General features: G+C 45.8%; 4 protein-coding genes across 8 annotated transcripts; 2 read left to right on the plus strand and 2 right to left on the minus strand.

Annotated features, from left to right (window-relative positions):
• The first annotated feature begins 14,952 nt into the window (after positions 1–14,952).
• On the plus strand, positions 14,953–52,695 carry st6gal2a (ST6 beta-galactosamide alpha-2,6-sialyltranferase 2a). Of its 4 annotated transcripts, none has more exons than XM_068572055.1 (10): positions 22,317–22,545; positions 23,146–23,220; positions 23,690–23,756; positions 25,007–25,211; positions 32,876–32,926; positions 33,007–34,111; positions 40,364–40,461; positions 40,889–40,990; positions 42,721–42,895; positions 49,309–52,695. In XM_068572055.1, the coding sequence occupies exons 6-10, from the start codon at positions 33,103–33,105 to the stop codon at positions 49,554–49,556; spliced, it is 1,632 nt and encodes a 543-aa protein (XP_068428156.1). In that variant the 5' UTR covers positions 22,317–22,545; positions 23,146–23,220; positions 23,690–23,756; positions 25,007–25,211; positions 32,876–32,926; positions 33,007–33,102; the 3' UTR covers positions 49,557–52,695. The 4 variants fall into 4 exon arrangements, with proteins under 4 accessions (XP_068428157.1, XP_068428156.1, XP_068428155.1 ...); XM_068572054.1 differs by having other exon boundaries at positions 25,077–25,211; XM_068572056.1 differs by lacking the exons at positions 22,317–22,545; positions 23,146–23,220; positions 23,690–23,756; positions 25,007–25,211 and adding an exon at positions 14,953–15,038.
• Positions 46,919–64,343, minus strand: tmtops2b (teleost multiple tissue opsin 2b). The gene is made up of 4 exons (XM_068572058.1): positions 63,578–64,343; positions 56,409–56,734; positions 52,619–52,852; positions 46,919–48,083 (listed from the first exon to the last, which is right to left on the minus strand). Exons 1-4 carry the CDS (start codon positions 63,942–63,944, stop codon positions 47,793–47,795), a joined length of 1,218 nt encoding a protein of 405 aa, XP_068428159.1. The 5' UTR covers positions 63,945–64,343; the 3' UTR covers positions 46,919–47,792.
• A 4,779-nt stretch (positions 64,344–69,122) lies between these two features.
• On the plus strand, positions 69,123–89,130 carry uxs1 (UDP-glucuronate decarboxylase 1). 2 transcript variants are annotated; one of them, XR_011077317.1, is made up of 16 exons: positions 69,123–69,872; positions 71,626–71,653; positions 72,544–72,592; positions 74,908–74,951; positions 76,078–76,138; positions 76,845–77,025; positions 79,731–79,835; positions 80,647–80,706; positions 81,278–81,399; positions 84,390–84,509; positions 84,891–84,934; positions 86,897–86,957; positions 87,044–87,101; positions 87,557–87,660; positions 88,423–88,624; positions 88,827–89,130. XR_011077317.1 is itself a non-coding variant. In XM_068572903.1 (15 exons), exons 1-15 carry the CDS (start codon positions 69,782–69,784, stop codon positions 88,552–88,554), a joined length of 1,260 nt encoding a protein of 419 aa, XP_068429004.1. In that variant the 5' UTR covers positions 69,123–69,781; the 3' UTR covers positions 88,555–89,130. The 2 variants fall into 2 exon arrangements, 1 of the variants encoding a protein (XP_068429004.1); XM_068572903.1 differs by having other exon boundaries at positions 88,423–89,130.
• Positions 89,131–95,568: 6,438 nt separating this feature from the next.
• On the minus strand, positions 95,569–119,422 carry nck2a (NCK adaptor protein 2a). The gene is made up of 4 exons (XM_068572499.1): positions 119,235–119,422; positions 102,902–103,143; positions 98,715–99,478; positions 95,569–97,406 (listed from the first exon to the last, which is right to left on the minus strand). Exons 2-4 carry the CDS (start codon positions 103,125–103,127, stop codon positions 97,212–97,214), a joined length of 1,185 nt encoding a protein of 394 aa, XP_068428600.1. The 5' UTR covers positions 103,128–103,143; positions 119,235–119,422; the 3' UTR covers positions 95,569–97,211.
• Positions 119,423–123,683: the final 4,261 nt, after the last annotated feature.

Consider the following 123,683-nt stretch of genomic DNA (forward strand, 5'->3'; position numbering starts at 1 on the left):
CCTGAATCTGAAGTGTGATCCTCTCTCCACAGGTTTATGAGGTCATGCTGCGGTCGGGTTGACTGTTTGGTATCTCAGTGTTCCCACAACAGGACGGGTTGACCTGTGGGAGCTCAAACTCTCACCTCCTGCTCTCACAAGGAGTACAACAAAAATATTGATTCATTGGAAAGCAGGGAGTTGTTATCAGAGAAGTTTCACACTAAAAGTAAAATAATTGTAAAGTAGTCAGCGGAGAGCCGCTCTGCAGTAAAAGCAGGAGGAGCAAAAGGCCGTGAGTCAGACTGCAGAGTGTTGGTGGGGTCGCCGCTGCAGACCAGCTGGACCTCCAGGTCATGTTGTTCAGCACCACATTGCTTATTCAGCCGTCTCCCTGCGGCCTGGAGGAGGATCAGCAGCGGCAGAATGCTCGTTTCATCCAGCTGCTCTTTCATGTGACCGAGCTCATCTCAGCAGCGACGATCTGCGAGTCCCTGCAGAGCCGCTCAGTGTTTTCATCAAGGTTAAAGAACACAGGACGCAGCCCAGCATCCAGGGCTGAAGGGGTTCAGTCGCATCTATAAGCCCAAGAAACCCTGAGGAGAAGGTATGAAGCGTCTGCCGGTCCACTGAGGGAGAGCAGATTGATTAATCCATCACAACCAACCATCTGTGAAAGAAGTAACATGACGTATAGTTTATGGTTTTGTGTCTGTAAAACTGAGCAAAACGATGTGAATGCAGATGCAGCTGCATTTAAACCTTTAAAACAAAGTCAATAATGAACTATCTGGTTTCAGTAGCAAGACGTGCATTCAAAGAGTCCTTAATCCTGTTGGTAATCCTCCATGTTTATAGAGATAATCTACCAGAGAGTATCTCTCTGGATGAAGGGAAAGACAGTGAGCCGGCGCTCACGCTGTAAAAACACTTCCTTCATGTTTGTTCTCCCACTGGTTGTGAAGTAAAGCAACTCCGGGTCAGACGAGGACCGTCTCAGTGATCCCACATCGTTCTACACAGTTTAGCTTTTTGCTTAAATGTCACGACGTCACTTGAACGCAACTTGAGTGCATCTCCATCCAGCTGCTTGTTTGTGTAAATGACTGCATGAGTGAGCGTCTCGCTGTCACTTAGGACTCTTTAAGCTTGTTGAAAAAACCTTCTTCCTCGTGTTTGAACACTTTATATGTCGCTCTCTCTTTATATGTCGCTCTCTCCATCAAGGTGAAATATTCTCCTGGATCATTTTGCACATATTTCCACCGAAATCAAGCACCCATACTTGATATTGCCTGGGATCTGCACTGGAATCTAAAAGTCTGTTTGGTGTGTTTGAAGAGTGTTTGGCAGCGCGGCATACATTCGTAATGACCGACCAACTGGCAGGCCGCCTGCAGCCCTCGTTAATATGAAGAGCGGCGTTCACGTCAAACCCTCCCCCGCCGTGTGTTTGGACGAGCGGCGACACATCTGAGAAGCTTCACCTTCACAGGGAAGTCCTGATGCACGGAAACATCAAACCCTTCATTTCTAAGCAATATATTAATGTTTGAACAGGTTTATGAGTTGGAGTCAGATACACATTGTGTTGATGGAGTCACTTCTGTTTGTCATGGATCTAATCTGAGATTATGAAACGTTAATGGTTGAGCGCCTCAGCAATACGACACTTCTTTTGCTTCAGTCCAGCCTCGTCTGCAGCTTCACACGCTGACACGTCTGTGGTCCGTCTGTCTCGGTTCTAGTTGTTCAAAGAGAAAACTTTGTGTTTCCTGTAATACCAAAGAGCCGCTGTTCATGTGTTCATGTGTTCATGTGTTCATCTTAACCACCGAGTACGATGCACTCCTCCCGCCTCCCTAACTCCTCGATTCAGTCATCACGTCGATCTCCTGCAGAACCTCATGAGGAGAAAGCTCCTTAGTTTCATTTATAAAAGGTATAAAAACCTGAGTGTGCCGGTTTGCACGTCGTCTTCCTGCGTTTGTGTTTGTGTGTTATTGTGTTATTCAACTTCTCACATCACATGGCAGCACTAGAGACATAGAAAGGATATAAAGAGTTGATGCACACCAGGTTTATTACACTTATAAAGACATAGAAAGGAGACAAAGAGTTAATGCACACCAGGTTTATTACACTTATAAAGACATAGAAAGGATATAAAGAGTTGATGCACACCAGGTTTATTACACTTATAAAGACATAGAAAGGAGACAAAGAGTTGATGCACACCAGGTTTAATAACTGAATCCATCTCTGAACCAAAGTGCTTGTGTTGCGTAATTCAATGAGAAGATCAAATATATTTTTCAGTAAATGCCTCGATATCAATATTGCAAAGATATTGTCAAGTTGACTGTTGGTGCTTTCACATAATATTTATCAATCTGATATTAACAGTTTTTGATGAATATTAATCAGTAATGTAGATATCTTAACAAATGAACATCATAAAAACAGTTTAGAAAATCACTTTAATGTAATGTAGTCTTTTCAAAGTCTCTGTTATTTTATAATATACAAACTGGAAGACTCAGTCTTATATCACACCCTCCATATCTTATCAAAATATTGCTCTTTTCATCCAATTAGCAACTCTAACTTCTAGTTTAATTGTTTAATTATGTTGTTTCTTCTCTGTAAAGACCTTCAATCTACCGGAAGAGGAGCTCGACTCAGAGGAAAACATATTGAATTAAAAGGTGAATCTGTAAATAATCTGAGCCGACACAACATGTTCCTCCAGAGTAATCCACGACCACACGTCTCCAACAGCTGATCAGGCTAAACCCTGCAGTTTAAACACTGTCTCTATTCTTTCCTGGAGGCTCTCGTATCTGCTGCTGCCTCCACAGAGGTGCAGCCGAGCGTGAGATGCTGCATAAACGTTGTCTCATGGAGCGCTGACCTTTAGGGGCATCAGGCGACGCTGCAGTGAGGCCTGAACGCTCGGCGGCGACCCTCGAGTCCTCCCCCGACCCATGAGCACAGTCACAGTGCAGAAAGAGATGCTCTCTCTGGACAGCCTGAAGCAGGAGGTCAGAGAGACGCTGCAGAGAAAAGCTGCAGCTTCACTGGAGTTTAGCTGAGATTTTTAGAAACAGATTTCCAAATGTCAGTTCGCCACCCTGCACAGCGTGAGACACTGCAGAGCCGGAAATCAAACCTGAGCGAGAAAATGAGAAATCCAGGAGGTTGAAGCGCCTTCAGGGTTAAAAACAACATGTAGTGTTGCACACAGGGGACACAATGTTGTGTAGAGTTGTAATGTGAGACATGAATAGTGAATGTTTGTTTACAGCTGAATAGCGAGAGTAAACAAATGAAATAGGAGGAATATAATAATAGTATTGAGGAGAGAAATAAACATTAGTGGTAAAATACCAAAAGGTCTTACTGTGAAACATTTAAGCCCAACATGTAAATGATCTCTGTCTGGCAGCACGGACATAGATCATTAAGATCTATGTCTTGTATATTAAGAGCACAAGAGAGAAACAGCCTTCGGTCAGACACAATAACACATTGTGTGAAGCTTAATTCAGAGTTTTGTGGTCTCCACAGACGGGATCAAACCAACACAGGACATTCAACCCGGAAGCTTTGTGTCCGTGTGAAACCAAAGTTAAACATGGACTTTATGCTCGTTATGTAACGTTATTAAGCGCGATGCCAGTTTGATTTCTGGACGACGTCATGTTGCAAAACCAAAGTTCACATTCAGCTAGTTTTAGGAGAAGCGTCTCCACCGTTAGCTTCCAGGCGGCGATGAGGACACTTTGGGACATGCGGCGTCACACCAGCCTCACGGTTGAAGGTCCTGTGTTCATCCATCCCGTCACTAGAAGAGGTCTTTGTCAACGTCTTCATCTCCTCTTGCTCCTCACAGCTGAACTCACGCCATCTAAATGTGTCTCGTTCCTGTCTTCCAATCTGCGGTTCTGCTGAGCTAAATCAGTCCTTCTGTCTCTGTTAGTAGCAGGAAGTCGCTCTCATTACCATCTCAGACCCTGGAGCCTCCATGTTCCCTCATTATATGCGATGGGGAGTCTGGCCGGTTCGGGGAAGGGAGGAGATGTTCAAAGCCTCTGCTGAGCGCCGTGGAAATTGCAGAGCGCTGCTCAAAATCACATCATGAAGCAACAATAGTGGCCTTGGTGGTCAATGTGGTGACACACACTGTGTGTATGGATGTGTGTGTGTGCGCGTGTGTCTCTATTTCATGTTGCATACATGTAGTGGATGCAGAACTGTCTCCCTGCAAATATAATCCCAGCTGTGCTGTGCAGCAGCAGTCAGCCGCGCTGAATGAGTTCTGCATACGAACATCACTGAATAACAACGCGGCGCTCGTCTGGCGCTTCACCTCTTGTGCTGTTCGTACTCCAGTGTCACAGAATGAGCTCTCGCTGTGAAATTATACAGACGCGCAAAGCAATTTCATTCAGTCCTCCACTTAATCGCACCAGCGTTTCACCATATTTGTTTTGTCATGCAAATCCTCATCGGCCGGAGACTTCTTGATGGATTAGACGGTTCTTTGTGAGGCTCACAGCACATAGCCGCGCTGTTGTGAGGAAGCTACCTGTAGCACAGGAAGCTACGGAGGAGAGATGCATTGTGGAGGATAATGCTTCTCTTTGTGTGCTAAATAGAAAGACCTCTAGTCTGTGAAATGATGTATTCTCCATCTTAAATCTTTAGTTTGGATTTTGCAAATATGTGTGTATTGGTGAGGATCGTGTTGCATAAAAACTAGGTGTGTGTGTGTGTGTGTGTGTGTGTGTGTGTGTGTGTGTGTGTGTGTGTGTGTGTGTGTGTGTGTGAGTCCTGCTCTCAGTGTGAATCACTAAAGCGTATGGCGTCTGTGACCTGCAGGTGTTGAGTCACAAGTGCGAGAGAGGAAACCAGGAGAGAAACCACGCGGTTTCTGTGCAGCAGATGTTGCTTCAGTCTTTTTGATGAGGCAGTTGTTGTTGTTGTTGTTGTTGTTGTGTACAGAAGCAAATTGTTCTGGTTATCACCTGAGTGGAAAGTGAGCGAGGGTTTCATGTCCTGTGCAGCCACAGAGGGACAGAAGTGAAGCGTCTCCTCCTTCACAGAGACGCTGAAAGCTGCTGGAAGAAAAGGATGCGACTGAGTTATTTTAAGGGGATTCAGGAAGATGGAGAGGTTCAGAGTCAGTTCACATCCAGCATGAAAAACAACTTTAAATGGTTTATTTTAGAGGACATTATTTTTGTCAGGAAATTACAAATAGTTTAGAACAACTGCAGACTTTGAAATGTAGTTTTTCTACGTTGAGATTAAGATGAGAAACATTTCTCCTGCGTTGCACTAAGACTACTGAGAGCTAATGCTAGAGCTAATACTAATGCTAGAGCTAATACTAATGCTAGAGCTAATACTACTACTAGAGCTAATACTAATGCTAGAGCTAATACTAATGCTAGAGCTAATACTAACACTAGAGCTAATACTACTACTAGAGCTAATACTAACACTAGAGCTAATACTAATGCTAGAGCTAATACTAACACTAGAGCTAATACTAACACTAGAGCTAATACTAATGCTAGAGCTAATACTAATGCTAGAGCTAATACTACTACTAGAGCTAATACTAATGCTAGAGCTAATACTAACACTAGAGCTAATACTAACACTAGAGCTAATACTAACACTAGAGCTAATACTAATACTATAGCTAATACTAACACTAGAGCTAATACTAATACTAGAGCTAATACTAATGCTAGAGCTCATACTAATACTATAGCTAATACTAACACTAGAGCTAATACTAATACTAGAGCTAATACTAATGCTAGAGCTAATACTAACACTAGAGCTAATACTAATACTAGAGCTAATACTAATGCTAGAGCTAATACTAACACTAGAGCTAATACTAATACTATAGCTAATACTAACACTAGAGCTAATACTAATACTAGAGCTAATACTAATGCTAGAGCTAATACTAACACTAGAGCTAATACTAATACTAGAGCTAATACTAATGCTAGAGCTAATACTAATGCTAGAGCTCATACTAATGCTAGAGCTAATACTAATGCTAGAGCTAATACTAACACTAGAGCTAATACTAACACTAGAGCTAATACTAATGCTAGAGCTCATACTAATGCTAGAGCTAATACTAACACTAGAGCTAATACTAATACTAGAGCTAATACTAATGCTAGAGCTAATACTAATGCTAGAGCTAATACTAACACTAGAGCTAATACTAATACTAGAGCTAATACTAACACTAGAGCTAATACTAACACTAGAGCTAATACTAATACTAGAGCTAATACTAACACTAGAGCTAATACTAATACTAGAGCTAATACTAACACTAGAGCTAATACTAACATCAGAGCTAATACTTCTGATTCTTTAGGTCCTAATCTTTCCATAAAGGTGTCTTATTGACGCTCCAGGAGGCTTTCTGGTGAATCTGGCTCATATCATGCTGGATGTTCATAGTTATGATCAAAATATCTTTTAAAAGTGATTTGTTTTTTGCAGATATACAAATTATTTTTCTGAACAAATACATACAATAAACACAAGTATTGGAATTAATTTGGGGTTCCTACGACGACTCAAACAGGGAAAGAGGTCTGGAGACAGTTTTGGTTCCACAGGGTTAAAGTAAAAGTAAAATGACTCATAATGCAGAAATATAAAACCTGTGTTACATTATGTCCCTTTGAATTAAGAGGATCAGATGAATAAATGGAAGTACCTCAAACTTGCACTGAAGTACAGTAAATATAGTAAATGTACACATGTGTACTTCTTCCTCGGTGTTGACGTCACATAAAACATGAATATTCATGTGCATCCTGCAAGAGGCTCAGAAACACAACAGACTGTGTTTGAATAAGCGAGCTGGGTGTTTGTTGATCTTCTGTTGTCGTCTCACAGGATGAAGCCACGTCCCCTCGTCTCCTGCGTCTCTGTACTGTACTGCAGAACCGACTGTAAAATATAAAAATATCCGATGTGGGCGTTTGTACCTGAAAGCAGTCGACTCGGTTCGGGCCGTTTCATCTCGACAGCGAACGCATCGCAGCGCGCGATGCAGACGTGCTGCATCCCCCCGTCTGGATGACAGCAGAGGGAGGAAGCTGCCACCGCGGGGCCGGCCGCCGTGCACAGACCTGTCCGTCAAATACCGGGTTTCCAAGGAAACAACCTAGTTCCAGAGCCGGCGACGCGATGGAGGACCAGACGGAGCCGGGGCTCGTGCCACCACCTCGTCCTCTTGTCTTCCCACCAACACGAGACAGTGTCTACCTCCTGGACCAGAAGCTCAGGATGAAATACCAAACACACAGCACCTTTACAAGTGGTCTGTTTTTATTGGCTTTAATCCTTTAGGCCAAAGCCACATGACACCGCTTCCCCTGTTCCTCTGGAAACGCTCCGCAGGTTTAGAGAAGTTAATGCAAGAGTTTCCAAGAGCTCAAGAAAGCTTATCTTATCAACAACACGCAATCATTAAAGGTATTACATCCAGCTTACATCAGTCAGATAACAGGCAGAGAAGAGATGAGATGGAGAAAGAAAGTCAAAGAGGCAAAGATGGAGGCGTCTCACTAAGCTGCAATTAAAAATGTAACACTGAAAGGAAACAGACGACTTAGTGAGCTGGTGAAAGGATGACATGCAGTTTCTGAGGGATCGACATCAAACTGTCTTCTCTCCAGCGTCGCGATGATGGTGACCTCACGCTGTCACACGTGGAGAGAACGTAATTGCTGTTTGGAAAAACTGTGACGAGAAAATAAATAGAAAACAAGCTTGAAGCCCGAGAGAGAGAGAGAGAGAGAGAGAGAGAGAGAGAGAGAGAGAGAGAGAGACTACTGAAAGTGACACAAGGTGAGCTGACGCAGGCTGCCGTCGCCATATGGCGAGGCGGTGGGAACGGGGCTGCCTCTCCCATGACGTGACAGGTACAGTGTGAAGAAATCTCAGGGAAAGCTTCTGGGAGTCGTCGCTGCTGAGCGCAGCAGAGCTGATGGAGACGGTGACGGCTGCTGGCAGGGTTCAAGCTCTCTGAGGATCCACTTTAATAAGAATCTACATGAAACTTTACAGCGTGAGATGTTTTCATCACAGCGGCACCTGGACTCTCTTTTCAGATAGTCAGCTGAAAGTGAGGATTGTGCGCAGGAACATCTTGTGAACGCGTTGTTAAACTCAAGGAGGAGCTCAGGGAGTCGGTGGATGAGGTCCGTTCAGCAGCTGCTGCAGCTTTCCATCACATGAGTTTCTAAAGTTGGTCCGTCAGCAGTGAGATGGATTCAGATCGTGTTGAGTCTGGTGTTTGTTATCTTCACCTGTCGACTGTTTCACTGCAGACGAGCTGCCGTTTAAAGCTCTCATTAAACGCGTTGTTTAACGGGTTCTTCCTGCTCACTGCGTCTTAAAGCAGCGAGGTGAAGACCACTTCCTGTCTGTCCATTAAATACAGGAAGTTGTTTTATGATCATGAAGTCCTCTGACATATTCAACACAACTCGGTAAAAGACTAAATAAAAATCTTCTTAACTCAATAACCTTCACAAAGCCTCCAGAGCAGCTTTACTATTCTGGTTTTCCCAGAACATGTGATGGTTTTCTGCTTCCTCCATCCTGGAGACTCTGAAACCTTTTGTCTCTTCTGGTGTCAAAATGTCGGCTCAACAAGAGAGCAGAAGTTTGTGTTTTTCACATGTAGCTTCATGGCTTTGTGTGTATTTCCTCCCAGCTCAGATCCTCACCTGCTAATCATTTCCCATCTCAATAAGCAAAATAATAAGCAAAACCCCCAATGGATGCAACTTCAAAGCAGAATTATATTTCAGGCTTTACAACCAATATCCATCCTGATGCAGCAGCGGTCCCACCGGCCACACTGACAGACTGTGTTATTACATGAGGACGTTGTGTTTCAGGAGATGTGGACCACAGGGTCTCCACATCGTCGCTGCTGTGAGGGAGCCCAGAGAGCTCTGTGCTACATGTGCAGCACAAACAGAGGTCTTCTGGAACGACGACGCTATGTTCCTGTGTTTCCTCCTCTGGGGTCGTTCACCCGCTGATGTTGAGCACAAGAGGAAGAGAGCAGGAGGACCCGTCACATCCGTCACCACGGCCTCGCTAATGCACATGTAATATTTAGGTGGAACAAAGACACGTGGGAACAAAGAGAGTGAAAGGGAGATCAGAAGCAGACAGCCATCTTTCCTCTGGACTGAATTATTCTGAGAAAGCTTTTCGTGTTCATTTCTGTTTGATAAGTTGCAGAGTCTCCGTTTGTTTGATCCAAGAATCAAGCAGCGGTGCATCGCTGCAGTGAGTCGGGTTCCAACATCATGAGTGTGGACAAATATAATCATATCTTCAACTAATAATAACACAACTTTAAGCAAGTTTTCACTCTCATGCATGTTCAAAAAGCTTCATAACTTTGAAAGAAATGTCTTCTAATGAGACACAAAATGTGACGCTGATGTCCTGGACACCTGAGCAAAGCTCAGCTGGCTCCTCTCTGCAGCACAGCGATGACCTCATCACGCTGCAGACGGACACAAGAGACGAGTCTTTGAGTCTTTGAGTCTTTGCTCAGCCGGTTAAGTTTCCCTGTGGCTGTGCGTTCCCTACATCGTGTTTCCTCACCTCTCTGTCGTGTGAGCGTTGCATATAAAATAATCTCTTCCTCCTCAAACTCCGCCAGCGTTTTGTTGACGCCCGTTAAGTCAGCGAGGCCTCGCCGACGTGTTGACTCACATAATTCCCATTTATCCAGCGAGGTACAGCAATCAGGGGAAACAGATGGCATGAAATGACCACGGCGTTTAAGGCGTGAAGCGGCATCGGCTTATCGCCCTGGAAACCGTCACGCTGCGGCAGGTTTCTAATGGCCGCCGTTGAAGAGCCGAGTGTTGAGGATCAGAGAGCCGGCCAGATGTTCCAAAGAGAGTTATATATATATATATATATATATATATATATATATATATATATATATATATATATATATATATATATATATATATATATACACACCTGCCTGCTGGATGGTTGTGTGTGTGTGCATGGTTGTGTGTGTGGATGGTTGTGTGTGTGTGGATGGTTGTGTGTGTGTGGATGGTTGTGTGTGTGTGCATGGTTGTGTGTGTGGATGGTTGTGTGTGTGTGGATGGTTGTGTGTGTGTGGATGGTTGTGTGTGTGTGTGTGGATGGTTGTGTGTGTGTGGATGGTTGTGTGTGTGTGTGTGGATGGTTGTGTGTGTGTGTGGATGGTTGTGTGTGTGTGCATGGTTGTGTGTGTGGATGGTTGTGTGTGTGTGGATGGTTGTGTGTGTGTGGATGGTTGTGTGTGTGTGTGGATGGTTGTGTGTGTGTGGATGGTTGTGTGTGTGTGTGTGGATGGTTGTGTGTGTGTGTGGATGGTTGTGTGTGTGGATGGTTGTGTGTGTGTGGATGGTTGTGTGTGTGTGGATGGTTGTGTGTGTGTGGATGGTTGTGTGTGTGTGTGGATGGTTGTGTGTGTGTGTGGATGGTTGTGTGTGTGTGTGGATGGTTGTGTGTGTGTGGATGGTTGTGTGCGTGTGGATGGTTGTGTGTGTGTGGATGGTTGTGTGTGTGGATGGTTGTGTGTGTGCATCTGTTAGTGTGGAGGTTCATGAGTTAGAATTCATACTAACAGTTAGATTACTGACACTAAACGCTAGCGTTTTGACTATTTGCTTTATCATGTTTGTTTATTAGGATGTCAAGGACGACTCAGACGTGTTAAACACAAAATAAAAAAGGAAACTACACCGACTGTGAAAAAGTACCTCATAGTACCTCATTCTATCCATTTTAGACCCTTTTACAGGTTTTAAAATGAGTTAGCTGGAGATTGAGCGTTGAACCATCTCATGGAGCGAGCTAGCGAGCTAGTTAGCATCTCTAGCTAGCTAGCAAGAGACGACGCTGGTCATTACAGATGGCACAGGTGACGTTAATGAGGCGCTGCAGCTTTCTGTCTGAAATCAACGTTTCCTTTCACGGTTATGTTTCACTCCCAAAGGGTTAACGGCATGAACACCGGTCGTCTTCAGTGGAGGAACCCGGCAGCTCGCCTGACAAACGCAAAATACACGTTCAGACGCACACGTGGGCGTCTCTCCTGTCACAACACACACACACACACACACACACACGTCCACCTCGCTCCTTCATTGTGAGATTCCTCGTCTCTTCGTGCGCTACAAAGGCAGCTGCGTGATGAAGTTTGGCTGATTGACGCACACCTGCAGAAGCAAGATAAGCTCCTGAGTCAGCGGCTCCACAAAGAGCCGCTGACCTGCAGCGGCTGCAGGAGGCCGTGCAGCACGCGGGTCTCAACACGTTGCTCCGGGCCAGAAACACAATTCCCACAGCCCTCATGCTCTGCACAGCTCAGCGAGGTGTGTGTGAGTCATCTGCCTCCAAACGCCACCACGCAGCTTCACTTTGAGGAGATCAGCGTGTGTGCGACGGAGCCTCTGGTTGCGTTGCGTTGTGGTAACAGTTTGAGGATCAGCTGATCCAAACGTGCATCTGGATGTGTGTGAGTGGTTGTTTGTGGGGAACATTTTGGGTCCAGTTTTCTACCATTGGGCCTCATTTCCACTTCATGATGTTGGTCCATTTGTCTCTGAGGGCTGTTGATAGAAACACTTACTGGACACCTGGAGGTGAAGTCATTCATCAGGACATTTAGTTGTTGCACAGAAGCAGCAGAGACAGAGACAACTTGTTCCTTTAGTAATTACAGAGTCTGCTCCAGCATCTCTCAAAGGACCGCCTCTTAAAAACTCATCATGACCACCAGCAGATCCCTCGTGACGTCTTCGGCCTAATCGGGAGCGTTTCCCCCGTCATCCCATGGAGATGAGGTCGCATGATAAAGAAGGAACATCACGTTCTTTCAGACAGATTCCCCTCATGTCTCATGGCTCTCAGGAGACGTTTGAACAAGCAGTAGTTCAACGAGGAGTCTGAACATAACAGTGAAAGCTTTCAGCTCATCTTCAGCTCGGCGGCGGCGTCAAAGTGGGACAATAACAGAATTTATCTTTTTACTGTTTGGCTTTTCTTTAGTTTTGTTTTGCCTTTGTGTCGCTCTCTCCTCTCAGGGCCGAACACCTTCCAGACGACATCGAGGCTCCTCTGCTGCAAGAAGAAGAAGGACACTGAGGAAGAGGAGGAGGAGGAGGAACTATTTTTCAGGGTCAGACCTCTGAACCATCTGTGGTAAAGAGTTCTGATCATTCAACTGAATTATTCCAAGTTTCTGTTTCATAAATGCTGAAAGACATTTGAGTGTTTCTCATTTGTTTTCTCTACAGAAGATGATCGGGTTAGTTTTCAGTTCCCTTTCCACTGCGGTCAGTATTCCCTCGATGTCGCAGCGTGAAACTGTCCTCAGCTTCAACCTGAACATATTTCTGTTTGTCATATTGAGGGCTGTCGTTTTAACACCTGGAGGTCGAGTGAATACAGGAACATTGTGCTTTTCGTGCAGGATGTCCTGTCGCACAGTTCCAGTGACTCTCTGACCAATCAGAGCTCTGCAACGTTTAATCTCCATTTCTAACACCAGCTCGTCTCGACCGAGGCGGTGCGATGAAGATTCTCTGTCGATCTGTTGAGGAATGAAGTCTCTGAATCAAAGCTGTCTTTCTCCCTTCATTTCTTGCAAGAAAGGAAAAGTATGCAGCCGCTCTGAGACAAGATGTGACACCAGGTTCAGTGAAGCAGTCACCAGCGTACTTCATACCTGATGAGGGTTTTGCCTCCATGAGGTGAAACAAAGTCCTCGAGATCAAAGCACATTTTCCTTTGTCCTGAGAAGTCGACTTCCTTTCTGTTTACGACCCCATCAGATGAAGAGAGGACCAACAGCTGTGATCTCCTTCCCTCGCCAACATCTGGTTCAACCAACGTTTGAATCACTTTAGACTCTGTGTTCACGCATCACAATGGATTTCACCATGACAGTGGTCCTTTATAAGAAGTACCTGGTGCTGTCCACATCTTCTGCGTGCGGCGCTCTTCTCTCTCTGAGCTCATCATTGTCCGTCCTCGGTCCTCTCAGACGCCATCAGAGCGTCCTGAAGGGCCTCGGCGGTTAGAGAGGACGTGTTTACCTTCCAGTCGGTCTCGCAGTTCAAACAGCTGCTTACATCCCTTTGTGGTGTGATTTACTATTCATTGGCACATTTGTCCGTGCAGCAGTAATTGCAGCGTGCAGCAGCAGCGCCTGCATCTGATGGAGCACAAATGAATAAATAAATCTGGATGGCGGAGCCGTTTAAACGGTTGACATTTACTGATGAGGTAATTAAGAGAGCAGCGAGCGGCGCAGAAATGCACAACCGGATTACACCGGTTGATCCTCACAGCAGAATAACTACTTCCTTTTCTCTGTCTCTCACACACACACACACACACACACACACACACACACACACACACACACACACACACACACACACACACACATAAACACCTGCACAAAACCACCAATGGAAAACAAAAAGAAAAGCCCCAAAAGGTCACACTACAATGACAAGACGCAGCAGAGTTAGTCTCTAATGTTATTAATATTATATTCCATCGTCACATAATTTACTCACGTATCAAATTGTAGATTTCCATGTTGTGTGCAATAAGCTCCACATTTGAAGGAATACCTGTTTGCTTTCTTGTGAAGACTTAGATGAGAAGATGGATATACCTGCTACGTCGGTTAATGAACATTTGGAGCTGCAGCTGGTTAGCTTAGCATTTAGCTTTGCATGAAGACAGCAGACCTGCTCTGTTGAAAGGTGCCACCATACATTCACCTCTCATATCTAATGTGTTTATTCAACACAACACACTTGTCTTGGTTCCTTCGCATCAGCGCGTCCTTCAGGTTTCCTCTTCGTCGCGTGATGGAGACTCCGGTCCGCCGGCTCACAGCAGCAAAGCTTTTAACGAGACCAAAGGGATCATCCACGTCTGCCTTCGCTGGCTCCCTGTCAGCGTTGAAAGGGAAAGCGTGATATTTGTTTATCAAGGACCACGAAGCCTAAAAGCAGCGCGGCGTGACATCACCCGCTACAGACACCTGAGGGCCCGTGAGGCTGCACGATGACGAGGTTCAGATTCATCAGCTCCCTCGGCCTGATGACCTCACCCCGCTGACGACTTACAGTGAAACTACATTAAACATGCTTTTACTCGTTATTCTTAATGACATCTGACTTGTTCTAACCTGATTCACCTGCTGGCGTGTTGTGATTTAGACGGTCATTGTGTTGTGAGAGTGATTCACTCTTTCATTCATCAGTTCGGCAGCGTTTCTCAGGGGTTCGCCCGTGTTGCTCACGGCTCTCCTCCACATGTAGGTCATCTTGTTTGTTTCATTCCTTCACAAAACAACAACAATATGTCAATGCAGCATTTATTTCCCCTTTAATGGGAGAACACAGCGAGGCATGATGTCACGGCTCCACGAGACCAGACGAGCTGATTCATATTCACTGGACAGATATGAGAGGAGGCTCAATATTCTCATCTAACTTCTCTATTTCCTAAAACGTCATTTCTCCTCTTTCAACTGCACAGACCTGCTGGGAAGTTATCAAATTCATATTAAATATGGCGTCCTCCCTCCTCCCGTCCCCTGCATGCTGCCAGGAAGGTGTCAGATGAAATATCAATAGCCCGTTCCTTCCTCCCTTTCCTCCTTTCCTCCTCTCCTTCCCTTCAGGCCAACGAGCCGCACAATCAGAGCTCTGTGGCTCCGCCCCCTGCGCGGCTGTGGATGAGAGAGAAAAGGCCATCAGCGGAGTGACAGACAGCTCAGCCTCTCCGCGCGGCGCAGCGTGCTGGTGGATCTCTTGTCCGCGCACGGAGAGCAGACACACAACCGACTCTCGTGCTTTCTGTGCAACAAGGCGAGCTGGCGCGAGATGGACGTCCGGGCGGCGGCAGCAGCATCCCGCGAGGACCGGCTCTGGGTTTAGGTGAGGCTTTGTTCGCTGCTCCGCGGCGTTTCCACACAGATCTGCATTTGCTGCTTCAGCGCGTTTTGTGCAGGACGCGCGGCGGCGCAGGGGGCGATGTGCACGCGCGCGGTTTGCGAAAAACGACTTTATATTTCGGGGTTTCTGAGCTCAAACCTGCAGATGCAACATGCAGGAGAAGAATCCTTTGTCCGCGTTACTTCGACAAGGAGCACGGTCGGTGCTCATCGGAGGCAGCTCCGTCAGCGGCAGCTCGTTTCACGGCAGCTCGGTCCGCGGCAGCTCGGTCCGCGGCCGCGCTTCTTTTGGGGTTCACACGAACAATTGGTTTAATAAACATGAGGAGCAACGTTGACACACGCAGAGCTCCGCGTGTGTCGGGTTGCTGGCTCATCGCGACGTGCCACTGCGTCCTGAGAGGAAACCCTGTTCCTCCACACTGAGGAGCCGCGCACAGCTCCACGCGCAGGCCCGCGCTGCGTGGAGGAGATGCAGATGTTTATTGCTCCCCTGATACTTAGTTTGTGTTTAACAGCTCCATGCACAACCGGAAGCTCAAGACCAGAGCTCCAGGGGACAATGTGGAAGTCCCGTTAAGATAAAATGGCCTCATACGTGTCGACATTAACCCTCTGGTCTCTGATGGAGAGCAGGCTGTTTTGATCGTGGAGGTCTGTGCTCCTGTTGAGGAGCAGTGTTGACATGTTGTTTTCACATGGCTGCACTTTCACATCCACACCTTCCACTGTGCTTTTTTTTTTTTTTTGAGAAGTTCATTAGTGACCAATCAGAAAACAGCTCAGTGCTTTGAGTCAAACAGCAGCTATCATGTAAATCACTTCATGGAAGTAAAGTCATTTGCAAGCAGAGGAGAACAGAAGTGAGGAGGGCACTTCTGTGTTGTTGTGTGGGGGATGGAAGTGTGTTGCCTTTTGAAGTTCATGCTGTGTGATTTAACAGGACAGTTGAGGGTTTCTCACTGTGAGCTGCAGAGACTCAATGTAAACGACATGTAATCACGTCTACACACACCTTCTCTCTGGAAACAAAGACCCCGATCCGTCTTCTGTCCTCAGTTTCCTCTCTGAGCTGCAGCTCAGACGCCTCTCACAGGTTCTGGTGACGTTGCATCAGAAAAGTCTCATTTGCTTGGTGTTGCAGCTGAATGAACGTGCACTCTGCTTTAAGAGGGTTAGAGCGATTGTGACAAAGACACAATTTAGTGGACAGTTTTTAACCAGCGAGTACAACTGAAAAGACACATTATATAAAACTAAAGTTCAATTATTTATCTTTTCTTTCATAGTGAGTGAACTATAGATGTTACGACCCACTCTGGCACGATGTATTATGAATGTGCTAATGGAGACACACACACACACACACACACACACACACACACACAGTGTGTTAACGCGTTGCTCGTCTCACAGAACATCTGCATTATTGCTTTTCCAACAAACTCTGTAATTACTGCCGGTCTGCTGCTCGCTGGCTGGCACCTCTTTGTCTCTCCAGCTGGATGTTTATTGTCTCAGACGGCGAGGCCGCTCTGCGTGTGCAGACAGAGCACAGGTGTGTGTGTAGCGTGGCTTTCTTTGTCTGCACCAGCGTTGTGCCACTTTTCTCCTACAATGACAAACCTGCGCTGCTGTTTTCCTCATTTTTCTAACCATGTTTCCACTAAATCTATCCGTCCTGAATGTGATCGCAGACTTCAGATCTTCAGTTTTGTCTCTTTTTTTTTTAAAGCAACAAGATTTTCCAAAGATTTTAGAAACAAGAGAAATTGTCAAGTTCCCAGATTTTGTTTATTTCTTTTGACTCTCATTCACAAAATATATGAATTACCAGGAAACACACGAGCTCATTCAGACGCCAATATGTTCCTCAAAAAGCTAGCGTCTGCAGCCACAAGCTAACCGCTGAGCCACAGAACTGCGGTGAGGTCTCGCCGCTGCTCTAAAAATACCAATTGATGAAATGCATAATTGCTGTCGGTGATGACCCAGTAACGAGGTAACCGTTAGTCAAAGATTGACGGCTCCGATTAGCATCGCGCCGCAGGAAGCAGGCGGAGTGAGTTATGTGGAGGAGACACTCCATCACATGGAGAGGGACATCATCCCAGTGAGGTGTGCACGTTGAATCCTCTGCTTCTGATGAGGTCAATCGATACCGAGCAGAGCAACGCGTTATGTAATGTGCTTTCTGGTGTGTGTGTGTGTGTGTGTGTGTGAGGTGGATGTGTGACCTCGCAGCGCTGAGGGGGAAATGGAAAACAGATTGCAGGACCGAAAGGAAGGCGTCATGCTTCAGGGAGACGTTTCTGTCCTGTAAGACTGTGAAGGATGCAGATGTTGTGCCTCAGACGGACAGATGTGTCGATCATCGCTGTAACCACGAGATGGTCCGCCAGAAGGAGGTTAGAAACTGGCAAGTGAAAATGAAATCTCATTATTATTGTTATTTATTGATAGAAAAAATGAGGGCGAATAACAACAACAGTTTTTTGGCCACCTGGGGGCAGTAGAGCTTATTACCATATTTACATTGATGTGGTTATTTAAACTTGTTTTCACATCCTGCATTTACTGAGCAACATTATCATTCATTTATTTCTGGCCAGCAGATGAATGCTAGTCCAACATTCACTCTTTTTTTAGCTTCTGTCTCCCTGAGAGAAACATCTGACTCTGAAGCTGCTTTCATCATCAAATACGATGATTTCTTCATCTCGCTCTCTCTCGGTGCTCCGTGTCGCTCAGCTGCTCGTGAACCTTTGGAGCTGCGTTTTAGTTCCTCTGAAAGTCCTTTTGACTGCAGAGCTCGAGCTTCCTTCCTGCATCTGTTCCCGGCCGTGTGCGTGTGGAGATACCGCACAGAGCCGTGGCAGCGCTGCATGTGCAAGGCACCCTGGGAAGGTGGAGGTGTAATTTCAGATGCGCGCTAACCGGCCAGAGCAGCAGTTATCTGAGCTCGGCCTTGAGAAGCAGCAGCAGCGCCGGAGTCCCAGAGACCAGCTGTGCCGCTCACTCCTCGACTCCTGCAGGAGGAACCCGTTGCACACGGCGTGCGGGCCATTAGTCCACTTCACGAGGTTGTAAACTTCCTTCAGGAGTTATTTAGGTCCTGGTTTCTGTGCGTTGGATGTGTGGCGCTCCTCCTCCTCGTGTGGAGCAGCTTATTGTGCCGTAGCTTTTATAGCTGCTCTATAAGTATCTGATGGGGTGTAATCTCAGTCTGTGTTTAGAAGTGTCCAGAGTTCAGGCAGATTAGAGAGAGGTTAAGCTGTCTGGAAATGGCTGTAGATTAGTGGTCTTGTTCTCTGGGCAGTCAAACATGATTTTCTCCATAAATACAAGTGTGTGGAGCGCTGATATGCATAAATCCTGTCAGCGTCTTTTTTTAAAAGCACAAGCTTATGCGTGAACCTGTAAATCTGCTCTCACTGCGTCTGGAGCAGAGACGCTGCTGCTTTCAGCTCCTGGAGTCACAGCAGCTGTAAAGGCTTCATTTCACAAACATGCACCAGCAGCAGTTTGAACGCTTGTGGATTTATTTCCAGTTCAGAGGCAAATGGATCGAGGGTCATTGCAAGTATAAGAGGGTGACTCGTCGTGCAGTCTGATGGTGAAAGATGACGACCGAGCAGGCAGTGAATTGGGCTTTTAAGTGGACTTCCTCTCCGTCCTCGCATCAGACGCCCGCTGTGGGCGCCGTGCTCCCGGCTGTATTTATGGGCCGTGATGTGAGGTGTGGAGCTGCACAGGGCTGCGTGCACGGTGAAGCCCGTCATCAGCCGCCCGGAGAGATTTATCAGAATGGGATGTGCCGAGAAGGTCACGATGATTCAAGTCTTCCCGGCCCCGAGATTTCGTCGGATGTCCTTTTCTTCTTAAGTGGAGGTTACTTTGTGAGTTGTGAAGTGCTTTCACAATAAAAACAGCCTCGCTGTGGAACTTCTCAGCCTCCTGTTTACATTGAACAGCTGATGACTTTCTCCCTCTGGATGAGTCAGAGGCTCGTTGTCTCCGGGCTTTAAAGGAAACGCGTCCTCTGCCCTCAAAGACGCATGAACACTTCACTTGGAGCTCTGATGCAAAGAGAGGGAGAGCAGGGACGTTGTAATGGTGTGTGTGTGTGTGTGTGTGTGTGTGTGTGTGTGTGTGTGTGTGTGTGTGTGTGTGTGTGTGTGTGTGTGTGTGTGTGTGTGTGTGTGTGTGTGTGTGTGCTACTGTTTCCAGGTGATGGCTCAGTATTATGGATGATGTGTGCACAATGAGTCGAGCATGTAGACCCTGTTGTGTATAGCTCTTTGTTTTGTGGATCAGGTATGAATTTTCTACAGCAGATGGACTATGACAGGTGTGTGTGTGTGTGTGTGTGAGAGAGAAAGACTTCCGCCTCCCCGCACTTCTCGGCCAATATTGTGTGTCGTCGTTTCTTCGAGGAAGATGAATGAGTCTTCCTCTGCAGGAACAGACATGTTCTCTGCAGCTGTAATCGGTTCTGAAGGAGCGTCGCTGCAGACGGGACGGCCGCTCCGCCTCAGCCGCTCCGTCTTTAATGGAGTTGGTACGTTCTGCTGGACCTGCTGGACCTGCTGGACCTGCTGGACCTGCTGGACCTGCTGGACCTGGATCACAACCAGGAAGCAGCTGATGGTTCTGCTGCCGTCGACTTCTTGTTTTCCTTTTCATCATTTCACGAGATTAAAACCACGGTTTCGTGTGTGTGTGTGTGTGTGTGTGTGTGTGTGTGTGTGTGTGTGTGTGTGTGTGTGTGTGTGTGTGTGTGTGTGTGTGTGTGTGTGTGTGTTTTGTGGATTCTCGCCTCGTTCTGCTCTCTGTGGTTTCCAGTGAAACCTTTTCTTGAACTTCTCGTTTGCTTCTCGCTCGACACCAAAACCACAAACCAACACAGTGAGCGATGAGCAGGAAGCGTTCAGCAGCTACGCCCGATGTCGCAATAACTTGATGATCAGAATGGGTCCAAATCAATATCTTTATCTCTTATTTGTGTCCGTGGTTTTAGCTCAACGTCACGTTGCAGTGATGCAGTTTGACAATAACAGGATCACAGTTTGATCTAAAAAACTGACTGAAGTCATTTCATAGGATCATCAAACTGAACGTTCATCTTTAACAGTAAAGGAGCAAGGTGTGTGTGTGTGTGTGTGTGTGTGTGTGTGTGTGTGTGTGTGTGTGTGTGTGTGTGTGTGTGTGAGAGAGTGTGTGTGTTCCTGGAGAGCGCTGCCCGCGTGCTGCTGCACAGACAGTCCACCTGCATCAGTCCGGTCCCTGCACGTTCACTTGTCTGGCGACGTTCTTCTGTTCACACAGCGGCCGGCTCTGCGCCTCCTGCCTCACGAGGGAAAAGCTCTGAGACTTCATTTCCGCTCCGTTGGATTTGTGGATAAAGTTTGTGCGATACTTTTAGATTCCCAAGCCGGTCTGTACTTACCCGTCGTGCATCTGCATGCGTGCGTGCAGCCATGCGGCCGCGTCCTCTGGTGTGTGATTGGCAGGCGGGCGGATGGCTGGAACGAGCCGCGCCGCCTGCAGTGTGTTCTCGGCTCCACATGCCGGCTGATCTACGAAGGGCACGAGTCACATTTCCACATGACGACTGGCGCCACGGTTCTGCAGCTACTCGCATGTATGTTTGCTCACGTGGGCAGAGACGCAGCACGGCATGCAGTATTAATGCTGCTGTCTCCGTGGGCATGGCAGAACGCTGAAGAGGCTTCAGAGCAAACGCACACAGACGGTTCCTGCTCTCCATCTGCATGCGCAGCAGCAGAGTTAAATGTAGGTCACAGGATGAAGCAGATGTGGGGGAAGCAGAGAAGGTGAGCAGTGGAAGTGAAGCGAGGAGGAAGCCTTTCGTTATGTCATCGTGCCGGAGCGGCGGCTCAGATGGAGAAAGAGAGTTTAACCCTGGAATTTAAAGTGATAATTCTCCTTTCAAGAGAGAGAAAGAGGACTGTATATGTCAAGAAAGACACTGTATATAAATCATCATTTGTTCCTGCCACGCTACAGACTTATTATTATTAATGAGAAACACAAGCGAGTGAAACCCAGACAGGTGACTGGAACATTTCTCCATCGTCCTGTTTGCAGCCGCTCGGTGTGCAGGATGTTCTTAACCGCTGCACTTTGGGGTTTCGACGTGTGATGAAGAGCTCGGACGCCGGCGGAGTAATTACACGGGGCGAAGAAGTCTGATGTCCTGCTCGGTAATAACCCCATCGCCTCCCGAGGCTAAAGGGACTGGACCCAGAGGTTCATTAAGGGGAGAGAGAGAGAGAGAGTCTCTGTTCATTTAGTCGCTGCATATGTCCTTTCTTTTCTCTTCTCTCTTCTGTTCTTCACGGCGTTTCATGTCCCTGTTTCAGTGTCTGCAGCGATTTTATTTTAGTTTTCGTCTGATCTGCAGTCGTAGACGTTTTTTATCTCTACATGACTTGAGAAAACGTGTGTGTGTGTGTGTGTGTGTGTGTGTGTGTGTGTGTGTGTGTGTGTGTAAATGTGATTTAACCAGACATTTGGTATGAATACACACCAGCATTAGCAGGACATCTGACATTAGCAGGACAGGGCTAGTGTCCTGCTTAATCACACAGTGTAAACGTGTGTCCATAGGGAAACTGTGCATGTCTGGTTCTTGTTCCTTGGTGTAATCACAGATCTATTGATAGTGCTCAGTAAAAGTGCTCAAGCTAAAATGTATATGGATGTATAAAGCTTAAATAGCCCAAATATCCCAAAGTCCTTTTTATTCACAATTACTTGATTCTGTGTATAAGCTGTGTATCAGAACAGTGCCCCCTGCTTCTGTTTTGCGGTACTGCACCCGCTCATGAATATTCACACAGTGTATGATTTCGGACCTTCTGATTGGCTAGCGGTCAGACGTTCTGCTTATGCAGCTTTTTGTCAGAAAAAAATGTGTAACTTTGATTTCAACACAGAATCCTCTGTCAATCAAGATATTTTGTGGATTTCAACCATACATTTAAATATATTATAAAAATATACACAGTACGTGATGTGATAGATTATTGGAAGTGTGGCGAGGACAATTAAAAGTCTGATGCACTTGGGGCTGTCTTCTGCATGTGGCTGTTACCATTTGAGTTTTATTTAATCTTTTTGATGCAACTATTTATTTTGAAATTCTGTTACAATAAAGAAAAATATAACTAACCATCCTGTATGTTCAACAATACTAATAAAGTATTATCTTATTTTATCTTATTTAATCCTTCTCAGCAAAAAGTTGAAATCCCCCCGTTTTTTCAAACTTTGGTACGGCCCTCAATTCCTTCGCTCTTAGCCCCCGCCCCCAACATTAGTTCTAACTTTGGTACGGCCCTCAATTCCTTCGCTCTTAGCCCCCGCCCCCAACATTAGTTCTAACTTTGGTACAGCCCTCAATTCTTACGTGCTCCGAACCTGGCTGGCATTGAACTTAATTCCCTGGAGTAAGAAAGGTCAAGGTAAGATGACATTTCAACTCTAAACACTCAAGTTAGCTACACTTAAACTGTAGAAACTAGTTCAGCCATGTATTAGAGGCTTGTTGAAAGTATATTGAGCCAGATGTGACAAGCTTAAGTTTGTTTAACGTTAGCATGTGACACTAATGCTAGCTTATTTTAGACAGTCTCAGCATTTTTTGGTTGGTAAATGCAAGATTTGAATTTAAATAAATGTTATACAAGATTTCTTAGCAAAGGTTGCCTTGGTAAGCGTTGGTAGATTAGAACCACACGAGGCCTCTTTTCCTGCTAACTTGAGCTTCCATTAAAGTGAACAAAGTGTAGCATTAGCATAGGTAACAACATTATTAACGTTACAGAGAGAAACGGTTGTTACTGGCTGATAAAATTGCTGATTTTTTTGCACCAATTGATCAGCTGCCATTGTAATGGACCTTATTTCAGCTGATCGGCCATAAATGACTTGAATAACTTGAATTACAAGTAAGCTGTAAAGACTAGGTTGTTTTACTGTTTGCATTAACATCAGGATTGTGAAAATTATGCTGTGCAGTTGCAATACTATTGCCATAAACCTTTGTCACTTTTCCTTACAAGAGTTCAACTGAGACGGAGCTTCCTCACGTTGATGTGGCCAAGACATCTGACTCCCTCAATGACAACATTCAAAAGGTAAATTAATCACAGCTAAATTTTATGTATGGACCTTCGTTTTCACTAAAAGGACTGTGTTTTGTATTCAGAAGTGTGTGTATATATATAGATAGATATAGATAGATAGATATATATAGACAGACATATATAGACAGACAGACAGACAGACAGGTCCTGTGTAAACATGTACTTGACAGGTATGTGCACTAGAAGGTCTGTGTTTTGTATTCAGAAGTATAGGATGGTTAAAATGATGCTCTGATAAGAATGTTATGCCATATCGCCCAGCCTTAACTCTGGGTGAAAATTATTGGGGTTTTACTCTTCTGAATGCTTGCATTAATTTCTCAAACTTAAGTTATTAACTCACAATATCATTCACGAATTCTCATTCCTTCAATACATATATGTCTTATTAATCAGAACACTGATGGTGTGCAAAATGTAATGTTTAGTAATTCATCTTTGTTCTTCTTCCCCCTGTAAGATTTCAACTGAGACAGATCTTTATGTGACTGTGTCATTGGAGTCCCTTTATTGACAAAATCCAACAGGTAAACTAATTATCACTGTTTTTTTAATCAGTAGTTTGTGTTGTGTATTCAGAAGTATATACATGAGAAGAACTGTGTTGTGTATTCAGAAGTATAAATACACAGGTCCTGTGTAAACCTGTACTTGACAGGTATATACACTAGAAGTACTGTGTTGTGTATTCAGAAGTATAAATACACAGGTCCTGTGTAAACCTGTACTTGACAGGTATATACACTAGAAGTACTGTGTTGTGTATTCAGAAGTATAAATACACAGGTCATGTGTAAACCTTTACTTGACAAGTATATACACTAGAAGTACTGTGTTGTGTATTCAGAAGTATAGAAGTACTGTGTTGTGTATTCATGAGTATAAATACACAGGTCCTGTGTAAACCTGTACTTTGACAGGTATATACACTAGAAGGACTGTGTTGTGTATTCATGAGTATAGAAGTACTGTGTTGTGTATTCATGAGTATAGAAGTACTGTGTTGTGTATTCATGAGTATAAATACACAGGTCCTGTGTAAACCTGTACTTGACAGGTATATGCACTAGAAGTACTGTGTTGTGTATTCATGAGTATAGAAGTACTGTGTTGTGTATTCATGAGTATAGAAGTACTGTGTTGTGTATTCATGAGTATAAATACACAGGTCCTGTGTAAACCTGTACTTGACAGGTATATGCACTAGAAGTACTGTGTTGTGTATTCATGAGTATAGAAGTACTGTGTTGTGTATTCATGAGTATAGAAGTACTGTGTTGTGTATTCATGAGTATAGAAGTACTGTGTTGTGTATTCATGAGTATAAATACACAGGTCCTGTGTAAACCTGTACTTGACAGGTATATGCACTAGAAGTACTGTGTTGTGTATTCATGAGTATAGAAGTACTGTGTTGTGTATTCATGAGTATAGAAGTACTGTGTTGTGTATTCATGAGTATAGAAGTACTGTGTTGTGTATTCATGAGTATAAATACACAGGTCCTGTGTAAACCTGTACTTGACAGGTATATGCACTAGAAGGACTGTTGTGTATTCAGAAGTATAGAAGTACTGTGTTGTGTATTCATGAGTATAAATACACAGGTCCTGTGTAAACCTGTACTTGACAGGTATATGCACTAGAAGTACTGTGTTGTGTATTCATGAGTATAAATACACAGGTCCTGTGTATACTTAGGGTCTGTCTCACTAAGCTGGATTCCGGCTTAGCGAGGTAACTTCTGGAGTAACTCTGGGTTTTCCGTCTCACGAAGCTGGTTCACTTCACTCGCGGGGTTCGTTGCCCCGGTAACTGACGCTGAACTTTGACCTGCTCCGGAGCAGGTGAAGTTCCCGGGATAGAAGACGCCGGCTGGCCAATCACTGTCCTGGAAACATGACCTGCCCACAGAACCCCGTTGAGGAAGGCGCAGGCATAGTAAGAGCAGCGCTCCGCAGAGAGCGCGTCTTTCCTGACAGGTAAACCCACATATCATACATGAAGCCTAGAAGATATTATAATAACTCACTGACGGCTTTGAACTATGTTCTTGTATTTAACTTGCTCCCATGTTCTTTTAGCTCTTTTAGGGGTTGCAACTGAAATGAGGTTAAATTGTTAAAAAGAAAAAGGTAATCAAAAATAAGAACATACATTTGAGACAGTGATTTAATATTACAATCCCAGTCATTTCCGCATTAACAGAATCGCTGTTTTTTTTGCCACGATTCCTTGCGACTTCTGGTCGCGGCAGCAGTGTTGCTTTATGCTTGTATTCTTTCTCTATATTTTTCATACATTCTTAAGATCGTAATTTGCTACTCGGTTGTAAAACACGTTGCTCTCGGCGGCTTCGCCATGGTGCATGATTGGTCAAACGAAGTTAACTCCGCCCCTTTTATGTGCACGAGGACAGATCTAGACGAGACACTTCTGGGTTGACTTAACGAGTTGATAACCGGCTTCGTAAGACTAAAAAGCGAGACCGCGGACATCTGGTTAAATACAGCTGGATAACTGAGGGAAACCCCGAGTATGTTAACCCAGCTTTGTGAGACAGGCCCCTGTACTTGACAGGTATATTCACTAGAAGTACTGTGTTGTGTATTCAGAAGTATAGATACGCAGGTCCTGTGTAAACCTGTACTTGAAAGATATATACACTAGAATTACTGTGTTGTGTATTCAGAAGTATAAAAGGACTGTGTTGTGTATTCAGAAGTGTGTATATATACACAGGTCCTGTGTAAACCTGTACTTGACAGGTATATGCACTAGAAGTACTGTGTTGTGTATTCATGAGTATAAATACACAGGTCCTGTATAAACCTGTACTTGACAGGTATATGCACTAGAAGGACTGTGTTGTGTCTTCGATCATTTCTCGAGAGGTTTGATTTAAATAAAATCCAGAGCAGTAAATAGGGTGACCTCTACTGAGTTTTGGATCAGTAGAGGACTCTTTTTACAGTACAAATAATTGCACCTTATATGTATATATGTTTAACAATATATTCAACTCTTTGTTTGTCACATTATTTTATGTATTTGTCCTTTTTTGTAGCCATTAGATGAGATATATTATCCTGTCACAGACATGACACTTGTGATGTCCGACTGTCACACAGACAACAACAATGACGCAAGTTGTTAATCATGTGAAAATTTTATGTTGCATTCATGTATCCTTGAGAGGGACACAACTAACTGCCCAACACCAAAATGTTGCTGTTGGCCTTTCAAATTTTGAGCAAAAACTTTGTAAATATTTCAGCTGTGTAAAAATCATCTTGTAGATGCACACAGCACATACACAAGAGTCTACAACTGAGTCACTTAGAGAGTTGAACCTGAAATAGTAGGATATTCTCACTATTTCATTTTTTATTTTTTTTTGGTCTGTTCAAAGTCTTTTAAAAACAATGTGAGAACAAAATATATTTTTACATGTCAAACAAAGTTTGACAGCAGCAAAGCAGCTCAGAAAGCAATAACTAATGTTGTGTCTTATTGACAATTTAACAGCTTTAATAAAAAATGCACCATTACCTCACATATAGAATAAATATTCTAATGTGACCTGCACAGTTTTTTTTGCACATTTTAAATATGGCGAAGAGAGTGTTAGCATTTGATCACCACAAGCTAATGTTCAATATTAGTACCATTAGTCTGGGATATCGATTAATATCTAAAGAATAGAGAGAAAGATTAGAAACGAAAAGATGGATCGCTGCATCCCTAGGCTGTTTTCTTTGAGGTGCAGATTTAGTAATTGCCATAACAGATCGAAAGAAAATGAAGTGTAGAGTTTAGTTTCAAATTGTAATCTTTCTTTTCCTCTTTTGTAGTGTTTCTTGAAAATGCTGGTGAAATAGATCCAAGGAGGACACACAAACGGCACTGGTCTCCAAAAGAGGTTCATAAATCATGAGTTAATAAACCATTGTGTAAGGTGAAATTCATCCTTTTGGGTCCGTTTATCATGCTGAATATAAATATACATATCAAGACATGCTGATTTTTTTTATTTTTTATTATTGGGACATTTGTTATCAAGAAATGTTATGTTGTAAAAGAATGATGATTAAACTTAGCTCCTTATTCGAGAATTGTGCACTGTTTTGTGTTTATGTATCATCTTTTTCAATGTAATTCTGGATATATTTAAGTAGTCTTTTAACAAAAATAGCCTTTTTTTATATCAGTGACACATCAGTTTTTGCAAATGGTCTGCCTATAATGTACATTATTGCAATGAGCAGAACTGCATGTGGACTGTAAGAATGGACTTTAAAGTTTAATCACTCATTAGTCTGCTTGTATGTACATAAACAAGTGATCAAAGGGGCAAATAGGAGTAGAACTGGAAACCCCTGAGTGCAGGGTGTTAAATAGTGGTTGTACATTTGAATGAAACAACAAATTGGTTGCAAACTTAAAACGGGCAATACCTATATGAAAAGCACAATACTATGGCTACTAATACTCTATATACTGTCAGTCAATCCACTGTCCTCCTTTGTCAGCTGTGTTCTTTTAATACACAACCCCTTGTGTTTGTGTGTAGCCATGTCCCATTTAATCATCTTTGACCATTTAATGCACCTTTGTGACGTGTGTGTGTGTGTGTATAGTGACTGTCTTCTCTAATCCTATAAGTCCTGACAATTCACCTTTGTGTCATGGGCGGGGCTTATGCTGCTAATTATCTACTGTGCCCTTAACGATGCATTGTGTCAGGTTGTTGTATTTTGAGTTGTGTTGTGTGTTTTCAAGGTTTGAAGTGAGATTGTTGTTGTATTGCTCAAAATAGATTTTTTGATATTAAACACATCTTTGTGAAACAAGTGGAAAGGGGTGTGTGTCCCTCTAACGATGCAATAAACTTGTTTGGGAAAACTGTCCTTCTAATACACAAAAACCCGTGTGTGTGTCTGTGTGTGTGTGTGTGTGTGTGTGTGTGTGTGTGTGTGTGTGGATTCCTGTACTAGGAGAGCTTCTGCGTTAATGACCGTTTTGTAACTGGAATTCCATTTGTGAAGACATTCTTACTGGGATTAAATTGCAATTAATTTGATCTCACGCAGCGTGGAGCTCTGAGGCTGGTGGAGCTCTGAGGCTGGTGGAGCTCTGAGGCTGGTGGAGCTCTGAGGCTGGTGGAGCTCTCAGGCTCGTGGAGCTCTGAGGCTCGTGGAGCTCTGAGACTCGTGGAGCTCTGAGGCTGGTGGAGCTCTGAGGCTGGTGGAGCTCTGAGGCTGGTGGAGCTCTGAGGCTGGTGGAGCTCTGAGGCTGGTGGAGCTCTGAGGCTCGTGGAGCTCTGAGGCTGGTGGAGCTCTGAGGCTGGTGGAGCTCTGAGGCTGGTGGAGCTCTGAGGCTCGTGGAGCTCTGAGGCTGGTGGAGCTCTGAGGCTGGTGGAGCTCTGAGGCTCGTGGAGCTCTGAGGCTCGTGGAGCTCTGAGGCTCGTGTGGATCAGATCGTCTTCGCCGGTGAGATCTCGGCCTCACGGAGCAGATGAAACGCTGATGAGCTGCTTCACAGATTGACACCTTGCCCTCGTGCCGTGAGAATAATTCACGGTTTCCTCTGCAAACAATGCAGCCTGTTTGAAAATGTATTCAAACTCAGCAAAGTCAAACTTTGAATTTACTCATTTAAAGTGGGTCGTGTTCCTCAAGCGGGCCGCAAACTCAAGCTGTGGATTTACAGACCTACACATCGTCTTCATCGTCATCTCTTATCTCTCAGAGTTCAGGCTGATGAAGCACTTTGTGCAGTTCAGGATAAACAAACCAAATCAGTTCAACGTGGTGTGAAAAGTTCTGACGGCCTCATCCTGTATCGCAGTGAAACAGAAGCACACTCACGGTACACAATATCGTGTGTTAGCCACCTAGCTCAAAAAGCTATCTAAAAAAATGCTTTGAAACTCAATACTTGTTAATTATTTGCAAGCGTGAGGTAAACTGTTTACAAAGTAACCCATCAGGAAGGTGTGTGTGTGTGTGTGTGTGTGTGTGTGTGTGGAAGGCGTGTGTGTGGAAGGCGTGTGTGTGTGTGGAAGGCGTGTGTGTGTGAGGAAGGCGTGTGTGTGTGTGTGTGTGTGAGGAAAGCGTGCGTGTGTGTGTGTGTGTGTGTGTGAGGAAGGTGTGTGTGCATTGATGTGATTGATGGCTCCCTGCTGAGCTGCGGCGTCGTCTCCGGCTGCACAGACATGTGTTTTAAAGTGAGAGCGAAGCAGCCGACTGCTCTATGAACACGGCGTGGCGTGCAAATTGGTCGTGGTCGCCGACAAACACGACACTCAAATTCATAAAAACCCCGTTCCTGCAGCACCTCCATCTTACGCTGCACGCTGTGTCTCCATCATGTGATGCATTCATGCAAAAACTGCACTACTTTGCATTTATCTCATGAGTCTTTCCTGGAAATTAAGGATAAGTGAATTCAGAAAGTCTGTCTGTCAAAGCTTTGTGTCGCTCGTCCTGTTGTCGTTCTTTCACCTCACCGTGTTGTGAGTCTGTAGCTGCTTCAACTGCTGCGAGGTGAATCTAATATTAAAGTAAAACGCTTTTATTTGTTTTCATGGTGAACTCCACTCTTGTGGGTTTAATATTTGATGAGGAACAAGTCCTTTGGTCAGTGTTTCATTTGAGAGCATGTTCAGACGTCCTCTTCCGTGCAGCAGCAGAGGGCAACGTGTTCCCCTGCAGAGAATCCCTCAAGTCATCCGCTGCCTTCACTGTTTCCTCTCAGGCGCGTTAAACCCCTCAGATTATTTATTTATTACATTAATCAGACCCGCTCGTCGTGAGAACTCGTTCCTGTGAACCGACCGACAGCGTTTCCTTTGTGTCTTCTGTACATCTCATGTGGCCTTTTGTCAAGGTCACGACCTCGACGTCCTTCTGTCAAAAATGTGCTAAAGCAGAAGAGACCTGGTGTTGGTAAGCAAAGAGAACCAGGTCAAGACTTTCTGAAAAACTGCTTTTGCATATAGCACTATAGCTCTTACATGTAGCGGCCTGCAGCACACGGAGAGTTTGACGAAGTCGTCCAGCTCGTGTGAAGTCAGCTGATCCGTCTGTAGCGACGGCGTCTTATTGACAACGTGCTGCGCGTGCGGCCTCCGCTGGTGGAGATGTTCCTCAGTATCTTCATGCAGAGCGTCGTGTTTGATCTTCTCTGTCGGGTTGCCAGGCAACATCACCCCGTAAACCCTCAACATGTTGGCTTCACACTCGCTGAGACGCAACGTGTTGATTGGAGAACTTTCTACAGCAGGCGAGCGGAGCCCTCTGGTTCATCTCATGCTAAGCTAAGCTAACCAGCCGCTCGTGTGGATGAACGCCGGCAGGAAGGTTTTCCTGTGTGTGTGTGTGTGTGTGTGTGTGTGTGTGTGTGTGTGTGTGTGTGTGTGTGTGTGTGTGTGTGTGTTTCCAGTGTGTGTTTTCCAAAAATGTTCAGACTCTTTTCCAAGCGAAACGTTCGGAGCCGTGAAGCTTTTTTTTTGTCTCATATGATCAAAAACTGACGACAGGAAAACTCCAGTAAATTGAGAATCGTTAGAAAATGCTAATTGTCATTTTTAACTGTTTTCTGACACTAGTGTGATTCTCCAAACCAATAAATCAATTCATTGACTAACAGCGATGGACGCAATACGCCTCTGCAACTCAAAATGTTCAGGCAGTAATAAGAGCGACTAAACGAAGCTGAACATTGTGTCGCTGCAGCTTTTAAAATGTGAGGATTTTCTTCTTTCCTCAGTGATGTGATATCCTGATGATGTATATCCTATGAAGAGGTGATCTGACCCTGCAGAGCACGTTTCCTCTGTTCAACATCTCCTCATGCCGCCACACAATTATCCTCCTGAGGGGAAACGAGACGCGAACACTCGACAGATCTCTTCAGGCACAAAAGCTCTCTCTCTCTTTCTGTCTCTCTCTCTCTCGTAGTTCTACATTGGATCTTGTTTTCTCTCCACCAGATCGATGCTTAATGCTCCATCGGGCTCCTTTGTTCTTCTCCGTCTCGCTAAACATCATTTAGTCGTCCTTTGCTGCCAGTGGCTCGTTTCCATGTTTCCCGTTTTGTACCGTTTCTTTGTGACGGCCTCACGAGCCTGGCTCCGTCCTCCACCCCCGCCTCTCCATCTGTGCCTCCCATTTATGTTGTTTCTGAAGCACCCGTCCTGATTGCTGCCAGGTGAGGCAAACTAGCACACACACACACACACACACACACACACACACACACACACACACACACACACACACACACACACACACACACACACGCACACGCAGTGGGCCTCTGAGCGTTGGTGCATGTAATTCCATGTGTTTGTACAGCGTTGTCACTGGGCAGCTGTGAGACGTTCCTGCTTCTTATCTCCTGGGTTATCTGTGTGCGTTGGACTTGCCGTTGTTAGTTCCAGGTGTTAAATGGAATATTTTCCGCTGCGTAACCTTTGACCCCGGCCAGGTAGACATGTTGAAACCGCCACAGAGGAGATTACTGTCTGCCTGCCGCCTGTCAGCCGCTTTCAGGCCTCAGGCGGCAACGTGCTGCAAGTTTTCCCAAAGTATTCAGATGTGTGTGTGTGTGTTTGTTTGTGCAGATGTGCGTTTGTCGAGTAATTGCATTAGCGTCTTTGCCGTTATTTTCTTTCTCCCACACTGTCTTTGGCCCCTCTGGCCCAGTGGATCCCTGCTGTGGCCCTCCGGCTCCAGCAGGGTCAGGCCTGAGCTTTGGCCTCCTGTGTGTGTGTGTGTGTGTGTGTGTGTGTGTGTGTGTGTGTGTGTGTGTGTGATGTCTGGGAACATATGCAGGGGGGACATTACATGACTTTTCTTGTGCAGCGCTCTGCAGGACGCAGCAGCTCCAGAGACAGGAAGCTGTAGAGGAATGTCAAAAATCAAAGTGCATTTTAGTGGATGATGATGATGATGATGATGATGATGATAGCTAATGGAACCCCCCCAAAAACCTAATTATAATACAGCTGATGTATAATATTTTAATTAGACCATTCACATGTTTTAAAAGGATGATTTTCTTCTGTTGGAACTGAGAGCATCTTTTGTAGTTTCATGGTAAAATAAGCAGTTAGTTGCAGAGAAACTTGCTCACAGTGAAGCTGTTCATCCTCAGGACAACAACACACCGAAGGCCTCCGTACACACACCGTGAGGTCATTGTGTTAACAGTGATGTTATACTTTGTGGTAGTGAAGGAAAACAAAGGTGTGGTAGTTTTAATTATTTACACAATAGAGCTGATGTTAGTTTTATGGTCATAGTTTGGTAACATTTCAGCAAACAGCATCCAGTTACATTAAGATTCACACTAAACCAGTTCTTTGGGGGAAACCTTTGAGTAAATCTGTCCATTTATCATTTTGGATGACAAAGAGGATTCATATTTTGGGTGATCATACACTCTGTTTCCTGATTATTTCTTGTTATAATATTTAATTGAAGCTGTAACTCACACAATGTCTCCTTGGTGTTGGCAGTGGAACGTTCTGGACTCACAAGGTGTGTTTGTTGTTCTTCATGCTCACACAGCCTCGTGTGTGTGTGTGTGTGTGTGTGTGTGTGTGTGCCTCACTAACGCTGCCCTCTGCTCTCCTCAGGGTCACATCCTGCAGGCGTGCGGTCATGAAGAAGTAGAAGCATCAGTCCAGGTGAGAGTCTCGAGCGTCTGCTCTCCTGGTCCACATGATCGGCTCTGAGCTCTTTCATTCTGAGCGTTCTTGTGTTTCAGGTCCTCCAGCTGACCTGCGTCCGGCCGCGGGGCGCCGTTGTTGTTGTTGTCGTTGTTGTTGTTGGTGGGTCAGCTGAACCGGCGTGCATGTGAGTGATGAAGTCCAGCATGAGGCAGTGGCGCAGGCTGGTGCTGGTGGGGATGCTGGCCTGGGTCCTCCTCTTCCTCGGCCTCCTCTCTTACTTCCTGGACGCCCGTGTGACCGAGCCGCTGACGTCCGTGGGCTCGCTGCTCTCCCAGCACCCGGACACCCGCCGCCTCGCCTCCATCCAGGCCTCCCACCAGCAGCAGCAGGCCAACCCGGGTTCCCGACCCGAGCCGGCCTCCACCTTCACCACGGCCGACCCCGGAGACGAGCCGGACCCCTCCGCCAGCCCCACGGCCCCGGAGCTCAGCCTGGACGCGAGCCGCAGCCCCAACAGCGCCCCCTACGTCCTCTACGGGAGCCGAGAGGCCGGCCACCAGGACTACCTGGACCCGCAGAGCCTCGCCGCCTGGTCCTCCTTCGGCACAGAGAATGTGGGCTCTCACTCGGACCCCTCGGTGCAGAGCCGTGAGAGAACGTCCCACATGGAGTACCAGAACCACGTCAGCGCCACGCGCTACCACGGCGGTGAGGAAGAGGACGACGACAGGGACAATGAGGAAGAGGAGGAGGAGGAGGAAGTGGGGAACAGAATGAGGACGGCGGCGGTCAGGAGGCCCGGCGGCGACTCGGCCGACCTGGAGGAATATTACTTCTCCAAGTCGGCCTCCGTGGTGCAGCGGCTGTGGCGCGGCCGCGTGTCCGCCGGCATGCTGAGCCCGCGGCTGCAGCGCGCCATGAAGGACTACGTCACCGCCAACAAGCACCGCGTCGCCTACGCGGGGCATCGCCGGGCCGCCCAGAGCGCCAAGGAGCTGCTGTGCCAGATGAAAGCCCAGGCCCGGCTCAGGACGGTGGACGGGTCGGAGCAGCCCTTCTCCTCGCTGGGCTGGGCGCGCCTGGTGCCGCCCCGGCCCCTGGAGCGGCCGGCCGGGCGGCGCGACCAGAGCGGCTTCAGGAGCTGCGCCGTGGTCACCTCGGCTGGGGCCATCCTGCGCTCGGGCCTGGGACAAGAGATCGGTGAGTGGAGAGGAAAGGTTAGGAGTGTAGGCCACAAGGAGACAAGAAGTTCTGTTAAATGAGGGAACATGAGGGTTTTTATTTTTGACACACAAAAAAACACTTTGTGAAAGCAATTATGTAAAAAGAAAAATGATTTTGCACCAGTAAATGTCACAACTATTAAATCAGGTGATATCATGCTGTTGGCTAAATAAAAGCTGAGTTATGACACGCTGGATGATGCGAGAGGAGCTGCAGGGTCACGATGCAGCAGAAAGACGCCTTTTCCTTTACGTTTGTGAGAGGAACAGATATTCTAGTTAACACTCTTCCAGCCGCTCGCTTTCATGAGCATTTTCATCCTCAAGTGTTCCACATGAGGGGAAATGCCAGAAACCAAAAACAATGAAGAGTTTGTAACGCTCACTGAGACGGAAAAGCTAGTGAATCAATAAAAATCCAAAGGTGAAAGGAATGAATCATTACATACACGATGCACATGAAAGAAGCTCTGAGGTTCAGAGATGGAAACATCAGGACACTGAGACCACGTCTGGTTTGAGTTTGCACTAACTTTGCATGTTAACTTTACTAATATCACTCGAGGACGGTATAGTCACTGCAACAAACATTAATATATATATAGTATTTTTATGATTTTAGGTGCAGGTTGACCTTAAAAATTCTGCATTTTAGTCATCGTGTATGTATGTATGTTTATACACATATACACACATACACACACACACACACATACACACACACACACACACACACACACACACACACACACGATGAGTAAAATGCAGGATTTTTAAGCTCAACCTGCACCTGCAATCCTGCAAAAAATCTTTTTACATGGCATTTGCTGATTAACTTGTCAAGCTGATCATGTACAGGCTTGAGTGTGTGCCTAGTAGGGTATATGTGGTAGTGTGTGTGTGTGTGTGTGTGTGTGCGTGTGTGTGTGTGCTGTTGGTTGAGAGGCTCTGCCAGCTCTTTGGTAAGTGGGGAGAGTGTGAACTCGGTGACAGATGGCTCACTCGGAGACAGCAGAGCCCCCTCTGCTCACCAGTCCGCTCCTTCTCATAACGTACAGCTTCTCTGCATTTCCCTGTGACGACATCTGCTCTGAGCTTTAATATCATGAGCTTTGGGCTTTCTGCCTTTTTATATTTCTATATTTACATGGTGCGTCTGTGCACTGAGAGCCTTCTATAGACTCTCGCTGGCCCAGATAGCGTCGCCCCAGAAAGAGAAGCAGATCACTGGAAACAGGACGCAGCAGGCGAGTGATGCAGACCTCCTCTTGACCTCGTGGTCACAGCAGGACTCACCTGAGGAGCTGCGTCAGCGTCTTTGAGCGCCGTTGCCTTCACTCGCTGAATGAAACATGTTCTGTTATCAGAAGTGATGCTACACGGACTCCAACAGGCATCCAAGCACCCTCAAGTGTTGGTGTTATTGATGAATATGGAGGTGTGTTTTCATACATTTCAGGTTTGTTTTCCTGCTGGAGGAAGAAGAACATTTGACTGAGTTGTTCCTTATTTTTAGCAGCAGAGAGAAGGAGGCGGGCTCCGGCTTTGGGCAGGAGGCCGTGGTCGTCCGCTCTGCAGGTGCTTTGTAATCTCTGCTGATGCATCATCATCCCTCCGTGTCGGTCGTTGGTTTGTGTCCAACAATGTGACCCACATGCACACGCTCAGAAGCGAAGGCAGTGAATGTCTTCTCTGCAGCACACCTGCATCATTGCTTTCTCTCTTTTCAACGTGCGTGTCTTGTAATATCGATCTGAGGAGTCAGAGTGAGAATGTGGGAAAGTCACCACAGAGCTGTGTGATTCATGTCTGTTTGTCCTCGCGGGGCGAACACATTCATCCTCATGTCAGGTGTTGGTTCAGCGTGTCATCATCGGGGCGCTCGGCTCTTAAGAGAAGAGATGCTGCTTGTCGGGCGACTAAATGACTCCACGAGTGAGATAAATGATCTGGAGCTGATTAATTATTGAACAGTGTTGGAAAAGATCGACTTTGTTGCATCAGTTGTCAGGAAATCAAACGGCATCGATCCCGCTCTGCCTGCTCTTCTCTCCGTGCTCTCCAAGAGGCGGCACGCCGTCCAAACCTGCGTCCCGCGTCCCGCGTCCTGCGTCCTGCGTCCTGCGTCCTGCATCCTGCATCCTGCATCCTGCGTCCTGCAGCCGTGAGCTGTGACAAAGAGCCAAAAGATGAACGTGGCGATCATCGTTTTCTGCCATTTGCAGTCAGACGACATTTAGGCGCTGGTTTAGTTTATTTTAGAGGTGTGTGTGTGTGTGTGTGTGTGTGTGTGTGTGTGTGTGTGTGTGTGATGCGTGGCTGCCATCATGTGGTGAACAGCATGAACTTCATCCCCAGAACACACGAGTTGGAGAAAATAAGAAACGCGTTACAGCATTATTTAATTAAATTATTGTTTTTTGAGAGAAAGTTTTGACTAAACTCACTGGTGATTTTTTGAAATCATAGTTTTTGGTATTAATGAGTAAAAGAATAAAGACAGATGGGTAACCTTCGTCCACATGAAGGGTTAACAGCTTTGTCATGTTATTGCGACAAGGACATTTAATAACCCTCTTAAAAGTCAGCGGTGAGTTTGTCTCCGACTGTAATTCAACATAATCAGCAGAGAGGACTCGTGATTGATCGCAGAATAATGAATCCTAATGGTTTTGGTTCAAATATCCAGGAGATGCGCTGCAACACATCCAGCAGCTGCTGCAGAGGTCGTCCGCCTCTCAGGAGAAGAAGTCTGCTGAAGAAAAGATAATTGTTTATTATTAACAGATGATAAATGGTGGTGATGATGATGATGATGATGATGAAGAGTCTTTGGCGCTGGAACTCTGCAGGGAGGTTTGTAACGCAGGGCCGTCTGACCCCACCAGCACCGAGATGAGTCCCTGTGGAGTCCAGACCCGGAGGTGATGATGATGATGATGATGATGATGATGATGATGATGGATCTGTGAAGACTGATCCATCAGCTGGCAGGCGGACGCGTGCGTAACAGACATGACTGAACGTAAAGAAGAGGCTGTTTTAAAAGAGGCAGCGGCGCGAGAGGCTAACTGTGTATTTGTGTTTAGTTGAGCTCATCGGACGCAGGAGACGAAGATTAAACCACTCGTGTGATTGACAGCTGTGAATAACGAGCGAGTGCGTGTGAGACGTGATTGGCTCACGGATGAGAAACAAATGCTTCAGCGTGAAGAGACTGAACTTCAGCTGCAGCTTCTGTTGCTAACGTGAACGTTTGCATCCACACTTTTAGACATAAAACGACTGAAGTGCAGCTATAGACGCAGATTGATGAAGTTATATGAAGCTATATGAAGTTATATGAAGCTATATGAAGTTATATGAAGTTATATGAAGTAAAGTTGTCATCGAGCCCCAGAGAGACACCACGGCGTCCATGAGAGCACCGTGAGTCTTTCCTCATGTGGCAAGAGGAACAAAACACGACACAGCGGCTGTGTGTTCAAGTTTAATGTTACAGACACATGCAAACTTTAAATGACTCAAAGATGACGCAGATGAATGATGATGTCATCATCTAGTTTCATCACTGCATTTCACCAACAACAGCACATCCTCGTCAGCGATGAAGACAGACGCGTTGTTCCCTCGTGTCTGCAGTCAGCAGCAATCAGCCTGCTCGTTGTTATGAAGACATAAAGATCTGCAGCCGTTGAACGCTGGAAAAATAATTCAAAAAGTTGTTTTTTTGGAAATAAATCACAATGAAACCTCTTTTCTTTAAAAAAAAAACCCCATTGTAGAACTAAATAAATGAGCATGAAGTGTTTTTCTGGCGGTGAGACGTTGGAAAGACGATCGATGGGAAAAGGAGCCGGGTGAATATTGATCCTGATCCGTCGTCAAACACGTGGACACGTTGACGTTGTGGAGGTTGTTCCTGCGAGTCACTTCCTCTGCAACACGCTGGTCATCCTTCACTTTTGATATCTGATGATTTTCTCATCCGTGAAGTAAAAATATTATTTTATTGACTCACCTCATGAGACATGAACACATGAATCCTGTTCACTGGTCATGCTGCTGGTTCCTCACCAGCAGGACTCACCGGGGCCAGCAGCTCAGTACTGCATCTGTAGTACTGCATCCTGTACTTCATCCTGTACTGCATCCTGTACTGCATCCTGTACTTCATCCTGTAATTCATCCTGTACTTCATCCTGTAATTCATCCTGTACTGCATCCTGTACTTCATCCTGGAGTACTTCATCCTGGAGTACTTCATCCTGGAGTACTTCATCCACTACTTCATCTGTAGTACTTCATCCTGGAGTACTTCACCCTGGAGTACTTCACCCTGGAGTACTTCACCCTGGAGTACTTCATCCTGGAGTACTTCATCCTGGAGTATTTCATCCTGTAGAGTACTTCATCCTGTAGAGTACTTCATCCTGTAGAGTACTTCATCCTGTAGAGTACTTCATCCTGTACTACTTCATCCTGTACTACTTCATCCTGTAGAGTACTTCATCCTGGAGTACTTCATCCTGGAGTACTTCATCCTGGAGTACTTCATCCTGGAGTACTTCATCCTGTACTTCATCCTGGAGTACTTCCTCCTGTACTTCCTCCTGTCGAGTACTTCCTCCTGTAGAGTACTTCATCCTGTACTTCCTCCTGTAGAGTACTTCATCCTGTACTTCGTCCTGTCGAGTACTTCGTCCTGTCGAGTACTTCGTCCTGTCGAGTACTTCGTCCTGTCGAGTACTTCATCCTGGAGTACTTCCTCCTGGAGTACTTCCTCCTGTAGTACTTCCTCCTGTAGTACTTCATCCTGTAGTACTTCCTCCTGTAGTACTTCCTCCTGTCGAGTACTTCATCGGTAGGATAACACAGAATATCGTCCTTCATAAGAACCACGTGTTTATAATCTGCATGTAGTAATAACCACACTATGGATACCAGCTGCGTACGTGAGGCACATTTAATATTTAGCACATAAAACAACATCTACCATCAAGTTAATATTTAACTTACCTGCATTTAAATGAATAATATTGATAAAATGCAAACAGTGTAAAAACGTGTTGATACTCAGTGAATCAGAACAAAATAAACTTAAACAATACAAACTAGAAATGTTAATTACAAGTGATGAAAACATTTAAATACATATTTGCAAGAATAAATAACTTATAATACATGTGCAAATGTATTGGAATATGAAAATAACCACAATAAATGGAAATGATCAGATATGCATTTATACAAAACAATAATTTGATCCGTTTTTTTTCTTTCACTAAATATTCAAGTCTAATTTTTCTGCATGAATATTGATGATGCTTCCTTATGAAAGTGCAATTAGCTTCAGGCGATTGAACCCAGAAGCATCTGTGATGGTCACGTGGTCACGTGGTCACGTGGTCACGTGGTCACGTGGTGGAGGAAGAGGGCAGACTGGACGTGGCGCTCGTGAGCGCGTTGTGTGTTTGTGTCGTTGTGTTGAGTGTTTGTGTCGTTGTGTGTTTGTGTCGTTGTGTTATGGATGGTTTCTTCCTGTCGGATCAACGAGCCGCTGCGTGCTGCTGACGGATGGACGGACGCACGCGGCGGGTTTCTAATTATGACCCCGCCATCCATCAGGCGGGATGGCGTGTTGGCGCGTGAACAGTGACGTCACACGCGCACAAACAGACCGACACGCGGACGTCGGTGTGAACCGGTTCCAGGAGCGACCACTAGAGGGCGCTTTGGTCGTTCTGCTCGCTGCCGGTCAGATCAACGGTTGCATTGCTGCAACCAGCGAGTTGCCACTGTGACTTCTGCCACACACACTGATGAGCAACGTGGATGCGACTAGAGGGACACGTGGAAGTGAGAACGATGGGAAGTCTTTCATGAGCAAACTGCCTCAAAGTTCTTTTTCTTAAAAGTTCCCTCAAATTTAAAGACGGCAGCAACTTGACAAGCTGACGTGAAACATGTGTAGTTCATTTTCTTATGAAAGTTGTAAGCTGACGTGTCGGCATGTTGTTCCTCTGGTTGGTCCCGTCTGCATCGATCAGAACTCAAAACAATAAAACCGTCAAACACGTTTCATAAGGAGCCGGTCCAGAGGAGTTTCTGTGGGGGGAAAATCAGCTTTATTTTTAATGTATTCCTCTATAAATATACAGATGCTCGACATCCCGCCGGGTCGGCTCGCCTCCTGCGTCGCGTGACGTGTGCGTGCCTTTTCCTCCAGATACCCATGATGCAGTGCTGCGGTTCAACGCGGCGCCCACGGAGGGCTACGAGCGAGACGTGGGGAACAAAACCACCATCCGCATCATCAACTCGCAGGTGAGCGTCCGTCACCACGACGACGATGAATTATTGATGTCCGTGTCACTCGATGACACGCATGTAGAACACATGTAGAAGATATGAATGATTTATGACTCCACCGACGTCCTGACGCTCGCTCGACGTTGATTTATTGATTTCGTCTCTGCATTTCAGGCTTCAACGCATTTGATTTATTTCAGTTCAGCCACCGCTTGAGAATAGATATGATCATCAGTCAATAATGCTTATTTGCACCTTCATAGTTGGAATATATTATTTTTTATTGGAGGAGGTTCAGGTTTTTAAAGACACAATATTCATATATTTGTCCTTAAAGTATAAAAGCTTACGAAGCAGCAGAGGGAACACGTTGGTCCTGCAGCTGCTCCGCGTTTCAGACGTCAACACGACTCAGAAACATCATGAACTTCTGCTTTTACAGATTTTGGCGAATCCTAAACATCGATTCAACACCAGCTCCATCTACAAGAACGTGACTCTGGTGGCCTGGGACCCTGCACCCTACACCGTGGACCTACACAAGGTACACACAGACACACACACACACACACACACACACACACACACACACACACACCTTACAACCAGTTCTGTGATCTCTGTGGTCGTTTATTGTTTAATAATCAGGAAAGTTTCAACAGAAGTTGTGTTGACGTGTTAAGATGTGTTGTGTTGATGTGTTGTGTTGACGTGTTAATGTCACAATGTGAACAACCGTCATAACTTTGATGATGAAAGCAGCGTCGTCCTCCTGTGTTGTGACATGAGCTGCACTCGGCTCGCTGGTTGTTGTTTCATTCGATGACATCATCCTTCACCACTTCAGCGGTGAAGACTCCATCTTGGTGCTTCAGGCCTGCAGCAGCTTTCTTCCTCATTGTATCGCAGGACTTTCCCACATAGATGAGTAACGTTGCTTTTTGAGACGGCCAAAGGATTTATGAAGTGCTGAAGAGAAGTCTTGATCTCCCTTCTGGGATGTTTGATCATCTTGCGTCTAAAAGGGAGCTGGACGCCCCCCCCCCTCCTCGCCCAACGCGATCCAGCCCAGATGTGCGCTCCCTGACCTGTGTTTGCATAGCATAACCATTTCAAAAGCATTGCTGTATAATTCTATATTTGGCGATGCAAAGCCTCCTCTCCTTCTAGTGATGAACGGCTTATTCAGACTCTGTGTTTTCCCATTCCTCATGTAATCCCTGACCACCTCCCTCTACTGCTGGAGACACAGGAAAGGAAGTATCATGGAGCTAAAGTTCATCTTTGAAGACGCCAACATTCCCCCACAGAGATAAATTCAACATGTTCCACTTGAATCTATACGTCGTGCGTCCTCCTGCGTCGATCTGCCAAGATATTTCATCCCTGAAGGGAGACGCTGAAATGCAAACACTCCAGTCTCAGCAGAGGAGCAACTTAAATCAGATTCTTTTCCAGTTCATCTTGTGGCCAGACTGGAGGAGCGCGTCCTCTGCTCTGCTTCATCTCTGTCACCAAACACTGATCAATAGAAACACTCCAATAAAGCAATAAAGCCCTTATCCTCCCGCATTGTTATTCAGGGTTAGATCTGCAGCCGCGATCAGATCCAAGACTTCTGGTTCAGGTGAATCACCTGAAGGAAAGCAGTGATTAGCATTCTGCTTGAGGCCTTTGCTCTGAATAATTTCCATTGATTGTATTATCTTGGAATAATATTAACTTCCTTGTCTGTTCTTATCCGTCATATTTTCTGGCCGTTAAGTTTTTTCCACCAGCTAAAAATAGACCCGCTTGTCCCTGTAAATGAACAGTGATGAGTTTTCGGGCTTTAACCTTTAGTTCCCTGCAGGAGTCGGGTCGCTGTGTGCAGTCTGTCTCATCCACTCACATTTCTCAGGAGCACAACACGACGCTGGAAGCAGCTTTTGTTTTGAAGCCTCTGTGGAGCTGCTTTAGGATGGATTACCACGAAAGAGTCAAACAAAAAGCAAAACTCTGCACCTGTTCATCAGCGGCTCTGCAGCTCAGCAGCAGACTGAAGCTGCACAGAGCCGGTGACGGCAAAAGGAGGAGAACTTGGAAAGAGGGCGATGCGCTTTAGACTCCATGATGTGGGTCACTGACGCCAACGCGCTCTTTTCATCCGGATAAAGGAACAATCTGCTGAGGTCAACGTGCACTGTGCAGCGCGTAATGGCCGTGTTTTACTGCAAAACCTTTCGGCTTCATGCCGACCGCTCTGATGAGATCGTCCCTGTGTTCCTCCTCCAGTGGTACGCCGGGCCGGACTACAACCTGTTCGGTCCGTACATAGAGCACCGCAAGCTCCACCCGGACCAGCCCTTCTACATCCTGCACCCGAGCTACGTGTGGCGGCTCTGGGACGTGATCCAGGGCAACACGCAGGAGAACATCCAGCCCAACCCGCCCTCGTCTGGCTTCATAGGCGAGTACACACACACACACACACACACACACGCACACATGCACACATGCACACATGCATTATGAAGATAGGCATTCAGTGTACGTCTGTTTCCTTCTGTGTCTTTCCAGTTCATTGCCTACACACACACACACTTGCACACACACGCCTCAAGACATGATGACTTTTCTATCTTCAGTGTATCGGCGTGCAGCGTGGCGATGCGTCTCAGGAGCTCTCCCACGCGTTGATATCTACTTCATATCGGTCTCTTCCTCTCAAACATTCAGACACTTGAAATGTTTCCTCTCCCTCACGTCCACGTGTGAAATAAGACGTTAAATTATTCTGGCGGCGGCGGCGCAGAGGAAGGTCTACGGTTCTACGGCGCCGCTGACCGACACGCCGAGGAAAACGCTCGCTTTCATTTTGAATGTACAAGAAGGATTCCTCAATGTTCTGTTGTCACTGCATTCATCACGACGACAACAACAACAACGCGGCACAGATTGTGCGTCACACTCTGCAGCTTTGTCTCAGTGCGGCGAGCTACATGTATTCATCACTGCACATCTCTCATAGCTTTTATTTAATGGCTTCAGCAGCGAGAGATAAAACTATGTTCATTTATTCTTTGACATTAAGCAAAGAAAAATGAATTATAGTTGTGAGTAAAACTGTGGGCTCGACAGCTTATCGATGGCAGAATTTTCCATGAACGTTCATCACGTTGAGGGAGGAATCCTCCTCGGCTTCATCACTCCACCTTCTGCCTTCACTTGATATCTTGTGACTGTAAATGTATGAACTCGCTGCTTTACAACAGCTGCTGAAGCAGTTAGTACTGCTGGAGGCTAAACGCAGATATCTGAGAGGAAAAACACACAAAAAATGATTTTATTGCTGGCAACCTGCTATCAGGGTCAGAATCTACTGGCCATCCATCATGTGAGCGCGTCAAACGCAGCCCGACCTCAGACGAGCAGGAATGGAAGTGAAACCTGTAACAATGATGGACGAGCAGCTGATTCCAGCTCTTTGAGCCTCGTGGAGCTGCTCGTGTCCTCGTGAGGAAACACAAACGCCACCGTGTTCCTCGCAGAACGGTTCTATTCCCGTCATGTTGCCTCTAAACAGACACAGACCTACAGCGGACACAGAGACATGCTGCAGATGATCTTTCCCCAGATGTGGACAGTAGCTGACCTTTAATAGAACCTTTAATAAAACCATTGATAACACCTTTAATAGAACCTTTAATAAAACCATTGATAACACCTTTAATAAAACCTTTAATAAAACCATTGATAAAACCTTTAATAGAACCTTTAATAAAACCATTGATAACACCTTTAATAAAACCTTTAATAAAACCATTGATAAAACCTTTAATAGAACCTTTAATAAAACCATTGATAACACCTTTAATAAAACCTTTAATAAAACCTTTAATAAAACACAATCCCTGTCGCTGTTTCAAACCGCCTCATTACTTCATGACTTCTCATTTATCTGGCAGAAGGTTTCTTACTTACAGTAACGAGTTGTGCTCGGATCCTTTTAAAGAGTCTTCGTTTCCGTTCACGCCGTCAGAACATTTACTTTCTGGAGGTTTTCAGCGTCGTGTTGCACAGGATGAACCGTGTGAGCGACTTTAACAGGTAAGTCATTTAAATAATGTTTAATATCGTCGCCACACATGAACACAATGAACACGAGCATCGCAGCGGGTAACTAACTAGCAGAGTTAGCATAGCTGATGCTAACGGATGACCGGTTATCTGAGCAGCACTCTGGATGGAGACATAACGGTCAACATTGAATAATTAGACTATGAATTGTAAATTCAGTTTGCTGAGGGAAATGTTATCAAACGTGTGTTCAGAGGGACGAAAGCGGGATTTAAATATTAATATTAAAAGTGATATTTTATGAGCTGAAGCTAACGCTGAACAAAGCACCTGGTAAGAGACATTTTAATAACGTTAATCCTACAATAATAAAGAATATATACTTGTGTGATACATTGCTGCTGGGATGGATTTAAAATGCATATTTGGGATTATGAATGCTGAACAATTAGTAACATTGGGTTGAATTATGTAAGGCTTTGTGACTGTTTCTGTTATTTTGCAGCTGATTTTAATTTCTGATATGAGAGAAACGTTGAAACTAAAAACAAAAGGTAAGCCCGCCATGTTGTTCTATTAAATAACTGCATTATTTAAATAACCATATTAAACATTTATTCTATCAGCACATAGTGTTGGTCTATATTAGTAACCTCCTGCAGTAACACTGGGTGCTGTGAGGAGCATCAGTGAGCGTAAACATAAGACAATAAGCAGAAATACAATATGAGTCTCATCATATAAAGAATCATATCAAATGTTTATATCCATTAAATAATAAATGTACTGAATCTGTATTGTATATTTTCATAGGATCTCTCTGTCTGTCTGTCTCTCTCTCTCTGTCTCTCTCTCTCTGTCTCTCTCTCTGTCTCTCTCTCTCTCTGTCTCTCTCTCTCTCTCTCTCTCTCTCTCTGTCTCTCTCTCTCTCTCTCTCTCTCTGTCTCTCTCTCTCTCTCTCTCTCTCTCTCTCTCTCTCTCTCTCTCAGGGTTCGTGGACAGATGGAGGCTCAACTCTCTGGTTTTTACTCTTTTACTTAAAACAACAACCAGCCGTCTTTCTGTCACGGTTTCTCTTGTTTTTCTTCTCTTTGTGAAGTTAAAATGGATTTGAAGCGATCGGTTTTGTGAGCGTTGACTTGTTCACTACATGAGTGTGTGTGTGTGTGTGTGTGTGTGTGTGTGTGTGTGTGTGTGCACATCTCCTCTATAGAGAATAATGTGTTTATGTAAACAGTCCCTGATGTAAATAAACTAAACTCTATAAATCTGCATCCCTTTGTGAGAAAAATGCAAATGCAGCGTTTGATGATGAATAACTCTGAGATGTGTTGCTATTGTCATGTTGAATTATGAGCAGATTAAAAGTGGCCGGTATAGTTTTAATTTGACTATTATGCATCATGCACATATTAATAAGTCCAGAGCTCCATCAGAATTTTAAACGGACTGAACAGATTAATTTAATTTCACACGCTTGCAATGACTCCAAAAATAATAACTTGATATTTTATGCTTTTGTTTGAAGTCATTGTGCGTCTCCTCCTGTCTGAAGGTCATAAAGATTACATTAGTCATTAAGATCACTTCAGATATCACCGTGAACTAAATGACTCTTCTATACATTTCTATCGGCCGCCAAGTTCTCTCTGAACTTTCTGAGTTCTTTGTGACGATCTGCATTTAAAACTTCTGCTGACGGGTTTCTGCCTCGTTAGAGGCTGTGTGGTAACGGCGTGCACGCCCTTTAGAGGCTCTGTAACGGCGTGCACGACCTATAGAGGCTGTGTGGTAACGGCGTGCACGCCCTTTAGAGGCTCTGTAACGGCGTGCACGCCCTTTAGAGGCTCTGTAACGGCGTGCACGCCCTTTAGAGGTTGTGGTAACGGCGTGCACGACCTTTAGAGGCTCTGTAACGGCGTGCACGACCTTTAGAGGCTCTGTAACGGCGTGCACGACCTTTAGAGGCTGTGTGGTAACGGCGTGCACGACCTCTAGAGGCTGTGTGGTAACGGCGTGCACGCCCTTTACTGGTCTTACTGGTCATCTCTCACCTCTTCCTCTCGCGTGGGGAATTAAAGGTGAAATATGAGCCAGTCAGCAGTTCAAACAACCTTCCATGAGCTCTTCTTCACTTCAACATGTTGCATTAGTGATCGGCCAAAGCTCCACCATGGAAACATCCCATCATGCCTCACTGCACCAGAGGACGGCGCTCTTTAATAGAATGAAGCTTCAGCTGTTTGTTTCTGCTCTTTCTGAACAATTTAATGTACAGAAAACATGCAACACAATCATTCAGTAACACAACGCACGTGTTGTCAAAAGAGGGAACAGCAACACAGACGTACAAATTAATTCATGAAGTAAATCAAAATGAATTTAATCCTAAACATCTTTAAGCTGTGTGAGAATGCGGCTGCAGGAACAAGATGAACACATCGATCCACTAAAGACGTGAAGGAGCACGACGCCGGCTTTGCATTTACAGAATGACCTGAAGTGAACTCAGGAGGGAATCTGCTCCATGATCACACTGACATGATAAACATCCTCTACACATTTTAATAGCTACTATTACATTTCTAACTGATCAAACAAGGAATATTGAAAAGGCATATATACATAAAATAAGGACAAAGTACTCTATATTCAAAAAGAAGATGTCCTTGTGTGTGCAACGCTCTTCCACACACTTATATTTTACACAATAGTGTCAACATGATGTTCCTCTGTGCACAAAGCTGGACCCATAAAGACGTTTGGTGCCGAGCGAAACCCTTGAAACTCTCAGCAGCCGGAGAGCCAGAGCGACTCATCACAACACAACCACGCACAACGTGACGCAGAATCCTGCTGAGAGCCGTGAAAGCGAAGCTGCATTGTTCCACAAGTCCATCGGGCCGCAGCGCTCACGGGTCCACAACGTTAACATCAACTCACACATGAAGCACATTGACTTTAACGCATTATGCTCTAGTTCATCTTCCACATATCCTCACTGCGACCAGCCGAGTGAAGGCGTGTCAGCCGCCGCCAGCCTCTCGGATCTGAAGGGTCTGGTTCACCTGCTGGGACCTTCAGGCCTTCAAGCTCTGTGGCTGATCACCAAGACAAAGACTTGACGGAGGCCGCGTGGTGTTTGGGTGGATGGACGGGTCAATGTACGTAGTCATCTAACCCAAACCTTCATCTTTTCATAAACGAGCGCGTGGTTCTGCTGGTGGACCCGTTGACCTCCAGGAGACTACGACAGCCTTCAGGCGGCTGCTGACGTGCTCCAGGTCCTAGGTGTGGCTGTCGGGCTGAGCCGCCGCTGCCTCCTCGTGACCGTTTCCTGTCCGGTCGTGCTGGGAGAGTCCAGGCTCCGGTAAGGACCTCGGCAGCGCGGCGCTGGTGGGCCGCGGCGCGGCGGCGCTGGTCGACAGCGTGAGCGGGGACCGCGGCGTGCAGGCCACCGTGTTGCTGTAGACTCTGCGGTTGAGGTGGATCACCGTGGTCTTGGAGGGCATGGAGGTGTCGCCGCCGGCCGCTGACCAGTGATCGCAGTGGAACAGAATCAAGAAACACCTGTAGAACTGAGAGATGGAAAGACGGAGTCAACACCAGACGCAAACACAGACCCGGCGTGTGAGACGGGCTGACATTGGTTTCGTGCTCGAGGAGACGCAGCGGTTGATTTAGAAGTCATGTGCTCGTGCACTTCCATGAGTTAAAGCTCTGCTTATGTTGACCTTCATCCAACACAGAAGTGGGGAAAGTCTTCAAGCCGCTGTCCAGAATACGAGTGCTGGATATTGTGCGGGACTGAGTCCTTTCTGTTTGCTTTCTTGCTCTTCTGCCTCAGATTAAATGCATTCGTACCACTCTGGCCGACACTTCCAGCTGTATATTACAGCTGAATCGTATTAAGAAAACAATACCAACTGGCTTACAAACCGCTTCAGCAGCACTCAGGACACGTCTTGCTCGGTTTCTTGGTGATTTTCATCATGCGAGAGAGCAACAATGGATAAGGAGGAGAGTTGCGAGCAGAATATCAATCCTCAGAGAGAATTGATAAACAGAAACTGTCAGGGATGTTCAAAGAAAGGTGGAATGAAAAACAACAAAGGATAACAAAATCCGCGCGTTGGCCCTGGCTGCTGTGTGTTGGCAGCGTGTCAGCGTGTGCGTGCAGAGTTTATTATGCATTCAGTTGTGTTTTCATCTGCAGGAGGTTTGCTGAGCGCGGCTCTTTATCAGCACAACACAAACACACATTCACACTCCTATTGTTTCCGTATGTAAAGTGTTGCTCGTCCAGAGGTTCTCTGACCAGATGAGGTCTTTCACCACGAGGTGACACTACAGGAATATTTGGGATTTCTGGGAAAAATACCTTTTTTTTTTTAAATTATTTTTTTGATCAGTTAGGAAGTTAAATAATCGATTATTTTCTGCTCTCAGCGTGTAGTAAACACAACGCTGTCGCCAGCCGTCATCTGTAGTGTGATTCTCAAACAGTTAAACCCAGTATCAGCTGCGCGGTCACACTGGTTGTACTGGGCAGCCTGCAGTGGGAATGTGTCTACCTGCTGTAATGTTAACAGAGATCCTGAAAGAGAGAGCGCTGCTGAACTTCCAATAATAAAGATGCTATTTGTAGATGGCCGCTTCTCATTTCATGTAAATGCATTGATTGCATTTGGTGATGATTTAACCTTTTGTTATCACCCTACTCTGGTTGGAGTGTAAACAGTTTGCAGAGGTCTTTGACTGTAATCACCTGAACTCATCTGTCTCTCTGTGATGTCATTGCAGGCATCCTCCTGATGATGGCGCTGTGCGAGCAGGTGCACGTGTACGAGTACATTCCCTCCATGAGGCAGACGGACCTGTGCCACTACCACGAGCGCTACTACGACGCCGCCTGCACGCTGGGCGCCTACCACCCGCTCCTGTACGAGAAGAGCCTGATCCAGCGGATCAACACCGGCCCCGAGCGAGACCTGAGGCGGAAGGGCCGGGTCACGCTGCCGGGCCTCGGCACCGTCAGCTGCGACGTCTGACGCGTGAAGCCTGACCCCCCTGAGTCCGACAGCAAACACACACTTCGGCCTCTTCTGGCCGACGAAGGGAGAGGTGCAATAAAGCCGCTGGAGGCGAGGAGGCCGGAGCGTACATGTTTCAAATTAGACCCGTGAAGTCCGTAAGCCGCCGCCCTCCAGGGAGGGATCAACATGCAGGCTTCTGAAATGACTTCACCAGAGACCGGCGGCCTCCAGCGCGCTGCCCAATGAGACGTTTCTCTCTGCTGCAGCTGAGCCGGGTCAGCTGCGGAGCTGACTAGCGTAGCAACAGATAAGTGTTTTTAGATAGACGAGTGCATTTTCAATAACTGGGTGTGTTTCAGTGGCGTAAACGGTGTTTTTCAATATTCTGGGTGGACATGCCGCCGTGATTTTATTCTCATTTTCTACTGGTCCAAAAGGGTTGTGAGTAAGCGATGAAGTCCTCCACGCTGAATGTCATGAACGTAACACAGAGAGCGTGAAATCCTGGAGAACCGGCCGTGTGAAGCGGAGACGAAGTCGTGCAACGCGCCACCGGCCTGCAGGCGTTCCTGACGGACGCGCCTCTGATGTCTCCTCTTGAGACCACAGGACGTCGCGGGGTGATTCCTCACCACGGATGTTGTTGAAGCTTCGTACTAAATTACTTTTACCAGTCTGTCGCTGCTCGTTCACACGTTTAGGAGGAAGACGCCTGTCTCTCAGTTAAAGAGCCCGCGGGAAAAAACACCACTGGGTTGTCATTCTGTGGGATTTATCCGACCTAAAGTATTCTTTTTTATTGTGTATTACTGAATCAAATGAAAGCAAACGGGGCCAAAGCCATCTTCAGAGCGATGCCTCGTGTTGAGGAGCAGCAACGTGGAGCTTAATCCCCCTGAGAGGTTCAGAAAAGGGGATTCTCAGCTCGGCCTCAGTAATCCAGCCCAGTTCACTCTTTATTGAATGTAATTTCACCCGCTTGTGACGGCCGATACCTCCCTGGAGCTCGCCGCCGCAGCACACTGCATCTCCAGGGTTATTTTGTTGTCATGAAACAACCCGAAGCCCATTTCCTGCAACTATTTATGTCTCATATTTCCTCTATTATTGGTTTCTGCCCTCAGCGGCTCGGAGGAGAGCAGATTGGTTTGGTCTCCAGGTCGGATGGTTTTTATGTTTACAGTCATTGCACATGGGGAGGAGTTTGTTCAGCGTGGAGAAGGTGGAGAGGCGGCGAGAGCGAACATCTCGCCTTTTTAAAAGAGATTTCTTTTGCTCAGTGTGCTCTTCTATAAAGTGTCCTCGTGCCATTGGTTGTGGTTCGATAAGATGTGAAAAGTTGCCTTGATTAGATTTATGTTGAAGTGGGTGGCTCTGTAGTAGTACTAGTAGTACTCGTGGTAGTAGTAGTAGTATGTGGAGGACTTTACATTACGTGTGGTTGGGCTGGGTATCACGCAGACTGTGTCTGTGCTGATGTCTTTGTTTTCTTTTACAAAACCCCCGAGGCGACATCTGATCAGTCTGACAGGCGATAAAGATAAAAACCTGTTTACATGGCGGCATCGATGTCCTGGATGTCCTGATATAGAAACGTTGATGGAAAACCTGTTGAGAAACTTCACTCAGTTGACGGTTTATTAGGCTAAAACTATATCACTCTAACGCACAACAACTCAACAAACTGCAGCCTCTAAAATGACTTGAATGACTTGAATCCTCCTCTTCCTTCAGGATGTCGTCTTGTTGCAGAGGCGACGCGTTGCTTTAAGCTAAATGAGCCGAAAATGTAAACTGAGTGGACGTAGAGTTGAATCACCAGATGGATGTGATGAATTCAGTGAATTACGTACACGACAAGTGTTTCATCACATTGATGCAAAATTCTGTAAATCTCATATTTCTACAAAGCAGTTCTTCTGGTTCATGTTCAGCCGCCGCAGGAGAACTCGTCATGAAATAACTGAGAGAAACGCCGTCGCTGTGAACACGGGGCCGTGTTGCCGAGACACATTTAGCTCACGATGCTAACAAAAGGTTTCAGCTTGATACCCAGCCCCAAGAGAAGAGTCTTAAACAAGGAAGTCAGCAACTGTTACGACTGTACAAGAGGTTCAAAACACATTTTAGGGAGTTTTTAAGGAGGTTTATCGATCATTTTGGATCATGCAGGTTGTTCAGCTCTGCTGTAGGTTTTCTGTTTCTCTGTTGACATAAATGATCAAATGTTTTATTGCTTGTGATTGTAATACACTGAAGGTGCAGAAACCCTGCGCACATTGTACATGTATATTTCTAAATAATGATTACTTTCCAATGCACAGAGCATGCAAATCAGGATCAGGGCTAAGAGTCTTAACTGTGCTGTACCGTGCTGCAAGTAGACACCATTGTCTTTAATGTCGTGAGGCCATTATGCTATAAGATACATCTTTTCTTAAGTGGTGTTTTTAAAGGTGTTGCATGATTATGGACGGGGGAAGGACGTCCGGCTGCGGTGCAGCTGGGAGAAGTTCCCCGGGAGCGCTTGATTCAGAGCGACGCGTTGTGCCAAATTCAGTTTCAGCAAAGTGTTAACGGGCCGACGGGACTTCTAAGGTGCTACCGCTTCACTCTGGGATGAGAGGAGGTTTAAGTGATTTGTATTCCTCTTCCAAGCAGCGGCTTCACCGAGTTAAACGCAGGACTTTCTGCTGAAGCGTGACGAGATGAGGAGACAGCTGCAGGCGCCGTGTGGTTCGTCTCTCCTCGAGGCCTACGTTTCATGTTTTTACTCGACATCGTGGGAGTTTCTGCCCCACGCTGCCTCGAAGTGATTGTTCGACATTAAAGTTTTTGTAGATTTCCCTCCTGCAGCTTCCTGCAGCACACTGAACCGAGGAGGAGACTGAACGTCACACAGTGAAGGTCCTGCTTCACTCGCAGCAGCCTCAGAGTGCTCGTCCTCTGATTTCACAGTGAATTCTCTTCTTACACTTGAATTGACATTTAAATAGACCATTTGTATGATTTCAGCTGTCGTAATTTGTCTTTTTTTACTGTAAATAAAGCCGTTGTACATGTCGAGTGCGGCTCACCTGTTTGTTCATGAAGATGTAGATGAGGGGGTTGATGACGGTGCTGCTCTTGGCCAGCAGCGACGGCACCACGCTGGCCACCGGGCTGATGGTGTCGGGGGGGCCGAAGGTGGCCATCATGGCCACGACGCCGTACGGCATCCAGCACAGCACGTAGCAGCCCGCCGTGGTCAGCACCATGAACAGGATGTGGTACTCTCTCCTGCGGGCCGCGGTCCTCCTGATCCGACCCACCTGCGAGGACACAGAGAGAGCTGAGATCTTTCGGTGATGAAGATCTGCTCCTGAAGAGCCGCCTCACAGGAAACACCCGCCGTCACAGCGTCGTGTGGTAGTTTGTGCTTTCAAACACGTTCTGACATCACACGTTCCCCGAGAGCACGACGATGGTGAGTCCAGTCAACGGTCCCGACGTGTTCATGAGGACGCTCTGGTCCCAAACTCCAGGAAAGCGTCGGTGTGTTACTGTCTGCTTGTGTTCTGAAGGCGTCTGGTTCTTCATCACGTTCAGTATCTGCTTGAGAGGTTTTGTGTGACATTTGAGGTGTTGGTGTGTGAGTCTGCTTCATGTGAGCGTCACACAGATGAGGGACTTTGATTTTGTTCATTCGGCTTTGAGTTACTTTACTGGTGCTAACTCCATGACACATTTGCAGTTAATCCAATTAACAAAATGAATTTACACGCAGTGAACCTGCAATAGAGATCAATAAAGTTGTTTTTTTAAAGATCTTCACGCTCATTCATCAGTGAACACATTCAACAAATCTACTTCTACGACTCGTCTCTTGATGTTTTTAAGGGAACGCGTCGCGCTGCACGCTCATCCAACCCAGACATCTCTCTGGATCTCCTCACACACTTCTTCATGGCTCTTCTTCATCCTTTCACCTGTTCATCTGTTCTGTGGACGCATTAAAACATGAATCGACTTCTTCTCCATGACTCAAACATCCCGCTGAAGGCCGACGCCGCTCCGTCTGAGCGACCGCTGGTCGCGTGGCCGTGCAGGAGGAACATCACTGCTGAGTCGCTGTGCAGCAGACGTCTAATTCACTTCACCTGAGCGGGAAGTGGAACATTTAATTTCACCTTTTGTGACATGAACCTCTTTTGCACTGAGCACATTCTGTTATCACGGGCACAATAGTTAATAGTATAAATATGCTCATGTGTCTGTTAATCATTCCTCTCTGAATTATAATTGTTGTAACCGACCAAGATGCTTTTCCTGAGTTTGCTTTGTGACTGTTCCCTGACAGTCTGCTGGCTGAGGAGAGCAGAATAATTAGATGTTAATGCATTTAAATTAGTCTCCAAACCCCTGTTGCTTTTATTATTATACGTTCACAGAGCATTGAACCACAAAGGGAGGAGAAACATCTCATGTAGTGTCACGTAGCCATCGCTCAGACACGGAGGCAATAAATAACGGTGACTGCTGCTGAGTCCTTTCTGCCCAGAGACTGAACCTGGTCCTCTGAAGACGAACGCCAGGTGACGCTGGACCTTTCACTCAGAAGAAGAAGAAGTGAGCTCTGACGCTGGTGAGAACATGAGGCACGTGATTAACATTATGTCAGGACTCACATCATGTTCATCCCTTTACAAAGATTTAAATCTCTTTAGCAGAACAGAAAGCTTATAAAAGCTTATAAAAGCCCTGTTGAGCAGAAAGAGCTGGAGCTCACTGAGGAAGAAATCCTGTAATATTCACACACCATGTACAGTAACGCCTACTGTAAGGAATGCATCGTAGTATTATAAACTGTATTAATGTCTAATGAATGCATCGTAGTATTATAAACTGTATTAACGTCTATAATGAATGCATCGTAGTATTATAAACTCTATTAACGTCTATGAGGAATGCATCGTAGTATTATAAACTCTATTAACGTCTATATTGAATGCATCGTAGTATTATACTCTGTATTAACGTCTATATTGAATGCATCGTAGTATTATAAACTGTATTAACGTCTATAATGAATGCATCGTAGTATTATAAACTCTATTAACGTCTATAATGAATGCATCGTAGTATTATACACTGTGTTTGTGGATGTGCTGAGTCACTGTAAAGTTTCTCATATTCTAGAGGTTTTTTATCTGATAGAAAGAAACTTTCCGTCTTGTTTGTTGTGCGATCAGCTGCTCTGATGAATGTCAGCGCCCTGAAGACCTGGACCGGCCGCTGCAGGTTTTACTTTGCAGCACTGACTGCACACAATGTCACACACGGTGTGGGTCAGCGTGAGGGGATGACTCGTCATGATGCAGCGCGATACAGGGAAGAGTGAGCGCTGCATGAAACAGAACCGATGTGAGCTAGCTGATAGCTGAAGCCTCGTCGATAACAGAAGGTTGTCACAAACATGCAACAAGTGCAATAAAAACTAATGTGATTCATTTTAGAGATAGCACCAGCGTGCAGAGGAAGACGGAGCGTTGCATCTCTGGTGGAGAGGCTCCTGTGTTTCTGTCTCTGTGCTGAACAATCATCTTCTCATAATCTGTTTCTGTTAAGCCTTTTTAAAGCAGAGGTCCAAAGTGCCTTACAAACATATCGGATTAAAAGAACAGAAGAAAGAACAAGAAGGTGTGTGTGTGTGTGTGTCTTTAGGCTTTCACTGTGAGAGCAGCTGATCTTTCTGAGGTAAAGCTTTGGTAATGCCCTGCGCGACCCTTCTGCTCGCAGGAACACACAAAGTAAATCTGTGCAGAGGCTTTAACCTGCTTAAAGCGAGGAAAGACTCGCCCCAAATCTCACAGCCGGTTGGCATGCAAGGTACACTTAAAAAGGGCACGGCAGTGTGGATGTGCAGCCTCTGACAGTCAGTGGAGCGTGCATCTTTATCTCTAAACTAAATGAAAACCAAGATGGAGATGACATCGCTGGTCTTATCGTACACCTATCTAAAAATACTTGCAAGTCCAATCATCCTTTCTCCCAATAAAACCAAATAAGATGCTTATGTAAGTCAGTGAAATCATGACATCATCCAGAACGTCCGCTTCACTTCAACCTGAACACCAGGCGTTGTGTTTCAGGGCGTAACGTATCGTGCATGCTCCCACTATCATGTAATGTCCGTGGGAGATATTAAGTGTGTTAGAAGCAGACTGTGGATTTATGGCACCTAATGCCACGCTGCTCGCAGCGGGTAGACGTCTGAAAAGGTCAAAACTTTGTCTGTGGCATTCATCAGGTTTGGTATGCAGCTAAACTGAAAGGAAGGAATGAACTCTACTGTAAGCCGAGGTCACCGCTTCGACTCTGGCAATAAATACTAACATGCCATCCAGCAGCGTGTGCACGCTGGCGGAGGACAGGCAGGGTAGACAGCATCCTGGTCCCTGCATCTGCATCTGCAAAAGCATCTTCTTTGAACTGTACTTTGCACCCATTAGGGACGGACTCGCTGTTAGAGGTGAAGCTGGTGTGCATTATGCTGAAGGTTGTTTTCTACTTCAACGAGCATGGAAGAGGTGTTGTTCCTCCGCTCGTCTCTGCTGTTGACGACTGATGTGTTGTTTGTCTTTCTTTGAAAGGTTTCTGTGAATATCTTACAGAATTGAACGCCGTTGGAGACGGTTGTGAAACAATGACTTTAGGAAAACAACCTGCGGCTCGCTGTGAAAAAAAAACTATTTCTGCCACTTTTCACTTTTAGATTTTGGTGGAAGACCAATTTAAGCAATTTGTGGTTTTGCTTTCAACATCAAACAGGAAAAAAGCCTTCACACACACACATGCACACACACACACACGTTGTTGTGCGTCTACCTGCTTGACCGCCCACAACAGCCGGCTGTAGCAGTAGATCATCACCAGCATGGGCAGGCCCAGGCAGAAGGTGAAGAGGCAGATGATGTAGGCGTGGGACTGGGCCGTCTGCACCGTCCAGGACACGGAGCAGCTGGTGCCGGCGCCCTCGATGCCGTAGCTGCTCCAGCCCAGCAGGGGGGGCACCGTCCAGAACAGGGAGTACAGCCAGGAGCCCCCGATGGCCATCAGGGGCTTGCGGTAATCCGGGCCCTGCTTGTTGTACACGGTCAGCGTGCTGTAGCGGTCGTAGGAGAGGATCACCAGAGAGATCAGCGACACGATACCTGAGACAGACGAGAGGTGGAGGTGAGTGTCTGAGATGTTCTGCTTGTTGCTCTGATTGTGATCCAGTAGATGTTCCCTTGCATACGTAAAGACTTTGACCTGCTAATGGCAGCAGAGGAAACGTCAGGAGGTCAGTAAAGCCTTCAGGTTTCCTCCTCTGGGGATGGTACATGTCTCAGGGAGCGATGAGGTCAGAGTCTAGACTGAACTTCTGCAGCTCCTCATTTCAGGAAAGCTTTCAGAAGTGGCCCCCAGATTCCTGAAGGCTTAACCTGAGTCAGTGAAGAATGAAAGCTGTTCCTGGCTTTTATACTTCTCTAAGTCACAACTATTTGCAAAATGTTCTTTGAAATCGGTGACAATAATAAGACGTGGCATGGACACGAAGCAGGACCATCAAGCATGAATCTGACTCAAATTAGGAAATATCTTCGTTCTAAAGTGTCCGATTCTGTTTAGTTTGACCATCAATTCTCATTGTGAGGAAGCTGAAAGGACAAAGAGAAGTAGCATGTGTGTGAGGCTGCAGACTAACACTGGACTGGTGTGTGTTCAAGACCCAGTGTTGTGATCTCTTGTGTGTGTCTTACAGGTCAAACCTCTCCAGCTCTTAAACAAACTGGACATTCGTGAGGATAAAATCAATATTACAGAAACAGCTGCACCGGCTCTCTGGTGGTTTAGTTGAAGGAGTCAAACCTTCAGACAGAGAAACATCTGATTAGTTTTGTGTGACGACGGCTGCTGACACAACATCCATCTGAATCCAATGAACCTTTTGTGTCCCTGAGAGCATTTGTTGTCACATGTTGAGTCTGTTTTTCTTCAGGATGGAGTCTGTAGGGCATGAATGTGCTTCAAAATGTTCATATAATAAGAAGAAGTTAGTGCGGATTGTGATCAGAAAAGATAAGAGTATTTATTTAGAGGAGCTTCAGTACATTTTATTGAGGACTTTTGCAGCTAAATTGATGATGTCACAACCATCTGCTGCTGTGTTTTACTCTCTGCACTTTCTCCTTTTGTCATAAATTTACCAACAATACCCATCACAACGCAGCCTCTTTGTATTTTCCACAGAAAACTGTCTCATTGTAATTCTCCAATGGTTCAAAGGACTCTATCAGCATCTGGCATCCAAGGAATGAGACGTTAAAGAGCAGATGTTCCTGCATCCCTCAACACAATCAACACAATCAACACAATACCTTGTGCAGCTGAAACGAGGTGCCACATTTTAAAAAGACAAAGTACAATATCTGATGGAGGAACCTGCAGAGCACCGACAAGCAGAGAGAACATGCACATCCTGCACATCAGGACAGCTCAGGTCCAAAGTACTCCTAAAGAAGTACTTTAGACCTTCATCTCAGGTCCAAAGTACTCCTAAAGAAGTACTTTAGACCTTCATCTCAGGTCCAAAGTACTCCTAAAGATGTACTTTAGACCTTCGTCTCAGGAGGTTCAAAGTACATCAAACCTCTCCAACGTGAGACACCAGAAACAAACCTACGTTTTATATTTCATAACGACACGCTCCAGAGTTCATCACGCCGGATTAAGTGAGCTGAGTCATCCTCCACCACGCAGCGAAAACATCCCCACACACAACACAAACACTGTACACATCCACACACACAACACAACACAAACACTGTACACACACACACACACACACACACACACACACACACACACACACACACACACACACACACACGCAGCATCATAAACAGGGTTATGAGCTTCAAAGGCTGCTCTGAACGTTCTCGTGGACCATGATGCACTTCACCTCCTCAGTCTAGGAGGAGCAGTGTAAGTGTGTTCAGGTGTATAACGTATGTTGTACCGACAATGTGTTGAATCCTGGAGCTCTGAGGTCATTGTGTTGTAGAGTTCATTTAAATGCACCTTCACCTCTTTTCAGACAACTATTCGTTTCATAAAAGGAAAACTGTGTTTGTGATTTATTTTTAATGACTCTGGTTCTTCTGTTCACACAAAGGACCAACAACGTGTTCAGAAACAGACTAAATGTACAACAGTATGAATAAAGCAACAAAACACAGCAATATTTGACTCTCTTGGTTTGAAGAGTGAAGATGAAGACTCAACTTATGACGGAGCAACGCGTTCCTAAAACTCTGCACGCTATTAAATTCACACACGAGGTTTGTCAGTTTAAAATAAGATGTTGATGTAAAGTTAGTGAGGTAGAAGAAGGTTGTGTAGTAACATCTGAATGAATCCATTCATCTGGTTATTATTTGCAGGGATCAAACAGAATGAACTGATTGGAGGTTTTCATCCAGACTTTAACTTTACCTGCTGCAGATGAAGTATTACTAGTAGTATTACTAGTATTACTTGTCATCGTTAACTCTCTGCGGGAAAGGCTGGAAAACACAGGACATGTTTCTATATCGCAGGTGTTCAATCGAGCCTTTGCTGCAGTGAACATTAATAAATCAATTGAATAAACACAGCTATGAGTCACTCTGCTTCAGTTTCTTCGTTAGAACACTGAAGGGATGCTTTCACGTCGTCACGACGCAGAAAGGTTGTTTCTGTTGAGACTTATGAACCAGACTCAGCTCTGTTTGGTGCTCCCAGCTCTCGTCATCCTCGTTCCCTCCCGAAGGAGCGAGCTGCCCTTCAGCAGCGTCTCTCAAGAAGACATCAGCGTCGACGTTGGCCGGGGATTGACCCTCGCCACCGAGCCGCGCTCGTCCGCATTAATGATGGTTCCTGACGCGCGGCAGCAGCTCCTCGTCTCAAGGGCAGACACCAGTGTCAGGTGTCGGCGAGCTAATTCACAGATGACATTAATAATTGAAGCTTTGCATTAATGTGGGTGTTTGCAGTTTAACCGAAGCACTCGGCCGTCTTCACGCGTCTTGAAGTGCATTAACGCGACGCCGTAATGTGTTTTTAACGGCGCACTTGCTGAGGTCGTGAGTCTGCAGGGTGACGGCAACACCTGAACGCATCACACGGACTCAAGCGTGTGAACCTGTGAGTGCTTTTGTTTGTTCGTATTTTACGTTTTGCAAAGCGGTTTGACCTCGAGTCAAACAAGGTGCACGGCCTCGGAAACGCACCATTCAACTTCAATATTTTAACTTGTTTTTTAATGTGACTTTCACAGAAAAACATTTATCATTTATTTAAATTTGAAAGAGGAGAAACACAGCGAACGTGTGAATGTGGTGCATAAACATGCACAAAGTAAACATGTTATTTACATGCAGAGACACACGAGGCGGTAAATCTGAGATTGTCCTGGTGAAACTATCTGCATGTTGTTTGTTCACGATGGAATAAAGATGAGCAAAAGGAATTATCATGGTTTTTCCATTCCACTCTTCCATCAGCTCATCCTGTTCAGGGTCGCCGGAGCCGCTCGCAGCTGAAATTGGGCGCCGGCCGGTTCACGAAGGACAGGCGGTTTATCACAGAGACAGAGCGCCTCACATCCTCACATCCACACATCCGCACAGTCTCACATCCTCACATCCTCACATCCTCACAGTCTCACATCCTCACAGTCTTACATCCTCACATCCGCACAGTCTCACATCCTCACAGCCTCACATCCTCACATCCTCACATCCACACAGCCTCACATCCACACATCCTCACATCCTCACATCCACACAGCCTCACATCCTCACATCTTTACATCCTTACATCCTCACATCCTCACATCCTCACAGCCTCACATCCTCACATCCTCACATCCACACATCCTCACAGCCTCACATCCTCACAGTCTCACATCCTCACATCCTCACAGTCTCACATCCTCACATCCTCACAGTCTCACATCCTCACAGCCTCACATCCTCACATCTTTACATCCTTACATCCTCACATCCTCACATCCACACATCCTCACATCCTCACAGTCTCACATCCTCACAGTCTCACATCCTCACATCCTCACAGTCTCACATCCTCACATCCTCACAGTCTCACATCCTCACATCCTCACAGTCTCACATCCTCACAGTCTCACATCCTCACAGTCTCACATCCTCACAGCCTCACATCCTCACATCTTTACATCCTTACATCCTCACAGCCTCACATCCTCACATCTTTACATCCTCACATCCTCACAGCCTCACATCCTCACAGTCTTACATCCTCACATCCACACATCCTCACAGCCTCACATCTTTACATCCTTACATCCTCACATCCTTACATCCTCACATCCTCACATCCTCACAGCCTCACATCCTCACATCCACGGGCCATTCACAGTCCAATTACCCTGAGCTGCATGTGCACTGTGGGAGGAAGCAAACTCCACACAGGAGCCTGGGATCGGGGATCGAACCCCCGCTTGCTGTGAGGCGACAGAGCTAACCACTGCAGACCCAAATATATCATGGTTTATGGTTTATAAGTGTTTGTCTCTGCTTAAGTGTTTATCTTAAGTTCAGAAATGGATGCTCTTAATAATTTTATTGCCAGTTTGTCAATATTTGCTGAATTCAGTCAGCTGTGTTGTGATATAGAGAGCAGGTAGACATCCTGCTGTGTCTCTGAGGAAGGCAGCGTGAGAGCAACACCTGCAAAGACATCATTGGATGTGTCGACTGGACGCGGCATCGCATGAGATGAGCATTTAGCGCCATGCTGAGTCCAGATGGAGACGGAGTCAAAATGCATCCGTTGATTTGAAAAATGCTTTTTTTTTTCTCAATAAAATGGAAATGCGTCTCAATCAAATGTTCCTTCTTCTTTTTCCATCAGAGAGCAGTGGAGCTGTGAAGCATGAGCCACGCCAGCGCTCAGAGGCAGCAGAAGGCAGCGAGCTGCAGACGCATTGGCACAAAGGTTTCAGTGCAGATGGGTGATGAAGGGTTGTCATTTCTTATGAACACTTTGCCATGGCTTTAAGTTTTCTGAATTCAGTTAGCGAGCTCGTTAAATATGAAATTATACCAGTTTATGCACAAAGGAGTCAAAGTATAGGACCACCAATGTTCAGCAGTGGAGCCGATCATTCCATGTTGTTCATTGAAACAGAGGCGAGTATGATTATCATATATCATTTATCAACTACAGTATGCTGCATAAATACACTAAACTAACTACAACCCTTTTACATTTGGCTGGCAAAGGTCAGACCACAGAGCTGGACCCATAAATCATCCAGAACGGTCCCATTACAGATGGAACGGCTACATGAGCAACATGAAATTGCATTACTGAAATGCCAAATTGGTTTGAGGATGATTGGTGTCAACTTTAAGACGAGGTCGTCCTCCTGAGAGCAGCAACGTGTCCGCTCAGAAGGAATTGTGGCCATTAAGAAAAGATAGATAAATCTTTAAAGAACCTATTGTTTGTTTCAGTTCTGTGGCATTTCATTCCTCAATATGTTGAATAAATGAATCTCTAAAGGATCTGGCAGAATGAGAGAAGAGACTCAACACTTTGCTACTGATGTGTTGTGCAGCGCAAACACACGCACACACACACACACACACACACACACACACACACACACACACACACACACACACACACACACACACACACGTATAGTTATTACATCTGTGGAGAAACAGGATCTCACACATACATGTTGGGATTGCCCAGTGATTCGAGGGTTCTGGATAAATATCATGGCAGAAATTAATAAAATCCTAGAAGTGTACTTTACTATATATTCATGATATGCATATTTAGATGTATGCATGTATTTATTGATTGTTTTCCTCATGCATGAAGGCGTATGTAACGGTATGCTGTGTGCGTGTGTGTGTGTGTGTGTGTGTGTGTGTGTGTTTATAGAGCATATGTTCATGTTTGTGTATGTACGTGTGCATGATTGTGTGCATATATGTTTGTATATACTCACTATACTGTTGGTACTATTATCACTGTGTCTTGTTTTCGGAGGTCAGAGGTCAGAAGTTTGTTCTGTTGTGTTTAAAAGGTAAAAATAAAAAGTTCCAAAAAAAGATAAATCTCAAGGATCCAACAGTATTTATTTATGTTGTAGATACTAATACTAGGAATACTAGGAAACTAATACTAGGAATACTTCACCCCCAAAACTAACTATATATATATATATATATATATATATATATATATATATATATATATATATATATATATATATATATATATACATACATACATACATACATACATACATACATACATACACCCACACACTCACACTTGTCCGTGCTTCTACTGTTTACAGGGAAGTGTAAACAGTGCATGTGTGGGAAAAGTGAGCATATTAGTGACTTATTTATCAATAAGTCATCCATTCTATACTAGGCAAGTGTACTTGTGTGAGAGTTTGTATACATATTGTAATATAGCAACGCTCTGACCTCATTCACTTCTATTCATTAAGATGTTCTCTGTGCTTTATTGTTTTGGCTTGCAAGAAAAAGAAAGGACAAATCATAAAGGAAGGTGATACGGGGGAATAATTGATCCATAAATGATCATTAGGGGGTGTGGTATGTGTTGGTTGTAGTACTGCTCTGTCACCACAAGCACCCATTTGTTTCTTTTGCACACCTCCAATAAAACCGCAAGAAGTCACATTATTTGACATTATCTGACATTATTTCTGCAAATAAGCATTTACAACTCGAATGTGCGTGAATTCCCTTCATAAAGTAATTAAACAGATGGTGAACATATGGACTGCCAAAGTGAAACACATCCCATCCCACTTTGTCCCACTTCACTGACGCACTTTGACCAGTAAACGGATTCAAACAGATGACATTTCTGAGTTGTGAGTAACAAACAGACGTGTGCAGCTCTCCATCAGCCTCGGGAGCAGAAGGACTCACCGAAGCAGGAGTTGATGAATCCGTACCAGCTGCAGCCGCTGCGCCCCAGCAGCCACTCGCCCTGCACGCTGGACGCGAAGCTCAGCGTGGTGCCGAACAGACACACCAGCATGTCACTGACGCTGATGTTCAGCAGCAGCATGTTCACCGGGGTCCGCAGCTTCTTGAATTTGCAGAACAAAAGCAGCACAATGAGGTTGTTGAGGAAGCCGAACGTCATGATGAAGCCCAGCATCACCGACAGCACCACGAAGCCCGTGGGGGAGAGCTTCCCTCGGCCCGCCGACGCGTCCAGCAGCTCCCGGTCGTCGCTCAGGTTGAAGCTGTAATTCAGACCAGCCTGACCAGAAAACATCCTGCTGTCCATTCATCAGAGCTTCACTCTGGAGCCGTCGTGGTTCTTGAGGTCGGTCACTTTACGGACGCGGGAAGTTCGTGGGTCTCAGCCTCGTTCCCATGCTCCTCTGGGGCATCGAGACTTCTGCGCTTCACGCTTTCAAAACGCACATTCCTCCAGTGCTGCTGGGAGCACGCGGCTGCTCGCTCGTCCCCACCAACCTGTCGCCGTGTCAGAGGATGGAAACACCTGTAACCTCAACGCGGCGCGCGCCCCCGAGTCCGGATTCAGCGGATTGAAGTGAGCTTCTTTTGACGCGTTAAAAAATGTCCTTAAATTAATTCTCACACCTTCTGACAACACTCATCCTCCTCCAAACTGTTGTGTGTTCGTGGAAGTGTGTCACCCACAAGTCACTTTCAGATGAAGTGTAATCTGAACTCAGTGAGGCTCAGCAAGATGCGCAGTGTTGCGTAAAGTGTCCTCTGCTCCGCAACCAAGCCTCTTTTAAGGGCGACTCTTACGTCACGAAACATCCTTATGACAGAGGCATGCAGGGGTGTGTGTGTGTGTGTGTGTGTGTGTGTGTGTGTGTGTGTGTGTGTGTGTGTGTGTGTGTGTGTGTGTGTGCACGTTTGTTTATCCGTCTTGTGGGGACATACATCTAATTACAATGGGGACTCGCCCAGGGGAAACGTTTACATCCACATAAAGCAATTCACTTGAGGTTTAAGACAAGGTTAGGTTTAGACTGAGGCAGTTTAGGTTTAGACTGAGACTGGTTAGGTTTAGACTGAGACTGGTTAGGTTTAGACTGAGACTGGTTAGGTTTAGTCTGAGGCAGGTTAGGTTTAGACTGAGACTGGTTAGGTTTAGACTGAGGCTGGTTAAGTTTAGACTGAGGCAGGTTAGGTTTAGTCTGAGGCAGGTTAGGTTTAGTCTGAGGCAGGTTAGGTTTAGTCTGAGGCAGGTTAGGTTTAGACTAAGCAAGAGTTTGGGTGAGGCTTGTCGCGGTTAAGGGTGAAGGTATGTCTCAAGGAAATGAATGTAAGTCAATGTAATGTCCCCAAAAATAATAAAATAAAACATGACACAACACTCTTAGACAGCAGTTATTGTTTTGAATTCATTTACATGACAGAACGTGTCATCATCGTCACAAGAACAAGAACATGAACAAGAACAAGAACATGATGCACAATTATAATTGAAGTTGACTTTATTGAAATTAGATTATCAAACATGAACTGCATGTTTATTTTCCCAAAAGTTTTCATTATTTGCTTTGACAGGAAAAATGCAAATTATTCTTTGCTCAAACTGCAAGAGACTAAATAAACAAATGACACAAGGTTCAAGAGTACAACTAGTTTCTTCTTATTTGGGATTTGGCTTGATGAGCATCACCAGTTTCTCTCTTCTTCAGCCAACAGACTCAATAACAGAATTAATAACATTCGTTGTGGTTTGGCAACGAAGAGCAATGATTGGCAAGTTAAAATGTAGCCGTAAAGGGTAAATTCAGTCTTACTAAAGGGGAAAAACACACACAGGTCACAACATATTCACAGGGAAATAAACGCTGGTTCAGTTCTGCTTTCAGTTGGATATCCGTTCGTGTTGACTCAGGGAAGGAAAGGGAAGAAGGAAAGAAGGGAACAAGGGAAGAAGGGTGAACAGCGTGAATAAAAAAGCTCTGTCAACGTGAGGAGTTAGGATGAATTTACATGATGATGAGTTTTTCTTCATTTAACACGTTGATGCTTTGTGCTTTTGTATAGTCAGAGATGTTTAACGTAAACCTTTCCAAGGCTACAAAGGTCATGAAATGTCATCTGTGCGACAAGATTTTACTACTCGTGCTTTTATCTGCGCTAAATGTATTAAAATAAACCACTAACAATACCTTCCTCTTGAACCTGAAGGCCAAATCCACTTGTTAACACAGTGAAATGTCATTTTAAAGGAGCGACCCAAAAGACTGGACCGTTTTAACATCACTGTTTTAGTCGGTTCTTCTGGGCTCGGACCGCTTCATTCTGGACCCTCCTGCCGTCGCGACCTCCCTCGTCCCTCCATGACGCTCCTGCTGCCGCACGCCGCTGCACAGGGTCCAGCCCTCCTCCCTCCTCCCCTGTTCACCCGGCTGGTCCCACCAGCTCCCCCCGGCTCCCCTCCTGGAAGATGGTACTTTGGCACCATAAAAGAGTTCCACAAAGTCAACGTGCGTCATATCGCGTCTCTCAGCTCTCAAACCGGTTCAAAGTACCAACCTCAGATGAAGGCTCCCTCTCCCTCTCTCGCCCCACCCTGCTGCCGCCCCGGGCATCCAGACAGCAGCCTGGACGCTTTGTTTTGATGAAGTTGCTTCAAACGGCTCAAACGTTCATCTCCTGAAGCGCCAAGTGAGCAGCAGAGAGTCTCTGTCCCGCTGGGGCAGCACCATCCGTTAGTGGGATGTCTTCATGGGACCATGACTGTTGGTGCAGTAATTCATGACTATTCATCCAGTATCTGACATATTGTTGAGATATTTTAGTGGAGGACTAACCGACAAACAGACGCTGGCTTGAAGAACCGTCGTCTGACTTATTTACTTTCTTCATCTTCTCAAAATCTCTGAGATCTTCTTGTAGATAAGTGGGTTATTTCCATTTCATCAGAACTGTTTTCTCTCTGGTATTCAGCTCCCGTGTTTTATCTACTTTGTCGCTGCGGCAGAGCCACACATTAACAAAGTGTTTTCATATCTCCACTACTAACAGCTGTTAGATGATCCATTACTAAATACCGCCGACAGATTTTGTTCTGAAAGTCATTTCTGAGGAATTTTATCAGTCAATGATATGAACACATCAAAACATGGCAGAAAAATAAACAAACAGAGAGCAGAGACGATGTTATGCTTCCTAATAATTGCCTTCAATAATAAAAATGAAAATGTGTCGTCCTCTGACATTTAATGTCCATTTAGCGTCTCACTGCTGATGTGGAGACGCTCTGATAGGAGAAATTTGGAATTCAATTTGCAATTAAAAGATAAAACTCAAACTGTCTTCTATTTACTTCAGTGAGCTTCAGTGAATGTCCATAACCTCCTGATGTGAAATATCTTTCTATTAAAACAATCCTTTAATAGCCATGCTGTGATTATAACCGCTGACGTTAAGGTCTAATTATTTGTAACTGTTACAGTTGATGGCAATTTGTGAGCAAGTTATATGATCCGTAAATAAGACAGTTCGACCAGAAAGATGTTTCTGTTTCCTGAAATAATTGTTTTTTCATCCATCTCAGTGACTGAACGTGCAGCTGAGGAGAAACATGAGCTCCCCCACGACCTGAACGAGTAGATTATCCCTCGATGAGTCCTATCATAACTTATCCTGCAGTACAAAGACAGCCAGGAAATTAAGTGTTTAGCATTTGACTGTTTAAGCCCATATTTATTAAAGTCCACTCATAATGCATACAGTATTAGTGGATCTACAGCTGCCTACATGTTATTAATAACGCCATGCTTAACTCAGACGTCACATGATTGAATCACTGCAAATGCAACGGAGCACTGAGGTTATGCAACTTGCCGCTGCGTTGCTGAGCATCCTGCAAAATATGTATACGGTGAGTTTTGAGTGTCCTATGAATCAGCTGTCTTTCCTACGAAAGGGATTCAAGCCTTGACGATGTCCACCTCTGTTCCCCAGATGCTGACTGGTTTACCTCCTGAAATCTACACGCTCTTTAGTCTTTGGAGGGTTGAGCTGCATGTCATGCAATTCACTCAACTCCACACAGCTGTCCATCACGCTGCTGCACTCGGCCTCCTGTCTGGTCCTGACACAGAGCACAATGACAGTCATCAGAAAACCTCTGCAGGTTCGAGGTGTCGAGGACGGGAGACAGGACCGACCCCTGAGGCGCCACAGTGTTCATTATTTTGTCAGACACATTGCTGCCTCACACACTGTGGCTGACATGAGCGGTATCGATGCAGGCCGCGAGTGGAGCCCCGCTTCCATGTCCAGTAGCTCAGTGGAGAGCGGGGCGAGTCTCATGGTGTTAACAGCACTGCACAAGTCAAAGGGCACTCATGACTCTCATGTGATCTGTAATTTTGACTATTGTCCCAATACCAAAATACTAAAATTGCTGCCTGGTGCTTTTGATTATTGCCTATTTCCTATTCTGAAGTCTATTATAAATGTGAAGAAAGGGAAATGATGAAATTGTGTGTTTATTCATACTCTGTTGTTTACACCGGGTGTGCTTTGTAGATTCACCGTGCCAATCTCACATACAGCTAATCTTCTGGCTATGCATTTGTTTGTTTTGGTCAAGTCCCCCACTGATCCATCCGTAGTCATGTGGGAGTTAAACTATAGCGACATGTTTACACAGTCTGGTGTCTGTATTAAAATGTATTAATTCAGCATTTTCCTCATCACATATGGACACAAGTAAACAGTCAAGGATCAGTCATGTGATACCTGCACATTATGTTTCCCAAATGAAAATCATAAAAATTGGCACAACAAATGCAACACACACATATTAGACTTGCTGTCTATTAACCTGTATCAGAATCAGAATCAGCTTTAATGGCCATGTACATTTGGTCCAGAAAGTGCAGATATCCTGCATCTATGCGTATTGTTTTTAATTTCTTTAATTGTTTTAATCTAAAGTCAAAAAGAATCATTAAATTGAAGTACAGAATACCTGCACTGTGATTGTGTATTTGCAAATGTAAAACATGAAAGTCCCGTTTCCAACCAGACAGAATGACAGCATCTTTATTTTGCAGTAAAGAGTTCTTGTTTTTCTTCCTGTACATAATACCTGCAGTATAATGCCATGCGGGCGCCCACACTGCAAATACACGTATGTGAATACACTTCACCACACTAAAAGCTCTCAGCAACCTGCAGCACACGGCGGCTGAACGCGCTGCGTGAGCTGCCCCGTGGAAAGTTCCGTGAGACTGAATGAATGAGCCATTGTGTGGGTGTTGAAAATAAATGATCCTGCAACTTGAAAGCTAACGTTACACTTCATAAAAAATGATGATTGAATGACACACTTTTACACTCATCTATTATCCTGGAAATGGAAACAGTTTTAAGACGCTCACGGCAATAAAACAAAACGAATATAATTAGTTGAGGCCAGTCAAATGAGCGTCACGCAGTCTCTGCGGGTGAAGCCAGGCTGTTAAATCGAGCCCTGATTCATCGCTCCTCTGCTAGCCTCGTCCCCCAACTGAGAGGAGCAAACTCCGGCGTGTGTGTATTTGTGCGTCCTTAAGATGAACAGATGTGTTTTATTTTCCCGGTACTTGGCTGAACATAAACGCGAGGCGGGATTCGTGTCCGTTGTTATGGATATAAGACAAACACGCTGTCAGTTAAGTAGCCTGCTAGCTAGCTGCTAACCATTCGGCTTCTTGTTTGTTATTGAGGCTTCGTCGCAGTTTGTGAACGTATCTTTATTGACGTAAGAGATTGTGTTTTTGCTGTTATTATAACCGTGTGCTTGTTTGGGAGACAAATATCGTCCATGGCTTCGTTTATATGCAGTTGTAAGTGTTGACACAACAGTGTAGCTTAGCTCTGCTAGCTAGCTGTAGCAGCTTCCCTGCTAGCCACGTAAACTGCTCCTGCTTGGTGTTGACGTAGCAGGAGCAGCTAGCTCGTCTGTCCTGTCAAGCTACTCCAGGCTCACATGCACCAGAAGACATTGTTGACAGCCTGCCTGATGAACTGAGACACCTTCAAGACCAAAATCCAACGAGGACATGAACAAGAGCGACTCAAGATGCTGTAGCTGGACTTGAGTCGGGTTCTGTGTCCTGTTGCATTGAGCGGATGATGAAGCGGGTCATCTGGCTGATATCAGGATTAAACAGAAGAATGATGAAGCTCCTTTTCGCCCTCGCTTTGATCGCCTACATCGCCTGTAAGTACACTAATGTGTGTAACTGAATGTTGAACTGCCACCATGCAGTGCCTTTACTGCCAAACATGACAACCAACTTATGTGTGAGTTAGTTTAAATAACACAACACACTGATGGTGGCCTGGACTGAACCATGCACAGTGTGAGACCATGTTGCCAGACCAGATTGACAGTTTCCAACCCAATCAATCAGCCCAGTTAATTAAACTTCCCCAATTTATAACCGTCCACGTGTAAAACACATACTCACACAAAGATTTATAAATAATCATTTAAAATGTTAAATTAATAAGCTAATTCAGTCAGACAATCAAACACACAAAAAAGCCATATTCAAATGTATTACATGTTAATTATGATGACGTCACAGCAAGCAGCACTTCAATATATCACATAAATACAACTCATGACAGTCAAATATTGATTAAATAAAATGCAAGTGGTCAAAGTGACATTTACTGAATTTATCTGAGCTTGTTTGGTAATATTGTTTTCACAATATTTTCAAAACCCACAGCTCCAAAGTTGACAAAAGCAGCCCAAATTTCACCCAATTATATTCTTTTGTACGCACAATTGAATACAAATAGTCCAATTAGGTGGAAACCAGCCCAATCTGGCACCACTATGACATTTAGCTATTGTTTAAATAATGTATTGCTGTCACCGTTTAACTCCACGGTGTCTCTGGCCGCAGAGAAACGGCTGAAAGATGGAGATGCATTGAACTGTTGAACTGTGTTATCACTAAGGATCTCCACCGAGCTCGATAGGAGTATTGATCGAGGTCTAAGTAGAAAGTCAATGGCAGTATAACATATAAAACAAGCATACAATGGGTTTTGTGACAGTGAGTCACCTTAAACTTCAGAATGCCAAAGTGGTATCGAGTGTGGTTGTATTTGAGTAGTTTTTTTAAATATAAGTACTTAGTATTAAGCTTAGTACTAGACCTCTGAGCCAATAGGTGCATCCCTAGTTGTTTTGAGGATGTTGCATAATGAGCACGTTGTATGCCAAACCCAAGGTGTCATCTTTTGTGATAAAGTTTTCACAAGAAGCTGAGCTCATCTCGGCCTTTCATATTGTATTCCCATCATGGGTGATTCATTTATTTGGTAATGCTTTGGTAGGTTGAACTGGCTTTGTAACTGTGGCCGTGAGGCTCCCACTAGCTGGTTTAAACATGCATTGAAAAGCACCAGCAGGGTCCTTATACTGGGAGGACTGTGAAGGGAAGTTTCACTGTGGTGGATGTTTCTCCACAATCAGTGAGCTCTCTGCACATGGTGCTATCTGGAAGTGATATCACGTCATGAACCTAATGCACCTCTACTGAACTGAAGAAATACACTAAAATGGTTGGAAAAAACTACATGTTATAGAAGAGTGGACATGATCAAGACAAATGACGAAACGTAGGCTCCAGTGATTTCACATCTTTGAATTGAATAAACCTAAAATAAATATAAAATAGCTTGAGAGACAGAATATTACTCGGTTGGAGTTTCAAACCCTTTGCAAATAGATTATTTATGGAGGATCAGTTTGAGTGTTTTTATTATTTACAGCTCAATGATTTTCACTCGTCAGACAGAACAGAGTAGGAGCTGAGAAGAAAGAAGGTAACTCCTGGAGCTTTCCTCGCTCGTCTCTTTGTAGAAGCTCTGCTCTTTCGGTTTGTTAGACGCTTCTGATATCGCTGAATCTGACACTTTCCATTCATAATGCTGGTTTTCTCTTTCTCTTCCAGCTGTCTGGGGAACATATACGAACATGAGGTACAGTAACGAATTCATCTCTTACCTAACTGAGTTAAATATGAACAATTTTCCATCCTGCATGGTAACAGCAGCGTTCTAGGATCACGCTTTGTGGGAGGAGTGGAATGAGGATACTTACTGTACATGATGAGTGTGATCTTTATCTGCAAGATAAGCATGATATCTCCTCGAGGTTGTGTAGTTTGACCCACTTTATGGACCCTTCCTCGTGAGAGTCGATTATATTTCCTCATGACGAATTCCACTGCAAAATCAGGATGTGACTTTTATGAATAATCGCCTGTCGACAATATCAAATATTCTCAAAATCGACTGAATTGTTGATCCAGTTGAAAAAATGTTTACAGAGATTTTATTTATTTATTTAATATTTTCAGGACAAATGTAATTCATTTCCCTAAATTGTGAGAAGGCATTCCATAGAACTGGTATGTAAATGAATCTGAAGGTTTTATATTTAAATAAGTCCGTGTTGTTTGTCTAAAGCTCACAGCTCTGATGTTTTCTCTTTGCTTTGCGATGCATTCATGCTGAGTAAGTTGTATTGTAATGACAATATCACGTGTTTAAGCTCTTGTACCAGAGCAGCTTTTCCCTTTTTAATATCTCCAGTTGTATTAAACACCGATGAGCAGCACTGCTTCATGGCAGGATCCGATTTATTATGCAATTTTAGCCAAAAACAGCAGCAATTATTTATATATATACGCACGCACACACACACACGCATGCACGCTATTTATATCACACTATGTGTTCTACTGTTATTAGATGGTTTGTGCGTCATGTGTCGCTAAATGGCAGCGGGCGTCAAGTGCAGAGCTATTATCTCTTTGTATGCATTGCTGCAATCATCTTATACCCCTTTTGTCTTTTTCTCCTCGTAGATCAATACAAGAACACGGAGAAATGAAGATTGAGCAGAGAATTGATGAAGTGAGTTTGACAAATTGCTGCACGTTCACTGTTTTTGCACAAAGCCCTGGTTCTCCAGAGGATGGAGGTTCTGCTGCATGGACCAACACATGAGATGAACCCATGGAGAGGGTTCAGTGCAGTCTGCTATAGAATATTTAAAGTAACTGCAGTTACTGCCGCTGTACACTGATCCACACTGGGTGGGCTTTGGTTATAGCTAAAGCTTCTAAAGCTTCTAAAATAATGTTGTAAAGGAAGGGTGGTGGTCATAATTCTAGTGATTCTCTGGTTTAGAGGTGAAGCTGCACTGACACTGGTTCTATAGTGCAGTGTGCCAAACCTTTCTATTGGCAACCCACTTTTTAATAATGACAATCCATCACAATCCAATTCACGACAGGCCTCGCCTATGAATCACGAGAAAAGCGAATTTGTGCATAAAGGACGTTCCTGAACATTTTTTCTGCCGTTGAGAAATATGTATTTCACGGCTTTGAATCATGCATGTATTGTTGAAAACATAAACAAGTGTTAAATTATTTTTAAATGAGCAAATAAATGTATTGGCAGAGTGTATTTCTCGTTATCAGTTAAACCAACAGACTGTACGACAGCCTTTCACGGGAGACTCACTGTTGTGAGTAGGCTTTATTTATCAGAACAATACAAATATCAGGCTCCCTGCATGTGGCTCAAAACTGCAGATAAATATGTTAATTAAAAGATAGTGGGAGAAATCCTGCCAACGTGTTTGGTGACCCTGATAACATCTCCTGCGACTCACCTGTGGAGGGGAATGAACGCTTAGTGTGACTAACATTGTGACGGCTGACTCGTGTGAGCGGGTCCAATGTGCTCCATCGGGTCCACGCCGCATTATGTCTGCTGGGAAACGGCTCCGTCCTCACCGTGCACCATTCCTATAAAATAAAATGATAATCTGTTTTTTGTCACATCCCCCGCCTGCAGCCAGGTGCCGACTCCCTCCCTCTTCCTCCCTCTTCCTCCCTCTTCCTCCCTCTTCCTCTGCTTCTCGCTGCTCTACTCATGGAGCATAAATACTTACTGACTATATTTCAAAAAGTGGACGTCCTGGTCGCATGAGTGCCCTCGCTAACCCGTCATTTATCGGCTTGATTAGTGGTTGAGGTTCCTACAAGCCGCCCAGCTGCAACAATAATAGATGCACAAACACAAGCTGCAGTGTATATTATATTTATTTATATGTATATATTATATAAGTCACCTGTTCACCCATACGGGACAGGAAGCAGCCACGACGTTGCATGCACTGTTGTGAACAGATGCAGCCACAAGTGAGATTTAAAACTCTTAAGTTATGTTGACAAGTCTTTCTGCATTTTGCTCGTTATTGCCAGTTTAACATTTTTTAATTATTGTTCAGCTTGATGTGAGTTTTGCTTCGAAGGGAACGGAGCTCATAGTCTCACACAGTTGGGGGAAAATAACTCGCCGGGTGCTTTGAACGTTTCCACAACTGATCTCTTGATTCTGATTTAAAATGAACAACAAAACAAATCTTTTGTAAATGAAAACCTCGCGAGGACCAAACAACCCAACCAGTAACGCTGGAGAAGGCCGCCGCCAAGAGGTTTAAATTAACCACAGGACTGTGTGATAGCAGATGTGTGATTTTTAGAGGTATCTAATAATTATTCTACACAAGCAACGTATATACATATATTCATGTTTGTAAATAATTTGGTATCCAGAGTAAAACGTCAGCAAATGAATGCTGTGCTTTCTCCTGATCATTCAGTCCAGTGGCTCAAGCTGTGCTTTTCTGTGCTTGTATAATACTCTCTGGACTCAGTTCATTAAGTCCTTTAAAAAGTGTGGAGCAGCGACCTCCAACTCTAATCCGCCTCTCTCTCGTTTGTTATTCATCAAATGAGGTTGATTTGCAGTCTTTTGTGAGACTAGCCGTCAAAAATGTAATTGTGCCTATCTGCAAAACAAAATGAGATGTTTATGAAATCCATATGCCATTGTTACATGACCCGTACGCTACAGTGAGAAACGTATTCATCATGAAGGGAACATGCGTACCGCTTGCAGAGATCCTCCTAATCTATTATTACTAGGATTTTTTTAATAAGCCACAGGCTTAGACGTTTAAGTTGTTTTCATCTTCGGATACATTTTCTCCACACATGAACAAAACCATAATCATAACAGAACAATTTGTCAAACACAGATTTGGGGCATCCAGTTGTGTTATCCGGCATCACTACATGGAAACTTATCATCCTGGATCACTTTAATCTGAACTAATCAATGACTCTTCCTCCTCCTCTCTCTTCCTCCTTCAGGCTGTGGCTCCTCTCAGAGAGAAGATTCGGGATCTGGAACAAAGGTTTGTTTCCCTTTTGCGTTTGTCTGCATACTGACATGCAGCATTTTCTTTTTACCTTCAATATAATCAGATTTTCTATATTGCAATACCAACACAACGCTTGGTGAAAGGTTAATGGGACATTTATTCTAATTGAAGCCTCGGTCGGTAAGCGTGAGAGCTGAAAACCATCCCAGTGTCCAACAGTCATGTACTTCAGCATTAGATGATTGGACAGGTTTTTTCTCTTGTCTTTTGAATGAATTGATCGCTAATAGAAGGAGAATCTTAACAAAAAAAAATCAGATTACAAAGATTACAAACTCTGCTTGAGACTCAATATTAAATGCATGTTTTCATTATTTCTTTTAATTGATTTTCCCCAAAACAATATAATTTTCATTGAAAGTTGAACTTGACACACACCCAAAGTGTGTGAGTGTGTGTGCACCATCTGAATGACAATAAATAAGCCTTCAAACAGACATCGGTTGTGTGTGTGCACGCTGTGCCGGCGTCGCAGCTTTCACACTTACAGATATTTCATATTGTGGGACGTCCGCGTCGCAGGCTGTTCGTACAAGAAGTCAATATCTGCTGTTCCATTACAACCACATTACAACTTATTACAGCCTGCAATGCCTTGAATACTAATGAGGAAAAAAGGTCAAAGCACTTGTTTAGATTGCATCTGTTGCAGCATCTCCGCTCTGCGAGGAGCTTTCTGTCAACCTGCAGGATGCTGCAGGATTACACCGGCGTGTCGTGCAAACACTGATGAGGCAAACGCATCTGAACGCTAGTTTGGTTATTTAAAATTACACATTTGTTTTATTTCAGTTTGGTTCAGCAGCGTGTCGATCAGCTGTGATGTTTACTCACAATAGTAATTGCTGAATATTTTTTCACATTTCTCTCTCACTAAATGAATGAATAATTGTTTCCACTGTTGTTAAAATAAACTAAAGTATGATATTAAATGATGAATAAAATGCATTTAAAAAGGTTGTGGATTAGAAATGTTAAACAGATAAATTAAGACTTGCTGCGTGTTATCAGGTGCAGCTGCTGATGTAACCTTCAAGAACTGGATTTACTTTTCTTTTAATGGAGGCTTTCTTCTTCTCTCATTGTCTTCTCCCTCTAGTTTCTCTCAGAAATACCCACCTGTGAAATTCCTGTCGGAAAAGGATCGGAAGAGAATTTTGGTACGCGACAAACACAATTGCACATATACAACAACTATTGTGTAGACTATAGAGGACATTGGCAGCATTTTCTCACGGGCTAAATGCAGACTGAAACTCCAACATCAGCTCTAATCATGAATCTGAGGAGAGGAGCATGTACACGTGGCACACATGTTAAGATTACTGTATGGTCATAAAGCATGTTCTCTGATAATCCCATGATGTGTGCATGCTTGTCTTTGTCTCTGGACAACATGGAGCTTGGCCAACACTCACTGACATGAAGGAACAAGTCAAACTTGCCCTCTTGATAAAACCCTGGAGGCCTCATTGTTCTCTTGTGGGTTGGATGTCTCTACATCTCTTCATGCCGTGCAAGTCGCTCAAACGTTTTCCTCATTTGCATTTCTCTCTTTGCGATATTATCGCTTAACATTAGCATGACAAATGAATGAAAAACACGCCTAAAATATGAAAAAGAAATCTCAAATATGTTGAATCACCAAAACCACAAGATGGCCTCAGGCCGACAGTCATTATGTGCGCAAGAAATCTTAGTTCAAAGGCTCCAGTACTGCAAGCTGCGGACAGAGAGACGCATGCAGATGAAATCATCAACATACGTTGACTCCACTTACCCCATTGTGTTTGTAAAGTCAGTGTTTTGTGGCTCTTCTATTGAATGAACCCTTTAAGTGAAATATCCTGTGATTTCCCCCATCAGATCACCGGCGGGGCCGGTTTTGTGGGTTCCCACCTGACGGACAAGCTGATGATGGACGGCCACGAGGTGACCGTGGTGGACAACTTCTTCACGGGAAGGAAAAGGAACGTGGAGCACTGGATCGGCCACGAAAACTTTGAGCTGATCAATCACGACGTGGTGGAGCCGCTCTACATCGAGGGTGAGAGGAGGTCGCAGCGTGAGGTCATGCATGCTCAGACTTGGAGGGACCAGGGCCGGCTCACAATCCATTGTACTCATAATATTTCTACTGTAGTGAGAACATCTGCTGCTCTCACTTTGGATGTTAGTGCAAATGTTAAAAGTTAGTTGACTTGTGCTTCATGCAGGAACTGCTAGTCTCTGTTAATATAAGTTTTACTATTACAGATGTAGATATCAATGTATCTCATAATATGGACTGAAACCCCTGTAATCAGGTGTCAGCCTGACAGAAAGATTTAAAAAGCTCTCAGAAATCACATTGAGCAGTGAAATCTAGTGCAACAGAAAAGGACTTTGGCTTTCAGTCAGAAATACAATCAATTATTAATTTAGCACATGAGATGTGGAGATGTTTCAGCTCTTTTTTACGTTTACTACTGTTCAGTTTAGTCCCAGCGTGCTTCCCAAACCCATTTAGACTAGAAAGGTGCACTCAGTGGAGCTCAGGTGTCTCCTCGATGTGTCTGAACGCTCGCTGCTGTGATGTTGATGAATGAATACAACCCTCAACCCTCAATTGGCCGAGCATTTCGAGACTGTCAACAGTTTCTGAGGAGCACGACTCTCATGTTAATGTGTGCTGAAGTCTGTGCCGACATCGCCACTTAAAGAGCCTCTTTAACGAGCGGCTTCAGACTCAGAAAACTGGTGTGAAGTTGTTTTGTTAAGACACTTCAGACCAACTTGACAAGAACAACATTTAACTGCTAACTTAATGATGCTCTACTTTCCATATATTGACAGTGGACTGACATCTACAGAGAAAAGAAAAGATATCTTCCAGCTGAGCGCTCTGCAGCTTCCCAACAGTTAAAGGAACAGTTTGACATTTAGGGACATTAATTGGCAGATATGGAATCAATATTTATAACTATGTTTTCCTCCGTGTATAAATGACCTTAAATTAGTGTCGTTCAGTAACTTAGAGAAAGCCGTTTACATCCCTGCAGCGGGTCGTCGCCATCTTGTTCCTGCAGCTGAGAACAGAAACTGTCTCTAGTGAGACCTGAAGACGGGATGTGATCCAACAATATCGCTGTTAAGCAGAAGCCGGTGCTCAAAGATAAAAGCAGGGCGTGTTGGTGACGTTACTGGAGTTTTTTTAACTGTAATTCATTATCGCACTGAGGCATGCATCCCTCTACACGCACACACAACAAACACACAAACACGTTATTCAACAATGTTATTGACAATTTATGAAATTATACAGTGACTTTTATTTTTTTAATTTTTATATATATGTATATACACACACACACACACACACACACACACACACACACACACACACACACACACAGTGTTTGTTATAAATGAAGAGATAACATCTAACAAGTAAAAACATTTTGTTAAGCAGCTCCTCAATAAGATCTGCTGCCACCAATTATAGGCTTTAAGTGTCTTATCATGAACATTAATTCCTTTATCAAACAGTGATGATAAGCCACCACAGCTGTAACGTCACGCAGCATATCTGTCCACCACTTTCATCTTTTTTATAGTTTAAAACTAATTTCTGGCATTTCTACAACCACAAACTTCTTGGATTAACCCTCGACATAACCCAAATAATAACATCAGTTTCTGAACGTCCCAATCGTGAACTTTTGAATAATATAATTAGAATAATGAAACATATAATTCATGGAAAATACTAGTGGTGCACCAATTTGGTACGATATGTTGTTATCACCCAGACATGTCTGACTTTCATGAAATATAATCACTGATATTATCACAGCAGCAGCAGTATTACATCATAATTACACTTTGGGATTTTGATGCATTGTGGAAAAACTGTCTTTCGGACTCCTTTTAAATGCTGTGGACCGTCACTGCTCTCAGGGTTCTGGCCATGAATTTAGTAGATACATAAAATCAGAAAATAAAAACATGGAAATCAATTAAACAACGGGAGACTTCCTGCTGACGTCAGAGTCCACGCAGTCAATTAAGTATTGCAATGAATAGAAAAAATATAATGGAACTGGATGTGAAAGTAAAAAATAAATGAAGTTATGAATCAGCAGGTCAAGTCATCTCCTCGCTGTCCAGTGATTACGTTCATGTGGAGAAGAAAGGAGTGAAGTGCTTCAGGAAATGGGAAACGTAATGAGGAGAATGAGGGAATGTGTCAGACGGCCGCGGGAGGAAACACCTGCTGAAGGCTTTTATGGAAATTAGACTTTGTTGGACAATGAAATGACATCGTTCACATCTCTGGTCCCTTTAAGGAAGGCAACATAATTTGCTCATAACTTTCATTCATGTCTATGATCAGCGTTATGCGACGTGGTGACTGACGCAGTTTGAACAGCGTCACCATGAACATGTGTTCAGGAGGAAGGTTGTGATGCCGCTGGTCACCTTGGTTTCCTGTGTCATTGTCTTCCTTCAGTAGTTGATGTTAACAGTACTGCGGTGGAAGCTTTAAGGCCACATGCTGCAGTGTTTGGAAAATAATTCAGTCGCTTTCATCAAACTGCTTTTAATGTGTGACTGTGTGCTCTTGTTTTATTTAATGATTTAAAAATGTCTCTTTGAGTGCCATGAAAAGCGTTATATAAATCAAATATTATTATTATCTAAAGCAGCTGAACGAGTTGTCCGTCACCATGTGAGTTGATTTCTATTCCTCCTGCTCTTCCCTCTTCACAGTGGATCAGATCTATCACCTGGCGTCTCCGGCCTCGCCGCCAAACTACATGTACAACCCCATCAAAACGCTGAAGACCAACACCATCGGCACGCTGAACATGCTCGGTGAGGACGTGAAGTGCACCCACACATGGATGGTTCTGCATCAAACCTTCACGTTAGACTCCTACATACCAATAGTTTGTCATCACTTAACACAGATTTATTTTATATGCAACGTGCTTCTTGTTGCACCGGAGCGCTGTAATACATAATACAAAAATATAATTTGAATAACCAACAAAACATTTGAGATTAATTTGTTGCTGGTGATTCATCCTTATTGTTTTTCTTCCCTCGAGCAAAAGAGTAAAACAAAAGTCACCATTTTTCTTCCTCATTACACGTTCAACTTGTATGCTTTCATATGCGACTGCTTACAGAAGATTGCCAATCAGAAGCCACTGTGAGCGCCTCAGGGTTCAGATAGCACGCGTTGAGTGGGAAGGTCTGCAGGATCTGCAGCTTCAGTCTGCTGCATGCTGAGGGAGCTCTCTGTGCTACTTCATGGTGGTTTATTTATGTAAAATAAAAAAGATGCTTTGATTGATTTGAATGCGTGGGTCTACTTGTAGCCTTCAGTGGCTCGTACTACACAACACACTTGTATAACTTAAGAAAGCTCATGTGTGTTTTATTAAGATTTCATCTCATGCCGCTGCTTCAAAACTTCCTAAACATTCGAAACATCCCACATGTCGATGATCTGAGAGCTCCACCATTTTGAGAAACACTCGTGTACGATAATATTACGAGAGGTTTGAAGTTTGAGAGGCACCCGACTCATCGGGAGGAAGAGGAAGAAGAGGAAGAGGAGGAGGAGGAGGAGGAGGAGGACCGTGTTGCGAGCGCTCTCACAGTATTCTTTGTCTCCCAGGTTTGGCGAAGCGCGTCGGCGCCAGACTCCTGCTGGCTTCCACCTCTGAGGTCTACGGAGGTGAGGAAGGAAGCCGCCGCCCACTCGTTGGATATTCTGCAATTAGTTTTTGTGTGAATGGTTAACTTAATGGACGTCTGGGGCGAGATACTTGCTGCAACAACCGCATCCCAAGACATATTTTTTAGATTAAAAACATCTCGTGGATCTTTTTAATTTCCGCTTTGGGTTTTGAAAACACTGACATGTGCTTAAAACTCTGACGAGCGCCGCCAGCAAACCTTAAGCTCTTAGTAATGTTTAGGAGGCCGGATGTCTGTCACTCACAAACCAGCAGCAGTATGAAGTGATGCTTTGTTCAAGGGCCTCAATTATAACAGTTTAAAGCAGCATTAGAGCAGCATTTATGACCATACATCACTATCTATACTGGCGCAAAGACAGTTATCCTGAAAACCAATCATAGTGCAGCGTGGCAGGCATTTATTCTCTACTTAATCTCTTGAGTGCTAAAAGGCAGATGAAGTGTCTGTGTGTCTGTGTGTGTGTGTGTGTGTCACTCTGTGAGATGGAAAGCCTGCAGCTCCACATCGCTTCCTCTTTACATGCGTCTGAAACGTGTGTGTTGCAGACCCGGAGGTGCACCCGCAGAACGAGGAGTACTGGGGCCATGTGAATCCCATTGGGCCTCGCGCGTGCTACGACGAGGGGAAGCGAGTCGCAGAGACCATGTGTTACGCCTACATGAAGCAGGTATCCTCCCTGTGCAGCATCATCTGACTCCACAGAGCCAATTTATCTGATTGATTGATGACGTTTGCTCTGGAGCAACACTACGATCCTGAACGTGTAGCCTTGAGCCAACACTCCAAAATAACTGAAGTACAATCAAAATGAATCTGTAAAGTCAGAGAAATATATAATACGGTTCATTCCTGCGATTTCTTGTATTAAAAATGAAACGCTACGGCTCAAACTTGCAACTTTCAAACAAACCAGATGCACTTCAACGGGCTTCACAAGCGATTTCCAAACATGTGAAAGTTACAGAAATAAGCCGTGCAGACCGTCCTCAGTGGGACTTTACCTGTTGGTTTGTGGACTGCTGGTTTGAATTGTCTAGTTCAGCGTTTTGTCTGTCGCCATTTTGTTTTTTTGCATCCAGAAAAGCACGCCAAGTAACAGTTTCACCTAAAGAACAAGACCGTGAGGGTTCAGACACAAGCAATCAGAAGCTGGACGAGGCAGCGGCCTGTCAACAGGGTTGTTGTGCATAATAAGTCTCTCTGTGAAATAGCAATACTTTGGAGATGTTCTTCAAATAATAACAATATTTTTGTGGCGATGAAGTGCGTGTCTCAATCCATCTCGTGTCAATGACTCATGTCTGTTTTCGTGTATATTTCCTTAAACATCCAGGACATGTTGAGAGTATTTATTATACTTTTCCCCCGTTGTGACTTGATTGACGGCAGCCTTTGATAAGCAGACGTGATTGACTTCTCTTGCCTTTCCCCCAGGCAGGTGGTATTTATTTATCTGCCTCGTCTCCGCTCCTTCTCCACCGGCTCATTATTTCTTTCACACGTTCCGGGAGAATTCTTGGAAATGGGCGGCCTTCAACATCCAGACAAGAATATCGCTCCATCTATTGTCCAGTCATGTAATACACATGGATTAACATTTAAAAACTGATGAGTGGAGGCAATGTAGAGGGGAAAGCGTGTTTCCTGCTCCTCAGACGGGAGGAAAACCTTTTTTAATTATTATTACCAATATTTTTTAGCACAGTTTAGTAGGATTTAAACCCAAAGCCACTTCTCTTTTCCTGAAACTGAGAGAAGCGTAGTAACCCTTCTGAGGAGAGGTGGTTTTACATTAAAACAAGTTTTAATATTTCCATGAGCTCCTGAACATGACTAAGCGATTATAATGTTTTATTAAGACCTTCATTGGTAACCCTTACAACAATCAGTCTAAGACACATCCCACATTATTGTGATTATTATTATTGCCAATGTAGATGCTTTAGGTCGTAATCTTTCTGAAGATGTGCAGTTCAACACTTATTGTAGACTCTGCATGGAAGGAACGCTGCAAGGCTTCTCTTCCAGATGGAGGATCTCATGTTAAAGCTGTGACTCAGTTACTACTCACAGGAGGCCAACAGCTGCTTGACTCTTAACTTTAGAGTCTAATACGTGTGTGTGTGTGTGCGTGTGTGTGTGTTGAGAGGTTGTATCTGCTAAGAGCAGAGAGTCTTCAGTGTTTGATCAATATTAGCAAAATAATTGATGACAAACCCGTTGACGGTGACATCCTCATTAGAAGATCCTCAAGGAAACACCGGACCAGCAGCCTGAAGCGTGAAACAGTCACATGTTTAATTATTCTACACGGATGTGAACGGGCTGAATACATGAATAAACAATTTAGTCTTTTTTTTTTTTAATGATCTTTTGGAAGTAGAGAACCGAGGGATTGATTGTTGTTGTTTATTAAACGAGGTTGTTTCACGTGATGATGAGTTTTACCTGGACTCGACCCGTTAAGATGTTTGGTGCATTTCTAACATTCAAACAGAGACCAGGGGGATGTGAACACATTACAATAATATATTCACCCTCACAACAGACTGGACGCGTTAGAGGAGTGTTGCTCGTCTGTGCAGCCCTCAGTGATGTTTAATGGGGTTTAATCTGACTTTAATGCCCAATCTGCATTATTTTGTCAGACCTCTGAATCTTTCCCGTCGATGTGCTGACGGCTCGTTACGTCATTCTCTTTCTAGCAATAACCCAGATGTGCAGGATTTAAATGGTAAACTAAAAGACGCGTTCCTAGCGATGACATCGTCGCTACTGGAAAACCTTCATTAATTAAAACTGTTGTCATTGACACACTGAAGTAATTATTATAATCAGAAGCATTTACTTGCCGTGTGTGTTTCACACAGGAGGAAGTTGTGTTGGCGGCGCTGCAGCGATGAAAACGCATTATTTAACCTGCAGAATGAGTTCAATGGCGACGTGTTGATGTGAGACGAGCCTTCAGGTGGAGGAGGCCTTCTGAAACCTTCATGTCGTGCTCTTTGTGTCCTTGTTCTTCTCAATAATGAATAAATGTAGAGGTTGTGACCATCATAGTTCATGTTTAATTCATAATGTTCATGTTTTTATTCACGTTATATAACCTAAGATGGATTCACCTCCTATGAAGGGGCATGTATTGATGTATTGAGGCTCGTGAAGGCCATAGATTATCTTTCAAAGTTAGAGTTTCTTTCTGTGGGGACGATGTAAGTGATGTGAGGAAAGCTTGCTGTCGGACTGGGCTGCTATTCATACTCCAAAATATCAAGTCAGAGACACATTTCTGCATGTTGGGAGATGAGTTTTATCCATGAACGGGTAACAAAAGAAGCAGCTGCTCCAAGGTAAAGGGCTCTGTTAGTGTGTTCACTGAGACATTTACACGCTTGTTGTTCAGGATGTGTGTTGTTACCGTTTACGCTGTTTAATCATATCTTTACTTTCGATAGCTGACGTATACAGACTCACATGCTCACACTACTGGCTGTGACTTCCTGCCAAGCTTCGTATTCCCTTAAAATACAGTATACGAAGTAAAGAAATGCTGGTAATATACCAAGCTATCAAAATATAGATGATTATTAAAGCCGAGGAACAATAAAGTAGATAAATGACTAATGAATCCCCTCGTCGCCGTGTGCTTGCTCCCAGGAAGGAGTGGAGGTGAGGGTGGCGAGGATCTTCAACACCTTCGGCTCCAGGATGCACATGAACGACGGCCGAGTCGTCAGCAACTTCATCCTGCAGGCGCTGCAGGGAGAACCTCTGACCGTACGCATCCAAGATGGCCGCTCGCTCGCTCGCTGCCTCAGAAACACCTTGTTTTTATCTATCTGTGTGAGGACGTGCACGTTGAGATGAGCCTCAGTCTGAGGAAGGAAAACGCCTGGAAGTCATCTTCATTTGAACATGAATTTAAACACCTCAGTGCTCCCAATCATTGGTGTCTGCTTAGTGTTTAAGGAAATTGGAAAATATATTTGTTTTGGTAAAATAAAACATTGCAATGATCTCTTGAGATCTAATAATTGGATCATGACAAAAATACAGAAGTAGACTTAATTATGATAGAAGTAGAAGTGTCTTGTTTTCTGCCTTCATATCCTGCAGAATGTGCATTATGCAGAAATAATGATCTGTCTGTTGTTCCAGGTGTACGGTACTGGAGCCCAAACCAGAGCCTTTCAGTATGTCAGGTAAGGATGCTCATTTAGACCTGAAGACACTTTAGCTTTCTTCAATTTGTTCCACAGAATCTCTTACTGAAAATATATCGATTGTATATTTCATGATAAATCACAACTTTTAATACTACATAAATGATGGCAATTAAAAGTGCAATTCCAACAACACGCCGTGTTCATGGAGAGACAGAAGAAACTGAGCTATTTTCTTCAGGAGTTTAAAGTCTACAAACGTCGGTGGTGATGCTGCAGAGCAGCGAGGCGGACGAGTCAATTAAATTGGACTTTGAAGCTTAGAAGCAATATGTGCAGGTTAACTGTGTGTGTGTGTGTGTGTGTGTGTGTGTGTGTGTGTGCGTGTGTGCAGATGAGACACAGATTATTAGGATCGGTTTGAAGAAGAGGAGTCAGCGCTCCTGTTTCTTTGAAGCATAAAGTCGCCGTCCTGTGTGATGTTGGCTTTGTGTAAACGGTGAAATGCCAAAACCTTCATTAACTGTGAGAACATGTGACACGACTCACACGTTGTGTAAACACATCGTGCATCGAGGGACAATAAGAGATTCATGCTGCAGGATTTTAATGCCAAAGACACGGAAATAAGAAACATGACCTCTGTGGTGCAGATTGAATGTTTGTAATGGTTGTGTGCGCAGGGTTGTGTAACTTGTGTGCATAGGGTTGTGTAACTTGTGTGCACAGGGTTGTGTAACTTGTATACATAGGGTTGTGTGTGCATAGGGTTGTGTGTGCATACAGGATGTAAAGGGTTGTGTGTGTATAGGGTTGTGTGTGTGTGTGTGTGTATAGGGTTGTGTGTGTGTGTATAGGGTTGTGTACATACAGGATGTAAAGAGTTGTGTACATACAGGATGTAAAGAGTTGTGTACATACAGGATGTAAAGAGTTGTGTACATACAGGATGTAAAGAGTTGTGTGTATAGGGTTGTGTGTATAGGGTTGTGTGTATAGGGTTGTGTGTATAGGGTTGTGTGTATAGGGTTGTGTACATAGGGTTGTGTACATAGGGTTGTGTGTACAGGGTTGTGTAGGGAGCAGAGAGCGGTGCAGGTGGTGTGAGGAAGATGAGGTGCAGTGAGGAAGTTTCAGAGAAACTGCTTCAATAAGAAATAATCCAGAATGTTTCTCCTGAAACAGGAAGAGAATCTTCTGCAGAGCCAGACGGGTCATTCCTTCAATATGAACACGACTCCCCGTCCGGCCCGGTTGTTATTTATATACACACGTACCTCTTTTCAAGGCTTCAGGTGCCTGACAGGTGTCTTGAATATTTAATTCGCGGGGTGCACAAATACATCTGCACGTACATAACGTGTACATGCACGAATGCAAATGTGACATTTGTGGCGGTGGAGCCGCGTTTAGAGGTCAGCTTGTCTGAGTGAACCTGCATCCACCATCCTGCAGCGCTACGTCTGTTCACGTGCACTTCATCACGTCTCGGTGGACGGCGGCGTGCTCATGAGATGAGTGTGCACGTCAGAGGTCAGCATGTGGTCAGCATGTGGTTCCACCGATGGATGAAGTTCTCCATTAAGTTATAATTACATATTTATCGTCAGAAGTTTTGTCTTTTTCTTTTGTAGTAGAGCGGATTCTGGTTTTGTTCATTTCCTGTCATGTAAGGCAGTCTGGATGCTGGATGCATGTGACAACAGAATATTTTAAAAAACATCTTCTATTCAAACTGCATGTTTCTAGTTCCTGAAAGAAGACTTTTGTTGTGCGTGACGCGCTGAAGACAGTGAGAACGAGCTCCTGCGGAAGCTGCCGCGTCTCTGCTGGCCTTGAAGCGATTGTTCTCCTCTGATAATGTTCTAAGAAGAAAAAGACATGTTGTAAACCTGCGTCGGCTGAGGAATGACACGACATGCATTAAGCTACATGTTCACAATCGGTTCAACGCCGCACTGTGACGTCTAACAGAAGAATAACTGAGTGTTTGGTCCTCAGTGATCTGGTGAACGGCCTGGTGCTGCTGATGAACAGCAACATCAGCAGTCCAGTCAACCTGGTGAGTTCTTCACACCCTGCTGGGGATAAATGTTCTGTGTCTCATGTCCACGCTGCTGTGATGAGCGTCATGTGGTCTGTCTGCAGGGGAACCCAGAGGAACACACCATCCTGGAGTTTGCTCGTCTCATCAAAAGCCTCGTCGGTAAGTTTCCCGTCGCTCTGCAGAGTCTCATCCCTCGCCGTCACGGTCGCTTTGTGCTGCTCGACGCTCAGAGAGGAAAAACAACAGCAACGTCTGTGTCCAATGTTTGCATTGGAAATGGTTTTGTTGGATGACGAAATATAATCTAGCAGCGTGTTGTTTTTCACTGTGAATAATCTTTATGATGATCGGAAACATGGAGGAGAATAAGCAAGCAGCAAGCGGACTGTGCTGCTGTAAGGTGGAGGCTCATGTTAGAGAAGCTGTAGCTCCAGAAGCTCCTCTGATGCTTCAGTGTGATGCTGCAGGTGTGGCTCTTGCAACTAGTGCTTCTGTGTGACTCATCCCATGAGTTTATTGTTGTATAATCATCAGAAGCATTGGATGTAGGAGTAGGAAGGAGCACAACATGTCCTCCTCCCTGACTCCTGACTGCGTCATGCTGTCTCACACAGTGAGCCGAAGTCAGATCCAGTTCCTCCCAGAGGCCCAGGACGACCCGCAGAGGAGAAGACCCGACATCCGAAAAGCCAAGATGCTGCTGGGCTGGGAGCCCGTGGTACGTGTGGCACACGCAGCGCGCACATGCAGCATGCACACACAGCGTCCTGCAGACTGTAGACAGTAAGGTGCATCGTGCAGCGTGCATCGTGCAGCGTGCATCGTGCAGCGTGCACACGCAGCATGCACGTGCAGCGTCCTGCAGACTGTAGACAATGAGGTGCAGCGTGCAGCATGCAGCGTGCAGCATGCAGCGTGCAGCATGCAGCTGTGGTGTAACTGCTGCAGAGCTGAGCATCCAGGTGAATCACTGGTCGAGTCTCATCTGCAGGACGTGAAGCGTCTCATGCTGCTCATACGTGTTGCACGGCGGAGTCACAATGACCGAGATGTGTAGCGGAGCAGACGCTGACATATTAATGCACCTCTGTGCATTCACAAGATTAATATCCATCCATTACCCGAACCGCTTATCCTGTTTAGAGTTAATGACATAATAATTATGATTAATGTCAAAATTGTTGAACCAAATTCTCTTGATGTCAGTATTCAAAGTTTAAAAAGCGAAGTTATAAAGTTATACATTCCAAATAAGGTCAAATATATATGAAGCATTGCAAATGATCTTTTTAAAATCACCTCATTATATTAGCGTTTTTTTTGTGTCCATAAACGAAACATCTTTGATGATTTTTAAGCATCTATTCACAGTTGTCGGCCAGATTCTGGAACGCATGAGGTCTTAAGAAAGATTGACAAATTTGCATAGAATATTATAGTGTGTGTGTGTGTCTTGTGTTGTGTTGTGTTGTGTGGACAGGTGCCGCTGGAGGAGGGCTTGAACAAGACCATCCAGTACTTCAGCAGGGAGCTGGAGCACCAGGCCAACAACCAGTACATCCCCAAACCCAAAGCCGCCCGCATGAAGAAGGGCCGACCGAGACACAACTGAAGCTTCACGCCGACTCTCCTGGTGGAGGAGGAGCCTCCTCAGAGGAGGAGCAGAGCGACTCAGAGACACTGTGAGGAGCAGAGAGACTCCTGGATGTGCTGCTTTCTCCTCTTTGAGAAGCAGAGACTACTTCCTACTTTAAGAAGTGTTGCGTTGTCGCTGCAGGAGAAGAGCTGTGTGTGATGGAGCGGCTCCACTCCAAAGCAGAAATATGAAACAGAGCCGACCTTTTTTTTTCTTCCTTTTGTGAATTTGTGCTTTTGTTATTTAAGTTGCAGAGAATCTTGAGAAAGCAGCAGCTCAGACGGTGCATCAGTGCTTTGTGTTTGATGCGTTTCCTGGCGGTTCGTCTCCAGAGGTCCTGACTGTTGCTGCTGGACGCTGCAGGTCAACCTGTTGGCTGTTCAGGCTGCAGGAGCTCCAGCCTGTTCCAGCTCCACCGCGTGTTCACCACATGTTCACCGCGTGTTCACCACGTGTTCACCACCATGTCCCTGTGTCTAATGTTGTGAAACCTCATGTCAGGAGGTGCGTTATCAATTTCAGATGCTATTTTAATAAAATATTTCCAATATATTTGCGTACGATGTAATTAGGGAGGGTGATGTTTCTGCGTGTGAGAGTGTGATGCATGTTTTTTACAGTGGAAGTGAAAAAGGACTCAGTCTTTATTTGCATTAATCCAGTGAAAAGAGAAAAGTCAAACACAAATCAGCTGCCTCAAAGTGACTCTCCCACATAATTGGCTGTTTCCGTCAGAGAGCAGCCCCTCCGCTCTGGAACCACCCGGCGGGCGGTCATGGGGCTGCGGGGGGAGGCTTGATGGCGCGTTAATGGCTCCTCTGCCGGAGCAGCTGTGTGGGGCGCGCGCGTCGGCAGCTGCCCGGCAGGCGCGCGGCCGACACGCTGTCACACATGACGGTAGTCGTAGTTGACGTCGGCGCCGCGTCTGGAGGAAGCGGCGGCCCGCGGGCCGGCCGCGGCCTCCTCGTGGTGGCGCCCCGCGGCGCTGGAGCCCGCGCGGCGTCCAGTGCGACAGCTCGGCCTCTGCAGCCTCCAGGACCGGAACCAGACCGCAGATGTGACTCTGAAAACGCGCCAGCGCAACGAAGCTCACGCTAATGAGAGCGAGGCGGCCGCGCGGCGCGTGCACGAGCGCAGCTGCGACGGAGAGATGAGCAGCGAAGACTGTGTGTGTGTGTGTGTGTGTGTGTGTGTGTGTGTGTGTGTGTGTGTGTGTGTGGCTGTGTGTGTGGCTGTGTGTGTGTGTGTGTGTGTGTGTGTGTGTGTGGTATTTATATATCAATAAATGTGTGTGTGTATATATACACATGTTTATATTTTTTATTTATATATAAATATATATATATTTATATCAATAAATGTATGTGTATATATGTATGTATATATACATATATGTGTGTGTGTGTGTATATATATACACACACACATATGTGTATATATACATATGTATATATACGCACACATATATACATATATATATAGATGTGTGTATATATACACATATATATGGATATATATACACATGTGTATACATATATATATATATACACGTGTGTATACATATATATATATGTGTATATATGTGTGTATATATATATATATGTGTGTATATATATATATATGTTGTGTATATATATATATGTTGTGTATATATATATGTTGTGTATATATATATATGTTGTATATATATGTTGTATATATATATATGTTGTGTGTATATATATATATATATGTATATATATATATGTATATATATGTGTGTTGCCGTGTGAGAATCCATAGGGCGCTCGCTGCAGAGAGGAAGCTGTCAGCAGGTAATCTTGACGAGGTAATCTTGTGCACTCTCCTCCTTTTTCCTGCTCTTGTTATTTATTCTCTCCATCTTCTCGTCTCTGGTGAATTCTTCGTGTCGTCTCTGACCTGAAAGCAGACTGAAACTGTCTGTAAGTGGAAGAGGGAGAAAGGGAATTCATGTACCGGCATGCTGTTTGTGTGCGTTCAGTCAGTCAGACGGACAAATTGTGGAGATAAATGTGCTTTTTGGAAAAGATTATGTAGTTTAGACGAGATGACGTTCACCAGCGTTCCACTTCTCATCCACATATTTAATTAATGTAAAGGTGCAAATTCCTACTTACTGCCTTTATATTGTCTGCTTTTGATGTGATTGTGTTTTTTTGTGTAGCTCGCTTTAAGGGTTAAATCATCCGATTTTTTTGCGTGTGGTTTATTCAGATTTGATTGACAGCTGTCAGGCAACCAAATGACTCCACAAGTGTGAAAACATCTTGACTGAAATATTGCAAAACCCTGAAAGGTGCTAAGAAAAGAGTAAAAGTAGGAATGTTTATGACATCATTGTGACACCAAGTACCAGTTAAAATCTGGCGATTAGCTCCGCCTCCTGAGTGGTGATACATGTTGGCTACTCAGAGATGCTGAAGAACAATCAACATGTAGAACACTGTTGACCACAAGTCAGGCTGAACGCCCTGAAGCCTCTGCCTCTTCTGAGTGTGAGAGAAAACTCATGAATTCAGAGGAGATCTGACTCCTGGACCCGACACGTCCACCTGCTCATCAAACCCGGTGGACATGAACTGAGCGATCCGCTGCTGCTCGTCCGGCCCAAAAGGCTCCTCTTGGTTCTGCTCAGGAAGTCCTGCGCTCTGGACGGGGGGCGGACGCCGAGGGCCTCGAGGGCCTCGAGGTGGCCGCTGGAGGGAAAAGCAGTCAAGCAGAGGAATGACGGAGTGTTTTCCAAAAGCTCTTTCACTGGAGTTGATCTTTGCATCAGCTGTTTGATCACAGTCACGCAGAGTGAACATGTTCCCGTCTCTCTTCCTCAAGATCTCCAGCAAGCTGCCGTCACTGGACTCATCTGTAAAGGAGAGGATGAGATCAGCTGCGGCCTCGCGCTCCATGCTGGGTCAGTTAGACTCTAATCAACCAGGCATACGCCTCAGGTACAATGTTCACATGGTTCTGGCTGCTCGTATGAAGATGCTTCATCAAAACTCTTGCTCCATTTTGTGATTATTCTTTAAACTTTTCCCCATTTTCCATGAACCAGATTGAATGAGAAGAAAAAGAGAGATGGAGCTCCCCTGTAGGAGCGCTGGACGCCAGCAGCATCCTGCAGCAGAGCATCCTGCAGCAGAGCATCCTGCAGCAGAGCCTCCTGCAGCAGAGCATCCTGCAGCAGACCCTCCTGCAGCAGAGCATCCTGCAGCAGAGCCTCCTGCAGCAGAGCATCTTGCAGCAGAGCATCTTGCAGCAGAGCCTCCTGCAGCAGAGCATCTTGCAGCAGAGCCTCCTGCAGCAGAGCCTCCTGCGGCAGAGCATCCTGCAGCAGAGCATCCTGCGGCACAGCATCTTGCAGCAGAGCCTCCTGCGTCAGAGCATCTTGCAGCAGAGCATCTTGCAGCAGAGCCTCCTGCAGCAGAGCATCTTGCAGCAGAGCATCTTGCAGCAGAGCCTCCTGCAGCAGAGCATCTTGCAGCAGAGCTCTTGCAGCAGAGCCTCCTGCGGCAGAGCATCCTGCAGCAGAGCATCCTGCGGCACAGCATCTTGCAGCAGAGCCTCCTGCGTCAGAGCATCTTGCAGCAGAGCCTCCTGCAGCAGAGCATCTTGCAGCAGAGCATCTTGCAGCAGAGCATCCTGGATGCCCTCTCGTGAAGAGCATCTTGTCCAGAGCCGAGCGGAAACCCGGACTTCTCTTCTGTCCAACATGAAGTGAATAATAATAAAGTACAAAACAGTTTAAAAGAAAAGAACACATAAGCATATAAACAACTTAAAGTATAAACTGTGGAAGACTGAGTGTGTTCCAACAGGAAACACTGAAGATCTTTAGCTCTTGTGTGAAAAGAGACAGAAGTGTGTTATTTCTAGTAGACGCAGCGTGTGTTGTTCGTGATGGTGTCGTTGTGTTACCACAGATTGAGTCTCCAGCAGCAGCTCTGCACACAGCAACCCAAAACCTTCCGATCGCTTTGATTGATCAGTGTAACTTTACAGAGGTTTCATTCAGGGAGTCTCTGCAGGTGGAACTGGCTCTGCGTGCTTTGGAGAGAGAAACGGTTCCTGTGTCTCTGAGCCGGAACGCAGGAAACGCGACAGCAGCAGCCGGCACGACGGCTGTGAGGAAAGAGGAGGAAGGCAGAAGAATGCAGAGAGGAAGAAGAGCATCGTGGAACTCTGGCTATTCTTATTCCATCAATGAGGCTCTGATTAAAGTCGCTTCACCCTTTCCTTTATGAAGCTTTTATCTTGGAGCTGAATTCATGAACACACTCACACCGGGCGGAGACGAGAACAGAGGTCAGCTCATTCTCAAGTGGAGTGAACTCCTTTCATCTCTGAAGGGCTCTCTTGTCGCTGCTGTAAAGATCAGTGAAAAGCACAATTCTCTGCTTTTGAGAGCAGAGATGCTGTGAAGGGACGCTGTGTGTTTGGGCATCGTCTGGTCTGCAGCGTGTTTCCTGTCCTCGTGCACAGCAGAGCAGATCTCTGGGATGCCAGTGCATCAAACATTCAGGCACAAAGCTTTTTACGTGGACTGACCTCTGCAGCAAAGCATTCTGGGACAAAGAGAAGGCAGCACTGTGTTTGTTATGGAAGACGGGAATCGTGTGATCAGAGACACATTTTGTACAAAAACTTGGTTTCAAAACACAATTTGTTGTTCCTTCACAACCGTCCTTTTGTCTTTGCCTCCAGCTCCTCGACCTCGACTCGACCTCTTGACCTCCAGTCGGCGGCCGGCCTCGAGTCGGGTTTATTTCACAGCTTCCCAGACGCCCCTGAAAGTTCACTCAAAGGCTCTTCACACAAAGCCCAGAGTCAGACTGCAAATAAAGCTTTTTATTAAAGATGTGAAATATGAATGAACCCTAAAGTTCACCTGAGACTCTCCAACAGACGACGTCTGTGAACCTCTGAGACGTCTCCTCCGTCGCTCCTCAGCTCGAGGAACTCTGGTAGTCCGGCTCGCTGCCGATGGGGAAGCGAGCCCAGAAGGAACGAACCCGGTCCTGCATCCCGCCGCCCAAAGGAGGCCGACGCCCACATCCCCCCATCCTCTTTCCTCTTTCCTCCGTCCTCTATCCTCCTTCCTCTGTCCTCCATCCTCTTTCCTCTATCCTCTATCCTCTTTCCTCCATCCTCTTTCCTCCGTCCTCTTTCCTCCATCCTCTTTCCTCTTTCCTCCATCCTCTTTCCTCCATCCTCCGTCCTCTTTCCTTCGTCCTCTGTCCTCTTTCCTCCATCCTCTTTCCTCCATCCTCCGTCCTCTTTCCTCCGTCCTCTATCCTCTTTCCTCCATCCTCCGCCTTCTATCCTCTTTCCTCCATCCTCTTTCCTACATCCTCCATCCTCTTTCCTCCAGCCCCCACCCCGCATCCTCCATCCTCTTTCCTCTATCCTCTATCCTCTATCCTCTATCCTCTTTCCTCTATCCTCACTCCTCCATACTCCATCCAGGTGGGCGTCACCGCTCCCTCGCCCCTCTTCTGCCCTCGGCCTCGCTCTCCTCCTGTCAGTGAGGACGATGGCAGCGAGAGGCGTGAACATTGTTTCTCACCGTGTTCATCCAGAATGTAGATTACATCCAGAAGTTAGATTACATCCAGAAGTTAGATTACATCCAGAAGTTAGATTACATCCAGAAGTTAGACTACAGTCGCTGCATCAGGTGTGACGGCTGCCTGCGAGCTGCAGACACACCTGCAGGGAGCAGAAGATGGAGCAGCTGACACGTGGAGAGCTCGCCGGCTTCAGGAACACAAGAGATGCTGAGATGAAATGTTCTCAGGAGGAAAGATGACGTTGAAGGTTCATATCTCGATGGAAGAAAAGCAGCTGTATGTTTTTCACATCCTGCTTCCTCCTCAAAGAGCCTCCTTCACTCCTGCTGTGTGCCTTTGCTTTGGAGGGATTTCACACATGTTCCAGCCTCAATGTGTAAAAATGCCCCCAAGCGTTAACGTTATGTTTTCAGGGAAGGTCATTCAAAGTGAAAGGACACATCTGGATGAAGCCGCTGGCCCCGCAGCCCTCATTATCATCTTTACTTGGTGTTCACGTCGTTGTCACAATTGTCAGGAGCTCAGCGGGAACACTCGTATCCTTCAGCTCCTCGGATTCATTTTTCTAAAGGTGTAAAAGAAGAGAAAGGCAGAAGGAAGAGAGCAGAAGAAAAGAGGTTAGTTTCAGTCTTCAGCGTCTCTCCAGACAGACGTCAACGTCTTCTGTGTTTGCTGAGAGAGAGAGAGAGAGAGAGAGAGAGAGAGAGAGAGAGAGAGAGAGAGAGAGAGAGAGAGAGAGAGAGAGAGAGAGAGAGAGAGAGAGAGAGAGAGAGAGAGAGAGAGAGAGAGAGAGAGAGAGAGAGAGAGAGAGAGAGAGAGAGAGAGAGAGAGAGAGAGAGAGAGATATCCAGCTGTGGGTCAGATGAAGAGTGACTGTTCTTTCATCATCATCATCATCATCACAGACGGGCAGCTTCCTGTCTTTCCTCTCTTTGCCAGCGACGATGTCATAGACAACGTGGTTTATTCTCTATTTGTCTTACTGAAGGAAGAAATGTTTAAACGCCATTTAAGGAAGTAGAGATGAATACGTCCCTAAAACAGCTGGTTAGTTTATGCTGCATTTAATGAAAACATGTAACCTCCATTAAACTAGTACAGCCTCATTAAAGTCACCAGTCACACCAGTAAAACCAGTAATATAGATATTAAACATGTGGACAGGTCAGGTGACAACACAAGAAGCTCGATGCTGCCATCTTGTGGACCTTTATGGTACTGCAGCCAACACGCGGGTGTAATCACCCAAAATGTAGAAATAGACAACCAGCAGGATAGTAAAGATAGTAAAGATAACAGGATAGTAAAGATAGTAAAGATAACAACCAGTCACACATTCCTACACGGGTCATTTTAGTATTTTTCCAAAAGATTTATTGAACAAAGTATTTAAATTCTCATGGCGTGTCAGTGATACAGTACCATAGTTTGATCTCAGCAAGTCATATATGCAGCTCATCTTATTTTTTTATATATATACATACAGTGGAGACAAGAATTAAATAATGCTCAATAACATTCAGATATTTCATATAAAAGCTGAGGACCCCGTGATCAACAACACTTCCATCGGTAAACAAATGCACAACAAAAGAAAGGAAACGTACAATGTTTGGTGTAGAATATCTTTTTCATTAACCAAATTTACATATTTGGTTTCTCGCAGTAAAAGATAAACAGGAACAGAGTGTTGAGCTCGTTTCCCTCCGTTATGGTTTAAAGTCCTCTTCATGCGCAACACATGCAGCTTAAAGTGAGTTTCATATCAGTCTACCAGAAGAAGCTGGAGGTCGTCTATGGACGTTAGAGACCGACCACGTTTACAGGCGCTCAGCTACGATTGGACAATTGGCATTCTGGGGGCGGGGCTTAGAGGATCGGTTTCACAAATCAGTTTTATGAAGTAGTTCTAAACTATTTGTCAGCCAGTGGATGATGATGTGACGCTCCATCTCTTCTCAGCTCATTAAGTCTCAGTCACTTCATCCTGGAGAAATAATTGTGTATTTGTGTAATTTACACATTTCTTAAGATTCTTCAACATGACAAGATTCTTAAAGATTTTCTTATCTTTGACAAATCCCACACCAGAAGAGGTTTCATTTCATTCGCAGGAGCAAATCAAGTGTCGTTACTCAAACTTGTTACCAAAAAGTAGCTTTTTATTATTCTTCAGTCGGTATCTTCACGTAGCTACAGACACATCCTGGAGATCAGACACCATGGAGCTGCAGGTGAACGCACGGTGTGTGTGTGTGTGTGTGTGTGTGTGTGTGTGTGTGTGTGTGTGTGTGTGTGTGTGTGTGTGTGTGTGGGGGGGGGGGGGCACACCTGGAGCCGTCTGGGTGCAGGGCGGCACATTCGGTTACAGAAACATTCATCTCTACAGAAAGTCAGAGGTCTCCCCTCTTGCATTGAAGCTCCTTTTACAAACATGACAGGAAGTCTTGTACGCAGACGCTCAACCACGACTAAAGATGGTGGAGAAAGAAACTCTTTGTAAAGGTGGCAGAAGACACAGACTCAAAATGGGGAAATGAAACAAAGGAATGATGAAAATTAGGAGGAAAAAAAGGCAAGAGAGTGATTCTGGTCACTTTGTGAAGTCTTTGTATGAAAGCAGTGATTCAAACCTCCAGAGAGGAAGTCAAATGGAGGAACGAGCATTTCATCTTTAAAAATAAATCAACAAAATAAAACGATGGCCAGCAGTTTGACAGCTCGGGTCCCGTGAGGTCTTTCTTTCGATGGCGTGGAACCGACAACGCGGTCGCGTGGCCTTCATGACATCAGGAGGAGAGCGCGACCCCCAACAAGGCCTCAAGGCAGCAGATGTGCTCGCTGCGCGCGCCAGATGATGATGATGATGATGATGGAGCACCGTGCACGGACATGAAGGATGGAGCTGGGGGCTTCCTGGCACGGCGCTCGCCGTCTCCAGAGCGCCGCCGCGAGAGCGTCCAGAGCGACCTGGAGTTCAGACCGCCAGGGCGCTGGAGCGGTCCGTGTAGTGTGAGATCCAGTGTAGGGGAGAGAAGGCGTGAATCACAGCAGCGCTTTGACCAGGTACAGCTTCTCCCCGTGATCGCTGGTGAAGATGGGCGCCTTCTTGTAGTGCTCCACCAGCTCGTCCATGGAGCTGAACTTGCGCTGGCCGATGCAGAACACCGACTCCGACTGCTGCACCTTGAAGTGCTTGTTCTTCGCCGCCGCCTTCAGGGACACGGAGAAGTCGTTGGGCTGAAAGCAAAGAGGGAGACGGTTGGTGAAAAACACTCATGCAACGACATCGTGAGACCGACCGCTTCATTTCATTCATTCATTCATTCAGCCAGCAGGGGGCAGCGTCCGCTCACTTTCACACATCGGACCAGCAGAGAGCTGCAACAGCAACTTTGATCCCAGAAAGATGAAAAGTAAAAGGTTCACTGCTCCTGATAGATGTTGAGCATCTTAAAGAGACATTTACAACTTTAAACTAGTATCAGGAACCTCTTTAAGGTTCCCGTTGACTTTTGCACTAGAAAGCTATTTTTATTTATCTTTATGAAGCTATTTTTCCTTCAGGTCGAGCCCACATGATGACACACACAACTACTGATCAACAGTCAGCAACATCAACGTGAGCAGCGACCAACGCACAGAAGAAGAAGAAGACTGGAGGAGTGAAAACATGGATTAAAATCTGTTCACATGTTTGTTAAACCTCTAGATTTCACACACAAAGTGTGTTGATGCTGAACTCTGAAGGTCGATATAAATGTTTGACTCGAGGACTGAAGCACAGACACACGTTTACATTTCATGTGAATACTTAAAGGGTAGTTTTCCCTTTTAGTATTATTATTAGCAGCTGCTTTTTTCTTACAAACTTCCATCTCTAAACGCACATTTCATCCTAAACTACGTAGTTTGATATCATTTCAATGCCTTTGTCTGAACTCGTGATGCAGAATATTAAACGTCTTCTTTCTAAACTCCTCTGTAAATATAGAATAACTGTTATCTGTGCATATGACAGTAAAAACATCTGGAACCTCGTCCACTGAACCAGCAGCAGGTTTCCTTTATCGTCTCTATTTGCATCCATTTCAGAAAACCCTTATTTTATACATTATTCTTAAAGTCACGAGGCCACGCCCCCCTTCAAACCCGACCGCCATCCTGGTCTCACCTGCACGCCGTCCACGTGCACATGTTCACCAAAGTGCTCTGAACTGCTGCTGTAGAGGTCAGATGACTCATACGCAGACTAATAATAACAATAAGTGTCGCTGTCGCAGCTGAATGCTGCTGTGGAGAAGACCACGAAGACAGTGTGAGGATTGTTAGTGGGTGGAGTTAAAGTTGTGTGTCTGTGTTGCTCCGAGTGGTTAACAATCATGTCGTCACTTCAACGTATGTTTCATATTTCTCAATTTCTCACAGATCTTCCTTCTACTAAAATCTATTAAAGTCTTCTTCTGCCTCATGTGAGTTCCTCTCAGCCTTTGTAATGAAACACACACACACACACACACACTCACACACACACTCACACACACTCACCGATGACTCGCTGACGCGCACGAGGAAGTCTCCCTCCTCTCCTCTCTCGTTGAGCACGGCCTCGGCCTGGTGTCGGGTGATGTCGCCGTAGTACCAGTCCCTCCCGGCGAACTTCCCCGAGCGCGCCGGCGAGCGGCCGGGCGGGTAGCCGGGCGCGGAGGAGGGCGGGTCGGGCCGCTCGTCCAGCACCACCACGTAGTTCTTGGGCACCAGGCCCACGGCGCCGCGCGAGTTCTGACACTTCCACCACTCCGGGTCGTTCTCGGGCTTCTCCAGCACCTCCATGACCTCGCCCTTCTCAAAGTTCAGCTCCTCCTCCGTCACGGAGCTGAAGGGGTAGAGCGTCTGCACCAGGTGGAGCGCCGCGCCGCCGCCTGCTCGCCCGTTGGCCAGCGGCGAGCCGCGAGAGCCGCCCTGGTGGCCGCGCGAAGGATCTCCTTCCTCCGGGTCGCCGCCGCCGCCGCCGCCGCCGAGCTCCTCCAGCACGTAGTTGGAGGGGAACCAGCCCACGCGGCCCGCCTGGCCGCCGCGCCACCAGCCGTCGCTGCACTTCTCCATCACGGTGACCTTGGAGCCCTTGACCAGCGTCAGCTCGTCCTCTCGCTCGGCCGTGTAGGCGAACTTGACCACGGCGGGGATGTTGAGGTCGTAGATCCGTTCGGCGGCTCCGCCTCGCCCGCCGCCATTGGAGGAGTACTCGGTGTCGGAGCTGGGCGTTGGGGAAGCGTCGCGGGCGCTCGTCTTCCTCTTGGTTTTTCCTAAACCTGCAGCGGGAACAGAAACAAGAGAGAAGGGGATGCAGACACGTTTTAACCTGCATTTATTTACTCATAACTGTAAACAACACGGACATATTATCACTTTATGAAGTTAGCAAACCGCTCGTTCACACATCCAGATGACTTCCAGCATCTTTTCAGAAGTCAAATGTTCAGCTTTGTTTTGTTCTTTTAATGTTGAACTATGTTCACCAGCTAGATGCTAACTGTCTCGTTGCTAATCAGAAAGCTTTCAGTACGAGAACCTCACGGCTGCAATGCACGCTGGGAAATCAAAACAGTGAGCTGAGAACAGCCGTGTGGAGCTGAGGGGTCTCTTGGTGTGTTGATACAGGAAACCCCTTCTGGAAATACTCATCGGCTCCATTGTTAGCATGACGTTAGCGACCTGCTTTCTGCTGTGCAGGCTCCAGCAGCCTGAGCTCCACGGAGAGAAGAGGCAGCTCATGTCAGCAGGAAACTAACTGAGGCTGCAGGTTCCTCTGCTGGACCCTCAGAAGCCCACCGGCCACCTCAGAGACCAGGACACAGGAAACAAGGAGGCTCAGCGTGAAGGACGCAGCGATGCTCTTGATGACAGAACGAACACAGAGGCACCGAGCAGCGTGTCACTCAAACACAACGACATGAAAGCTGCTGTCCAGCTGTGCTCTGTCGACACCACACACACACACACACCGTCTACACACACATCTGTACGCATCCAAAGGCGGTTGTAGGTGGTGAACACGGGGAATGAAAAGTGGAGCGAGCACCTCGGGCTCCAGGATGACGAGCACATCAAAGCCTCACCTGTCTGCCTCTTCCCTCAAAGACGTCTTTAACCGGGTTTGTAAAGTCTGTCAGCCGAGCGGCACCGAGGAGGTTCCCTCTTCAGATGAAGTTGAAACAGGAGCGATGCTCCACGAGGCCGACGCTAATGAATCCTTCACCCGCTGACGGCTCATCGCTTCTTCCCACAGAGCTGCTGAGATGTCACCGCGGAGGAGAACGATGACATCGGCTGGAAAAGTGCCGGGTTCACACAGAGTGGCATGAAAGTTGTTGGCAGAGAGAAGAAGAGGAAGAGGAGGAGGAGGAGGAGAGCTGTGCAGAAAGACGAGGGGTCCCTTGGCAGCTGGTTCTCACACAAACATGAGACCGAGCACATCAGAGGCCACAGCTGACAAAAACGCAAAGAAGAAGAGCGAGACAGGAATAATAAGCAGATCATGTTTATGGAGGAGACATCGGAGAGGCTTCTCCTGACGCTGGAGCGGCTTCAGGTGGGAAGAAACTGAACAGACCGCTGCTGCCACGAGGTAAGGAACACACACACACACACACACACACACACACACACACACACACACACACACACACACACACACACACACACACACACACACACACACACACACACACACACACACCTTTCTTCTTCACTCATTTCCACTTCAAGGCGCCGGCCTGCTGGTTGCAGCAGCTCTCCTCCCACTCACTCCCAACCTCCACCTCCCTCATCATCATCATCATCATCATCATCACGGCGTGGAAGGAGACTTCTGGAGCCCAGAGGACCTCCAGTCAGAGGGAAGCGAACTGAACGCCTGCGTGTTGCAGCATATTGCTTCACCCAGCGGAGGGCAGTTGGGGAAGTTAGTGTAATGAGGAGTCCACACAATGTGAACGCCCAGCGGGCTCACTGCAGAACGCAGTAATGAAGAAGCACAAGCGGGCCGCGCGATGGAGCTTTAGTGTCAGCGAGTGCTGCGAGGACACCGAGTGAATCACAGATGAGCCATTTGAAACACATCCCCCGCACTGTTGCTCTCCGCACGCTGTTCCACAAGTGTCACTCCGTCTACGCTCGACACACTCGTGTGTGAAACCAGTTCAACCTGCCAACGAGCTGCAGGGCGTACGATGGAGGCTGAAGCAGCAGCAGCCGGGCGGCGTGCAGCTTTGAGGGCTGAAATCATGTGGGAGGACGAGAAATGAAGGCTTCAAACTATCATCTCAACTCATCACTTCCTCGTCCGCCTCCTAAAACAACTCCACACGTGTGTGTGTGTGTGTGTGTGTGAGCCTCTTCATCAGGTAACGTTGCAGCAAAAAGGTGAAAGCTGTGAATGTTAACGAAACACAAGTAAATGTTCAAGAGAACAAATCATAAAAAACATAAAGACGCCACAGAAAAAAGGTGCTGAGGACGAACCACGAGTAGATGGACGGGGATGGAAAAGGAGAGCGCGTGTGTGCGTGTGTGTGTGCGTGTGTGTGCGTGTGCGTGTGCGTGTGCGTGTGTGGACCCTGGAACACATATTGTCCTCTGCAGAGCCGCCGCCTGCTTGTTGGAGCAGAAAATGTCTTTTTTTCAGACAACACTTACTTGTTTTGATTAGAGAGTAAAGTGGACGAGCGGGATGGAGAGCGGTTTGACCCGAGGACAGGACAAAGTGCTCTCCAACACCTCACACACACACACCCACTCACACAGACACACACACACTCTCACACCACGTCAGATCTCAAGTGGACCGACAGCTCACGGCTTTGTGAGAACTGGCCCAGTTTCAACAATGAGTCCAACTTCTGCTGAACTCTTTCATCCATCACGCTCTTTATTTCCTGAGAGAGGAAACTGGGGCAGCGACCAGCCGTTTAATCCACTTCTGCCTGAATTAATGTTGATGACACAACCACGCTGGAGCGCAGACAACGAGGACGAGGACGTGCTGAAGAAGAGGAAGACGAGGAAGAAGAGCAGGAGACCACAGGCGGGATGTGACCGCGCTCTCAGCCAATCAGATGCAGCTGTGTGAGTCCTTCCATTAGCCTGTGACCTCGCCTGCTGCCCGTCACCTCATCAGCACAACGTCGGTGCCGATCGGATGTGATGGGGCTTTTACCACTGAAGAGGAGAGGAAGGAAGCGACTCGGACCGAGATGGAACGAGGCCGTAATGTTGCGGTCGATGCGTCACAGAGGAGCGATCCATCACCGCAGCTCCGCCGGCTGCTGATTCCTCCACTAATCAATCTGCTGATCATCAAACAGCAGAGGCCCGCGGTGACAGAGAATGAGGTTGATGGGATCGGAGTGACAGTGTGTGTGTGTGTGTGTGTGTGTGTGAACCCTGGTGATGGTGATGGTGGCGTGCTGTGCCAGCACCCTGACAGAGCTGCAGAGTTTCCCTGAGGGCTGGTTTCCTCCATCCCTCCTCCTCCATCTCTACTCTGCCCTCCAGCTCCACAAAGCTACTATTTTTATTCCCACTGAACTTTGTGATCCTTCTGTCTTGCCTCATAACACACGTTGTATTCAAAGCAGGACGCGTTGGGACAAACCGTGCATGATTTCACCCTCCTGCTGGAATCAGCCCACACAAATCAAACCGTTCTTTCCGGCGGCGGTGGAGCTTCTTACCCAGCGTGTCCTTGATGTTCTTCACCAGCGAGCCTTTCTTCAGGCTGTTCTTGCGCTCCACGTAGTTGGACGGCACGTAGCCGGTCTGGTTGCCCGCGTTGCGGACGCGCCACCAGGTCTTGGAGTCGTCCAGCAGGTACAGACGCTCGTTCTTACGGATGTCCAGCTCCTGGTCCTGCTGGGCCGTGTAGTCCCACTTGGCCACAACAATCACCTCCTCCGTCATCTTTCATGGAGTCCTCCTGCGGGGAGACGGCACAGGGGTGAGGCAGGGAGTACCACACACACACACACACACACACACACACACACAGCTTAGATGTGGAGGTGACGAACAGCAGTGACTCGATCAGCTGCTTGTAAACAAAGACACGCCTCTGAAGGAGCACATGGGTCCATCACCAGCATCATGAATTATTGATAAAGAAATATTGCAAGTGGGACGAGAACCTTCCGGCAATTTCCATTTAATAAAGAGATTTCCTTTGTTCATAATTAACTGATTAGTTCTGATTCATGATGGACGAGAACATTGAAACATAACATATCTTTCTGACAGCATTCATGTGTACGTGAAGTATTATTTATAGTTTAAAGGGGGATGTCAATGTGTGTGTGTGTGTGTGTGTGTGTGTGTGTGTGTGTGTGTGTGTGTGTGTGTGTGTGTGTGTGTGTGTGTGTGTGTGTGTGTCCAATTTGCTTTGACAAGTCATTACAAATTAATCCATATTCATCCATGTCTACACGTTTTAAACCGCTTATCCCGGCTCACGCTCAGCATACGACAGGACACACACACACACACACACACACACACACACAGAAATATGACATGTCATGGCTCATTCCAGTGAAGGAGATAGCGGCAACATTGCCCGTTGCTGACGACACGTCCAACACCTGAAGACCAACCAGCTGGAGGAGACGTGAGGCCTGAAATGCAACATCCAGCCCAAAAAGTCGCTCTGGAAAGTCTTCAGTGGAGCGCAGCATGAACACAATCAATGCATGAGCTCATTCTACACACTCACAGACACACAAAGCCGTCCTGCTTCTGGAGACAGAGCGCCATCACACGCTCCACTACGAGGCGAGTCAACGTCTGCTGGACTTCAACGTGTCGTTATGTTCACGAGTCAAACGAGAAGGTTTCTCTTGAGACAGTGAGGTGCATGATGAAGGCTTCAGGACGGTTGGGCCCGATGTCAATGAGCTGCAAATCTTTTTTTAAAAGCCGTCTGCGAGTATGAGAACTATCAGAGAAAGCTGTTTCATATTCAGCTGGAAACAAAACCGCTGCAACGCATGAAGGACGCTGCAGATGAAACAACTCAAAGACACACAACGAGTGACTTTTCATTGTGTCTTTGAACAGTCGTGTTGTAAAGCGTTTGTGTGCGATAATCAAATGAAACCGTCGGCTTCATATCTAATCTCATAATCTCAACAGCTAGCCGTCGGTAGCTATTGTGTGCCGCTGTGATTCATGGCAGGAACACCTTCAGGAGCTCAAAATCATTTACAACACAAGTTAGATATTAAAGATCTTTTATGGAGCCGTTTAATAACGGTGCTAAAGTTCAGACATCTAGAAAAACGTTTCCAAATGCTGGACGGAAAAAAACAGTACTGCTGACTGTGTGTGTGTGTGTGTGTGTGTGTGTGTGTGTGTGTGTGTGTGTGTGTGTGTGTGTGTGTGTGTGTGTGTGAGAGAGAGAATGCAGGAGGGCCAGTATAACTATATTTAGTACTTGTGCTCAAAAACAGACGAGACACAAGGAAACAGAAACCGGGCAGCACTCTCTGTGTATTCATTTACTCATATTGCCATTTCCAGTTCTATTCTTTAACGAGAGGGCAGAGCACAGATAAAGCATAACCACAAATGAGAGTTATGACTCATGAGAGCTGTAGCTGCACACATTAGATTGATATCGTCTGTGCCGGCGACATCTTATGAGATGCAGCTTGCAGCGCTGGCTGTTTATTCAAATCCAGCAGAGAGAGAATACCTGCTGACAGTTACCGTCACGAGCAGCGGCCGGGTTGTGTGTCTGTCTCTGCAACACGCGGGACACAAAAGAGCAACAGCTTGCAGCGCACAACACGCTCTGCTGGATGTGCCTCTGCTTGCCGTCAGTGAAGCTGTCAAACTGGATTTCTTCTTGGGCCAGCGGAGCAGGAGAGGAGGGAGTTACGCAACGGGAGGGTCAAAGTCGAGTGCAGCAGAAGTTACTTAACTTTCCATGATGGGACAACGTGAAGTGCCACAACACAGTGAAGGTAGACAGACAGGACGAGGCAAGAAGAGCAGCCGAGCGGATTTATGACCCGTTGAGCGACGCTGGTGACGTCACTGAGGCAGGAGGGATGCAGACATGCCGCCGCCGCCGCAGGCTGCAACCGCTGCTGCAACCGCTGCTGCAACCGCTGCTGCAACCGCTGCTGCAACCGCTGCTGCAACCGCTGCGGCTTCCCTCTGCTTTCACTGCATGTGTTCCTGCTGCGAGTTACCCGTCACTGCATTTGAGATATTGATATACAAAAGCAGACCAGAAATGCAAAAGGTGGAAGATTGCTGGCTTTGTTTGTGACTCTTTACGTGTTACTGTTCCTCTTCTCTGCAGAACATGTTCAGAGGATTGATGCAGACCTGAACACAGGAAGCACACAGATGTTCACACCTGCAGCTCTTTGGTTCATCACCACAGACACGAGGTCATGTGACAGGAAACTCACTCATGGGACACTCGGTGAGGTCATCATGTATCATCAGGAGTACTAATTCAGTACTACATACATATACTCACATGTATGTAGTACATGTGAGTATCTGTAGTACATGTACTCACATGTACATGTACTCACATGTGGAGCTGGACTTTGTGTGTATGTTATGAAATAACTACGATTAGACACAAACTCGTCGTATAAATGACGACCAAATGGGAAACTTTGACACTAATATTAAGTAGTTGTGAAACTGAAGATCGGCACAATGATCCATCTTTCATCCTGATAAGTTAATATGGTGATACGATGCGTCACATTATATTATTGTTTATGACTTTGTTCGAGGCTCTCTGGTTATTGACCGCCGACTCAACAACAGTAAGTTATTAGAAACACCTCGGTCAAAATAAACAAAATGTAACAACTATCAGTGTTATCTATGTTCAACGTTTATGGAAAACAAGTATTGCCAGCTGCAATATATTTTACTAATACATTTAGAAATATATTTTCCTAACACAAACATGTAAATTAGTCACTTTAAATCCAGTGTGTCTGTCGTCTGTGTGTTTTATTGTCTTTTCCTCTCGTGCTGACGACATGAAGCTTTTCTTTGATGGAGCGGCTCGTCCTTCAATCAGAATATCGGCGGTTCGATCCCCGGCTCCCTCGGTCCACGTCATGTGTCCTCGGGCACAAACTGCCCCAAAAGCCCTGAAGGCTGTTCCCTCGTGGGAACGACTGCTCAGAGGCGACGGCGGCTCTTTGCATGGCGGCGGCTCCAAGCTGCTGTGTTTGTTGGAGCGCTGGAGCTGCGAGTCAGTGAGGACGCTCAGCATCACCGCGGCAAAAGATACGCGTCACAAAATGGAGACGTAGCTTCAAGCAAACCGGCGTAGGTGTGAGCGCTCTCTCACGACACAACAACCCTCTCAGCCGTCACGCTGCATCAGCCTCAGCTCTCTCCACTCATGAGAACGGGCAGGAGGACGCGTGACATCCTCTCATCCTCTCACGAGCTCTTTGCCCTCAGCCATGACACCGATGTCTCCGCCTCCTCGACGGCCTCTCATTAGACAGTGATGCCTCTCTCTCTCTCTCTCCGCTGTGGGCGATCGTGTGCGTCCACACGGCAGCTTCACGCTGCTCTTTCCAACGCCGTCGCTCGCCGACAACAAGTTCCAGCAACAAGTTCAAGTCAACAAGTTCCAGCAATGCATCTGGTTTTAAAATGTCTTCACTTAACGCAGACGGGGTCCACCAGGCGGACCGCTCCACCACACACTGGTCCTTTAAATCACAGCTGCTAACTCAGTTTCCTGAGTTGAAGCGTAGAAACACAAAAGAAAAACAGACATATTTGGGTAAGGCTGAGTCTGAAGAGAGGGAAGCCGGAGCGCTCGTGCTCCTCGTGACCCTCCATTCCTCTGACGAGTTAGAAGAGGAAAGATGAGCGACGGCTGCTGGGCTTCAGCAAGGGAGGGGACGCTCAGCGCCACACAGAGAGAACGGGAAGTTAAAGAGGATTATGAAAAAGAAAAGAGGAGATGTTTCAAGAGCGTTCTGTGTTTGGCATTCAGGTCAAAGACGGAGCGAATGCAGCCGATGGAGCGACGTCCTCCTCCTCCTCCCTCCTCCATCCTCCCTGTGAGCTGGAGCTGCTTCTCCCACGAGGGAGGACGCTTCACTCGGCGTCGAGCGTGTCGGACAGATGCAGCAGGAGGAAGCTGCTGTGGACACGGCTCCGTGGTTCAGAGAGGCCTTCATGTGTCCACGTCAACAAAACCCAAACACTCAGTGTTCACGTCTCTGCTTCTGATCACGTTCTCCCTGCTGCGAACAAAAGCCTCCAAACATGCTGACAGCTCCATTGTGCAACTGAGCTCTCCATCTGTCACTCACACGTCCTGCGGCTCAGTCGTACTGACACTGAGGGGGCGGGACATGCAGGTTAGTGGATGCTCTTCTTCAGTTTCAAGGAGGAAATGGGTTCAGTCATAGAAAGCACATACAGACTCAAATACAGATACACACTCCCTCACTCAAAAGCCTTAAACTCAACTTGCCTAAATGGGCGATGACAGAAACCTGGACCTTCCTTCCTCCCTCCATCGTCTCTTTAAAGCAATCTTTCCCGTCACTTTCATGTCACGCCTCAGTCCTCCTCTCCCGGGTGAAGAGTTGAGCGAGTCCTCTTGACAACCGGCAGTGGGTGGTCTCGTTTCCACCGACGGGGCGCTCCCCAAAAATACTCTCACTTCTTTCCCTTCACTCTTTGATATTTCTTGACAGAAATCCACTTTGGATTCTGCACAAAATGCGCCGCAGGGCGGAGGTTTTATTTCCCCCTCAATGAAGTCAAAGAGCAACGAGGTGAAGCTCAGCAGCGTCCCCACAAACCCACGGTGATGTCACCGAGAGCATCACGCTGCGCCTGGATGTTTAATCCCTGCAGACTGATGGAATAGATGTTCTGCAGAGCTGCAGTCACAGTTCTCAGTCCTTTTAATTGGCGTCTGCGTCGCTGAGGGTTCATTATTATTGCATCATAATGATTGCACTGAAAGATAAACAGCTGGATCCCTGCTGCGCTGCAGCTCTCCTCACATTCCTCTGCTGCCACAAATAGCTGACTTCAAACTTGTTGGTTGTTGTCTCTCCTCCTTGACGGCAACTTCACCTCCTCCCACACCTCCCTGCTCTCTCCTGTGTGAGCTTTACAACACAACCCTCTGTGCTGCAAGCCAGCAGCTATTAGCAGACTTCTCCTCCTGTCTTCTTTTCATCCTCTTTTTCCTTCAGCTTTGGTCCTTAAGTGAAGTAGGAAGGCCTGTGTGTGTGTGTGTGTGTGTGTGTGTGTGTGTGTGTGTGTGTGTGTGTGTGTGTGTGTGTGTGTGTGTGTGTGACAGTGTGTTCATGTCCTCTGGCACAGCAACAAAAGCCGAGCGCTGTAAAGCAGAGCAACGGCTTTGATGTCGATGCTGCTCGTTATCCCTCGACTGGAGGAGACGCAGGAAAACCGGAGGTGATGTTGTGTTTGTGTCTGACAGAAAGAGAGAGAGAGGGCGAGTGAAGCCGGTCACGTCCAGGTCAAACAACAAAGACGTTGGCTCGAAGCTCCAGAGCGCTCCTCCATTGAACTGCACCAACACTGTACGACCACAAGTTACATGTATTTCTCTCCTCCGTCATCGTGAAGCGTCTCCGGCGCTCTGAGAACACGCAGCCTGAACTCATTAAACCGAGCTTTGAAAATCTATTCCCCGTCAAAATATGGAGCGAGACAATAGTTGTCTGTTAGTTTTATTCAACACTCACCTGAAGCAGGACGAGGGAGGAACAGACAAGAGACGCTCTTTGCCATGTGGAGACTGCAGGCCAGCGATGTTTCCACACGGCCATGTTTTATTGGCTTGGAAACGTCGCTCTGCTGAATACGAGCAGCTGCTGCAACAAACAGACAGAAAGCCCCTCAGCAGGAACCAGCCTGCGTCTTACACTCCCATATGATCAATAATGTCAATTAAGCAATCCAGAGGCCCGATAACAGCAGCAGGACGACGGATCTGCTTTGACTGAGAGGACTGAACAGATATTATAAACATCCGGGTTGAATAACCACTCGAGTCCAGAGCAACGACACCACACGCACTTCACACCCAGAAGCAGGATGCACATGTTCACATGTTCGCTCTGCATCCTGCGTCATGTGACTCGACAGCTGCTCAAACTCCTCCAGGGTCCAATCCTGATATTGAAATGAATGCACGTCAACGTCATTTCTGTTTTTACAGAAGACACTAAATTATGAAGTGATTATTTATAATTGGTGGCAAGATAATCAGTTGCGATATAAATAATCAACGTGCTAATTATGCGCGTCGCTACAGCAGAGAGATGGAGGAGACTGCAGGTTAGCTTGGAAAGGTTTACGACGTCTCCTTGATGTCTTTGTTCACAATGTTCTTACCAGCTGGCCATGAGGAAACAGCTCCATCTGAGAGGTCAGCTGCAGGTCAGCGGACAGTGGAATAGGTTGCGGCTCGTTTTAAGAGTCAGAGAGCGTCGATACACAACCCTGGCGTCTACCTGGCAGGTGAGCATGTACGTGGCTGTGCAGCCGTGAGGATCCACACAAGCAATTAATGGCAGGAAGAGGTTTCTCTCTTAATGAGGCAACGAGGGAGGGAAATGAAACGCGCTGCGTCTCCTGCGTCCACATCGTCGAGTTAATTCACTACGATTCATGCGATGAGCGTGCAGGATGCTGATGACCCGGCGCTGTGCGGGGAAATCAACCAATTTAAAAATGATCTTCTCTCGGGACGGGCTGCGAGAGAAGACGCTGTAAATGGAGGTCATCTTGTGCAGAAAAGGTCCTCAGAAAAGTTCCTCTTCTCCTGATGATCCCAGCTGGAGCTCTACCTTCTCTTTACCTCTCGGCTCCGGACCTGAATTATTCTCTTTGATCAGTTCAGGCTCCCGATAGAGATCGACTGTTGCAGCCCGAGCAATGCAGAGCGACCGGTTCAACGAGACGCAGACCTGTTGGACCGCGAGTCCTGAAGTCCTCTCCTCCTTCACTGTCCCTGTGGAGAGTTACAGCGAAACTGAACCCTGTAAATCATTCCCCGCTGAAGGTGATAATTATGCAGATAAGTGGTTATCACACCTCTGAGGTCAGACATGCGCTTCATGTCTTCTGCTTCAAAGTCAGTTTTGTTCACAGCTTCTGACGCCTCGATTAGAAGCGATGCTGTTGGACTGAACGCCAACAGACAGAAAGATGTGACTGTTTTACACTAAATGATCAATACTGGACCACATGGTAGATAACAAGGCATGCGTCAAACAGGGCAGCAAATAATTACTTTCCCAAGTCAACATCGTCAAAATCATTTCTCTGACCTCCAAAACCAAAATATGTTTTAGTTTTTTTATCAACTCGTGACAAAGAGGCGTCAGACCTTCACATCTGAGAGCCTGGAAACAGCGACTGTATGTCCTTTCTGCTATAAAAAGAACAAAACAGCTGCGGATTAACCGTCTAATTGATTAATCTACCAATAGTTCAGAAGACGAAGAGGCCGATCTTCCTCATCATCATCATCTCGATGTGGGGGTTGCTGAAGGGGAAACGGTGTCTTCATGGTTCAGGATGTCTCTCAGTTAAAGACACAGGAGTCCACATGCAGTGAGTTACTGTTGGAGGACATGAGCTAAAATATTGGCAGGGAGTCGCTCCAGCGCGCCATTGATTTCCCACGAGAGACTCTGATTTTCCACGACGGTCTAAATTTATCCGGGTTTTCCAGGAGATGTGGGAACTGTTTGTGAGGAGCATGAGAGTCGTGACTGATATCCGGCTCGTTTCCCGCCTGTTTGTTTGTCTTCGTTGCGTAACCTGGTGTTGAGGTCAGAGCGAGCGGGACGGAAACAGAAGCTGCATCTCTCGTCCTGGAGGACTCAAGGTGTTGGTGCTGCAGGAGATCGCTGTACGCCTCCTCTTCTTCACAGCATCCTGATGAGGAAGACGTTCCTCGAGGCCAGAAGGGAAAAGGTTACTGGGATGAGAAGGAAACAACTACCACGAGAGGCGTGCCGCTCTCCTCTCTCTACTCTTTCCACCTTTTCCGGGACGCATATTTGAAATGTCGGCATGACGTGTTTGGAGAAGTGAAGCGACATTTAAATCAGTTTCAGGAAGTGGAGAAAGTAAGGAATAAGAAACAATGACTGACAACAATTCATTATTGTATCTGCATACGCAGCAGCGACGGAGAAACTCCATATGAAGTTGTCTAAAGCCGAGAGGAGATGATGCACATGATGCACACGATGCACATGATGCACACGATGCTCACGATGCACATGATGTTCATATGCACATGATGCACACGATGCACACGATGCACATAATGCTCACGATGCACATGATGTTCATATGCACATGATGCACACGATGCTCATATGCACACGATGCACACGATGCTCACAATGCACATAATGCTCACGATGCACATGATGTTCATATGCACATGATGCACACGATGCTCATATGCACACGATGCACACGATGCTCACAATGCACATAATGCTCACGATGCACATGATGTTCATATGCACATGATGCACATGATGCTCACGATGCACACGATGCACACGATGCTCATATGCACACGATGCACACGATGCTCACAATGCACATGATGTTCATATGCACACGATGCTCACGATGCACATAATGCTCACGATGCACATGATGTTCATATGCACATGATGCACACGATGCTCACGATGCACACGATGCACATGATGCACATGATGCACACCATGCACATGATGCTCATATGCAAATGATGCTCATGATGCACATAATGCTCATGATGCTATCTCCGTCGTGTTCCTCTCTGGTTGGAGCTCCAGCTGGTAATGTAAACAGTTTAAATGCTCATCCTCTCCTGTTCCTGTTACGTTCCTCCGCAGTCGGATGTCTTTGCGTGACATTTTACTGTCTATTCAAATGCGCCTGCAGTCAGAGGACGGCGTTTCTGCGTCTGACGTGCAGATGATGTCACTCGTTCCAGTGAACACATGAAACACAGAAGCAGCAGCACGTTCATCAAGCATCAGCAACAACTGAGGTCTGCCAGAAGAGAACAGCAGAGAAGGTAAATAGTTGTCCTGCAGCGAGAGAGTGTGTGTGTGTGTGTGTGTGTGTGTGTGTGTGTGTGTGTGTGTGTGTGTGTGTGTGTGTGTGTGTGTGTGTGTGTGTGTGTGTGTGTGTGTGTGTGTGTGCGTGTGCGAGTGAAAGAAGAGACTCCACAGGCCAAATACTGTTTGTGTGCAGTCTTGAATTCTCAAGAGAACCCTGTGGCACTCTGAACTATACATCTTATAAATAAAGCAGGATTTCCTTCGGGTGCAGCAATGTGAGTGTGTGAGAGTGTGTGTGTGTGTGTGTGTGAGAGAGAGTGTGTGTGTGAGAGAGAAAGGGCACAAATGGATTAGAGGGCGATCATATTGCTCCATTCAGCAACAGAATCATCTCCGAGCAGCAGCAGCAGATTTTAGAACAAACAAATAAAAACAATATCTTTACAGTCCACATGTTCAAAAACACATGAACTCGTGGTAATCCGTCATACATTATTAAAAAGATATAGCAAATAAAACAAGATGAAGCGTTATTCTGTCCTCATGCAGATTTAATGAGCGCTGAACGGCTCGTGATCAGACGTCTGCCTTCAGGGAGCTTGTTGATCTCACAGCTACTGCAGCTCCTTCAAAGCAGAGCGTGCTAAGAGCCGATGGACGACCTTCAAGACGTTTCAGATAAAAATACCAAGAGTCTTCTGCAGCCACTGGTATATAGCTGATAGCTGTAACCTGAGGTCAAGGGCGGACAACACACTCAGCGTGGGGGGGATGTGTTACACGCCAAATGAGCAGCAAAGCAGGAAACATGAAAACATAGAAAAGCACGAAGAAACACGCAGCTGCATTCTGTGGATCCAGAATATGAGACACGGCAGGTGACGCTCATGAACATTTTAAAAGCCACTCGTCTGGGGACTTGGTTGTAAACGTTGAAGCTGCAGACGAGCGGCACAAAGCTGCTCCTCCACCGAGCGCTCACACAGGAAGCAGCGAAGAGACAAGTATTCTATCTGTTATTAATAGATAATAATCTCAAGGTCAACGCTACAGGAACACAGACTTCCTGTCACACTGTGCCATCACAAGTGTGTGTGCGCTCACATGGACGTTGATGCAGGTTCAACCTTTAAGCTAACGGACCGCGCGTCAACCTCTCCGCTACGCCAACGCCGTGACCTCAATGGAACCAATCACAGGCCGGTTGTAGAGGTGGACTGAACCAATCACAGGCCGGTTGTAGAGGTGGACTGAACCAATCACAGGCCGGTTGTAGAGGTGGACTGAACCAATCACAGGCCGGTTGTAGAGGTGGACTGAACCAATCACAGGCCGGTTGTAGAGGTGGACTGAACCAATCACAGGCCGGTTGTAGAGGTGGACTGAACCAATCACAGGCCGGTTGTAGAGGTGGACTGAACCAATCACAGGCCGGTTGTAGAGGTGGACTGAACCAATCACAGGCCGGTTGTAGAGGTGGACTGAACTGATCAAACATTACAATCTAATGACGTTCCCTCCGGTGCCTCACGGCCTTTAGTCCAGTCTGGGATTCAGTTGTGTTGCCAAACATCACTGAGCGGCTCTGCGCTGCGTCTTGTTCATTGTGTAACTCTAACAACACTGTTGCATTGTGGGAGAAGCAGAGCTGGCGGCAGGTTTTTTCCTCCCATCGACAAACACAAACACACTTCAGAAGCCTTCACTTGCTCCTGCGTGGTGCACCGTGTGGGCTCTCTCCTGAACACCAGAGAGTTCACCACTATCTTGTGGACATTACAAAGATTGTCATGATGAGGAAAATATGCTGTTTCATTCCCAGAGTTCTCACAGGAGCTGAGAGCTTGAATCCACCAGGTTGCAGGTGAGCTCACTGTGGAGTCAGCAGCTGAACGATGAAGCCGCGTCGGGATACAAACTCATAAACGGTCAAACTAATTTCCCCAGACCGTCACAATTGTTCCCCTGCTGCCGTCTCCAAAGCTGGAAAGCTGCAGAAATGATTCTGCTGTGTTGCTCCCATCATGCAACATTAATCTGCAACTACACACTATAAACTATAAAAAGTACCGACAGTTTGGCGTGTGTGAAGATGTTAAGCGAGCGCATGCAAGGGTTCATATTTATAGTGTTTCTTAGTTTTAGGCCGTGGCGACAATAAACAAAAATGAAATGAGCAGCTGAAGATATGAAATATGCGTCTTTCTGACACGTTGAACTAACAAGCGCAGCGCTGGAAGAGATGCGACGCAAATATTAATATTGTTTTGATGGCGGCGAGTCACGCTCCCAATGTTTGCTCATTAAACAGACAACATTTGAAAGTTGTCAACAAGATGCAGCTGATATCTCTCGCTGCCAGGAATGTTAATCGCTTCAACACGTGAAGGGAAACAATATTTAGAAGCTGCAGAAAATCCAACTGTGTGGGATCGTGTGAAGCGCATAAACACGCACGCACATTTGAATTATCATAACTGAAGCGACAGCCTCGTGGGAATCCAGGAAACCGGCGCGCGCGGCGAGGAGCAATGCTTCATGGGTACTGGAGCGGCGGTGCCTTTCAAAGCCTCCACAGGAAGGCCAGGGACGTCCATGAGGCTCAGACCTCGGAGGCTCAGACCTCGGAGCGCGGATCCTTCTGTGGAACGCAGATAAGCAGAGCGGGTGCTGCGGCGGAGATAACCGGGTTTGTCTGCACGCTGCCGGGTTGTGCACCAGCACCGCCGAGGGGGGAAAGTCCACTTCGTTAAATCAATTAGAGCATGAAGGGCCTCCAACTCCAACAAGAGATCAACTCTGTTCACCGGTCACAGAAACGACAGTGACGGCTGAGCGGCGAGCTAAAACACGCCGGCCTGAAGAGTCAGAGCGGCCGCGTCAGCGTCACGGCCGCCTGGACTCTGCTGGACCCGGGAAGTGAACTCAGTGCCCGCTCTGTGGCCGGGGGTCGGAGCCCCGCTCTCGACGGACCGTCCTCAGCAATCGGTACGTCCCGGCCTCGAAGACACGGACCCCGTCTCGTTTGCCGTGTCGTCACCGTTCATATTCTCTTCTTTTAAAAAGAAGAATTTCGAAATGGTTGGAAAAAATGCTTCGTTCAAAAATCTAACAGAAGACTTGGAGTATTGTGACGCCCATCGTTGTCATCAGCTCAGGCTCGGAGGCTCCTCCGTGTCCTGGTGGAGCAACAGAGATGCTGCACCACCAGCTGCTCCGCCGCTCTCCTCCTCCGTCAGCTCCTTCATGCTCCGCTCAGCGCCAGCAGAGGAGGCGCGATGCCCGGCGGCGACACCAGGACACCGGAGCCAACGGAGCCAACGGAGCCAACGGAGCCAACGGGCCGCCGGTTCGGTTGTTGGGCGTGAAGGAGGAACTGAAGCCGGACGGCAGAGGACACGAGAGGTGGTGAGAGAGACGGAGGAGGAAGAGGAGGAGGAAGAGGAGGAGGAGGAGGAAGAGGAGGAGGAAGAGGAGGAGGAGGACGCAGCGCTTCAGGAACAACATGAAGCAGGAAGGATGAAACCCGACCGGCCGACAAGAAGCAGAATGAAATGTTGTGAAAAACAAAAAAAAGGTGTGAATTACCTGAGAGACAGATATTCATGTTTGAATACTAAACTGTGTTTACAAAACAGTTTTTAACACAACGTTTTAAAATAAATGTTGCCGTTATTAGAAAAGTAAAAAATTTCTCATTTCTCATGATATCTGATCACTAAAGTAACTGAGGTTCATCCACCTGGGAGCCTGATTGTTTGAAGAAATATGATGTATATAAATATGCTCCAGTGGTGAAAAATCACGCCAATTAAGAAATATATCTTTTCATCAATGTGATGTGAAGACAATAATACTAGAAAGAAATATACATAAACACAGAAAACAGACACAAAGAAAGGACTCGTCTCATTAGCATAAATCCTCCTGCTCTTCCGGGTCGCGGGGTCATAAAGAGGATCTATTGTCATGCGTCCTGTCGGTTTAATGGCCTCCCATTCCCCAGATTGCAGCAGATTATAATGACAAAGGAGTGACCTTTACATCACTGCAACACGACGCGTCTCCTGACCCATCTGTGCTTTCTCTTCTTAATTCCTTCTCAGAGAGATTAGGATTTCCTCAGGCGGCCGACATCAGTGCACTCAACCCAACATCTGTATTCCTGCAGAGAGAAACTCTAAACAAGCAGTGAAGACTATTTCTCATCAACGGAGACGCATTATAAATATTATAAATATGAAATGTTGTTTTATTTGATGTCTAGACAGAAAACTACAATTTAAAATAACTAAAAGCCTGAAACACTCGACTGTAATTAAGCGCTTTAATATAAAAACAACTTTAAACCATTTTCACTCAGCGTGCACATAAAAATGATTTTTCACCTGATTTTAAAATGACTGTTAAATTATTTAACTGCAGATGGCATGATTAAAACATGAATCTTTAATTGTTTAATCATCAGAGACTTATGTTATAACGCTCACACACACACTCATCACATCTTCTGCATACAGTAATAAGTCTTTCATATTTCAGCCTCACACAAAGAAACTGCACATTACACAAAGTTGAACCACAACAATTAAAAAACTAAATATAGATTTTTCTCGTTCCACCAAATCTTACACAGAACTACAAATAGATGAAGAGCACGACGTTCATTCCCTCAGAGAGCGAGGACGTCGTCGGCCATGAAGAGAAACGAGTCCCAGCTGGGATGAGCGTTCACATGAAGAAGATTAGTTTATTATCTCATTATGATGAGATTTAAATGGATTATTGTGTGTTTGACTGAGACGGCGACGCGTCAGAGAGGAAAAATGAAAATTGCAAAGCGACGACAGTCAAAACCAACTCGACAACTTCGTGGCTGTGAGTTGACTGATGATTGTTGACTCGAGGTTGACGTCAGTTTCAAGATGTCGCTTCAACGAGCGGCGCGACAACGCCTCGCTCATCTGCTCGTGTGCGAGTCTGTTGAGCCCAAACGCATCGTCACCAGGAGACCAGGCCTCCATGTTGGTTTGCTTTAGATGAAAAACTATTCAGGGATTATAAAAAACAGACTAACCGATGGAAGAACCTCTGGTCCCTCGGCCCACTGGAGGAGTTTCCAATCGCTGAACCTTCAGGTGTGATCAGCCGACAGCAGCGAGGACGTCTGGAACAAAGTGCTTTGTGCTAAAGAGAGAGAGAAATGTTGGTCTGTTTGAACTCTCTCTCTCTTCTCGTTTAATCTTATTTCAAACCCAGGAAATACTTCCTGCGTTCTCCTGAGCCTGACTCCCATGAGCCTCAGTGTTTACCAGCAGTCTGGTAAATGTTTGACAGCTCGGCCTCTGAGAGACTTGAAGGGCCATAAACTGAGCCGTCCTCTCTCGGCAAACACGTTGCAACCGGCTCAACTTTACGCAGAATAAATACAGAAGAACAGCGAAGAGCGTTCTTGTTGTTTCAGGTCAATAAAGATGCTCCAACACCTTTGTTACCTGTTACCTGTTACCCGACCTCACTTACCGGCATTGCCACATTACTGACATTGCACTCTCTCTGGCTAGCGCTACGTTCTCTGCTAGCTCTTTCCTGATCAGCTCATTCAACTAGCTTGTTCCCATTCTCACTACACAACTACACAACAGTGGGTCTATTCTTTATCGTTGTTAGCGTTGCCGTTCTTGTTCCAAACCAGCGCGGCTATCTGAGCACACTGAGAGCAATGCAAACAAAAGATAATATGTAATATTTCCCTCTGTAAAGTATTGAATAGCCTCCAACAGTAACACTCCAATGAAGTACAAGTTTAATCCAGTGAGTTTGACTAATAACCCGTCAGATTATTCAAAAGAAATGTGAGGAATGTGAAACTTGCAAAGCATTTACAAACCACATTTTTTTGTCCTTTAGACTCATGAACGTATGATCCAGGACCGGAAGTGACTGTAAGACAGGCTGGCAGTGAGTCATCACACTTCCCTTCCACATGCCTCTCATTGCTGAGCAAGCCATGTCCAGAACTCGTAACCATGACACACAGGGTGTGTCTGCAGAACAGGTGTGTCTTAAAAACATACCTGCACCCACAAAACACTGCCTGCAACGCCAAGATCCATGACGTCACCGTGAGGGTAAAGAAATTAAAAAACAATACTAACTCTGGATGATTCATGAGTAAAGAGAGAGAGAGAGAGAGAGAGAGAGAGAGAGAGAGAGAGAGAGAGAGAGAGAGAGAGAGAGAGAGAGAGAGGTGTAGTTCCCCTCACGCGCCACTGGGACCGTGGACAGGCTCGGCATGTGGCTCAGTCTCCAATCTGTGGTGTTGTGGCAAATGTGGTTCATTGTGTAAGCTGCTGCGTTTTAAACAACAAGCTCACACACACACACAAACACACACACACACACACACACACACACACACACACACACACACACACACACACACACACACACACACACACGCGCGTGCGCGCGCAACGGGTGAACACATGACGAGCCGTGCCTTTAAAACTAGTAAATGAAGACACACACATGTAGAACAAGTCAAACAACACAGATGTCTGATCGTGGCTGCGCGGTCAGGCCCGTTGAGAAGTGGCCCCGTGGAAATATTGTGAAACCGTCACAAAGAGACTTTAAACCAACTGCGGTGGTTGTGAGAGTAAAGGAAAGAAAAAGCCTTTCAGATGGTTTAATATAACGTAACAAGACCAGCGTGAGGAAACCCCCGCGGTCTGCGTGAGGCTCCTCTGGTGGACAAAGACCCCGCGTCACGCACAGAAAGTGAGGAGCGCGAGACGCGATTTACGTCCCAAACTTTTACGCACGTGAGTGATTTAAGTTTACGTGAGAAAATACAACAAAAGGTGAGGTGTAAGGAGCGCGCGAGTGGACAAAGTAGCCCGTCCAACTGCAGCAAGTTCCCCAGAGGAGCCGCGCTTACCTCAGTGCCGCTCCAGAGGACCGACGCGCTGCGCCTCCACACGGCCGCGAAGTGACGGAGCCCGCGAGACGCGACCGGAGGAAGCTTTAAATCCACATCACCGGGTTCCGCTGCTGGCTGCGCGTTTAAAACATGGACAGACTGTGAGCTGCTCCACCTATGCGCGTTTGTTTTTCTGTCGCAGGCTGACTGCCTCCACCGCGAGCACTTGTGTCAAGCGCGCCCGGATGTACAACCCACTTCCGCTCGGGTCTTTCTGAATAAAGCTGCAGTCTGGTCGCAGGACTGCTCAAGAAATACTGCAAATATGATCATGAAAATGCTCTTAAAGTATCAAAAGTAAAAGTACTGTCATGCAGAATGACTCCTTTCCTGATTTAATGCTATAGAATATTCTGCTTTTCTGATTTCATCACCAGCAAATATATGAAATAAACTAAAACTTTATTACATTCGTTAAAGCAGTTTAGCAGCAGAGAAGCACCCAGGGAGCAAATAGCATATTAATGGATTGTGTTATAGTTTAATACAGCTGCTCATGTAGTGTCTGAACTATTGTAGAGTAGAAGTAGTCCACATTTTGTGAACAGCTCTAAATGGCAGTAAAAACAAAGAGCGTCACAAGAAGTCTGCACATCGCGGTGGGAGAAGCATTCACATGAGAAGGACTTGTGTAAAGGTTTAGATCTTATTATCAGCAACACATACTGGAAGCAACACAGAGCAGTGTCTTAAGACCTTTTCAGTCTTACACTAAAGATTGTTGAGTATGTTGCTCAAAGTCTTTTCTGACGTATTTGTTTTTATTTATGTTATTTATGTTTATTTATGTTTTATTAGGTAACATTTAGTTTATTTAAAAACAGAGAAAAGAAACGTTAACTTTGAAAGTCCCTCTCTTCCGGTGTGGTTGTGATGTTTCCTGGAGCTTGATTGGCGGTTCTGTTGGTGACGTCACCGACGCCGGGACTGGTACAGGACCACTCCAGAGGGAAAGACTGGTCCAGGACCAGAGAAGAAGACCTGGTCCAGGACCAGAGAAGAAGACCTGGTCCAGGACCAGAGAAGAAGACCTGGTCCAGGACCAGAGAAGAAGACCTGGTCCAGGACCAGGACAGACTACAGACCACATGCGGCTGCGTCGCCTCTTGCTGATGATAACGAGACGTTTACTTTACATCGTTTTGTTTCACAAGTAATAAATGTATTGATTTAGAAACCAAATGGACTCAGCGAACTGTTGAGAACAGTTCAGATGGAAACGTTTGGATCATCTGACACACAAAGTATTAGTCTACACAAACCTACACACTCCAGACCACACAATAGATGATGAGACCTCATTCAAATAAGAAAATGAATGAAGTATCACAGCAGCAAACAATAAGTAAAGTACACACAAGAGAAGTGAAACTACAGCGAGCTCAACCTGAACATCATGAACATGTTGTATATCCATAAAGCAGTCGGTTCAGTAATGAAAAGAAAGCAATATTGTTTATATTGAGCATTTATGTTTTTTCACTTGATGTAGAAATAAATCACAACAAGTTCAGAGCAGATATGATATTTAACAGCGCTGGAGGTCCATCACCAGAGAGACGTGTGTTTGTGTTGTCAGTGATGTCTGGACACACTGTGTGTGAGCCTTCAGCTTATGGAACGTGACAACTTGGTGAGAATGAGTCAGTTGTATTTCAGTAATAAAAGGTTGACATTCAAAGAATCACAGAGCGATGGCGCTCAGTCGTGAGGTCGACTGACTCTCCGCTTAAGGCCTTCAAAGGTATTTTCCATGTTTTTTTTATCATATTTATCGTGCTGTTTTTTTTTTCATCATACAAAATGTTATTAAATCAAACGCTTCATGAATCTGAATGCTTCAAACTCAACAATGAGAAATGAGAGAAAGTGAGAAACAACTAGAATTTAGACACTGCAGCCATGTGAGCTTCTGTGTGTGTCAGCGTGTGTGTACACAGTCGTCTTTTTACGTCTTTATCTCCTTTTTATTTCCTTTAAACACGTTTTTATAGGTAAGCTTTTATCACGGGGCGTCATCCATCAAATAAACATTAAAATACATAAAAATAAGTCATTGAAGGTGAATTGAGTGAGAAAGGGCTTCAAAACTGTGATCTTTGACTCATTTTCCTCTGTTTATGACAACAAAGTCAACATGAAATACAAACATCCGAACATAAACATCGTATTTCTGTCACCTGACAACTTGTACAGTCCAGCGCCTGCAGCCTCCTCACCTACACACACCTGTACAGTCTCATGTTCATCTCTCACAGACACACACCTGTACAGTCTCATGTTCATCTCTCACAGACACACACCTGTACAGTCTCATGTTCATCTCTCACAGACACACACCTGTACAGTCTCATGTTCATCTCTCACAGACACACACCTGTACAGTCTCATGTTCATCTCTCACAGACACACACCTCGCTGCACTTCGACAGTTCAGTTGAAGTGAAACTTCACTTGTTCCTTGTTCTGCAGCGCCTCCTCGTGGTGACTCTCTCTTCCTGCACTGCAGAGGACGCGACAGTTTCTACACCCTCAGGTTCTGGGACGCGAACTAAAAACATCAGACCTGAGGGAGAAACAACAGAGTTTCATCTGTGTGCGAGGATCTAAATCCAACATGAAAAGTTCCTGCACAGAGATGTGTGTCTCCCATCACAAGGGGGCAGAGCTTCCCTTCCAGAAGAGCTCACCATGTCCGTCACCACACACACACACACACACACACACACACACACACACACACACACACACACACACACACACACACACACACACACACACACACACACACACACACACACACACACCAGCCCTCACCGGGTCAGTGCAGTGTCAGAGTATTCAAACAGCCCACGGTGGAATGATCCAGTCATCCAATATGAACAATGACTTTAATTAATTAATCTGATTAGAAAGCACTAAGAAATGACAAGCGCATGCTCGTTACTATTGAGTTAGAGGAAAGTAGAGCTGCTGTCATAAAGACGTCATCGTTAAAATACAACGGCAGCGTGAAGTGAACGAGTGAACGGAGGATTTGGAGCTGATGAAAAAGTGCAAAAGGTTTGGAATAGTTTGTCTTTCGTACCTTCCTCTCTTACGGCGAGGAGAGCCGGACTCGTGCGCCCCGGCTCGGTGACACTTGTCAACACTTTCTCTGCCGCTCTAACCAGGATGTCTTCCATTTTAGACCCTCAGATGCTCAGCAGCCACCAGTCGCCCCACCGGGAGAGCTTCAGTTACACCGCTGATGAAACTGGATGTTTATTTAAGGCCACCTGACTGCAAGTGATGATACGCGATGATCCGGCAGCTCCTGGGCTACGCTGCTGCTGCCCTGAGGCCTGCAGGCCTGCAGCTTGGGGTTGAATGTTGTGATGAAATAATATATATATAACATATTCGTTGTGGCCATCTTTAAATCACCAAAAAGGTATTTCAGAGGCACACGACAGAAAGAACGCAACGCCATCAGGACATAGCACGTGTGTGAGAGCCAGAAATCTGATTGCACTTACAGATTTAATTTTATAATCTTATCTCTGTTTTTTTTTAATATGCCGAGCTAAAGACATGCAATCTAATAAAACAACTGCAATGAATTGTACATTTTAAATCTTAGTAACACGCCTCAGTTCAAACAAGCATATCTGATAAACTGCTGACAGAGTCGATGTTCATGCTGCTATCTCAAAGATGCATAAGTGCTTCATGTCGATAAGCTCGGCTATAATTGTGGATGTGTTTTGGGATCTTAACTCTCAGAGATTGTTCCACAGGGAACAAAAGGAGGCTTCTTGTGAAGGTCCAGCTCCACCGTGTCGCCTCATTCAGCGAGAGAAAGTGACCAACGTGTATTTCAGTTCACATCTTCAAGATTATTACTTTAATGAAAAGTTGGAAAAATGGGGGAATATGCTGATTTGTCTTTGTGATGACATCATCAGCCAACAGCTGCTTAGCTTAGCTTGAGGCTTGTGAGAGGCTTCCAGCTGTTTGCACGCAGAAACAGAAACGTCAGAGACGATTAGAAGAGGTCAGAGAGCTCTTCAGCACGTCTCTGAACAGACCTGCAACACCGAATCCTCAAGATGAACTTATTTGTCACTGAATCTGCAGTTTGTGTTTGTTCAGCTGTGATTTAAAACCAGTTACTTCCTGGTTAGAAACCAGTTTGAACCAGTGAGAGGCCACTGAACCCAAAACCTCTTCAACCTAAAGGCCAGTACGAATAGTGAGCAGCGTTACACAGCGGGGGGCGATGGGCAGTCGGCCCCCAGCTGCCACACCCCTGACCCCCTGACCCTCCAGACCCTCCAGGCCCCCGGGGCCCCTCAGGCCCCGTGGACCCACCAGGCCCTCCAGGCCCCCCACAGCCCTCCAGGCCCTCTGGATCTGTATTCTGCT

This window comes from Clinocottus analis, unplaced genomic scaffold (genome assembly GCF_023055335.1).
Source record: "Clinocottus analis isolate CAN_PGR_092001 unplaced genomic scaffold, fCliAna1.0.p SCAF_12, whole genome shotgun sequence".
Classification (NCBI taxonomy): domain Eukaryota; kingdom Metazoa; phylum Chordata; class Actinopteri; order Perciformes; family Cottidae; genus Clinocottus; species Clinocottus analis.

Coding starts and splice junctions, on each gene's coding strand:
- st6gal2a (XM_068572056.1), top strand. CDS start 33,103: ATGAAGTCCAGCATGAGGCAGTGGCGCAGGCTGGTGCTGGTGGGGATG. Junction 34,112..40,363: donor GGGCCTGGGACAAGAGATCG/GTGAGTGGAGAG, acceptor CTTTTCCTCCAG/ATACCCATGATGCAGTGCTG. Junction 40,462..40,888: donor TCCGCATCATCAACTCGCAG/GTGAGCGTCCGT, acceptor CTGCTTTTACAG/ATTTTGGCGAATCCTAAACA.
- tmtops2b (XM_068572058.1), bottom strand. CDS start 63,944: ATGGACAGCAGGATGTTTTCTGGTCAGGCTGGTCTGAATTACAGCTTC. Junction 56,735..63,577: donor ATTCATCAACTCCTGCTTCG/GTGAGTCCTTCT, acceptor CGTCTGTCTCAG/GTATCGTGTCGCTGATCTCT. Junction 52,853..56,408: donor TGTTGTGGGCGGTCAAGCAG/GTAGACGCACAA, acceptor GTGTCCTCGCAG/GTGGGTCGGATCAGGAGGAC.
- uxs1 (XM_068572903.1), top strand. CDS start 69,782: ATGATGAAGCGGGTCATCTGGCTGATATCAGGATTAAACAGAAGAATG. Junction 76,139..76,844: donor AGGATCGGAAGAGAATTTTG/GTACGCGACAAA, acceptor TTCCCCCATCAG/ATCACCGGCGGGGCCGGTTT. Junction 84,510..84,890: donor TGCAGGGAGAACCTCTGACC/GTACGCATCCAA, acceptor CTGTTGTTCCAG/GTGTACGGTACTGGAGCCCA.
- nck2a (XM_068572499.1), bottom strand. CDS start 103,127: ATGACGGAGGAGGTGATTGTTGTGGCCAAGTGGGACTACACGGCCCAG. Junction 99,479..102,901: donor GAACATCAAGGACACGCTGG/GTAAGAAGCTCC, acceptor TTCCCGCTGCAG/GTTTAGGAAAAACCAAGAGG. Junction 97,407..98,714: donor TGCGCGTCAGCGAGTCATCG/GTGAGTGTGTGT, acceptor CTTTGCTTTCAG/CCCAACGACTTCTCCGTGTC.